The sequence below is a fragment of the Nuphar pumila genome, chromosome 6, assembly GCF_984573655.1.
Source record: "Nuphar pumila chromosome 6, dmNupPumi1.hap1.1, whole genome shotgun sequence".
Taxonomy (NCBI): Eukaryota; Viridiplantae; Streptophyta; class Magnoliopsida; order Nymphaeales; family Nymphaeaceae; genus Nuphar; species Nuphar pumila.
In genome coordinates this window covers 82,482,793-82,626,971 of record NC_143254.1, presented here as the reverse complement: position 1 = coordinate 82,626,971, position 144,179 = coordinate 82,482,793, and the positions used below count along the sequence as shown (strand labels likewise).

Sequence of the window (144,179 nt, the reverse complement as noted above, 5' to 3'; positions counted from 1 at the left end):
ATACATCCTTGCATTGCACAAGCATGATTCTTTGTGCATTTAGACTTAGGATAAATTCTTAGATAATATTTAGTCAAAGCAAAAAGGCATAAATTTGATCCTTGGTTCGATTACCCTTGGTAAAGAAGCCAGGAACGGTCGAACCTCGTACCGACGAGCGAATCCTATCTCTCCATTTTTCCGTAAATAATTTCAAAACGGAGGCAAGTTGTTTGCTAAATATTTTCAAATCAAGGTCAAGTGAGACCCCGCAAAAGAGTTCATCTCTCTCTTCTTTTCTTTCTCTTCTCCTCTCTCTTCTTTTCTTTCTTTTTATTTTGTCCCTTAAAAAAGGAGAAAATAGAGGTTGGAAAGGAAAAGAGAAAGGAAGAGAAAGAAAACCACAAGAGAGGAAAAATTTTGCGATGATCACAGGTTTGGCGACCGTGATGGGACACGTCTCCGTCCGGTCGAATTTGTGCCTTTTGCTTTGCTTTGGTAGTATCTAAGTCTTTATTCTACAAATGTCAGCTTCATTTCCATGCAAACCTTAGGAGCCTAGACTCTATCTTAAGCTGACATCATTGCATATATGATCTAAGTATGGTTTGGTAGGACCATATTGAGGAGATTATTCCATGTTCACATTAGACATAGGTCTGAAATACAATTCTCTTCAATTCTAGGGATTGAATGTAAACAATGTATGCAAGTGTATGTTTCGATTCATTTAAATTCTATCTTTTTTTAGGACTTGCATTAGAGCCATCCGATTTCTTGCATTTAAACATGTTTTTGAAAACATCACTACCTATATTGTCCCAGTCTTCACGTTGTTGGGCTGTCTCACTGAACCATAGTTCGGAAAAGAGCCTCACAACTGAACCACTTATTTGGGTTCGCGCCCCCCTACCACGTACCTAAGGGCCATAGTCCGAGGTATATCGGTAGGTGCTCAAGGATGTTGGGAAGCCATTACTTTAGAATCAGAGAAATATTTTATGCCACGTACTTCAAGTTTCGGCTCGAGTATATCGGCATACCTTGATTGAAATCAGATGATCTAAATCTTAGAGTTAGGATTAAGGTCCTATTTGCCATTTCAAATATTGCATATAGAGTCAGCTTTAGGGAATGTTGTTTGTACATCTATGATTGTGTGATATTTTATATCTTTCTTATATTTTTCAAAACCCTGGATATATATTATTCAAAATTTCCTCTTTGTTTTTTTAAAACCCAGGTGTATTTTCCTTTTCTTCTTCTGATTTCTTCAAACTCTTCTGATTCTGCCTGCAATTCTTCAAAATTTTAAATCTTTACCATCTATTTTCAAAATTCTTTTTCCTCCTATCTTTCCAATGTATCTTCTGATTCTATTCCAAAGAATTCTTTTTCACAATAAAGTCTCTTTTGTCAAGAGGTATCCTTTTCAAAATAGTATTTGTTTATATTGTTTATTCTTTCTCACAGAGAAACAATGCGATTGTCGCAATTTCCTGTGATGACCCGATCTCTAGTAATGAGATGTCTTTTGTCAATTTGACTTCTTCCTTTATCATAATTTTCTCCAAATTTTTTTCTAAATATCCCATTTTATCCTCCAGAGAGAACATTGACATTTCACCATGGTTCGGACGAGGACCAGAAAGGAGACAGTTCCACAACAAAGCGACAGTGAAGGAGAGGAAATGAACTCCATTAGGTCATCCAAGCAGCAGGGCCAAGAAGCAGAAAACAATGTTGATTCAGCTACATACAAATTATTTCAGAGGGTGATGGCCAAAATGATATCTGAACAGGCTGAGGAAAACCCCGATAAAATATCTTCTAAAGCAAAACCAAGGGAAAAGTCAGCAAAAAACAAGTTCAGTATGACAGCACTTCAGAGTGAGCGAAAGAGGACTCAGAGGAAGAGCCGCCAGCCTATTTTCATAACCCCTTGTATCAGCCCAAGAAAATCAGTGAGGGACACGAATCAGCAAGCAAAGCTAAGATTCAGACTCCAGCAGAAGATTTGATGCATGAGCAACTGAGAGAAGTAGCCCGAGCAATCAAAGACTTATAAGCCCAGGACAAAGGCAAAAAGGTCTACACCGGGGCAGATTTTTATGACGGCTTCGAAGGGGATGACAACTGGGAAGATCTTCCTCGTAAATTCATAAAATTTGATGGGACCAACAACCCCATGGCTCATCTGGTTACATTTTTCGCTGAGTGCAACCGATTTAGAAGGAACAACAGGGCTTTATTTTTATGCTTTCCACGCAGTCTGGAGGGAATTGCAACAAGATGGTATGCCGATCATATCAATTCGATTGAACTGCGGGACTTTGACAAAGTCATTAACCTGTTCATCGAAAGGTTCCTTTTCAATACTGAGGCTCCGCCTACCATCAACCACCTATTCAATCTGAAGCAAAATGACAATGAGAGGGCAAAAGATTTCATTCATAGGTAAAGATCTACCTGCAACAGGATGAAGGATCCGATATCAGAAGGGCATGCACTCTCAATAATTTTGAACAATTTCTCTCAACCTCTGAAGGGTCTGATCTTCACTTCTCCATCTAAATCCTTCATCAAGTTAATAGAGCGAGTTGAATGACTCGAAATGGGATTAGAGAACGGAACCTACAATGGCATCACCTTGGCAGGAGGCAGTCAAGATGTGAGAAAGAGAACCAACTTCACATTTTCTACGAGTTTCTCCAACAACAACAATGGCAAAAACAAAAGGGGTGGCAGAAAGAACCATACTGGCAGGTCGGACAAAGATGATTGCCCCAGTCGAGAGAATGGGATCAGCAGGAAGAATGACATCCCTCCATCAAGCATTCAATTAAAATCAAAGCCCCAAGGGAGACCAAAGCACGACAGTTGGGGATACGACCATGAATTTACCCCCTTAGAGCAATCATTTGAGCAAGTTCTTGAGTATATGATAACAAAGGATATGGTTAAACTTCTCAAAGTAGCAGATCATCCCATGACTATGGGAAGGTTCAAGGATCAGTTCTGCAAATTCCATCGGGCGATGGGTCATGACACTGGGCACTGCTTTGTTTTCAAAAACATCATCCAAGACTGCATTGATAAAAAGCTTCTAGTGGAAGACGAAGAAGAAGATTAACCATCCTGTTCTAGCTTTCCTGAACCATGCCCAACTTTTTCTACTTTCTTTCAGTCACCTTATAGGGACAAGTCAGTCCCACTCTTTTTGTGACCTGTGGTCAACAAACCTGTAAATATTTCAGTCGTTGTTATCAATATTTCCTATCAATGAAATGTCAAATTTTTTCGTGTCTTTTATATTAAATACTTCTCTCCTTTGCCACAATGGGGCATTTATTTTTGAAAATTTGTATTTTCATTTCAAAAGTCTTCTTCATTGACTTCTATTAAGCCGCATTAAAATCCTATTCTTTTCAAAAAGGGACAATCTCGACATCATTCATGAGAGAAATGATATTACCTATGAGGAGTTTTCAAAAATCATAAAATCTTGAAAATTTTTGCAAAATCTTCGTCATGATCATCGAAAGTTCAAATATTTTGGTCAAATCTTTTTCAAAATCAACCATCATGTTGATTTTCCTTTTCCAAAATGGGTTTTAAACCATTATCTTCAAAATCAACCCTCATGATGATCTCTCATGTTGATTTCTCTTTTAAAGATCAGCTCTTGCGCTAATCACTAATCTCATGGTTGATTTTCTTCCCAAAATGATTTCTCAACTGTCTTTTAAAAACATTTTCACTTTAAAGATCCCATGTGCAGGCAGGATCAAATAAATTCTTTTCTTTTCTCAATTTTTATCAATTTTTCAATCTTATCAATTTTATTCTTCTTTATTAATTTTATCAATTTTATCGATTTTTCCAATTCTTTTCAAAATTCTATTCTTTCATTCTTTACCCTTTCATGTTAAGGGATAAACCTGACCCTCGTCGTCCGAGGTATTTCCCGCTCAGGTTAAGGGATAAACCTGACCCTCATTGTCTGAGGTGTTCCCATTCAGGATAAGGGATAATCCTGAAACCCCTCATAGGAGCAATAATGCTACCTATGAGAATTCTTTTGCAACACAAGTTTCATCAATCTTTATTGATTTTCTAAATTTATATCAATTTCTCTTCATAAAATCTCCTTAAGTTCTATTTTTTTTTCATTCAGGATAAGGGATAATTCTGAGACCCCTCACAGAAGCAACAAGGCTACCTGTGAGAATTCTTTTCAAAAACAAAAATTTTCATAAATTTATTCAATTTTTCTCCACTTTATAATTTTTTCCCCTTTTAGGTTAAGGGATAAACCTGAACCTCGATATTCGAGGTATCTCCTTCTTCCCCTTCAGGATAAGGGATAATCCTGAAAACACCGACAATCATTCTCGTTCAAATTCTCAAATATCTTAGAATGTCGGTCTCTTTTTCCACTCTCAGTCGGAAAGTCCAGTGCTCGTGCTGGTACCAAACCCGGTGCTCATACTGGGGCATTTTTTGAAAAAAACAGTGCTCGTACTGGTATGCCTAGCGCTCGTGCTAGTGTCTGGCTGATTGGTCAAGTTAGCCCTCCAGATTCAGTCTTTGCACTAACCATTCATAAAAAATTCAAAGTTTCAATGTCAATTTTAACCTATGAGTCATCCAATTCTCAAATCCAAGCCTTCGGGTTACAATTTCATCAATATCTTCCATTTTGTCAAGCCTTCGAGTTACAATTTCATCAAATGTCTATCATTCTCAAACCTTCGGGTTACAATTTCATCAAATGTCTATCATTCTCAAGCCTTCGGGTTACAATTTCATCAAATGTCTATCATTCTCAAGCCTTCGGGTTACAATCTCATCAAAGTCTATCATTTTCAAGCCTTTGTGTTACAATTTCATCAATGTCTTTCATTTCTAGGCCTTAGGGTTACAATTTCATCAAATATCCATCATTTTCAAACCTTAGGGTCACAACTCTATCAATGTCAATCATTCTTACCATTTCAAGCATCAAAAATCCTGCTTTCGAGCTGGTCGGTCAAAAAAATCCTGCTTTCAAGCTGGTCGGTCAAACAAATCCTGCTTTCGAGCTGGTCCGGCAAACAAATCCTGCTTTCGAGCTGGTCGATCAAAAAAATCCTGCTTTCGAGCTGGTCGGTCAATCAAAATCCTGCTTTCGAGTTGGTACTTCCAAAAATTTTGCTTTCGAGCTGGTCGATCAAACAAATGCTGCTTTCGAGCTGGTCAGTCAAACAAATCCTGCTTTCGAGCTGATCGGTCAATCAAATCCTGCTTTCGAGCTGGTCGGTCAAAAAAATCCTGCTCTCGAGCTGGTCGGTCAAACAAATCCTGCTTTCGAGCTGGTCGATCAAACAAATCCTGCTTTCGAGCTAGTCGGTCAAACAAATCCTGGTTTCGAGCTGGTCGGTCAAACAAATCCTACTTTCGAGATAGTCAGTCAATCAAAATCCTGCTTTCGAGCTAGTACTTCCAAAAATTCTGCTTTCGAGCTGGTCGTACAAAAAAATCTTGCTTTCGAGCTGATCGAACAATCAAAATCCTGCTTTCGAGCTGGTCGAACGATCAAAATCCTGCTTTCGAGCTGGTATTGCCAAAAACCTCATTCTCATGTTCATTTCATTTTCTCAAAATATTTAGCTAAAGGTCCTATCAAAATCTATATTGAGTGATTATTTCACAAAAAAATTGTGAAAACTTTGCCAATTTGCTAAAAGCATGTGTTGATTCCAAACATTTTACGGCACAAAAGAATCACCTCAAATTGCCTCTAGTATTCTTTCCAAAAAGGTGAAACTTTTTGCGAAAAAGGGATAAAATTCAGATTTTTTTCCTGTTGATCAACTAAAAGGATGAAAGAAATATCCTCGGTATGATTAGCGAAATAAATATTCAATGATATTAAAAGGCCAGAAGCAAATTGATATTGATCATGGCTATGGCGCATGTTAAAGACGGTCATCTGACAATTAGGCAGTGGAAATATCCTGAGCGATAAAAAAAATTCACTCAACCCATATCCCCTCATCTATTTAAAGTCGCAATCAAATATCTGCAAAAGGGATCTCTCAATTATCGTCAAGATGAAGACGAATATGCGAGCTAGACCCCCGGGGACAAAGAAGATTTGGATCATCTCCGAGATGAAGGAGTTTGTGATAGATCCTTCCAGAGAAAGTTTAGATCATCATCGAGATGAAGGCGAATGTGATGAACCTACCGACAAACCCTAAAAGATATTTGATTTCTGCTATCATCTAAAGACCTTTTGAGCCAATGCCATCAATATAATTCCTGAGACAAAAGAAGGATTTAAACATCTCCAAGATGAAGGAGTTTGTGACGTACCCTTCCCCGAAAAAGAGAGAAAAGTCAGGACATCTCCAAAATGAAGGATGATATAAAAGCCCGAGAAAGCTCAAATGACTCAAAAAGAGTGCAAAAGATCATCATGGGAAAACACCCAGATATCAAACTGCCAAAGTTGTCAGAAGTCATCTTTTCTTATGTGAAATTCTTTTATCAATATCTTTTCACTACTTGCTTTTATGAAATTAAGAATATTTCTTCTCTTCTCATATCAAGGAAGTAGATAGCTTCCTTGAAGAAAATCATCAGTGCTAAAATTTTGAATTTGACTCTTAAAACCAAGGAGTTAACCTCGTTGGAGGAAATACTCTAGGTAAAGGAGAGAATGTCTTTGCACATACGTGCACATTTTCAAGCGTTTGAGTCAACTACAATTTTATCTTATTGGCAAAATTTTCTAGTTATTCCAAAATTGAAATAAATATTTAATATCCATTTTGATGCAACCTAGCATTGTTTATATCTTCTAGAAGAGTTGCCTCCTTCAGGAGAAATATCTCTTCTTGTCCCATCGGGGTTTCTTCATTTGAGAATTCTGTATGGTCATACCCACTCAGGTTAAGGGTCAAACCTGTATTTTCTGCGGGAGGTCATCAATTTCAAAAGTTGATTTAGTCTCAGCAATGAGGCGTCCAAGATCATCCCTTTTTCAAGCTTTAGGGAATTCCATTTTCCTCCTTTCGCAAACCCCTTTCGGATTTGTTCGTCCAAACTCCGAAAGTCCCGTCATGGTTTCTTCACTCGAGGATTCTGTATGGTCGTCCCCTTCAGGTTAAGGGTTAAACCTGAACCTTGCCCTTCGAGGTATCTTCCTTTTTCAGGTTTGGGTTAAACCTGAGTCTCGTTCTGACGAGGTTCTTCATTTTGACGAGGTGTTTTCTTTCCAGTCTCATCATGGTTCTTCCCATCGAGGAGTTCATGCTCTGTACATCCATCCAGGAAAGGATCGTACTTAAGTTCGTCTCACGAGGAGTTTCTCTCAAAACCCATCGAGGTCCGCTTATATTTCTTTCCCCATCCAAATTATCTTGATCTATCTCCGTCCCATCCAGGTTAAGGGCTAAACCTGAGTCATTCCAAAAGGTTGATCTTGTCTCACCCACGAGACTTGATCAAAATTCTTATCTTTCACCATTTTGGGATCTTCACCTAAAGTCCTATCATGATTTTTTCATTTTTTTATTATTCAGCCATATCATTTTCGAGAATTTCGCCCCCCAGAACCATTCATGATAAGGTTTTAAGCCTGAAAAGCCATGTTTTCGAAGTAATTCTTCCACACCCAGCTCAGATCTGCTGACTGAGGCATTTTTTTTCAAAATTTGGAGTGTTTCTTTGCCACTAAGCTCGGCTTTCAACCAGCTTAATAGCAAAGAGGGGAATTTGTGAACACCCCAAATTTTTCAAAATCTTTTAAATATTTTCTTTTTGCTCCTGATTCCATTTTCTGAGTAATTGAGTCAGTTTTAAATCTAAAACACCATTTCATTTCTCAAATTTTACTGAAATTAAATTCATCTGACTCGGTTTCGGATCCGGATCCAATATCAGAATCCAAATCTGAGCTTTGTTATCCAATTTTAACTCAAATTCTCAAAATTACCAAAATAACTTTTTAAAAAGCTCAGACAGTCTGTCCGGTATCCGTTTGGATCCATCACATTATATTCCTTAATTCGAGGTCCAAAACTCGAATATCATCTCAAATTTCGGATCTAAATTCGCTTTCTGAAGAATTTTTCAAAAGAATAGCCTCAAATTCTCAGAAAACCCCTCTTTTATAAATATTTCCCAAAAATACAAAAAAAAATAGTTTTAAATATTTGTTTTCTCATAAATTTTAGGGTTTTATTCCAAAAACACAAAAAATCAGAAAAACACAAAGAAAATACAAAACAATAAACTCTTAAGACCACTTATTGAAAAATCATCTTTTTTTAAAATCTATCTTTTGAAAAAAAATTATAAAGGAGTTTTGTTTTGGAAATTTTATAAATATTGAAGGGCTCATTTTGGAAAAAGGAAAACCCTAAAAAAATTGACTTTTCATAAAAAGAGGGTTACAGAAGCACTCCCTCTCTCCTTCATCTCCACCACCTATTACCACACCTCTCCTACCTCATAAGCTATTGTCCACCTATGTGTCATATATATATATATATATATATATATATATATATATATATATATACATACATATATATACATACATATATGTACATATATATGCATGTATGTATATAGGTATATACCACTTTTTCATCTTTCCACACCTTAGATCATAAATATCGTGGCATATGCGCATCTCACCATCTACACCTTTTAAATCAATGTGATATGTGCAGCTCTCTTTTATTCTCATACTAACCAAGTGTTTTGCAGGAATCTCTAGAAAATGTTGATCTCCCTCTTAGATTGGGATTCCATCATGTCGATTTTCATTATAATAGATAGATTATAAAATGAGAATTTCACATTTTCAGTCTTAAACTAGAATGGATGAGCACGTAAATATCATTTGTTTCATCATTTTCCTTTATTTTTGAAAATTCACAAATGGGAACACGAATGACACGTGCATCATTCTAATGAGAGGTAATTAATCCTAAGCAAAAGACTCACATTGATGGCCATAGTCAAAATGTGGGCAATGCTTAGGATTTTTATCTTTCATGGAATAACATTGGGTCTACCCTAGATCCTTTTAAAAAATCATCATATTTTATTTAAATATTTTCCTCTTCTATCAGAGTTTAGTTCAAAATTAACTCGATATATATATCAATGGTCATAGTCAGGATATATCGAGAGTTAATTTCATTTTAAACTATATAGAGGCACCAAAATATATTTTATTCTTTACTTGAATTTAAATATGATTGCTATATATTACATCAAATAACTATAGTCAGGGGTGTATTATATCTTCAATCTTATCTTAAAATTCACTTAAAGAATGAAATATGATTTTCTAAACCAAATTGCAAATTCTTTCATTCATTTCATCATAGAATTGCATCATATTTTCAAAATTCCCTTTTCAAAAATTCCAAGTGATTTTTTTTAGTACTTTCTTCATTTCTCAAATCAATTCTTATTTATAGATTCAAATTCAATTTTATCTCATTTTAACATTCACAAATTCAATTTCGAAGTCCAATTTGACTTTGAAATTTCAAAATCATTTTGTATTCAGAATTCAAATTTCCAATTGAAGTTCAAAATTCAATTTCAAAGTTTAAATTAACTTTGAAATTTTTGATTCATATTCTGATTCCAAAATTCCTAATCAAATTTGTTTCCTTATCTTCAAAATTCAAAATCAAAGTTTGAGATTGATTCTGAATCTCAAAATTCGATTCTCTTCTAAAGTTTTAAATTCAATCTGGGTTTTCAAAACCAAGATCCATCTTCGGAAGTCCCATTTGGGCTTTCTAAATCCAAAGTCCGAACCCAAATCCACTTTGGATCCAGATTCTGAGTCCAATTCCACATTGGATCTCTCTCTCTCTCTCTCTCTCTCTCTCTCTATATATATATATATATATATATATATATATATATATAGATAGATAGATAGAGAGAGAGAGAGAGAGAGCATTACCAGTTGAGTCTTAAGACAATCCAAATGCAAATCTTTTGTGTTCCTTGACCATCCACGTAAAACAAGCAAAGTCTATCTAGAGGTGCTTAAAACCTTCAAGGGGAATAACTCTGCCGAACTATTATTTTGTGTGGATGATCATGGAAGATGTATTGGAACATCTGGAGTTGATTTTGCAGAGATCGGATGTGTCTGAATTTTCCTGTCCTCTGCTGCCATCCTGGCCTTGGCAAGCCTGAAGCCAAGAGCTTCACCATCAGATGGCATGGCAGGCGAGAGAAGATGCCTTATAAATTAAAAATTAAGACACCATCGTTTAGATTGTCATTTTTTATATGCAATTAACAATTCATGGACATTGTTCGGAAGTCAAGTATTATTGGTATGGATAAAATAATATATCAGGCTATTGGCATTTCAAATACTGGACATTCGTCAAATATTCGCTGGCTTGGGCTTAGCCTGAGCTTGGTAGGCCCTGAATGTGGATACCATTGTCTGAGGCTGGAGAACTTGGATTCAATCATCCTCTTGCATGTTTAAAATGAAGAATAGGAACGACAAGAAAAAAATAGGATCTCTCTTTATATATATATATATATATATATATATATATATATATATATATATATATATATATATATATATATATATATATATATATATATATATATATATATGCAAGGGTGTAAAAATCAGATGCGCTTATGCATGATCAAGTGTAAAATAAAAAATAAAAAATCACCATACTATACGACTAATTTGACATGATTTCTTGATGAAGTTATTGCGATAAAATTGTATCACTCATCGGCTAGTGCAAACTCTCACTTAAATCCAGAATAGTACATTTTCTTATGCAGACTTCGTAAACTTGCATACATTTATTTGAGAATATTGGGTGAAATTGAAACCACTAAAATCATAAATATCTTATTTATTCACATATATAATACGAACCTCGCATAAATTCATTTGTGCACATCTGGCTAGCATGTGAGAAAAGGCAATCCATATACACAACAACTATTCTCAAAACCAACTACCAACAATAAACTCTTAACCCCTATTCAATGGTTGTGCACCGTAAACCTTAACCCCATTACACCAACACACAAACATCGAATACTAACTAAATGACAAGAAAATAAACATAAATTATCTATAATAAATAAATAAATAATATATATATATATATATATGAAAAAAACCTAAAGGATAAATTTAGTGGCTGGGAATATCGATGACAGTATAGAAAAACATACAAAAATCATTCATAACAATAACCAAACAAAAATATGCATGAGGCTATTAAATGATCATATCTGCAAAAAAGAAAAAGGTTCAGAGTGAAAAAAATACAATATATATATCGTTTATATGAAACTCACCTTTTGAACATATAGATGAAGAAGTCGACAAAGATGATACCACAACATCCTCAGAATGCAGCACCCAATTATATAAGAATCACTATAAGGAGAGAGGAACAATACAGAGGGTTCTAAAAGGAAGTTTTTTGCAGGTATAAATGAAAAGAAGAAACCCTAGGTGCAAAAACGAGTTCATATATAATTTGCAAACTCTGTAAATAATAAAAAAACTCGCATATATGTAATAAATTAACAAATATTTAAGTAGGATATTTGCAATGTAGCGATGTTCAGTTTAAGTGGAGGTTTGCACGTACATTTATGTGAATTCGTGAAGTATATACGAATAAGTAAGCTATTTACGATTTTAGTGGTTTCAGTCTAACAGAATGCACAAATAAATTTATGTGAGGTTCATATTATATATGTGAATACATAAGATATTTGCGATTCTAGTGGTTTTAGTCTAACCGGATATGTGTAAATAAATTTATGCGAGGTTTGTATTATATATGTGAATAAGTAGGATATTTGTGATTTTAGTGGCTTCAGTTTCACCGAATGTTCGCAAATAAATTTATGCGAGTTTGTGAGGTTTGCATAAGAAAACATGTGATTCAGGAGTTAAGTTGGAGTTTACACTAGCCTACAGGTGAAATAATTTTATCGCAATAATTCATCAATTTATAATTTCCAATGGTAAAAAGGGCTTAACAAAGTTGAGTATTTGTGATTTTGGGCATCGAGAGAATAACAAAAATTGCAGAGTTTTTAAGAAAACATGTCAAATTAGTTGTATAGTATGGTTATTTTTCATAAAAAATGACATTTGGCGACAGTTAAAGATCGCCACTAAATGTCTGGGAAAAAATAAAGGATTTGGTAGTGATCGCAACTGACGCTAAATCTCTTATATGTTATAAATGTGTATGTCACAAATTGCATGCGATCAACGATACATGCACGTCCAAGGTAATGTCAAATTCATTACGCCCTACTATATATATTAATCTAATATTAAAATAATTGTGTTTAACATTAGATGAATTCGATCATATTAAAATAACACAAATATCCTTAAAAGAATGATATTTTTTTAAAATGTGTAGTTACATTTTTTGGCATTATAGGTCTTTTGAACTTGGAGAAAATTAAAAAATTAAAACCTTTTTCCAAAAAAATAACTTTATGAAGCTATAGAAGTTACTTTTTGATACATCTTTAAAAAATATCATTATTTTAAGATTGTTTTAGTGAAGTTGAATCCATAAATACAACTAATTTAATGATATATATATATAAAGCGAGAAATAACACAAATGATAGGGTGCTCGGTGAGCACCTATTCCCTTTTAAAAGCTTTGATTTTTCAAAATTAGCGAGTTCTATTGTTGATCAGCTATGTAACACCAACACTCCACTTGGGGGGTGCCGTACTCGTGTCGATACGGGTACCGTCTCCGGATGCAGTGCGTGTACATCATGGATCAGGTTCCACACTGCATCGTGTTGGTTCCCTCCCCCCTCCCCCTCCCAGATTTCCCCTCTTGCTCAGCGCTCTCTGCCCTAACCCCACGACTCCCTCTCTATCTCTCGGCTCTCTCTGCCCCTCGCAGCATCACCTCCACCCTCGCAACGCCACCTCTCTCAACCCCTCACAACGTCACCCTCTTTGCGCAGCTCAGGTACTCCTCTCTTCTTTGTCCCTCTCTTTGTCTCCCTCTCAACTCGCCTCTCACATCTTTGTCTCCCTCTCGACTCGCCTCTCTCATCTGTCTCCCTCTCGAGTCGTCCTTCGCATCTCTATCTCTCGTCGCCTTTCTCATCTCTATGCTTCTCTCTATCTCCCTCTCGACTCGCATCTCACAACAGAGGTCTTTCATACTCTATAAGTTATTAATTGAGGTTGGTAGCTGGAAGAAACAAAAGCACATGAATATGGTCAGAATCTCTCTCCCTCTTGCTAGCAGGGGCTACACAAGTAATTTTGTTGGACTGAAGAGTAATATCCGTGTTACCTGCTGGAAGGGCACCAACAATCTCGAAGTCTGTATCTCATGAATACTGTCCTCATTGCCTCTGAAAAGAATTGTTGTGGATGCCTTGTCTCTCAGAATGATTCTCTCAAAAACAAGGAGAGTTATTCTGTTTTGTCAAAGTACCATTATTAATCATGATGAGTCTGCTGCAAGTTTCCGACCTTGCTGCAAATGATTCAAACAAAAAGATCTGGTCAGTCTGCTTATTTAGAAAGAACTTGGGAATTGATGAAAATTTTGCTGATATTCCACGGGACTATGCAAATAAACTTGTGACTTTTTTCTTTTCATTCCAAAAGCTGCATACTAGGTGATACATAATGTCCTCATACTACTCCGTTTATAATTTAGATTATTCAGTTTCTAAAATTAGTTTGTATTCGGTGTATATTTTCAGTTTATATTCAGATTGTTTTTTATTTTTTCATGTATGGTTTGTTGATTTATTCTTATATGGTATTTTTGCTTTGAATTGTTTGATTGTATAGGATGGCTGATAAAGGAAAGCAAGCTGCAAGTGCTAATAGCTGACAACAAATTCAACTTGTGCTTCTAGTGTGGCATCTGATGATCAGCCACTATGGGCCTGAGTAACAAAGTTGAGGAAATGTCATGGAGGGAGGGTGGGATATTTAGGTATAAATTTTGTGATATGGAGTTTAGTGGATCATACAAAAGAGTAAAAGCCCATATCTTGAAAATGAAAAAACAAGGTATTAGGTTGTGCACTCATATTGATGATATCATACTTAAGCAGTTGAAGAAGGAATAAGAAAATGCAGATAAAAGAAAGGTCATGGTGGCATCCAGTTGTATTAACAATTGAAGAGAAGGAGATTGGATGTTAGCCAAAAAATAATTAAAGGCTCATTTAATGCACATGGAAGGAAAGAAATGGATAGGCAGTCTTTTTTCAAATTTCATATCATTCAATGTAGCTAGAAATCTTTATTGGAATGATCTAGTTACCTCTTTAGCAAATTCTAACTTCAGTGGGTATGTGCTTTCCCAGTTCAGAGAAGTTACGAACAGTCATTTTGGGAGAGGAGATAGCAAATATTGATAAACTGTTGGAATACAAAAAGTTTTTTGGGCTGAAAGTGGTGTTTTCATGGTGTTTGATGGGTGAACCGATATACAGAGGCACCCTTTGATAAATTTCATTACAGCTTCAATAAATGAGCAAATGTTTTTGAAAACAATAGACACATCTGAGTAGGAAAGGATATGAAGTATATGAAAAGACTTTTTGTAGAATGCATCAACGAAGTTGGAGATGACAAAGTTATTCAAATCATTAATGACAATGCAGCGATATGTAGAGCAACTGGTATATCTATGGAGACTAATTATCCTCACATATTTTGGACTCCTTGAGTGGCACATAGTTTAAATTTGGTTCTTAAGAGCATAAGCAATCCGTCAAGCATAAAAAAAAACCATATTGCTTACAAGTTGTGTTCATGGATTGAGGGGCTAGACAATGACATTAAGAATATTAAAAAAATTGTTGTAAACCACCAGAGGGCACTTACTATTTATAATAAACATTCTGATGTGAAATTATTGAAAGTTGTTGAGACTCATTTTGCGTCTATCATTGTTATGTTTAAAAGAATTAAAGAAGTGAAGAATGCACTATTTCAAATGGTCATTGATAGTGATTGGGCTTTCTATCATTATAATGATGTTGCAAAAGCCCGAGCTATCAAAAGATGCATTGTTGATGACGTGGTGGGACAATGTCATTTATTTTCTTGAGTTCACATAGCTCATTTGGAAGATGTTGAGGATTGTTGATCAAGCTGTTCCTATGCTGCATAGGGTTTACGATATGTGGGATACCATGATTGAGAAAGTGCAAAATGTAGTTTTTAAGCATGAAAAAAAAATCTACATTTGAAGACTCAATTTTTTATGATCACATGCACAAAATATTGATAGCACAATGAAACGAGAGCAACATCCCCTGCAGTGCATGACTCATTCATTGAATCCAAAGTACTATGGGTAAACAGTGACTAGGTGAAGGTATTGGTCGAATGCCACCACATAAGGATTCAAAGTTAACAAGAAATAGGGTTCTTTGTTTTTATAGGATTTTTCGGAATGCAAAACAAAATATGCATGTGCATAGTGAGTATTCAAAGTTTTTTTTGGCATGATTTGATGGTTTAGAGGGGTTGATAGATAAAGTGTTAGTTTGGATCATGGATCCGACCCGATCCACCTCGAGATGCGTGAGCGGTGGCATGTTTGTAATTAGTTCTTATTACCTGTGTAAAGTTATGTCCTGCACTGTACCACTTATAAATAATAAGTAAAAAGGGAAAACCCTATTGCCGCCGACTACTCTTCTCTCTCTTCTCTCTCTTCTCTTTCTTCACCTCATCTCTAACCCCTGCAGGTTGGTATTTCTGATATTTCTGACATGGTATCAGAGCACAGGCGCAGAAATCGATCATCTGGAAGGCCTATAAGGACCAGCGCGTGAAAGGACGTAGGCTCTATTTCTGATCTTTTATTTCTGATCTTTTCTCTGTCTCTTTTTCTTAAATCAGATTTCTCCAGTTTTTTTTCTTAATCTGATTTCACGCATCCCAGTTTCACGTATCCCTATTTCTCTGTCTTTTTTTCCCTTAATCAGATTTCTCCAGTTTCTCTTTTTCTTAATCTGATTTCACGCATCCTAGTTTTGTGTATCCTTATATTTCTTTCGATTCCTTTTCTTTTCCAATATTTTTCCTGGTTCACACGTTACACAGCATTGCTATTTCTCTGTGCACACAACATTGCTATTTCTCTGTGCACACAACATTGCTATTCCTGGTTCACACGTTACACAACATTGCTAATTTTTTTTTTTTGAATAACGTGTGTGTGTGAAGATTATTTTCAGCACACAACATTGTTCTTTTCCCTTCAATATACTATTAAGTACAGTCGACATTTAATATTTTCTGGTTTGCACATCACTATATTTCTGTGCAACGTGTGTGCTGATATCATTTCCAGCACACAATATTGTTGTTTTTCTTTCCCTTAATACACTGTTAAGTACAGTTTGGCCTCTCATTCTTCATATAATCCATGGATTCCAAATTGAACCCTAGTTTTCTTACTCACCTCATGACCCACAAGTTATCCCATGACAACTATTTGCTTTGGAAATGTCAAATTGTGCCTTTTATTCGCAGTCATGGTCTTTATGGGCGATCACCCGCCCCACCTACACATATCATGCAGGAAATAACAGGTGAAGATGGGAAGGTGAGTCAACTTCGAAGCACCAATCTGGCTTATGACATATGGGTACAACGGGATCAGACATTAGTTGCTTACATAACCTCCACACTTTCTGATCGTGTTTTACAAACTATCTCTGATGACCAATCTGCTGCCGAGTTGTGGAATGGACTAGCTCATTCTTTTTCTCAGGTTTCCAAATCTCGGGCTTTGCAACTCAAGTGGAAATTCCAATCCATGCGAAAAGAAAACAAATCTATTACAGAGTTCATGGGGGATGTCAGAGTGATTACAGATCAGTTAGCTGCCATTGGAAGTCCTGTATCAGATAAGGATATGGTACAACAGGTATTAGGTAGTCTTGGACCTGAATATCGCATGTTTTGCACGGCACTCCAGGTTGTCTCAGTCCTTCCATGTTTTGATGATCTTCAATCTAAGCTTTTGCAATATGAGGTCAGTTTAAATCAGGAACACGCGTCAGATGATGCTCATCCTGTGATGATGACACATACCCCTATTCAAACAGGAGTTTTATTTACTCCCCATCGTCCCAATGGAACACCTATGAACAAAGGAGGATTATTGCCTACACCAGGTGGAGGAGGTATTGGTTCAAGCAGTGTACCACGAGGAGGACGTGTTCCTACTTGTTTTCTATGCAACAAGCGGGGACATGTTAAAGCAAACTGCTGGTACAATCCTCAGAACCGGAACAAATCAGGGAGGCCCGATAGTAGGCCAGGGCAGAAGGCAACTCATTAGTTTGCCCGTACTCCTCAGGGACAGGTTCTTCCACAGGACGTACAAAATATCCTTATGACTACTTTCAATCAGATGAACTTGCGCCAAAATGAGGAAGGTATATGGTATATTGATTCAGGGGCAGCAGCACACGTTACTTCTGATGCAGGTAAATTTTCTCACTTGACTCCTTACACTGGAAATGGCACTATAGTCATAGGAGATGGATCTCACCACCCCATCTCTCACACTGGAAATATCTCCCTTTCTTTGCCTGAATCTCAATTACCCTTATCAAATGTCTTACTCACACCTGCTATTCAAAAGAATATCCTATCTGTGTCAAAATTAGTTGATGAAACAAATTCTTCCGTTGAATTTACTCCTTCTTTTGTTTATCTTAAGGACCTTCACACCAAGAAGACGCTCGCTAAAGGTGAACGGCGCGGGAACATGTACGTCTTTGAAGAATCTCATGTGCCTTTGAAGACGTCGTCTTTCGTAGCCGTGGCTTCTTCAGCTTCTTCCTTTCCAACATTTTTGAGTCGATCTACAGATCATAGTTCTTCATCTAGAGTCTTGAAACTTAATAAGCCAGACTTATGGCATCTTCGTTTGGGTCATTGTAGTCAAGTTTTTCTTGACAAGTTGTCTGTTAAAGGTTTAATACCCGCAGTCAGTTTAGAGTCAAAATGTCCAAGTTGTCACTTATGCAAAAGTCATGTACTTCCTTTTCATAGTATCAATAAAAGAGCAACAAAGCCTTTTGAGATCATATGCTCAGATGTTTGGGGTCCTTCACCCACTGCCTCTCTTTCTGGATCTCGATACTATGTACTTTTTCTTGACTCTTACACTCGTTTTAGTTGGATTTACTTCATGAAAAACAAACATGAGGTTTTCAAGTTGTTCAAACAGTTTCATGCACTAGTCCAAAACCAATTCAATACCAATGTTGTATATTTCCAGTGTGATGGGGGGGAGAATACATATCCCATGATTTTAGTGAATATTTGAAGGAGCATGGCATTACCCGTAACATTTCTTGCCCTCATACCCCTCAACAAAATGGAGTTGTTGAGAGAAAGCACAAACATATTGTTGAAACAGCCTTGAGCATGATGCATACTGTGGGCATTCCTTTTTCCCTTTGGACCGAGGCTTTCCATACAGCTGTTTACGTTATCAACAGGTTGCCCATGACCATCCTTGAAGATAATTCTCTGTATTTTGTTCTTTATAATTGTCATCCATCATATAAAGAACTACATCCTTTTGGTTGTGTATGTTATGTTCATATTGATCATTCATTGAGAAATAAGTTTCAAGACAGAGCTGTACAGTGCAAGTTTCTTGGGTATGCAGATGACTATAAGGGATACAGGTGTTATGATCCTCATACAGGCAAAATTCGGGTATCCAGAAATGTTGTTTTTGATGATGAAAATTTTGACACTTTGGGTTCATCTTCCACAGATACACAGGATAGTTATGATCCTTGGCTCAGTGACTCACTTTTATATGACTCGTTGCCTCATGAGGATTCATCTTTATTGACAGACAATGAACCCTATACTTTCGATGTGGAACCACATATGGAAGACATTCTTCCTACAACAACATCCTCACGTTTTTCTGGTCTTGTTTATTCTCGTAGAACTCACCCAGTCAATGATGAGACTCCTCTACGACATTCCACTCGGGTTAGACATCCTATAGAGCGCTGGGTAAGTTATAACAATTTCTCTTTGGATTTTCAAACATTTCTAACCAGAGTTTCCAAAGAAACAGAACCTTCCTCTTTTCATGAGGCTGTCCATTCCCGTGCCTGGGTAGAGGCGATAAATGAGGAAATGGAAGCATTGCATGAATGCAACACATGAGAAATTGTGCCAAGGCCAGATAACAAGAATGTTGTAGGATCCAAATGGGTGTACAAGATCAAGCACAAACCGGATGGCAGTGTTGAGCGCTATAAGGCTCGTTTGGTTGCACGAGGCTTCACACAGCAATATGGGCAGGACTATGATGAAACGTTCAGCCCAGTAGTAAGACTGGGCACAGTCAGGATTGTCATTGCGTTGGCGTTACAACATGGATGGTCACTCAGTCAACTTGATGTTAAAAATGCTTTTCTGCATGGTGAACTAAAAGAAGAAGTTTACATGGAGCAGCCACCTGGATATAGCATGCATGATTCATCAAATTGGGTATGTAAACTTCGACGCTCTCTTTATGGATTGAAACAAGCTTCTCGATCTTGGTTTGAAAGTTTTTCCACAAAGATCTAGCATCATGGGTTCAATAAAAGTGTTTTAGACCATTCATTGTTCGTCTTCAAAAGTGGTTCAGCTATTGTTTGGGTGCTTATATATGTTGATGATATCATTATTACCGGGAGTGATGAGGATCACATATCTTGGGTTAAGTCTATGCTGATGGCTAAATTCAAGATGAAAGACTTGGGTCCCTTGCGATATTTTTTGGGTGTGGAAGTTGATAGTCGACATGAGACTATTACATTGAGCCAACATAAGTACACTATTGATATTTTACTCGCTACAGGGATGGAGAATTGTAAACCAATTAGCACACCTTGCCTTCTAAATCATAAGTTAAGTGCTAAAGAAGGCACTACTTATCATGATCCTACTTTGTATCGTCGAGTTGTAGGGATGTTACAATACTTAACATTCACTAGGCCTGACATAGCATACTCTGTCCATCAGGCCTCTCAGTTTATGCATGCTCCTACAGATGCACATATGGAAGCAGTAAAAAGAATCCTTTGGTATTTAAAGGGTACGATTGGAGATGGTTTGATGTATAACAAAGACACAGCTTATACGTCAGGACATCGACTATTCACCTACACAGACGCGGACTGGGCTGGTGATCCTGATGAGCGCAGATCAGTTTCAGGGTATTGCATCCTTATCGGCAATAATGTTGTAACATGGAGTAGCAAGAAGCAAAAGGCAGTGGCGCGATCTAGTACTGAAGCCGAGTATCGTGCAATGGCAGCAGGAACAACCGATGTTACGTGGGTGAGACACCTACTGCAAGAACTACAAGAACCGATCTCGTCCTCTATGTTTCTTTGTGATAATCAGAGTGCTATTAATATTGCATTCAATCCCATTCTTCATTGTCGCACGAAGCATATCGAAATCGATCAACACTTTGTTAGACAAAAGGTAGAAGAAAAGGAAATTGAACCTACATATGTTAGGTCAGATATGCAAGTTGCTGACATTTTTACCAAGGGATTATCCACTCATCAGTTTTGGGCACTTAAAGACAAGTTGAGCATGATCAAAGACCATACTCAACTCGAGGGAGGCTGTTAGTTTGGATCATGGATCCGACCCGATCCACCTCGAGATGCATGAGTGGTGGCATGTTTGTAATTAGTTCTTATTACATGTGTAAAGTTATGTCCTGCATTATACCACTTATAAATAATAAGTAAAAAGGGAAAACCCTATTGCCGCCGACTACTCTTCTCTCTCTTCTCTTTCTTCACCTCATCTCTAACCCCTGCAAGTTGGTATTTCTGATATTTCTGACATAAAGATGATGATTATTCCGTCACATATAGATATGACTACCTTGTACTTCAGTATCTTGCTTTCAAGCTACTAGCACAACCTTCAACATCTTCTTGTTGTGAAAAAAATTGGAATACATGTGCATAAATTCGCAACATTAAAAGAAACAAGCGTGGAGAAGATTTGGTGTTTGTGCATTGTAACCTCCGATTGCTTTCATGAGGCAAAAAAAGAATTAAGTATCAAAATTATAAATTTTGAATACTTTTAATTTATAATTTTGATTTTTGTATTTACTTCTTTGTAGTTTGTATATCAAGTTTTATTGAACATCTAATACATAATGATTTAATTTCTTTGCAAGAAAAAAAAACACTAATTTTGATATGTTAATGTTGAAGATTTTGATTTAGAAGAGGATCATGACTTTAAAACTCTGAACATAAAATTAGATGATCATATTTTTTTATTATCCATTGATATGAGTGATGATGAAGAAATAAATGAGCTATGACTTTTTTGTTATGGCCTTTTTAAAAAAATTGTCTTTTTGGTAAGCTTTTTATTTGTTAACTTGATAATTGATACCATGTATATGAATGCTTTCATATATTTTTGTTTGATAAGTGCTAATTGTTAGGTATTATTTGAAAATGTTATTAGCTTGTTATAACTTTTTTTTTAAATTGTTAATGTGTTAGTTGTAGCTTGTTGCTTTTCAATTTTTACTTGTTATTGAATTTTGATTCTTTGAATAAAAGTTGTTAGCCTGCTACTAGTTTAGTTGGTTGTTAAATGTTAAATTAATTTAAGTTGTTGCCTTGTTAGAATAATGAAACCAATTTATTTGAATATATATATATATATATATATATATATAGCCGTGTTCCCGTACTCATTTTTTGAATTTGTCATGTCTTACCTTCCGTACCCCTACCCGTACCTGTACTCGTACCCATGTGACAGCTGATCAAACCTTATAGATATGATCTATACACATTTTCAAGTAGAAAAAAGTTTTGTATCTTGTGATATTGATGTTTTCACAGTTTTTAAGACCTTAAAAAATCAACGGCCCACGGTGTACCAAAATTTCATGATTTAAAAACATTATTTTATGTCCAAAAAAGTGATTCAAGACATGATTCATATCAAATAAACTATGTTGAACAGCAGATTTTCAGATTTTTCAATGACATTGCTCACACTGTTACCAAGTTTCTCCCTGTCCTTGCACTTTTGACATTTTAACTGAGAAAATTCTCTCCCTTATTTATCATACATTATTCTCATGGGCACACTTCAGTTACAGGATTTAGAAATAGTAGACAACGAGGAAAGAGGCATCATAAAAACATGGCTGTCAAATTGTTCCTCTTTGTTATTCCTAAATGATTGAACTAAGCAGATTGTCATTCAGTAGACTTTGCAAGAAGGAATTTTGAGCAGCAAGATGTTCATGATTTATCACTGATCACATAAAAGGAGCTTTATATCAAGTTAATCAGATCATGATCTCTCGAGTTATGTAAGTTGTTGGAACTTTATGGGATACCGTTGTACCAACCAATAGTTTTATACCATTGAAATCTATCGTATGCCTTTTTCCCTCTTGGTGGTAACAAATAACAAATGAAAAACAGCAAAGGGAAGAAAAAGAAGTTGGATTTCAGAGACTAAGAGACAAGTCCAGCTCCACTATCTCTGGTTCCCTGGTCATGTTAGTGACCAAGTTGCCACTAGCAGGGTCCATGCGAAAGCTTCCAGGCCACATGAATTCCATGGCTTCTTCCATCATAAAAGGTGACCAAGCTGCGCCAAAGTTCTCCTCAAACCTCGCCACGTTGGTGCCTTCTCTGTGCGCAGGTTTGTGAACAAGTGCATGAGGGTGAACACCCAGAGAGCGCACATATGGAGCATGAAAGGGCATGCCTGTGCCAGCTCCAAGCCTTTGAGTTCTCCTCGCTAGCCCCCTTTCCCTCTTGTGAGCATTCTGGTGGCCACCTAAAGCCTGGGAACTGTGGAATTTCCTCATGCAGAAGTTGCAGGAGAATACTTTTGAAGGTGGCTTGGATGAAGCATCCACACCAACACCTGTCTCACTGGTTCCCAATCTCAAATTCAACCATGATGATGATGCACTATCATCCTCCAGTGAAGTTGGTTTGCTTGTTGTTGACATCTCTCTCTCTCTCTCTCTGAAATTAGTAGAAGATGAATTGGTAAGGCTGTGCAGGGTGATGAAATCTGCCTTATATAAAAGGAGGAAGAATATATGGAAAGGGATGGAGAACAAGCATCACATGAAGAGTAAGTGAAGTTGTTTCCCTTAGCTTTTTGGGGTTCTTTGAATTTTCCTCATTTGGGTCCCACAAGGTAATGCTTGGTATAGTAGAAGCAAGAGCAATGTCAATGTCACGGTTGCGCATGTACAGAGCTTCAGATTCCCTCTTCCTTACCATGAATAACAGAAGTTTTACATGAATTTGATTCTCTAATCCCGTGATGCTCCAACGTCTTTCTTTCTCATTAAAGGTGATCAGCCTGTTATTATGTCAACTGTCAAGCCAAGTGGAGGTTTTTCTGAATTAGATAAACGCTATCAGATATGGTTACTTTCATTTATCTTATTTGACAGTTTTGTCGATAAATATTTGAGGCCTCATCTGACATAAGGGGGAGCAAGCTGGCACATTGAGGAAAGAGGCTAAGTATTCAGTTTTTTTTCTAGGAGCAAAAGATGCCAACTTTTTATTGATATTTTTTTATAATTTGGACCCACGGAGTTATCAATAATGCTGATAAAATGTAAGAGGTGGGTGCACTTTATTATTGTGACCATTATTAATATGGTGTCTTTATGTGGGTTCTGGACTGCTCTAGAGAAGTGGACAGAAGTATGTCTGCATCCGTTCATTCAGGACCACTTGTAATTCTCAGATATCTTTTTGTTGTGAACTACAAATGTGGAGATAAATCAGGCACAGTGCTCTCTCAATAGCACATGCTGCTCTATTGTGAGTTATGTAAATTATGGTGTTGTTTTTGCCTCTCTCTCTCTCTCTCTCTTAATAGATTAGAGTATAAACCCAACCCTTGAACAAGTTTATGGAAGAGATTTGTCTCAACCATGGCCTCCCACTTACCTACGGTGCCGTGGATATGCATGGTGGAGGATTGGAGATGATGCCAACAATAATGCTGCAACAAATTTGTTCAAGGGTTGGGTTTATACTTTAATCTCTTATGTTTTCAGGGAATTCGGCAGCAGTTGTTGCACCTGCATCAAACTCCGGTGAAATCGGTTTGGAGCTTGGAGCTGAAGGGAGCGCTAGGCTAGAAACAGATGGGTACCCTAATCTGAGCTCAGTTGAAGCGAGATGATCGTGCATGTGTTTTTTAGCCCTCTGATGGTGGGTTGAACATGTGTGTGGTGCAAACCTCGGTTGAACACGATAGGGTATAGAATTAAGAATAACCGCAATGTAGGGTTTAAGAGGTTTTGAAAAAAGATCTAAGAAAACAGAGAAATCTAATAGGCTAAAACGGCTCAGTAGGCTTGTCGAAAAAGAGATTCCGGTTAATATTTGATATAGACTGAACTAAGGGCTTGCTGGACACTTAAGAATATGTGTTAAGGTTATGATAGGTTGTTGGAGGTCATGGAACAGTAAAACAGGTCGTTGGATGGTTGAGATGCTCAAACAGTAAAAACATGAGTTTTCTGGTTAATCAAGTAGATACACTTTGAAATTCCACTAGAGGGGGGGTGAATAGTGAAATACGATGCAAATTGATAAAATAAAAAATAAGGCAATAAGGCACAACACAATAAACACAGGATTTATACTGGTTCGGTCAAAACCGTGACCTACATCCAATCCCCAAGCAAACCACTTGAGCTTTCCACTATAACATCCGAGTCACCGGATAAATAGTACAACACCCTCTTCCTCAGAGGTCTTCTTCTCTCAACAGAGAAGGGGCACACCCTCTTCCACAGAGGTCTTCTTCTCTCAACAGAGAAGGACAACACCCTCTTACACAGAGGTCTTCTTCTCTCAACAGAGAAGGGCAACACCCTCTTTCTCAGAGGTCTACTTCTTTCAACAAAGAAGGAATACAGTGAATAACAGAAAGTTACAATACTTCCTATAGAACCTTCAGAATGATATGAATGCACGAATGAAGGATTCTCAGAATGTTCTCTTCTTTTCACTCAGAAGATACTCTTTGTCAAAGAGTTATTCTTGACTTTTTCTCTTTCTTTTTCTAGGCTCTTTTTCAAATATCGAATAGGATTTTTTCTCGTTGTAAGCTCACATGTCCATTCCTCTGTTGAATAGTTCATTTGAGTGTGTTTATATAGCTTTAAAAAAGTAGTCGTTACTTTTTGAAATCGTAGCCTTTTTTAGATGTGAAATGTCATGTCATTTCAAAAAACATCTTTAGAGAAATTCAAGAAAGTCTTCTTTCCATAAAAGTAAAATATAAGGTACACTAGTCGTTGTAATATTTTAGGTAATATATATTTTATGTAAAAAGTCTATTTCTTACAATAGTACATTGAACGTTGGATTGTAGGCTGTCATGTAGTTTTGTCTTTATCCTAATTAATGATTTGTGGTACATAAGTACTTCTTTACTTAAAATGAGTGTAAGTACAATAAATGCTTTGAGATATTTATTTGTACATAGTCATATCAAGAGTTTTCTTTATGATGTGTTTTTCAAAGTCTACAGAGAGAATGAAGACTTCAAGTAAGTCGACATTCTTGAGAAGGATATTAACAAAGATTTCTTACAGGAGGTATTTAATGCTATACAAAGAGAATGATGACTTCAAGTAAGTCGACATTCTATGGATTTGTAAAAAGGTAACTAGAGTCTTTTCAAAACATATTATATTTGTTTTTCTTTGTGTAGCCGATTTCATGTTTTGTCTTTTTCCTATATTTGAAATCATTTCTTTAAAGAAGGTAACTAGAGTCTTTTCAATAAGTATTATATTTGTTTTTCTTTGTGTAGCCGATTTCATGTTTTGTCTTTTTCCTATATTTGAAATCATTTCTTTAAAGAAGGTAACTAGAGTCTTTTCAACAAGTATTATATTTGTTTTTCTTTGTGTAGCCGATTTCATGTTTTGTCTTTTTTCTACTTTTAAAATCATTACTTTTCAAGTTGTCTTGTATATGATATAAGGTACAATTATTACATTTTGAAATCATGTCAAAATTCCTTTTTCATAAAGGGTTGTAAGAAGGTACAATTATTTATTTTCAAAAAGGAGCTTTTTGAAACTATCGTATACTTTTATGAAATAGCTTTTATGAATAAGTATGTAATATGCAATATGCATGCTTCTGAAGGTTTTGTTACATATGACTTTAAAGAAGAAAAAATCTTCAACTTGAGGTAGCCGATCTCTTTAGATGGTCTTTAGGAATGCATGACTCAACAAGCTTTTTCTTCAAGGAGTATTATTGCACCATAGTTGTACTTGAACAGGAGGTCTCCATCCTTTTTGAGTGAGATATCCTTGCATCAAATACTCGTTAGATATATGTCAAAGCATATACAGTCATAATATAACATTTTTCAAGAAGACATATTATCATATTATATGAAATCAAATAAGACAGTGTATCATATTATGTGACATCAAAACAGAGTTTCTCAACATTCTCCCCCTTTTTGATGATGACAAAATATGCTCCCCCTATCAAAAAGACATTATGCATAGAAATAATACTTATCATAAAAATGAAAAATACGAGTATTTTTCTCCAATAATGGAGACAGGTTTTCTCCCCCTTTGTCATAGACAAAAAGGAAGGGATCAGAGTAAGAGAGTTATTACAGACCAAAAAAAAATAAATTATTACAGTCCAAAAACAAATGAGTTTACTCCGAAGGTGGAGAGGATTGAAGTGAACGGGTGGCTTGATCCGACTGGAGGGTCTGTAGAGTCTGCTGCAACGAGGCTTGATTGCGAAGTATGCGATCCTGAGAACGCTGGACATCCATCAGTGCAGAGAAGTAATCAAAGTTGGATGTTGGATCTTCTTTATCAGAGCCGGGAGGGTGCAGGGACCTTAGATTGAAGGAAGTAGTATTGAGGATCTGAGAGGGATAGAGGATGGCTTCATTTTGAAGGGGTACTTTGAAGTATTTTAAAATGGGAGTTATAAAACACCCGAAAAGAAGAGGCTTGAATTTTTGATAGCGAATAAAAAGGGCGAAAAGAATGTTGGACCAATTTATCTGAGTAGAACAAAAAATTGCATAGAGGAGGAGAGAGATTTTTCTTAGCACTAATCCCTTGCGTGGAGGCTTGGGATAGATATTGTGGAGAAGAATCTGGGCAAGTAGTTGAGCATGAGGTTGAAGATTCCTCATGTGTCAGGGAAGGTGTGTGCAGTTGGTACAGAGAAGAATTTTTCGAAGTACCGAACAATTGAGTGGTACTATGTTGTCTAGGTCTGTGCCGGTGGAAGGAATGTTTAGAATTCTGCCTAATGAGGAAGCATTAAAGAACATCAGGCGTCTGCGTACTTTGGTGGTGATGGTAGTTTGCTCATCAGAGGAAAAATTTGTGTAGAAGAGTCGGACGAGTTCGGGATAGTAGGCAGCTTGGGATGAAGATCCTAGTAAGTGTTTAAGTTCGGGGAGAGATCTTTCTAGGTCAAATAATACGAAGTCGTCGTAGTGAACCAATTTACCTTTATTAATTGGTCGTGAGCAAAGTGAGTTGTAGTGGTGAAATAGATCGGGATACCTTAGATCGGCGGCAGTGATTACATTGTTGGAGGAGGAAGCCATGACAAGAGCTTAGGAAGAACGAGTTAGAGAGAAATAAAACTTGGAAAGAGTTTGTAAGAGAATAGAGATATTCGTGGGGAATGAGATAGGAGTCAATCTAATAAATAGAAGGAGAAAAATAATGGTGATAAGAAATGAATGACATTTGAAGTGAAGGATTTTTAGATTTTAGCTGAAAGAGGAAATGCGTGAGTTGTAAAATAAGAAGCTTGTGAATGACAAATCAAATCAATTTTGGAAGATAGTGTATTATATTAGTATATATGTTAAGAAGGACATAGTTTCGAAATAATTTTTCTATATATCTATCAAATTTACTATGGGCGAGTTTATTGAATAGTGAGAAGTGTCATGAATTGAGTATGGAGTGACATATTAAACTTAATGATTCAAGAGTTTTTAAAGATTTTCGTGAAGATCATGTAAGAAAAGTTATAAGGTGAATAATGGCCTAATAAGAACAAACAACTTTTCAAAGAATTTACTTTATGTGAAAACATTCCAAATGCGTGAAGGATGAGTTTAGAATAGGACAAACAGGAATGTATGAGGGGATGCAATAATTTCTTATTTAAGAAGTGTATATTTTGGTATACGTGAAAGGAGTGTGAATAGATATAAAGAAGGGTGATACGGATATGTAGAGAAATGAGAGTGGTCATAAAGGACAACAATCACTTGATGTTAGATAGGAGATGTATGACATAAAGTGAAGTTATGATAGACAAGAAATTAAGTTATGTTTAAGGACAAGGTTTTAATGAATCTCAATTGGAGAGAGATATAAAATATATGAGAGAGTCATGATCACGGATGGAAAGTCACTTCGTATAATGTAGAGAGAGAGAGAGAGAGAGAGAGAAAAAAAGGTGGTACAAATCGTACTTATGAGAATAACAGTAAAAAAGAGTGGAGTACAAGTTTTTGAAAAGAGGATTTTATAACACTTTTTCGTAAAAGATGTAAAGCATGAAGAGATGATAATAGATTGTTCTTAAGCTATGATATAATAGATGATATAGTAAAAATTTACATGAAATATAACAACTTAAAAGGTGGTAAGAGAGGATATTCATTTGAATTTTTCATGAAAGGCATTAAGATTTTAGTGAAGTGTCTCGATAGGACGAAAGGAAGACATGATAAAAATAGAGTGTACGTAATATATGATATAACAAATGATATAGTAAGAATTATACGTAAAACACAACAACTAGATTTTTAGAAGAAGGTAAAAAGAACTAAAAAGATAATCATTCGATTTTGACTAAAATTTAAAAAGCAAGATTTCTCATAAAATACTATTTTAAGTTATGTAGGCCGGTTGAGTGAAATATGTTATCATGTTGAAGGTGAACCAACTTATCGTAAGGGAAGTTTTCACAAAATAATAAAGGAGTTATGAGATGAGTGATGTGAACAATGTCATGATAGTTTTTACTTTAATATAATTAGTTTTTATGGATATGAGTGAAAGGAAATAGGACAAGAAGTCATTATGGATGTGTACTTGAAAGATGACAAGTTGAAAGACATAAAGAATGTGTCTTATAAGAGTTTAGAGTATACGTGAATATGGAGACCTAGTTTGACAAAAAAAAATCGATAAGAAGAAAAACCTTTTAAAATAAGATTTTAACATAACTTATAAGAAGTATTAATTTTAATAAGTGTGATTAATTTATAAGTCACTTAGTTTGCATATCCCTAGTTCTCTTCTAATTCGTGTAAAGTCTTCATGTTTCAATGGTTTAGTGAATATGTCTGCTAACTGTTGATTAGTGGGTATGAATTCGAGTTTAATTATATTGTTTAAGACTTGTTCTCTTAAGAAGTGGTGTCTTATTTGAATGTGCTTAGTTCGTGAGTGTAAAATAGGATTCTTAGATAAGTTTATAGCACTAGTATTATCACAGAAAATAGTTGTATTTTCAAAATTTAAACCAAAATCTTTTAAGGTTTGTTTCATCCAGATAACTTGTGTACAAGCTAGGCTAGCAACAATGTATTCAGCTTCAGTATTTGATAAGGATATACAGTTTTGTTTCTTACTGAACCATGATACTAGTGAGTGCCCTAGCATATGACATGTTCCACTTGTGCTTTTTCTGTCAGATTTACTTACAGCAAAGTCAGCATCGCTGTATGAGATTAGATCAAATGTAGAGGATTTTGAATAGAATAATCCAAAATCAATTGTGTCTTTTAAATATCTCATTATTCTTTTTACAGCTTTAAGATGTGATTCTTTTGGATTTGACTGAAATCTAGCACACAAGCAAACATTGAACATAATATCTGGACGGCTAGCAGTTAAATACAGTAGTGATTCTATCATACCTCGGTATACCTTTGTATCCACAGACTTACCATCTTCATCTTTGTCCAAAACAGTAGTAGTGCTCATAGGAGTGGTTTTTGAAGCAGTTGAGTTCATGTTGAACCTCTTCAGAAGTTCACGAGCATACTTAGATTGATTGATGAAAACTCCATCCTTGGTTTGCTTAATATGCAGTCCAAGAAAGTAATTGAGTTCTTCCATCATACTCATTTCGAATTCCTTCTGCATGGACTTAGAAAATTCTTCACAGAGAGTGTTGTTAGTAGATCCAAAGATGATATCGTCTACATATATTTGAAAAATTAGGGTATGATTATTCACTATTTTCACAAATAATGTCGAGTCTGCTTTGCCTACAGAAAAACTAGTTTTTAATAGAAAGGTTTTGAGTTTGTCATACCAAGCACGAGGTGCTTGTTTTAAGCCATATAAAGCACATTTTAGTTTGAAAACATGATCTGGATATTGTTCATTTTCAAATCCTGGAGGTTGTTTTACATAAACTTCTTCATTTATAAAACCATTTAAAAAGGCACTTTTAACATCCATTTGATATAATTTGAAATCCATATAGCTTGCATATGCTAAAAACATTCTAATAGATTCAAGTCTAGCAACAGGAGCAAATGTTTCATCAAAATCAATACCTTCCTCCTGGTTGTATCCTTGAGCTACTAGTCTGGCCTTGTTTCTTATAACATTACCTGTTTCATCTAGCTTGTTTCTGAAGATCCATCCTATCCCAATGATCGGATGATCCTTTGGTCTTGGTACAAGATCCCAAACTTCATTCCTTTGGAATTGATTCAGTTCTTCAGTCATGGCTAGCATCCAGAACTCATCGATGATGGCTTCATCAATCTTCTTTGGTTCAAGTTGAGAAATGAATGCCATATTTGCAATCCGTTCTAGCTGAGCTCTAGTCTGAACCCCCTTTGTCAGGTCTCTCAAAATCTGCTTTTGAGGATGATCTTTGATATCGACAAATGTTCTTTGATGATCATCTTCATTAGACTTAGTTGTGTTATCTAAAAATAAATCTGTACTTTCAACATCATCATCGTTAGTTTGCCTATGAACAGATTGATCAATAGATTCACAGAAACTAACATGCATAGATTCTTCAATAGAATTAGAACTCTTATTGAAAACTTTGTATGCTTTACTATGACTTGAATATCCTAAAAATATGCCTTCAAAAGATTTAGCATCAAATTTATCTAGGCTATCTTTTGTGTTTAGGATAAAGCATTTACATCCACAGACTTTGAAATAGTCTATTCTTGGAGTCCTGTCATAGAATAATTCATAGGGAGTTTTATTTAATAAGGGTCTAATGAGTACTCTATTTGTTATGTAGCATGCAGTATTAACAACTTCTGCCCAAAAAAATTTAGCAAGATTATTGTGTTGGAGCATAGTTCTAGCAGATTCCTGAAGGGTTATATTCTTTCTTTCTACTACACCATTTTGAGGTGCAACTCTAGGAAAGGCAAAGTTATAAGAAATACCATGCAAGTTACAAAAATTTACAAAAAGTTCATTTTCAAATTCTCCTCCATGGTCACTACGGATTTCAACAATAGAACAAGATTTTTCATTTTGTAATTTTTTACATAAAATTTCAAATTGACAAAACGTATCACTTTTGTTTTTCAAAAATATTACCCAAGTAAATCTTGAGTAGTCATCTACAATGACAAAAACGTATTTATTGTGATTAAGACTAGCTACTCTAGAAGGACCAAAGAGATCCAGGTGGAGAAGCTCTAAAGGTCTTTTGCTTGAAATGATATTTTTTTATTTGAAAGATGATTTAGACAGTTTTCCTAATTGACATGCATCACAAAAATAATCCTTTTTAAAAGATATTTTGGGTAACCCACGTACTAACTTATCTTTAGCTAATTTAGACATGTACTTAGAGTTGACATGACCCATTCTCATGTGCCATAAATGTTGAGAGTCATTATTAGCTATGAGGCAATGTTCTGTGATGTTTTCTAGGTATAGTTCATATATATTATTTCTTTGTATACCTTTTAAGATGATATTTTCGTTGGTGTCTGCTATAAGACAAGCATCATGATTAAAGCTAACATTATAACCTGTATCACACATTTGACTAATACTTAGAAGGTTATGTTTTAAGCCTTTAACCAGGAGAACGTCTTTGATAAGAGGTTTATCTATATTGTCAATATTACCAATACCAATTATCAAACCTTTGTTGTTATCTCCAAAGGTGACGGTTCCTCCTTTTTTATGAAGAACAGCAAAGAGGTCTGAATGTCCAGTCATGTGTTTTGAACATCCACTGTCTAGTATCCATCTGTTCTTCTTGTTTGGAGCCTGCAAAACATTAAGTAAAACTTCTTTTTGGTACCCAGTCGGGTCCCTTTTTGTTAGACTTTGGAACCCATATCCATTTAGATTTGGGTTTGTCTACAGCCTTAGAGGAGTTCAAGAAGTTAAAATTATAATACTCCTTTTTAGGTTCAGAAGAACCTTTCACAAAAGTGGTCTTTTGATTCATACAAGAAGGCTTGTTGAAATGAGAGTAGCCAATATCATTCTTGTAAAAAAACACTTTTTGAGAGGATAGGAGTTTATCCAAGTTCTCTTTTCCTTTAGTAAACTTGAAAATCGTTTTCATAAGGTTCTCAGTTTTACTTTTTAATTCTGAAATTTCTACTTGCAGATTTTTAGTCTTGGAGCTAGTAGAAGAGATTTCAGAAGTAATAAGAAGATTTTTCTTTTGTAACTCAAAATTTTCAATACTGAGTTTTTAATTTTTCAAAATGAGCTCTAGATTCTCAGATTTCAAATGTCTGTTTTTTAGAATCGTTTTCCTTGATTCTTCAAAAAGTTCCTGAAAAGCATTTTGAAGTTCTTCAAAGGAGAAATCAAGGGATTCACTTACAGAGCTTTCTGCCATGAAGCACATGTTGGCGGTTTTTGCTTCATCATCATTTGACTCTTCACTGGTGGATGGTTCTGAATCATCCCATTGAGCATGCAAAGCCTTTTTCTTGAAGAACCATTTCTTTGGTTCCTCAGTCTTGGATTTTCTTTTGAGAAGAGGACAGTCACGTCTCAGGTGACCTGGCTTATTACACTGGTAGCACATAGAATCTTCTTTTGGGTCTTTTCTTTCTTTGTGCTTATTTGGAAGCTGGTTCCTTCTCATAAAGCGTTGGAATTTTCTGGTGAGTAGCGCAATCTCAGTTTCTTTTTCTGAGTCATCATCCTCAGAAAGGGTTGGGAAGGCTAGAGTTTTCTTTAAAGGTTGTTCCTCTTCCCTTCTTTCCTTCATATGGACTTCATAGGCCATAAGATTGCCTATTAAATCATCCAGGGTAAGTTTGGACAAATCTTGAGCTTCTTCAATAGCAGTAGTCTTTTTCTCCCAATCAGTTGTGAGAGATCTCAAGATTTTCTTCACCTTTTCTGTCTGAGAGTGGGTTACACCTAGAGATTTGAGATCGTTGGTGATGTTGGTGAATCTGGTGAACATCTCTGTGATGGGTTCATCTTTGTTCATTTTGAACAACTCATATTTTCTGACAAGAGATGAGATTTTGGCTTCTTTGACTTTGTTGGTTCCTTCATAAATAACCTCCAAAGAATGCCAAATATCATATGCAGATTCACATATAGATATTCTATTGAATTCATTCTGATCGATGGCACAATATAAGGCATTCATAGCCTTTGCATTTAGGTTTGCTATTTTCTTTTCTTCATCAGACCATAAGTTATAGTCTGCGGAAGGAGATGAGTATGGATGCTCAACAATTTTCCATACAGCAAAATCTATGGATTTGAGAAATATAACCATTCTGCACTTCCAGTATCCATAGTTGGAGTCGTTGAAGAAAGGAGGACGAGATGCGTGTTGACCTTCAATATCACGAGCATAAGAGGTAGATGCCATATGTGCTGGAAGACTTGTTATGTCGAAACCAGCAAACCTGCTCTGATACCAAATGAAATTCCACTAGAGGGGGTGAATAGTGAAATACGATGCAAATTGATAAAATAAAAAATAAGGCAATAAGGCACAACACAATAAACACAGGATTTATACTGGTTCGGTCAAAACCGTGACCTACATCCAGTCCCCAAGCAAACCACTTGAGCTTTTCACTATAACATCCGAGTCACCGGATAAATAGTACAACACCCTCTTCCTCAGAGGTCTTCTTCTCTCAACAGAGAAGGGGCACACCCTCTTCCACAGAGGTCTTCTTCTCTCAACAGAGAAGGACAACACCCTCTTACACAGAGGTCTTCTTCTCTCAACAGAGAAGGGCAACACCCTCTTTCTCAGAGGTCTACTTCTTTCAACAAAGAAGGAATACAGTGAATAACAGAAAGTTACAATACTTCCTATAGAACCTTCAGAATGATATGAATGCACGAATGAAGGATTCTCAGAATGTTCTCTTCTTTTCACTCAGAAGATACTCTTTGTCAAAAAGTTATTCTTGACTTTTTCTCTTTCTTTTTCTAGGCTCTTTTTCAAATATCGAATAGGATTTTTTCTCGTTGTAAGCTCACATGTCCATTCCTCTGTTGAATAGTTCATTTGAGTGTGTTTATATAGCTTTAAAAAAGTAGTCGTTACTTTTTGAAATCGTAGCCTTTTTTAGATGTGAAATGTCATGTCATTTCAAAAAACATCTTTAGAGAAATTCAAGAAAGTCTTCTTTCCATAAAAGTAAAATATAAGGTACACTAGTCGTTGTAATATTTTAGGTAATATATATTTTATGTAAAAAGTCTATTTCTTACAATAGTACATTGAACGTTGGATTGTAGGCTGTCATGTAGTTTTGTCTTTATCCTAATTAATGATTTGTGGTACATAAGTACTTCTTTACTTAAAATGAGTGTAAGTACAATAAATGCTTTGAGATATTTATTTGTACATAGTCATATCAAGAGTTTTCTTTATGATGTGTTTTTCAAAGTCTACAGAGAGAATGAAGACTTCAAGTAAGTCGACATTCTTGAGAAGGATATTAACAAAGATTTCTTACAGGAGGTATTTAATGCTATACAAAGAGAATGATGACTTCAAGTAAGTCGACATTCTATGGATTTGTAAAAAGGTAACTAGAGTCTTTTCAAAACATATTATATTTGTTTTTCTTTGTGTAGCCGATTTCATGTTTTGTCTTTTTCCTATATTTGAAATCATTTCTTTAAAGAAGGTAACTAGAGTCTTTTCAATAAGTATTATATTTGTTTTTCTTTGTGTAGCCGATTTCATGTTTTGTCTTTTTCCTATATTTGAAATCATTTCTTTAAAGAAGGTAACTAGAGTCTTTTCAACAAGTATTATATTTGTTTTTCTTTGTGTAGCCGATTTCATGTTTTGTCTTTTTTCTACTTTTAAAATCATTACTTTTCAAGTTGTCTTGTATATGATATAAGGTACAATTATTACATTTTGAAATCATGTCAAAATTCCTTTTTCATAAAGGGTTGTAAGAAGGTACAATTATTTATTTTCAAAAAGGAGCTTTTTGAAACTATCGTATACTTTTATGAAATAGCTTTTATGAATAAGTATGTAATATGCAATATGCATGCTTCTGAAGGTTTTGTTACATATGACTTTAAAGAAGAAAAAATCTTCAACTTGAGGTAGCCGATCTCTTTAGATGGTCTTTAGGAATGCATGACTCAACAAGCTTTTTCTTCAAGGAGTATTATTGCACCATAGTTGTACTTGAACAGGAGGTCTCCATCCTTTTTGAGTGAGATATCCTTGCATCAAATACTCGTTAGATATATGTCAAAGCATATACAGTCATAATATAACATTTTTCAAGAAGACATATTATCATATTATATGAAATCAAATAAGACAGTGTATCATATTATGTGACATCAAAACAGAGTTTCTCAACACACTTTTGATTATAAGGCCATGAAAAGCAAGTTAACGCAATCTAAGGTTGAGATATAAGTCTAAGATATTAATATCAGAGGTTTAGAGGGCTAGTTACCTAAGTTGGACTTCGAAGAGGGCAGTGCAGTAAAACCATAATTGTAGAGACTTTCAAACAATTTTCTTGGGTCACGTAGCCTTCTGGAATCTCTGAAAGGAACAAATGCAGTGTTTTGGCCCTTAACTCAAGCTACCTCCACTAGACACGTAACATTGGGTGAGATCAAAGTGAGAAAGGAGAAGTAGACATTAGAAGAAGAAGTAATGTCGAACAAGGAGGAGAGAGAGAATAGAAAAGGGGAGGGGGACGGCTAGGCCTTTTGAGAGAATTCAATTCAATATTCAATGCTCAATAAGCCACTCCAAAACCACATTATACAGGTAGAAGTTGGGTTAAGTCCTAATTACATAAAACATCATCAATTTAGAAAAGTCAAGAAACCAATTACATTAGGACTCCTACTTAGCTAATGACTCATCACAAGAACAAACCAAATAAAAGACTCATCCATAATTAACAAAATTTAATTAACAATAATTAATTGTATCACTAAGAAAAGACCCATATGTCAATCTAAGATTGCACGCCCTCACAGGTGAATCTCACTCATTAATAATTATCATGCCTTTTGAGCTTGACACATGTCTTGCTTCTCCTTCTCTTGACTTTAACTTTGAATTTTTGACTTGTCCATCATTAAAGAAGTTATTCCAGCTGCCATGTCATCAACCTGAGACTCACACTATACTGATCGACACTCAAGGGTTCTAAAAGTGACATGAAACCTTAACACTGGATGTGAATCTACTGCCATATTATTGATCGTAACACTATTGAAGAACATCATGGTGAATAACCCTTAATGAATTAAATAGAGCCCAAACTTAGACTGAAAAATACATCAGCACTATTCCGTGTGTTTGATTTTGTAACATCCAAACATTTTTGAGATTTTTTCAAATAAATAAAGGCAAAAGTCCTTTAAAATAAATATGATAATATCATGATTTTAAGATGAATTTGGTCCGAATTGATATTGGATCCAAACAAGACCATATAGATCAAGTAATTGGATTTGACAATTGGATTCATATCTCAGATGGATCTGAAACCGAATCAAAATTCAATTGGATCTCAATAGATCCAAATATTTTATAATCCAAGTCATGATCCGAAAGCCAATTAATGGATTCCATAGATGTGAGAGAAAAAAAATGAGAAAATCAAAAAGTGAAATTGAAGCCTGTTAGCTGAAACTTGAATAAGCATTTATTTAGATTAAATTGAACAAAACATGCAACGAAATAAAGTGTGGCGTTATGGAGAGGTTCGTTGCCTCTAAAAAGTTTGACGCAAGTTTAAATCCCACCATGCCCATGCATTTTTCATAATAAAGAAATATGTTATGCTTTTTGACAAAAATGCCTAAAAGCTTACACGTGTATAAATAAAATAAAATAGACTCTATTTGCAACAAAACAAAACATAGTGCAGTTGAGATGTTCATTGCCTTTTTGGAGAAAAACTCAGGTTCAAATCTCCCCTTGCACACAGGCTTTTATTTCTTTTTACAAAAAATGTTGGAAATTTATCAGAACTACACATTTTTATTTACTCTATAGATAAGTAATAACTTAGGAAACTACCATATGTTTTCTTGATGCACTTTAAGATAAGAAAACCAATGAAGGAGGAGAATGAGAGGTTAAAGTTGCTAATTTTTCTTCCATCCTCTGCGATTTTAGGGATGGTTACGTATATAACTAAAAAGAATAAAAATAATAATAATAAAATTCAGCAAAAAATTCTCCCATCCTCCACGAATGTAGGGAAGGTTTTTGTGCATGATGGGTGAAGGGGCAAAAGTTAAAAAAATAAGAAACCAATTAGGCGTAAAGGAAGAAGGGCAAACTGGTACATTTGGATAAAGTTTATCAAGATGATAAACTAAAAATTGTGAGTTGAGGGAGGGACGATTTCAAGACTCCAAACTTTGACTTTGGTTCAATCTCCTTAGAAGAAGAAAAATGTGATCTTGAAAAGGCATCCATGATTTTGGGAATTATCCCTCTCTCATCGCACGCATATCTCAAGTTCTCCTTTTCTCCCTCTCTTCTTCCCTCTTCCTTTATTCCAGTCTACCTTCTCTTTCTTCTTCACTGTATTACAAACCAAACCAGAGTTGCTAGACCGGAGAAAGGGCACGGACGCGAAGCCGACCAAACCATACAAAAATATTCAAAGATTTGATTCATCAAAAGATGTAGGTAGCCTTAGATCTATATGCGTGTGTCTAGGGTCGTGTGTTCATTCCGATCAGTTTAAAAGAAAGGTCGATATCTTCTAGAATACAGATCATAAAAAAATAAATAAGTAGTCCATCATCATCGATGTTTTCTGATCTTTGATTTGATATATTTGATTTTTTTTTTAGGTTCGTATTTTGAAAGATATCTCCCTCATAACGGGAAACCAGTCTCTGTCAAGTAACAGGACTTAGTTGATATTTTCTTTTTGACATGTTTCAGAAAAAGGCTGATATCTTCTAGAACTCATATCAGAAAAAATAAATAAATAGTCCACCATCATCTATGTTTTCTGATCTTCGATTTGATATATTTGATTTTTTTTGTTCGTATTCTGAAAGATATGTCCCTCACAACGGGGGACCAATCTCTGTCCAGTTACAGGACTGTATTGATATTTCCTTTCTGACATGTTTTGAAAAAAACTTAATATCTTCTAGAACTCATATTAGAAAAAAATAAATTAGTCCATCATCATCTACGTTTTCTGATCTTCGATTTGATATATTTGATTTTTTTTGTTCGTATTCTAGAAGATATGTCCCACACAACGGGGGACTAGTCTTTGTCCAGTTACAAGACTATGTTGATATTTTCTTTCTGACATGTTTCGAAAAGAGGCCGATTGTAAATAAGCCTTACAAACAATCAAGTTTTCAAATTACTTGATACTTCAATCACTCAAAACATATGCTAGCACAAACTAGCATTCAAATGCTTCACACCACAAAAGTAGAAAAGTGCTTCAAATGCACTGTATTGATAGATATGATAGGATAAACCCCTTCTACAATTTTTTGTATTACAATGGGTTTAATCACCCTTATTTATAGAGAGTAGCTAAAAGAAAAAGACGTTGGGCTGGGAAACAACCCCAATGTCTCTTTTATGTCCAGAGTCACCGTACAACAGTCAGTGGTTGACTATTGTACATTGTACACAGTCAGCTACTGACTGTGTACAGAAAAAACAAAAACAAAAACAAAAAATAAATAAAATAAAAATTATAGAAGATAAAAAATAAAAATTACAAGAATATATGTATATACTTTAAATATGTATTTATATACATATACTTATACATATACATACTATTGTATTATGAATAATATATATATATATATTATTTATGTATTATTTTCTAACAGTCTCCCTCAAACTTATGGTAAAATCACTGAAAGTTTGTCAAGTAAAAAGTTGAATCTTGGAGAGCATAGTGCCTTGGTGAAGAAATCTGCAAGTTGATATTCTGATGTCACATAGGTAAGATCAATAGTCTTCTTTAAATATTCTTCACAAAAAAATGGCAATCCATCTCTATATGCTTAGTTCTTTCATAAAATGTATGATTTTGAGCAATATATATGGAGCTCTTGTTGTCACAGCATAATCTTGTAGGATTTTGAAGATGAATTCCCATATCTGAAATTAATTGTTTGAGCCACACGATCTCCATGGTGATAATCGCCATTGCTCTATATTCAACTTTTGTAGATGATAGTGACACCTTTTGTTGTTTCTTGCACCTCTATAAAATCAAAGATTCACCTAGAAACACACAAAAACCAATTGTTGAGCGCCTATTATTTGGATCCCCTCCCCAATCAGCATCAGAGTATGCAATAAGATCTAAGAAGGAAGAAGAGGATATAAAAACTCCCTTATTTATTGTGCCTCTAATGTATTTGATAATTCTTATGACTACACTCATATGAGCTGATGTTGGAGCATGTTGAAATCGACTGACTATATGTACATCATGAGCTATGTCTGGTCGTGTAATACTTAAATACATAAGAGATCCCACGAGCTGTCTAAAGGAAGTTGGATTGTCCAAAGGAACTCCATCATCGACTCGTATCTTCATTCCAACAGTCTCTGGGGTATCAACAACTTTATCATCTAATAGACCTGACCTGTCAATAATATCTGAAACAAACTTGGTTTGTGATAATATGTACCCTCTCTTAGAGTAGGATACTTCTATACCAAGAAAGTATGTTAGGAACCCAAGATCTATCATTTCAAAAGATTTTTTCAAAAACTGTTTGACTTTCTTGATTCCTTCTTTGTCACTACCTGTAATCAACATATCATAACATATAAAAGTAAGATTATAATATTTGCAGAAGAATTCTTGATAAATAAAGTTGTATCAGTATAGCATGATTTAAAACCATATTTTGTAATAACATTGTTAAAAGTATCAAACCAAGCTTTAGGTGTTTGTTTGAGGCCACACAATGCCTTTTTTAATTTAAGCACTTTACCTGAAGGGATTATCAATCCAGGTAGAACATCGATATATACTTTCTTATTAAGATTTTCATTCAAAAAAGCATTTTTAACATCCATTTAAAATATATTCTAATTTTTAATAGCTGAAATAGCTACAAACATTCGAACTGTGGTCATTCTGGCAACAGGAGCAAAAGTTTTTTCGTAATCCACTCTGTATTCTTGAGAATATCTTTTGGCAACTAGCCTGACTTTATGCCTTTCCAATAATCCATCACTTTTGGTTTTTACTTTAAAAACCCATCTACATCCTATAGTTTCTATAGTTTCCTTTTCAATGGGTAAATTTAGATTTTCCTAAGTGTTAGCTTCTTTAAGAGCATCTAATTCTATATGCATAACTTTTATCCATTCAGGTAAATTTGTTGCTTCATTGTAACATCAAGGTTCAAAATATGAATTAATAGCTATAAGACATGCTCTATGTTTAGGAGAGAATGAGTCATAAGACACAAATTTATTTGGAATTCTTGAGATTCATTCAGAACTACGAATGGTGGTTTGTTCTGAAGGAGTTTCTAATACTTCATGGTTACTTTGATTTACACTTTCATTGGTTGCATTTTGATTTCTTATAGTGTATACCATTGGTTCAATCATTGTTCTATCATCAATAGGAGATTCTATATAACTATTTTCATCATTAGACAATAGTTTAAACAAGAAAGAATAATCAAAATTTATGTCTTGTGACATGTTTCTTTCAAATCCACTTTCATGTTCAACAAAATTAACATTTCTTGAGACAAGAAGTTTATCATTTTTGATATCGTAGCATTTAAATCTTTTTTGTGTTTCAAAGTAACCAGTGAACGCACATGGGATAGCCTTAGAAGATAGTTTATCTCCTTTATCATTTAAAACACAACATTTCCAACCAAAGATTATAATGAGTGTGTGATAGTCAGGTTGATATTTAAATAATTTTTCAAAGAAAATTTCATTGGACAATGTTTTTGAAAATTTATAAGATATACTGACGTCAATGCAGCTTCAGCCCAAAGATTTTTTGAAATATTTTTAGTAATAAGAAAAGTCCTTGTAGTTTCTATAATGTATCTATATTTTCTTTCTGAAATTTTGTTTTGTTGTGGAGTTCTAGGACACGATCTTTGATGTAAGATTTCTTCATTTTCTAAAAATTGTTTAAACTCATTTGACAAATATTCTCCTCGAGAGTCAGTTCTGAGGATTTTGAGTTTACTTTCAAATTAATTTTTAATCATATTATGAAATGTTTTGAAGATTGTGAATACATTGAATTTAAACATAAAAAAGTAAATCCAACAATATCTAGTGAAATCATCGATAAACACAACGTAGTAAGAGAATCCTCATTTATAGGCAACAGGAGCAAGACCCCACACATCTGAATGAATTAATTCAAAAGGCATTGAAGAATAAAAAGTTCTTTGTCCATAAGGCAAGGTTGTCATTTTACCAAATAAACATTCTTTACATTCAAAATGATATTCACAAAGATTCTTTGTAATAGGTACAAAATTTATTTTTCATATATTTGGATGCCCAAGTCTATGATGCTAAGTCTGTATATCTTTCATTTGGGCAGTGTTACAAAAAAGATTCCTTTGGAATACAAAGAAAATCCATATAATAGAGATCTCCTTGCCTAGAACCTTCCCCAATCGATTTCCCGAACTGACGATCCTGCACCTAACATTTACTTGATGAGAAAATAGCATCATATCCATGATCCAAGATTTGAGAAACTGAAAGTAAGTTAAAATGAAGTTTTGGTATAAGTCTTATTTTTAGAATGTAAAATTTGTTATGTTTTGTCAAATCATTTTTAAAAATTCCAACACACTTTATTTCCAAGGCAGTGCCATCGGCAGTGGAAACAAAGGATGCATTCGAATTAGGTTGGCATTCGGATAATATAGACTTCATATGAAAAGAAGCACCTGAATTAAGAAGCCAAGAGCACATACCAGGAGTAGAAGAGGAGGCAATGACCGCTCCTGAGGTAGATCCTTTGAGTAATGGTTGCAATGCATCCGTCAACTGAGATAATGATTTGGTGAGGTCTTTGAGATTCAGAGTATCCTCATCATGTTTTGATGGTGCAACAGCAACACGTTTTTATTGAGGCCTATATTTGTATCTAGGACATTGAGGCATAATATGACCAGGTTTATTATAGTTATGGCAAATGGTCTTTGATTCTCCTCTATTCTTATTAAAATGAGGAGGTTTGTATGGCTTGATGTAATGTCCTGGTTTAGAAGCGGCAAGTGCGCAATCTTCGTCTGTGTCATTGCTAGAAGTAGCAAGCACACTAACATTTTTACTCATATTTAGACTAGTTTCTTCTCCACTAAGCTTAGTGAGAATCTCATGAATAGGAGGAGGTGATGAAGATGATAGTAAGAAGGCCCTTGTTTGTTCAAACTTGGGTCTCAAACCATAGAGAAAAATGAAGAGTCTATCTTCCTCAACTTGAACTCTTCGCATTTCTATACGCTTGCCCTCCCATTTGGGTTCAAATTGGGCAAGTTGAGTCCATATGAAAGATAACTCCATAAAGTAATTTCTTACATTTTTATCTCCTTGTTTGATATTTCTAACATTTTCTTGAAGATAATACTTGTGAGCCATATGTTTTTCGGTAAACATACCTCTAAGATATTCCCATGCTTCATTTGCCTTTTGTAGCATAATAGGTTTGAGGCAATTTTTGTCTCAACTCCACTTAGCATCCATGAAAGAATTTTTACGTTTTTCATTTTCCATTCATCCAATTTCTTGTAGTATTTTTTCATGGCTTTGTCTATTTCGTCAAGACTAGTCTCAATCCCATTTTCACCTAATGTAATTTTGAGAGTAGGTTCAAGAATAGTACCTCTTATAAATCCCTACAAGCCTTGACCCTTGATGAATGTTTCCAAGTGTCCCGCCCAAATGTTGTAGTTGCTTCCTTTAAGTTTGAATGACGGAATAAAGTTGGAGTTGCTTGTATTGTGTGGGGAAAATTCACCCATGGTGAATTAGAAAAAAATATCACCAGCACGAAGAAGAATAAGCACGCTTTTCAAGGCAGCCCATCAATGCACGATTGATCATACACCATACATCAAGCTCTTATACCATGTAAATAAGCCTTACAAACAATCAAGTTTTCAAATTACTTGATACTTCAATCACTCATAACCTATGCTAGCACAAACTAGCATTCAAATGCTTCACACCACAAAAGTAGAAAAGTGCTTCAAATGCACTGTATTGATAGATATGAGGGGATAAACCCCTACTACAATTTTTTGTATTACAATGGGTTTAATCACCCTTATTTATAGAAAGTAGCTAAAAGAAAGAGACGTTGGGTTGTTCCCAACAACTCTACTCTTATTAGAGCTGTTGGGAAACCGCCCCAACGTCTCTTTTATGTCTAGAGTCACTGAGTGGTTGACTGTTGTACACTGTACAATCAACTACTGACTGTGTACAGAAAAAGTACAAAAACAAAAAATAAATAAAATTAAAATTATAGAAGATAAAAAATAAAAATAAAAATTACAAGAATATATGTAAATACTTTATATATGTATTTATATACATATACTTATATATATACATACTTTTGTATTACGAACAATATACATATTCAAGTATATACATATATGTATTATTTTCTAACACTGATATCTTCTAGAATATAGATCAGAAAAAAATAAGTAGTTCATCATCATCTACGTTTTCTGATCTTCGATTTGATATATTTGATTATTCTTTTGGGTTCGTATTCTAGAAGATATATCCCTCACAACGGAGGACCAGTGTATGTCTAGTTGCAGGACTGTGTTGATATTTTCTTTCTGACATGTTTCGAGAAGATGCTGATATCTTGTAGAACTTAGATTAGAAAAAAATAAATAAGTAGTTAATCATCATCTACGTTTTCTGATCTTTGATTTGATATATTTGATTTTTTTTTGTTCATATTCTAGAAGATATGTCCCACACAACAGGGGACCAGTCTCTCTCCAGTTACAGGACTGTGTTAATATTTTCTTTCTGATATGTTTTGAAAAAAGTTTGATATCTTTTAGAACTTAGATCAGAAAAAAATAAATAAGTAGTCCATCATCATTTATGTTTTCTGATCTTCGATTTAATATATTTGATTTTTTTTTTGGTTCGTATTTTGTTAGATATGTCCCTCGCAATGGGAGACCAGTCTCTGTCCACTTACAGGATTGTGTTGATGTTTTTTTCCCGACATATATCAAAAAAAGGTCGATATCTTCTAGAACTCATATAAAAAAAATAACTAAGTAATCCATCATCATCTATGTTTTCTGATATTCGATTTGATATATTTGATTTTTTTTGGTTCGTATTTTAGAAGATATGTCCCTCACAACGGGAGACCAGTCTCTCTCCAATTACAGGACTGTGTTGATATTTTCTTTTCGACATGTTTCAAAAAAAGGTCAATATCTTCTAGAACTTGGATAAAAAAAAGTAGTCCGTCATCATTTACGTTTGTTGATCTTTGATTTGATATAATTGATTTTTTTTTGTTCGTATTCTGGAAGATATGTCTCACACAACGGTGGACCAGTCTCTGTCTAGTTACAGGACTGTGTTGATATTTTCTTTCCGACATTTTTCGGAAAGAGGTTGATATCTTCTAGGACTCATATCAGAAAAAAAAAAAACAGTCCATCATCATCTATGTTTTTTTATCTTAGATTTGATATATATATATATATATATATATATATATATATATATATATATATATATATATATATATATATATATATTTGTTCGTATTCTGGAAGATATGTCCCTCACAACGAGGGACCAGTCTCTATTAAGTTACAGGACTGTGATGATATTTTATTTTTGACATGTTTCAGAAAAAGGATGATATCTTCTAGAATACAAGTCCGAAAAAAATAAATAAGGACTTTATCTCAATCTACACTTTTTGTACTTGAGAATGACATATTTATTTAACTTATTTGAATCAATATTTTAAGATATGTCCTTCGTAACTAGGGATCAGTTTCTGTCATGTTGCATGACGGTATTGTTGCTTTTAACTAGACCAATTTAGAAAAAGGGTATGTACCTCTTAAATAACAAACCAAATAATTAAGAACAATGATACTATCCATCAAGAATTTAAGTTTTTGTATTTTATTGGATTAAAATGAATATGTTGCATGAGAGATATGCCTATTGCAAACAACAAGAAATTTATGATTCGCGTAACTACACGCAAGGTATAGAATGCTTGTGTTAATTACATTATTTTTTATGATTTCATGGTCATGAATTATGTCAAAGAAAAATTGAATTTATGTGGTTTCGAAGAACCCTTATAATGTCACATGAACACTTCTGAAGTGAGATACTTAAGACAAGCTATGTGGCTGCATCGGCGAAGTACGATGCGTATACCCTAATCAAGAAATCAATGTGTGAAGTGGTTCAAGTACTTGGATCGAATGCGAACTAAAATTCTGAGAATTTTGTTGGTGCTTATTGAGCACTAGGTTAATAATGTGCATACACTTGATCACCCCGAGTGTGGGTCAGGATTTTAAAAATCCCTTGTGGTGCAGTGAATTGCATAGAGAATTAAAAATAGAAACTTAATATATGCACTTATAACTTAATTTTGAGACTCTTGGTATACCTAAAAGACGGTATATGTTACCGGTTTTCCAAGGTTATAGGTACACCTAAAAGATGTATGTTATCATACCCATGTTCTACTTTTGAGATGGTAGATGGTACAAGCTTCATGGGACAATTATATTTTTGTGAGAATGAGGTGTCTCACCCAATCCTCAGTCCTCAGAGTTAGGGGTTAGAACTACCAATGTGTCCTAGGTGGTAGATCCAAGTCTTCTGCAGAATTTTTTTTAAGTGCATCCAAATTCTTGTTTTGTCATTGGAGAGTACTTTGTCAATCATGAATCGTCTCCTTTGGGCATCCGTACGGTTAGTCACATAAGATATTAATTGAAAAAATATAACAAACCCCCATGTAGTCTCAATCTGCTACAATGTTGAATGCCTGTGCGTACTCACAGAGTAATTAACAAGAGAAACATAAAGTCAGTTAACTTTTAGACGTGTTTAAGTACACTTAATGCTGAAAGTTACAATTGTTATACAATATATGTGAGTCATTCATGTGATGCGTAGCCACAACAAAGTTTTTTTTATATCTCAATACTTATAACATACTTGTGAACCATGTATTAGATGTATAATCTCATTAATGATTTAACCATGAGTTGGTTGTATTACATGAATTATTAATATTTTAATATCATCACGTAAATGTGTTGCACATATATATGTATATATACTATATATGTATATATACTGAACATATTCACATGAATATAATATTTTTTACTCACCTCATCTAAATTATTATTTTTTAGGTAGCAATTAAACTTATCGAGCAATTACGGATGTCGCTGCGAACGAAACCATGAGACTTCATTTCTTTGATCCTGTATTAAATTTGATAAACCTTTCGTTATTTTATTAATGAGATTGCAATAACTTTGGACATAGCATTTGTTGTTGTTATTAAATATTATTCAAGTACTATATGTGTTACCGGGTAACTCGCCCAACTATTGGATTGGATAAGCTAACTGGTATTCTACAGTCTTAAAAAAAAATATTCCAAAATTTTCCCAAGCATTACATATTTGTTAACGGTAATTAGCATTCTATGGGACATGGTAGACATTTCAAGCATTACATATTTGTCAACGGTAATTAGCATTCTATGGGACATGGTAGACATTTAATACCATGTGACAATGTGACTAGTTATATAGTTTCAATAAAGATGGTGTAAGTGTAGAATGCACCGTCCACATACACATTGCATATTCTTAGTATTTTTGTTTTTTAAAATAACAGGAAAAGAAACCACTGCTTTGGTATGGAAGTCTCATTACAGACCAAGAGGTGTCACGTTCACAAGGCCCTATTTAAGTGTCCGCAGCGCAAAATCCCAAGTTACTCCCCCTCGGACCACCAGGGATAGTTCCCCATTGGCTTCAGCCTTGTGGCAAGGGATGCCCGCCCAGAATATTGTTTTTAGTATTCTCAGTTGTTTGGTGGTTGAATGATGATGGGAATATGAAAGGAGTTGTTCATCATTGCAAAAGAGGATCTGGTTCCTACTACGAGTAGAGAGAGAGATTATCCTATTCAGCTGACCCATGTTATGGATTGAGAGCTAAACCTGTAAGACAAAGTGAACTCATGGCTTAATGGACTGAATTATTGCTCCCTTCCAATCTCGTGTCAATTGGCATTTTCATTCCAAAAGAAATATAAATAAAAAAAGAGGTCCATCACCTGCAAGTCTTCTAAATCCACTAGAGCCTTAATAATATGAAAGCCCACAGACAAATTAAACGGTGCTTAAGAATTTTTGTTTCCCTACTTTAGCAGAAAATTTCAGGCCACAATCTGTATTCTTGGTTACACGTCATGATTCCACCATATCTTACATCTCTTTGTTTGCTTTTCCTTCTCATATGCTAAAAGTTGTGTTAAAGGACACCTTGTTTGAGAAGGGTCGGTGGATGGACGAAAACATAAAGAAACCTAGGAAGATGAATTTACTTTATTCCTAATTAAACTTTACAGGACAAATAAGATTCGATGTGCATAACTTTGTCGCTGTTTAGTCAACTTTGGGAACGATAATTCAGTCATGTGGAATGCTAATAACATCACCTAAATATAGGGAATAAAAAATCGATAAATGGCAATTCGATCAAAACTTGTAGCAGATCAAGCAAAAAAATTCAACAATAAATTATCAGGGTATCATGATACTTAAAGCAAAACCCTTATTTTTGCCAATATTTAATATTTTTATAACTTTTACTGAATTTGTAAAGAATGAGTTGTAGAAACTCTAATATTTCACAAGAATTCTGATTGAGAGCGATGGACATGATTGGGAATCTTAAACCTCACACTTTTTTCTTTGTTTTAGCATCTCTTTTTCAATTTATAATTGCCTAAAATTTTCCTCCAACCTGTTTTCATTTTCTTAATTCTTTTGGGACTTTAAATTCATACATGGGTTTGGATTCAGTGATTAAATGAATTCAGACTTCATGTAAGTCTTATTTAGATCTTTCTTTACGTTCACATATTCGAGTTTATGACCAAACGGGAGTATCTTTTGATTCAAATGGATGTAGGCCTAGATCCTAGTGGCATCTATATTTTATTGCAGATATAAAGATTAATATTTTGAATTGGTCACAAAGTGTTTGAGTTTACTTGAAAGTACTTTCATGCACTAATTTATCTCGTAAACTTATTAAATGTGACATAAAGCTCTCACCAAACGCTTACTTTTCAATGCACATTCAAACCATGCTTTTCTTAATGATGGATCACAAGGCAACCTAAAGACGTGGTTGCACCTGTTGCACACACATATGCACTCTGTTCATATGCGCATGTGTATGGCTTGTGGAGAAGGGGGCTGGCCAGCAATCTGAGCAGGATCCTCCTAAACACCACAAAAAGGTCATTTAGTATATTGAGAATATCAGCAAAGAACCAGCTTGATTACATTCTAAACACCACAAAAAGTCCAAAATAACAATTATTGTTGCTTCTAGTAACTCAATGTCTGAATCAACCAATATTTACCAATCAAGTGACAAGTTGAAAACATTAACCACTAATTCCCAGACTATATACCACAAGGCTGACATTGTCATGCCAAAGAAAATGTTTTGCCAACTTGTGCATCTGAACATACAAATAGCCAAATGGAATAAGGAGAAAATCATTCTGATACCCACAGAAGTAACCCTGACTTTATTCCAAAAGTTAGCGTCTTCAATCAAGACTCAAGTAATTTATCCTGACATTCCCATACCACTGTTGATAGGAGTAATATTTCCATCAGGGATTTCAACATTAAACAAGTAAACCATTTTTTATTCTTAACATTCATAGAATAAAGAAATAATTTTGAAGTGACAACTGACTGGACTGGCATGTTGCTTATCATAAAAGAAGTTTATCTAGTTATATTCTTGCACCTTGACCAAAAAAAAGAAAATCCTACCTCCCTGGCCAAATCCCCAACAAGAAAACATGGCTTGTGCCTTGCAACACTATTACTGACAGACGATGTCATGATGCCAAGACAAAACTGCCAAAAAATAGACCCATCTCTGAGGCTTTATTAATTATCAACAAGTAGATATGTATGACCATTGATAGGTAAGTCAGCTATGGACAAGAAAAAAGGGGTGTCCACATTTTATCACAGGGGATTGAAACCCGAAAGTTAGAGTGATGATGTTCTAAATTATAATGGTTGAAACTAAACATGTTTCCACTCTCATCAAGAAATCAGCTCACTACAAAATAAAAATTGCAACATAATCGCTTATTCAGGTTTCTCCTATTCTTGCAGCTACATAATGAACAGAGAACCACCATCTGATGATACTAAGAAACCATTTTGCCATGATTCATACAATATTTCATGCTCAGTTAGATCAAGTACCTGCAATGATGATTTAGAAGCAGGGTTAGTTGCACACGAAGTAACCATAACCCCAGAAAGCATAAACTTGTAAGGATTTAAGTTCTGCATTAATTTCATTCAAAATAATTGAAATGGGGCAAATTATTATCACTGCAAACAAAACCAAGTAAAAGGATCATCTTTATGTTACGTCCACAAGAAATAAAAAAGGAAATGGCTTTTTAACTTTGTCAAAAAAACAGCAGCCAATGAATGAGATAGTCTGATGGTTAAAGTTGTGGAGTGAGGCCTCTGAATATAGTCAGTAATAAAAGAGACAGGAAACAGAGGTGAAATGAGGAACCAGGGTAACAGAAGTCAAAGATGCTTCTGAACAATTTCCCTACACTATTGTGAAGGCGATTTTCAAACTTCAGGACATGACTAACCTAACCAAAGTTTCACAAAATGATACAAGTGTTGGCCCATCTAGTATAAAGACACTAGTTGCGTGATTGGACAACAGTTTTTGGCATTTGCAATATGCTCATGCTGAATCTGATTATAAATTAATCAAAGTTTAAGTGACTTGAATGAATATGTTTGTGGTTTACAAATTCACCTTACCATTCAGATACAATCAATTCAAATGTTCTGCGAGAAGTGGTTGTTGAATGTTAAAACTGAATTATCAAGTCATGGCATAGTCTTTGCATACGGATCATGGGTTCAAAACTCACCCTTGTTTGGGGAAAAAAACAGGAAAAAGAGAGCCCATGAAGTGAGTCTCAATGGTCAACCAATTCCCATCAAACCAAAAATTCAATGTATGCAAAAGATTGCTCTGCAAGTAACTCGTTAAACTCAAAAAGTGACATTTTATGGTGTGTGTGTGTGTGTGCGTGTGCATGTCTCCGTTACTCATTTTGCTTATGGCCCATGGGTGATGACTACAACATTATCTGAAATTAAGCAGGATATACTAGATCTATCATATCTTCTCCACAAAAATATTGCAAGTAAATATGGGAACTACGCTCCAATATGAAATATCAGTCAGTCTAGCAAAATCACCCAAGAAAACCACTCATGACCTTGCGACATGACATGTGCTAATACCAATGTTGTAAGTATCATAGTATATCGTACGATACGCTACGATACATATCATATCTATGGAGTGTTTCGATACGATACACAGTTGTATCTTACGATATGCCCATGTATCTTACGATATACACTTCGATACAGAACATATCTTTTATAAATGCAGTTTAAAACTTTAAATGCACTTATTTCATTTTTTTTTCGAAAACATATAAGGCTCCTTAAGGATAGTTCATATTCATCCCTAAAGAGCTTAATAGTGATTTAGAGAGATTTTTTCCAAAAAAAAAGAAGATGATGTTGATGATACTCAATGATTGATGTTATCTAATTCATTTTTGTTTGAGATTTTAAAAAAATAATGTAAAATTTAAGCATTAAAAAAACACTGATTTTTTTTTGTTTATGTAAACACACATTATTGTGAATCCTGTGACTTATTAGCTTAGATTCGTTATTTAAAATGCATATTATTTCATAGTTTGCATTTTTCTTGTGAGATATGCATGCCATTTATAGCATATTATCTTGATTATTTAATGTTCGATGTCTTCTACGTGCCATTCATAGCACATAATTGTGTTGATATGTAATATTATAGCTTTATCTTATGCAATTCATCATTGTTTGATGATGTCTTATGCAGCACATGGAAACATAAATGCTTCATATGTGATTTTATGGTTGTATTTTGTACAATTTATCATTGTTTCATGTGTTATGTTTTTTTAGAATTTTTGCTAAAATTTTCTGATTTTGGGGATTTTTTTTAACATTTTTATTAAAAAATATGATTTTTTATGATACGCTATGATACGTTTCTTTTTTTTGGCCCATCCGATACGGGTAATGATACAATACTTACAACCTTGGCTAAAACTGACAACTTGCAAATAAATTCAACATATAATAGCCTCAATTATAACTATATAAACCAGACAAATCAATATGCAAGAAAATTAAGAACAAGGCCCAACTGCCCTCCACTAACATACATTTTATTTTCTAGTAATAATCATCCTGCAATAATACATATAAGGACATACAACGCACACATAAAAGATGATGGAAAAGACATGACACAGACACTACAAGACAGATACAGGTACAAACATCCTCCATTTATGTGACATCAGTTTATCAGTTTTCAGTATCCTACACACTCCATCTCATCATCATATAAAGCACAGGTATGTGCCATATAGGAGGTGACATCAATGAATTACCCATTGATATGATGTTTATGCCTCAGGCAGTTCTATCCCATGGATATCCAACAAAAGCTTTTAAGTGTTTCACCTGAAGGGGGGCGTAACACGCAAACCAATATTGAAGGGACACAAATGCAACCACACGTAGAAGAACCTGCACCTGAGTTTTTTTATCTTAACTGAGATGCTCCCTGGCTAAGAGATGAGTTTGATCCCTATACAATATGACGTTTGAATTGTACAGTCAACTGCTGGATACATGCCTAAGATTCAGTATCTGGTGGTTTCATTCAGTCTTGAATTTTTGTGATCTTGTCCATGTAGGTTTTTTTAGAATTATTTAGGTTCTTTTAAGCTTTTTGGATCAGTTTAAGGATTCATAAGTTCCAAAGTCTATATAAAATCTATAAAGTATTTTTATTCTTAGAGTTTGAACACAGTGATGCTTTGTGAATAATGATATTTATGTTTATTCACCCTTGAAGGTGTAATGAAATGGTGGTCTTCAACAAATGCACGAATAACTCACAAACAAGTGTCTATTGGAGATACTACAAGCATGACCCTTGAAAGGGTATAAAAGGAAGAACACTTGAAAAATAAATAATACTTTATTCATGAACAAAATGCTTAAGAAGCATAGTAGTTTACATTGAAGGGGTTCACCCCTATATATACAAAAAAATGGAAGAGAGAGGAGAGCTCATTTTGAGCTCTCCAAAAGAGACGTTGGAAGTCCAACGTCTCTTAATATAGCTGTTGGACTACAGTCCAACAACATTTATTATTATAGTTGTTGGACTATAGTCCAACAGCATTTATTATAGTTGTTGGACTACAGTCCAACAACTATTTGCACAGTCAAGTTCCAATCAAATATCTAGTTTCTATTGAACTAGATGCTAAAAAAGAAAATAAAGAAAAATAGAAAAAGAAAATAATAAAAGAAAATATAATAATATTAAATAATATATATATATTACAGTTTACATTTTAACACTCCTCTTCAAACTTACGGTACAATGAGCGAAGGTTTGTCTAAGAGGAAGTGAAATCTGGAAGCAACGAGAGGCTTGGTGAAGAAGTCTGCTAATTGATATTCTGATGTAACATATGGCAGATCAATGGTTCCATGTAAGTATTCCTCTCTGACATAGTGACAGTCCATCTCAATATGTTTAGTGCGCTCATGGAATGTCCGGTTGCTTGCAATGTAAATCGCACTTTTGTTGTCACAGCACATCTCTGAAGCTTGCGTTGCTTTAGCTCCCATGTCCGCTAGCAATCGTCTGAGTCAAACAACCTCCATAGTGGTGGTTGCCATGGCTCTGTATTCAGCTTCGGTGGAGGAAAGAGAGACTTTCTGTTGTTTCTTGCACCTCCACGAAATTAAGGTTTCACCTAGGAACACACAAAAACCAGTAGTTGAGTGTCTATTATTGAGATCACCTCCCCAGTCAGCATCAGTATATGCAATTAAATTTAATGAAGATGAAGCAGACAAGAAGAGTCCTCGTGAAAAAGAGGATTTTAAGTATCTAATAATACGCAAAATTGCTCCCATGTGCACGGAGGTGGGAGCATGCTGAAACTGACTGGTTGTATGAACCACATGAGTTATATCTGACCTAGTAATGAAAAGATAAGAAAGAGCTCCAACAAGCTGTCTATAAGGAGTAAGATCATCAAGAAGTTCTCCATCATCAATTTTCATTTTAACATTGACAACTTCTGGAGTGTCTACTTTCTTATCATCTGTAATTCCAGACCTAGAAACGATATCAAGAGCAAATTTAGATTGAGATATCAAATACCCCCGAGGGGAATAAGCAACTTCAATGCCTAAAAAATATCTTAATAAACCTAAGCCAGTCATTTCAAAGTGAGTTTTAAAAAGAGATTTGATATTTGCAACTCCCTGTTTGTCGCCTCCGGTGATAGATCATATTGTCCACATAGAGAAGAAAAATAATGATGTTTGCATCAGATTTCTTAACAAACAAAACAGTGTCAGTTAAACAAGGTTGAAAACCAATATCAAGCATAACATGACTAAATCGGTCATACCAGACTTTTGGAGCCTGTTAAAACCATAAAGAGTTTTTTCTAGACGAAGAGCTTTACCCTTAGGGATACTAATACCAGGTGGGGCTTCCATGTATACTTCTTCAACGAGATTCCCATTCAGGAAAGCATTTTTGACATCTAATTGAAAGATAGGCCATGTTCTAATGGAGGCCAAGGCTATTAAAGTTCTAACAGTGGTCATACGGGCCACATGAGCAAATGTTTCTTCATAATCGATGCCATACTCTTGGACATATCCTTTTACTACTAAACGGGCCTTATATCTTTCCAGGGTCCCATCACTTTTGGTTTTGACTTTGTATACCCACCTACAACCTATAGGTTTTTTACCAGGAGGGATATCTTGTATCGTCCAAGTATTGGCCTTTTCTAGTGCATCCAATTCTATTTTCATGGCTTCTATCCATTCTATATGATTTTTGGCTTGAGAATAGGATGATGGTTCAACATATGATTGTATTAATGTAATGGCGGCCCTATACGTGGGTGAAAAAGATTCATAAGACACAAATTTTTCTGGAGGTTTAGAGATTCTAGACGTTCTTCTAAGTGAGACTTCAGAGTATTTTTGTAATGCACATGGAAAATTTTGCTCTCTACGTCTTGAATATTGTAGACTAACATCCCTATGGATTTGCTCTTCATTATCATCATTTTCAACAACAATAGGACTTTGATCATTGTCAAGGTCACATTCAACATCACATTCATTGAATTTTGAAGTTGGATCAATTAAAAACAAGTATTCAGTGACATCCTTGGATTTTTCAAATTCAAAGAAGCTTTCTTTTTCCAAAAAAGATACATTTCTTGACACATATAATTTGTCATTTTGAAAATCGAAACACCTGTAGCCTTTTTTATTATCAGCATATCCTAAAAAGGCACATGGGATTGCACGAGGACAGAGTTTGTCATTTCTGTTGGTGAAAACAAAACATTTGCATCCAAAGACTCTTAATCTAGAATAATCTGGAGTTAAATTAACAAGCTTTTCTATTGGAGTTGTATTCTTTAATGAGGAAGATGGCATCCTATTAATGAGGAAGGTGGCAGTTAGGACCGCTTCAGCCCAAAAACTTTTTGGAACTTGATTTGCAATTAGCAATGTCCTAGTAGTTTCCATAATGTGCCGATGTTTGCGTTCGGCTAGGCCATTCTGTTGTAGAGTGTGTGGACATGATCTTTGATGTGTAATACCATGTAAATTGAGATAGTCTTTGAATTCGTTGGACATAAATTCTCCTCCTTAATCAGTACGAAAAACAGAAATATCACTTTGAAACTTATTTTTAACTATTTTATGAAATATTTGGAAGTTAGCAAAGACATCAGATTTATGTTTAAGAAAATAAATCCAAGTATGTCTAGAAAAGTCATCAACAAAAATGACATAATATGTATAACCACCTTTGGAAATAACTGGTGCAGGGCCCCAAACATCCGAATGTATTAACTCAAGTGGTCGTGAGGAAACAAAAGTTCTACTAAGAAATGGTAACCTTTTCATTTTGCCAAGAATGCAGTCTTTACAAGAAAAATTTTCAGAATTACAAAATTTTTCCAAACTTGGAAAATATTGAATTTTAGACATGAGGATGGCCAAGCCTTTTGTGCCATAAATTCAATTCTAATTTCTGAATATTATAACAAAAAGCATTCTTGGGTAATTCCAAAAACTCCATGTAATAAAGTCCTCCTTCTCTATGACCTTCCCCAACGATCCTGTACCCAACAACCATGAGAAGAGAAGGAGATATTACATTCATAATCAGATATTTGCGAGACAGATAAGAGATTCAAATTAAGTTTAGGGATATATCTAACTTCTGGGATAAAAAATCTTTTGGATTTTTGAAGATTTTCAAAACATCCTATTCCTTTTACTTCGAGAGATGTGCCATCGGCTGTAGAAACCTTTGACACACTTAAGTTATTTTTAAGACATTCGGATAGACTATTAACATTTGGGGTCATATGAAAAGAAGCGTCAGAATCTAAAAGTCAAGGAAAGTTACCTGGACCGGAGAAAGATGCAACTGCCGCTCCAGTTGAGGCTTCGGTTGAGGAGGATACCCCTTTGAGAAGAGGTTGAAGAATTTCCATCAGTTGAGCCATAGACACAGGTGCATCTTGATCTTTTGGCTCAGATTCAACAGATGCAACTCTTTTTTCTTCTCTTCTTTTTAACTTTGGACATTGAGGCCTATAGTGCCCCGGTTCATGACAATGATGACAAATAACTTTTCTTTTATCAAAGTCGCCGTTTTGCCTTCCAAAATGAGGCGACTTGTAAGTACGAGTATGATTCCCCGGTCTAGATACAGCTAAAACGGAGTCATCATCAACTTTTTGAGTACTTTTTCTAAGTCTATTTTCCTCCATAGTGAGCTCTTCTATAGTATCAACAATAGAAGGAATTTTTCCACGATGTAAAAGGGCCGATTTGGTGGATTCAAACTCCGGCCTTAGACCATTCACAAATTGATAGAAATGTTCCATATCGAGTTGCTTTTGGCGAAGCTCGATGTCTTCGGCACAATGCCATTTGAGCTCAAGAAGAGCCAACTCTTCCCAAAGTTCGGACAACTCATTATAATATTCTCGAATAGTTTTATCTTTTTGAGTCATTGTCCGAACTTTATCTTGTAAATTGCATACATATGCAATATCTTTAAGGGAATACATGTTTTTGAGGTATTCCCAAGCCTTATCGGCATGCTCAAACTTAGCTAGACTAGAGCATTTTTTAATGTCTATGCTATTGATGAGCCATGACATAATTTTTGCATGCCCTATCCTCCATTCTTTCCATTTCTTTTCATAAGTGGCTAACGCCTTACTCTTCTCTTCTTCCGTTAGCGGAACCTCTTTATCACCCTCTTTCTTGGTAAGAGATAGTTTAGGTTCCAAATCGGAACCATCCACTATACCCCATAAACCTTTTCCCCAAATGTGGTGCTTCATAATCGAAGCCCACATTACATAGTTAGTATCATTTAGCTTCATAGGAATGATGGTGATCTTATCATTGTCATCCATCTTTTACAAGGGTAAGAGAGGAATAAATAGGAGGAGAGAGAGAGAAAAATAAAAAGAAAAGAAAAAGAGTAGACAAAGGAATAAGAGAGGATACAAAACCAAAATTTTTTGTAGCACAAGTTCGCCTTTCTTCAAACAAATCTTCTTGAGCCAAGAACGAGGTGATGAAACACCTTTTGTAAATGTGGCACGGAAATTGAGGCGGAAGCACTTCAAGATCTAAGGATTTCGTAGCTTTGATACCATGTAATGAAATGGTGGTCTTCAACAAATGCACGAATAACTCACAAACAAGTGTCTATTGGAGACACTACAAGCATGACCCTTGAAAGGGTATAAAAGGAAGAACACTTGAAAAATAAATAATACTTTATTCATGAACAAAATGCTTAAGAAGCATAGTAGTTTACATTGAAGGGGTTCACACCTATATATACAAAAAAGTGGAAGAGAGAGGAGAGCTCATTTTGAGCTCTCCAAAAGAGACGTTGGAAGTCCAACGTCTCTTAATATAGTTGTTGGACTACAGTCCAACAACATTTATTATTATAGTTGTTGGACTATAGTCCAACAACATTTATTATAGCTGTTGGACTATAGTCCAACAACTATTTGCACAGTAGTTCCAACAGGAACTTGACTGGATCAAATATCTAGTTTCTATTGAACTAGATGCTAAAAAAGAAAATAAAGAAAAATAGAAAAAGAAAATAATAAAAGAAAATATAATAATATTAAATAATATATATATATATATATTACAGTTTACATTTTAACAGAAGGGCTTCTCTCATGTGATGCCAATGATTAAAGGTCATTGTAATGATTCTTAAATTGATACCATCTAACCACTTATGTAACTACTCCTCTTTTTTTCTTCAACTTCATTGTCCAAGCCACCAACCATTATCACTAGCACATTAGCCTAAGCAACCCAACTGTTTTCATCTTTTTTGCTCAGTGGCCAAGACCTTATACATTCTTCTATACCTTAGCTGACACAGATTGAATTCAAACCCAGAGTTGCTAGTCAAGGAAGCAGAGCGGGAAAAGCAAGGCACTTTAAAATTTTAGAAAGCGAGAAGCACAAGACTTAAAAGCAAACCGGGAATCGTCTCGAAAGTGAGAAGGGAAGCAAACCGGAAGCGACCTAGGAATCATAGGGAAAGCGATCTAGGAATCGAAAGGGAAGTGCAGAGGGAAGAGACCTAGGAGAAAATTAATAAGTCTACTCAAGATTTAGAGCACAAAGTTGTGCACAACCAAAAAAAAAACTGGACCAGTTTGTGCACAATCGGATCCAGAGGTGCACGGTAGCTTCTAGAACATTCATCCAAAGGCTGATTGGCTGCTAAACTTTTTTTTTATTAAACATTGTTGAGCTAAAATGATGAACATTTTCCATGCACAAATATTATCCAGCTTCAAGAAAAATTGTCTTATAGTCGAGCAATATATTTGCTCATTTACAATGGATTGCCAATGTGCTATAGAAGCATAACATGCTCAAATCAAACTATTACAGTCAAAGATTTCAGTAAAGTAGAAGAAAACCACTCGCATCAATAACTTACACATGATAATAATTGCCACATGAAAGAGACTAAAACAAAATAAATCTCAAACAATACAAAGTACAAACAAAGAGAGCGAGAGAGGGAGAGAGATAGAGAGGGAGAGAGCGATAGAGTGAGAGGGAGAGTCAGACCTATAGAGAGAGAGAGAGAGACAAAGAGAGCGAGAGAGAGAGAGAGAAGGTGTACGCATACCTGAAGAGGCCCACCGTCGGAGGTCGTCGATCAGTGGAGGTCGTGGGTAGCTAAAGATCGCCGAGAGAGAGAGAGAGAGAGAGAGATTCGTTCAAATGAAACAACACAAACCCAACTCGATCTGGGGTTTTTTCATGAATTTTTGAAAATGACCATTTTACCCTTTAAAAAACACAGTTTTTAAAAAAAAAATTGCTAAAAAACAGTTTAATAAGGTTAAAATTGTCCAAACCCAAAAAAAATCATGAAATCCACTTTCCTTAAATGGAAAGTCCCCTTCTCATTTTAAAGTTATGCTTCCCTGCGCATTTTGGAAGTGTAGTGTTTCGTGCTTCCGAAGCGCGTTCCGAGGAAGCACACCTCCCAAGCCCTATGGGTGCTTCCAGTAACCCTGTTTAAACTTATACCTGAAACCAACCCTACTCTAACCTAGAACCTAAGTTCATCCAGACTCATAACCATACAAAAATAAAATAACCTGATGCACCTATTACATATCATTTATCAATGTCATTTTCATCTAGCAAATCTAAGGTTGATAAACAAGCTGAATCGATTGAGCTTAAAGCCAAAAATGGACTGTTAAAGCTTGGCTCATTTAGGCTCCAGTCCAGCTTGCAACCAGGCTTGTTAACTTAAAGCTCCGCTTGCCATGAGCCAGGCTGAGTCAATTGGATTTATTAAAAAAAATGTTGACAATGTATGATACTTTATGTCAGGCTGAGTCAATTGGATTTATTAAAAAAAATGTTGACAATGTATGATACTTTATGTATTGCTTATAAATGAGCCTACATGAGCCAAGACAAGCTAAGCACCCCTTGTTAATATGTGGCTTGATAATCTATACGAGTCGGCTCATACTTGGCTCCTCAAACTCAGTTTACAAGCCCAAACAAGTTCTTACATGAGCCACCCAAGGAACCACAAGCTTCTCAGTTTATTTCCAGTCCTAAAAGTAGCTCATATTCTTTCTCTTTCATAAGATGATCATCTATGATGAATGCCTATAACTTGCACAGACAACCTTAATTCCGTTGTACTACCTTGTAGTTGTTATTGCTTTAGGCTATTTTATTCTGAATTTTGACATGCAAAAGAACTTAAGCCCAATTCCACTCATAAATCAATTTGAACTTATATCCATAGACTAGCCTTGTCCTGCACCACATATTCATTCTGATAAAAGACTGTGACGATGACATATTACACTCTTACATTATTCAACAAACTTGTAAAAGAATAACATAAAATAACTACATAAGAGCATGGTAACATGTATAAGCAGTATCTTGGAAATATCAGAATGCTTCGCTAAGTGCCTAAGCAAATATTATAATACTTACAAAATATCACCTATTTGGCTGGCAAATGAGCTGAATGAGCTGAGCTTGAAGTGTTCAAGTTTTAGTCGTTCTTGTGAGCAAGCCAAACCTAGTTTGAGCTCATAATGAGCTCGAGTTAAACAAGCCACATTTGAGCTGGCTTGCTCACAGAAAAATACATTGTTTTAGATATGGAAGAAATAGGATTCCAAAAAAAATGCATTGCTTCAGGGTTAGAAGTAATAAGATTCTACCACAACCTATTTTTTGCAAACCAAATAGTTCACTCATATGTTTTGCATATATTATAAGATGTAAAATATATCTTTTACTAAATGAGCTCATACAAGTCGAGCCAAAACAAGTAACTTTGTTCATGATCAACTTGTCAAGCTTATTTTGCGAGTTTGAGCCAGCACTTTATGAGCAGAACATAAGCAGAACCACGAGTGACTCGGCTTATTTCCCAACGATAGATACATAGATAGAAACTAATATTTGTGTGGATAAAAGGTGTGATCCCTGCCAGTAGCAGCAGCACGCAAGTTGGACCAAAGCGCTCATAGCCATATGAACTCCCAATGGAAAAAGATAGCAAGTTCAGGTGGTGTTTGATACACCGGACAAACACCGTGCGTTCTGAACACACGGTGTTTGTCTGGTACTCACCAGTCGCGCCCCTCGAGGGTGCGACTGGTGTGTTCCACGCTCATACGTTGTAATGCAATGAATGGGATGCAGTTTGTCCCATCTGAAATGGCTGCACACGGTGCGTATCAATGCGGGATAGCGCGTGGGCAGGGACCGGTCTGTCCCCGCTCGGGTGCATCCCGTGAATCAAACGCGACCTCAATTTCAAGTTTTCAACACAACCAGTCAGCCACCCCACAAGAGAAAGTGCTTATAGCTGAAAGACTGCTGATCACGTTAAACCAATCATAGTCCAAATAACCATTATCAAATAACATGATGTATTGATTTTCCAGGCAAATAGCCCAACTACAAGTAGAGACTAAGATCAAGCATTTTTCCCCTGTTTACCTGACAACTTTGTTCAAGAAGAAAAGTACAAAAGATATTTCACAAGGACTCAAATTATAAGGGGTCACCACCAGGCCTTGAGCATCAATACATCAAATTCCCCAGTTAAGCCCAATCTTAGTAAACAACAATAGCTCAACGTGAATTCGTCCCTCCTACGATTATAACAAAGAGCAAGGTTGCAAGGAAAAAGAAGGCACGAAGAAGAAGAAAAAAGAAGACGAAACTCACAAAGAGAAGAAAACAAGAAATTGGGGGTTAGCGATCCGGGCAAGAACGACAGAAAGGGGTACCCTGAGACAGCTCGCAGCAAGCTCGGACGCTGACGGAGACGTGGGAGGTGAGGCGGGCCGCCGCGACGACGACGTGCAAAGGGAACAGAGACGAGGCGCACCCCAACACCGCCGGTGATCTGAATCCACCGCGACGCGAATCAGGGTTTCGTTGAGACAAGAGAAAACAAAATGAACAAGAAAAACAGAACTATGGTTTTTCACGTTCTGATTCGGTTGTACCTGGTGTTGGAGAAGGAGAAACGTCGAGGACGGGCGTTGAAGGAGGAAGGAGAGCGAGGGCGATTCCGAGGAACGGTGGCCGGCCGGAAGGACGAAGACCGAGCGGCTGCAATTAGCAAGCGAGAGACCGAACCATAGCGAGAAGCCATTTGCCAGAAACCACAGAGAGAGAGAGAGAGAGGCTTTCCTTTTAACCTAGCGTTTCTTGAGGAAGGGAGTCGACTGCATCGAAGGGTTTAAGGAGGGTTTGGGTTAAAAGGAGAGAGCGTTTCTATGCAGCATTGCTGCGTACGTAAGGTTTCAGCGTTTATGGTTGTGGGTTGGGCTGAAAATAGGCTAATGCGCTCGTTCTGCCCACCTTCTCGTTCTGCCCTTAAAAAATGGTCGTTTTGGCATTTTTTTCTCACATCTAGGTTGTTAGACATGAGAAAAATACTTAAAACTAAGATTTTTTTTAAGAAGCCTAATGAGACCCAAGGAAAAAGGTCTAAGGAAAGCATTACTATATATATATATATATATATTAATTAAGTCTCATATATCATTAGGATCCATAGTTTTGAAGTGTTTTATGATAGATTTGAACCTTTATATTTAGTGAGAAACGACTCTTTGATTATGTTTTTCGACAAAAAAAACATGATTTTATGAGGAAAAAAAACTGAAACCTTCATAGCTATTGATTTTTTATCACCAAAAAAACCTGTATACAGGTTACATTCTAGTGATTCAAAAGCCGGTTCCTACTAAACAAAACCTATAGATCACATCTATGGTGTTAGATGTGAGAATGAATGTCAAAAAACATGATTTTTAAGGAGGGCAGAATGAGAAGGTGGGTAGAAAGAGCGCATTACTCATATATATATATATATATATATATATATAAAAATTAATGTGCTCCTTCTGCTCCATTAGACCCCTATAAAAATCACAGTTTTTTGCATTTTTCTCATATATAACACCATATATGTGATCTACCTTTTTTGTTTAGTGGGAAGTGGCTTTTGGATCACCGGAATCTGACCTGTATACAGGTTTTTCCTGTGATCCAAAATCAATAGCTATGAAGGCATCATTTTTTTTTCAGCTCATAGAAGTATCTTTTTTTGTCAAAAAAATATAATTCAAGAGCGTATTTCCACTAAATCGAGCACGTTAAACTCATCTAACGGTTCAGATCTTGAAACACTTCAAACTTTGGATCCTAACAGGGCAGGACGAGAGAGAGGGCCTAATATATATATATATATATATATATATATATATATATATATATATATATATATATATATATATATATATATATATATATATATATATACAACTGATGGAGCAACCACTCTTGAGTAAGAGACCAGACATGTTGGACTTATGTTTGCCAAATCTATGGTCACTTCCCCTGCGACGTAAAACCATCATGCACCCTTTGGGCCTTAAAAAGTAGCCTTGCTTCAGCTTGCTTAATGTTAAGAGGCTGATGCTCATGGGATTTGAACTTAAATCACTGCCTCGGCTCTATCCCACTACCCCCAAACCCCTCTGGGACATGGAATGGATAGGTTATTCATCAAAACCGTGTCCGTTTCAAACTTGTGAATGTCAAAGTAGATGTGGGGTTGACAAACTGATCTCTAACCCTGGGCTTATCTAGATTTTCCTTAATGATAAGGTTACTTTTTCTATGCTGATTTAAGCTAGGGTTGGTAAACGAGCTGAAGGAACCGAACAGTATGCGTTCAAACCATCCTTGTGAAGGGCCAAGCCTAGCTCAAGTTCTCAAAGGAAAAACATCTCTCAAGATTGAAAATATCAGAATTTGGGCTCTAAATCATCGTTCTTGTAGCAAGCCAAGCCAAGCCTGAGCCGACTCGTTTACCTATAAAATACATTTTTCATAATTGAAAATAGCAAATTTTTGACTCATATGTTTACAGTCACCTTATATTGACAATATTCTTTATTTATTCCCTTAAATACATATCTTTTTTTAATAAAATGTAAAAATACAAAAAAATTTAAATGAGATCTGTGGTGGGTTCATTTTTTTAGATAGGCTTTTTTAATAAAATTTAAAAACTACAAAAAAAATAAACGAGATCTAAGATGGATTCGTTTTTTTAGTCACATACTTGACCCAACCCGAGATTTTGTGGGGTCGGGTTTAAGTCCAGTTCAAGTCGAGCCTTCTTTCGAAAACTAAGCCCAGGCCTGACCCATTTAGGTCAGGTCACGGGCCACCCGCCAGCCCTAAGCAGTAATAACATGAAAATATTAGAAAATATCGTGTTAATAATGAGCTGTTTAAAAAAAAAAGAGATATTTGAAAATAACGGGAGGTTTGGCAGTCTACGTGTCTTTGATATGTTCAGAATATTGCCGATATTTTGACTACGCATGGAAGTTGGAGCTTCGGATAACGTAGAGAAACGCTCTCGACTGTTGAGGGACTCCTTGTGGTACCCACACAACACAACTATGAACTATGAGACCATGAAACCTGTGGTTGTTTGGTGAGTCTGCAGATGGAGGTAGCCATGGCTTCCTCCACGTTGGTGCCACCTCCTCCTAGCACCAACTCCACCCTTATGAACTACAATCCTCCCACCAGCATTTCTTTCCCACACCCACCAGCCATCTTGCTCGAAAAATGCAAGACTCTCGATCACACCATCCAAATCCACGCTACCATCGTCAAGCAAGGATTGGAGGACGACGACATGTTGATGTTCAAGCTTCTCCGCTCCTATTCCAATTCCGGCAATACCCAACTCGCCCACCTCGTCTTCGATCGCATAACCGACCCCAACGTCTTCTTCTGGACGGGTCTCATCCGAGCCTACTCGGTTAATGGCCACCACTCTAGAGCCATCTCTCTGTTTTACCAGATGCGGAGCCGCGGCGTCTGGCCTAACGCCTTCACCTTCTCCACCGTCTTGAAGTCGTGTTCGGTTGATTTCGCGTTGAGAGATGGCGAGTGCATCCACTCTCAGGCGCTGAAGTTGCAGCTTGATTCGGATACCTTTGTTAAGACGGCCTTGATCGATATATATGCGCGGTGCGGTCGTGTTCGGTCTGCACGCCAACTGTTAGACGAAATGCCTCAGGGAAATGTAGTCTCTTGGACCGCTATGATCACCTGCTATGCTAAGTTGGGTGATGTTGATGCTGCCAGGATACTGTTTGATGAAATGCCTGAGAGGGACGTGGTGTGTTGGAATGCCATGATCGATGGGTATACCCAACATGGCAAGTGCATTGAGGCCTTGTCTCTGTTTAGGTCTATGATGAGGGTGAAGAATGTGAAGCCCAATGAGGTCACCATGCTCTCTGTTATATCGGCCTGTTCCCAATTGGGATCTATCGAGTCTGGAAGATGGGTACGTTCATACGTTCGGAGTATTGGGATTCACATGAGCATGCGTGTGAACACGGCATTGATAGATATGTATTGCAAATGTGGTAATCTGGATGATGCTTGCTATGTCTTTGACAAGATGCAGCAAAGGGATATAGTGTCTTGGAACGCCATGATTGCAGGCTATGCCATGCATGGCAAGAGCCCACAAGCTTTGCAATTATTTTCTGAATTGACTGAATTGGGATTGCACCCAACTGACATAACCTTCATTGGATTATTGAATGCATGTAGCCATGCAGGTTTGGTTAGTGAGGGCCAAAGGTTTTTCAAATCCATGAGGGATGAGTATGGGATTGAGCCAAAGATTGAGCATTATGGTTGCATGGTTGATTTACTCGGACGGGCTGGATTATTGGATGAAGCATATGAGCTTGTAAAGAGTATGAGAATTGAGCCTGATCCTGTTCTATGGGGAACCTTGCTTGGCGCCTGTCGCCTTCATGGAAATACTAGGCTTGGCGAGCATATAGCAGGATTCCTAGTTGAGAATGGCCTTGCTAATTCTGGGACTTACGTTCTTCTTTCAAACATGTTTGCTGCTTCTGGCAACTGGAAAGAGGTAGCAAGAGTGAGGGCCTTGATGAAGGACAGTGGGGTTGAGAAGGAACCAGGCTGTAGTTCAATTGAACTACACAGTAAGATCCATGAGTTTCTTGCAGGGGATATGAGCCACCCGAGATTCAAGGAGATATATAACATGTTGGAGAAACTAAATGAATCACTGAAGTTAGAAGGATATGTTCCACAGACTGAGATCGTGTTGCATGACATAGAAGACAAACACAAAGAGCAAGCACTTGCCATACACAGTGAGAGGCTGGCTATTGCTTTTGGACTAATTAGCACTGAACCTGGAGCTCCCATTAAGATTGTGAAAAATCTTCGTGTCTGTTTGGATTGCCACACTGTGACTAAAATGATTTCCAAGATCACAGGGCGTAATATTGTCGTGCGAGATAGGAGCCGATTTCACCATTTCATCAATGGGACATGCTCATGTGGGGATTATTGGTGAATGCAGTATCAGTGGTTTGTTGTCCTATATACTTTGGAGGGCTGAAGCATGCATTTTAAAGTTTCATTTCACCAAATATGAAATGAAATGCTTAGCATACCTATCCATTTCCCACTGCATGCGGTTGTGATTGCATAATCTGTTGACAAGAATTAATTGTTCATCGGTTGTACTTGATGATTGAATAACTGTGAGTTATTGCATGTAAACCAGGGGATCTTAGTTGTCGCCATCCCATGCTTGCAAATATGTTAATAAGCTTCAGCTAAGAGTTTTTCAGTCGCTGGAAAATATAAAAATTTATCTTGTAGAATGGAGGATGATTGCATGGTTAGGGTTGAAAACCATAATCCATTTTACGAAATGTGCCATTTCCTGCTATGGAGCCTGCAAAGGAGTTGTGGATAGCGCTGTATGAATATCAGACCATGGATACTAGACTTGTTCAAGTAGCTCAAAATTATTGTTGTACGTAGAATGGATTTTGGAACTACTAGAGGTATTCCTGTGAATCTTCACAAGGGGATGATGTAAATTTGCATTAACTTAATCAGTATTATTCTCTGCATGTCTTTCCATCTCTTTCAAGTTTAGTAGGACTTGACTGATTACAGATTGGTCCAAGACGAGCTGAAGCTCAGATTGGTTTTTAATGTGCTGGACCTACATGGAGCCCCCCACCCCTCACACACAAAAAATTAAAACTGAGAGTTCAAAATCTGGTTCCAAGTCCTCAGGATTTGATTCAATTCGTAATGGCACTAAAATGATCTTAATCCCTCTTCTTATGTTCTGATCGACTTGGAAGTTTTTTATGCGAATGGTATATGAAGCCTTAAACAGTAAAAGGTTCTTCTATGCATTGATATCAAATATCTGTAATTTTTATAAATTACTAATGGGAGCCGCTTAGGTGCTGGCACTAAAATACCCAAGTTATGTCACAGTGACATGCCTGCCATTTAGAGGCATGTCATGGGTGATAGGAGTCGGACACACCGGCACGTACAAAATTATGTTAATGTTTTTAAATATTATTACTATTATTACTTTGTAATAATATTTTAATAAAAATGCATTTGATATATTAACATATTAAAGATGGTTTGTTGGCGTAGTCATTTGACAAGGAGAAAGAAGAAAGACTACACCGGGATTAGACAATCAAGCTTTTCCAAACAAAACTAGCTCCTTCTCTTTAGTATGGAAAATATGCAGTGGCCTAAAAAGAAAGCAGTAAACCCCATTTAATGGATAAGGAGGCGCCCTTGGCGGGAGGTGGTTGGCCCAACATGGCAAATTCTCCTATGAAGGTTTGATGCAACACCCGATCTGCTTGTTATTCTAGTTCTAGAATGTTCCCAAACAACTTAACTTTGCACCTTGTAGACATGCAATGCATGTTATGGTATGATTCATGTATTCATGTTTCTCATCCATGACTTTTCCACCAATGGTTCCAATCATACGATGAACACTCACCTTTATTTCTTCCAGGAAGAAAACCATTTATGTTAATTGTGGACACAAATTAAAGGTCAACATTATGGACTAGTTCATGATTATGTTTTACTTTTTTTTTTTATTTACACGGCTAAACAACCCCCAAGAACAAAGACCTAGCCGTGCTGGCTTTGCTTATGATCACTGTCATGACAGCTTAAAACTTTGTGGGCTTACTCCTTACCCCCAAGGAATCGCCACACTTCTGCTTGCGCAAGGGGTGATGCCCATGAGATTTGAACCTAGACCACTATAGGGGTGGCAATCGGGTTGGCGGGTCAGCATACCTCAACCCAAACCCGACCCATTTATTAAACGGGTCGGCTGTGGCAAACACAAACCGGCCCGTTTAATAAACGGGTAACCCGACACGACCCGCCAACCCATTTAATAAATGGGTTGGGTCGGGTAAACGGGTTATCAGGTTCACGGGTCGGGTTGGTGGGTCGGGTTGATGGGTCGGGTTGGCGGGTTGACCCACCCGCCTAACCCGTTTATTAAATGGGTCAGCCGGGTTGGCGGGTTGGCATACCCCTAACACGAACCCGGCCCGTTTAATAAACGGGTTAGGCGGGTCGACCCGTTTATTAAACGGGTTCATTTTTTCCAAACCCGAACCCGCCTAAGAGGCGGGTTGGCAGGTCGTGTCAGGTTTTGCCACCCCTAGACCACTAGAGTAGGGGCCTAGGCCCCCATCCCACTACGCCAAACCCCTTTGGGTCCATGCTAATGTTCTAGCAGCTACGCAATGCTAAGGGTGTGTTGGATGTTTGGATCTCAATTTCTGATTCGAGATCCGAGCATTAGAGATAATGTTTGTACACCTTGAATCTTGGATTGGGGCCCACTCTAGATTCAATACACGGACATGAGATCTGTGGCCTTCAATGGGCACCCTAATTGTGGTCACAAATGACCATAGTATAGTTGTGACATAATGTGAACTCACAAAATGAATTATTGACTCACCTGCGGTGGCAGCAACTGCTGCTACGTGTAAAACGATGAAAAAATTTCCCCAAAAATTGCCACCAGCTTTTTGTTGAGTACAAAAATCAAAATAATCTAATGGAGCACATGTTACCACCCGGTCATTTAAAGCAATTTGTGTAGTTGAGGATTAACTTCTATAGAATTAATTCATGGTGTTGATGAAACGTGTCCCTCAAGTTTGTCTCACTCATAGTACATGGCCAAATTTGTGGACACCCACAAGACTCGTGGGACATATCTTCTTTGGATGGACGTGGAGGAACAAAGAACATATGCAGCCTATGTTCATTCAAGGCTCACCATGTCAAATTCCTATTCATTTATTCTTCACTAGCATTTATTAAGTTAAACCTAATTCTGATATGAGGCCCATAAGTATCTGGTCTCAAGGTGCCAAATCTCCATCTAGTGGCTCAAATTGGTTTGTCCCATGGTCTATCACCCATCTATATAAACATATCCAATTCAATCACCAAGGGGCAAAAGAAAAATCACTAGGAGCATAGGGCCTTTGTATGAGCCATTCTTCTTTCAGTATGGAGATCTCAAAGTGGATTCTAGATCTTCCAAACACAGAAGGATGGTTCAATCCCGGCTCGTCGAAGACGCTCGAGCTCATGAGTTCAAATGATGACCAAGGCAAGTCTCTACTTTTCAGAGCAGAAATAACCAATGGTTCTAACCAAGAATCTTTTGTTACATTCTCCCTTGGCTTGCTTGGTCTTACAGATGGATCCACAAAAATATGGGTTTCGAACCCCTGCCCACTTTCATCAGGGAACCTGGTAGAGAAAACACTTGTTCCTTTGTTGATTCAACTTCTTGAGGAGATCATAAATAGAGCACCAAACAACCCCACTGTCCCATTGTTTAAGCTGAGTGTTGATGTGCCAAATACTCTTCTCTCTCACCCTGCAGAGTCTATTTATCATTTCCTTGATTTCATTTTCACATGTAGGTTCTTCTGGCTTTGTCTTTGTAATGCTCCATCAGAGATAGGTTCTCTCTTTTTTGAAAAGTTTTCATCAAAACTAGTTGCCTCATCTTGCAAAAGGATACAAAAAGCATTCCTCATATCGATAGGTGCTGATTTGGAGCTAAAGTTCATGCGTTCATTGGGGTATATATACACAAAACTATTGATTTTGAGAAACTTTGACATGAAAAACAAAGAACCAAATTTGAACATTTATTCTGGCTCCTTCGCTAGTGCAACCCATGATTTCTTGGTTTTCAAAGGCTATGTGCCACTATTAGCCATGAGTCAAGAATGGACCAATGAAAGCCAGCAGACTCTTTTACTTGAGACCACAGAGTCAGTGCTAAGGTACAACTTAGCACACCAACAACTTGAAGCTGTAGTTCAATTTGAATATTCAATCGATGCCTGTGAGAAGTACTGTAAGCTCAACTTCAAGATTGATAACATAAGGATCAATGTAACACAATTGCGTTTCAACGGATCTGAGGTCGTGTGCGAAGAAAAACACTTCCCATCAAGAGTGTGTGTCACACTTGGCCCCGAACCCAGTTCGAGCTACGTGGTCGGCATAAGCCTAGGTCGGTCCACGCGGAACCACGAAAAGGAGGTGAAAACGCAGAAGACTATCAAAGGGAACTTTGGGAAATCCAAGGCTCCAATGGTGAAGGCAATGGCAAGGACTGCAACAATGACAAGGGTGAAGAGCTGGAGTTTTGATCAGTCTGCAGAGGCTGACACTGCAATTTTTGACATGGTCTTGTCTGACAATTCAAGTGGTGTAGAGGTTGCTACATGGAGGCCTAATGACAATGCACAAGGTGAGCTGAGAAGCAGTTTCAGAAAGAGGTATTCCGGTGCGAACCAAGCTTTTAACAAGGCCGGCGGCCTGATTTTCGCAGGAGATGAATATGGAGAACAAGTTAGCTGGAGGTTGAAGAAGGAGGTAGAAGGAAGAGAATTGGCATGGAAGGTGGGTTGCAAAGTATGGTTGACTTACATGCCTAACGACTGTAAGACTTCATATCTTGAAACACGCTGTGTTCAGTGGGATGAGGAGTTCAGTTTTACTGTTTAATCAATGTAATTGACAATGCTGATGCATGTAAGCCAAAGAACCCTTTTTTTGAGCTTCTGTAAATAATGATTATTCACTTTTACCTTCTAAACTTTTGGGTGAACAAAATGTGCAGGATTAAGCCTACTTAAAGAATTACAAACGAGAATTTTGGTCAAGTATATGTATATACTTTCGTTAGGCCCCAAGTCAGGTCCCAGTAAAAAACGTGGCTGCAAGTGATTTTTCCTTGATCTAAACCGATAAATGTGTTGATCATAGTTTACTTATAGTAGTTGACCTGCATTCAATTAGGTAATTTTCATGCATATAGGTGTTTTTTTAGAGGGGTGAAAAATCAAAGGCTTCGTATTATGCTAAAATTTGATGATTGAAGATTTTAATTTTTTTGGTAAATTGATTCGATCCAAAAAAAAATTCTTGGTAAATAAACAATTGTGAACACATCTACAAATTTGGATTTGACAAAAAACACCTACCACCACATTTTTTGCTAGGACCTAACAAAAATGAGAGCTGATTAGAACATTTCTCGTATATATGGGAAAATAAAATGGGAATCTACCCGACTTTGTCCATGCCTGACCATACCCGATGGAAGTTTAAAAAAAAAACTGGTGTTTTTTCGAAATTCTAACCTTACAGATGTGTTTTACGTGCTTGTTTTCATAGGAATGGGGTCTTGATCATTTGATTCCGATGCATAGATAGGTTTTTATAAGGTTCCAAAATCAACGGTTTATAACTTTTTTAAACTTTTGAGGCTCCAAAAACCATTTTTTTTCATCCAAAAATGCATGATCCAAGAGTCGATTTCTAGTGAATCAATCATGCAGAACACATCCCTAAGGTCAGATTTTCGGAAAAAAAGCCCATTGGGTACGGGTCGGGTATATTACCACTTCTCTATATGTATGTATATACACACACACGGGGAGGTGACACTTGTATTGTGTTTTTCACAAATTTAACCTTGCATATGCTTGCAGCATGATCCATTTGTTAGGAATCTAATTTTGGATCGTATTTGTTTGACAAAATTGCAATTTTTGGCCTTTGATTTTTTAAACGCTATAAAAACCAACTCACATGTTAGAAATGGAAAATCCAAGAGTAAATTTCCATTAAATCAAGCATGTAATTATATTTGTATGGTCAGATTCAATAAAGAAAAAACTCTTGAAAATACAGGCTCTTACATGGTGCACACGTAATTCCATTCACACCTACACCCTAGGGTAATTTGTTCCTCCTAATACCTTAAACTGTGGATAAGGAATGAACAGTGATAGTTTCCAAGGTAACAGGCAATTTTTATGTAATATGAGTTTGTAGATGTTTATCATTTCTTGTTTAATAGAAAACATGCTTCCCATGAATTATTTCAATCTCTGAAATTTTTAGATGCAACATGAAACATTGGTTTTATTTTCGTTTATAAATGTACATAAACATAGAAGTTCTCTAATCTTTAGATGCAAAATGAAGCATTGATTTTATATTCGTTTATAAATATATATAAACATAAAAGTTCTCTAATCTGATGCATGATTTCCAATACATAGACAAGTTGGCACTAACCCCCACATAGGGATGTAAATGGTTCAGATTCAGGTAAGATATCTGACCAAATCCCAATACATTTAGTGAGATTTGACACCCAAATTCAGTGCTGATTAATTAATAATCAGGTCCAGACCTTGTGTAGAGTTTTGCACCTGAACCAAGACAGAGTCTCAGTAAAATATAAATCTGATTATACTTAAATATCGGGGTTTAAGGTAGTCGGATCTGTATTCAGTTTTGCTAATCCCCATCATGCTCCAAAAGTGATTGTGCTATATCCGATTAGGCCAGACTTAGTAATGTGGGTCCAAGTCTTGTTCCACCTGTATCCGATACCATACCTGAAAATCTGGTCCAAGTCTGGTTTCACCTGGGTCCGAACCAAACCCGACCCATTGACACCCCTGGGTAGGATTAAGCAAAAAGAGATAAAAAAGTTTCGATCATTTTGGATTGGATGTAGTCAATACCTGATCCGACTAATCGGATATTGGCTAAATGAATTCAGATTCAGATTCAAGCTCCCATGGTGAAAAGCCTATATCAAATCTGTTTTTTTTTTACATGTACTCGTTTGGATATTCATCAAATCCTGATATCCATTGGATTCGGTAGTAAAAAATCAAAACTATATCTACATCAGATTATAATATGGTTTTGGCTTACCAAATCCGAGTAAACAGAATTGAATTTCGATCCAATATCGGATAAAATTTGATTTATTAACATCCCTAATTTCAAACTTATTATTTGGTTTTAAAAAGGTTCATATATGCAGATAAATCAAACTTTTAAAATAATCTTATAGAACGGAGTTTTTACAAGCCTGGTTTTGGGTTCAAAACCAAGTATGTACGGCAACAGTGGCAAAACCAGATTTAAGTTTTAAAACTAGTTCGACATTCGAAACTAAATTATTTAAGTTGATTCTTGAGCGTCATCCAAACAGGAGCGTGAATGGTGAAAAGTTGGAATTCCGAATTCCAACCAAAAGGCTCAACTCTCAAGCAGCTCAGTAATCAGCTCGCCCAGCCGAGGTTTCGAATCCGCTCACTCGCGCACCATATCCCTCCCGCGAGTCCGCGACGCATCACCGTGGATGCGCAAGCCGAACCGCGCCGCCCAACGGCTCACGTAGCAGCGTGGCGAGAGCGCGAGCGACGGACCCGCGCTTTCCCGTCCGTCAACCGCTCCGGCGTCCTTCTCCAAGACTTCCTGCCGTTCCCTAATAAATATCAGTCGACTATCCCATCTTATATTCTTATTCTTCTTCTTCTCGCCTTCTCTCTCGAAAACACTAACAGTTCCTCTTGCCTCCCGGCTGGCTCGCGATCATCTTGGTCAATGAGCGTATGGCTTCCTAGCGGAGAGCTTAAGGTGGTCTCGACGACGCTTCTCCAATGGCCGCGATCACTTCGAACGAATTGAATTACTTGGTATTCCGCTACCTCCACGAATCCGGTAAGCCACGAGTTCTTTCACTTGGGGTTCGTTTGAAGTTAGGGTTTTCTCGACAGTTCTGGTGAGGAAAGAATTATGGTCTAGTGCAAAAAACGAAACCGTTATTATTTCGATTTTTCTGTGTTTTTTTATGTAGCGGGTTGGTTGAATGAGATTTCGCGCATGCGATGTTTTTCTTTTCTTTTTAACTAATTTTTACAGCCTGGGAACTCTGATTATGGTCGCTTCATTTCGGAATGAATTTGTGTGGAGGTTGAGGAATTGTATCGGTTTAACCGCGTGCAGCTAGAATGTATGGTTTTAGTCGAGATCCGTCTGTGTTCTTTAGTTGGATTGAGTGGGTTATCACGATCCCCAATTCGTGTTTTTTTAGTGTGCAAAGTAACTGATTGAAATTCTGGCGATGTTGTCCACCATGAAAGCCCAAATACGGAATAATTTGTGCCTAAGGGCATGTTTTCGTTTGTTTGGATTGATAAATTGTTTTTGGTTCATTGTTTCCTTGTATGCGATGATTGAACGAGAATATGAGCCCTAAGATGGTCAAATCTATGTGCCGTACTGTAGACGGCCGGCCCCTTGTGTAGGTGGGGCAACACATAGATCGATCAAGGTATGATGATGATGATGTAGCACTTTAGATCAATGTTTTTTTGGTAGTCTTATGCTGTTTTCTTCATGCTTCTGTTACTGAAAATTCTAGCATTTTTTCTTCTCCATTTGCTTTGTTATCTTGGGTTTCCTGGTTCTATGGGAAACTGGGAGTATGGTGAGATAGAAACTGAAAACATAGTCAGACTATATCTTGGGCATGGGATATAGAACGTGGGGTTAAGCCAAAACTGAGATTTGTTTACTGAATTATTGTCATCGTCTGTAAATTCAATGAACGTTTGGCTATGAATAAATATGGCTGTGTTTTATATGTTTATTTATTAACCTCAATTTAGTTTGATTTCGTCCACTTCAACTCTTGCCTCCTTTTGGGAGGATAGATACATCTGTGTGGAAGATCCTTAGAGTGTAGCGTCATGCTTGCATGTCTCAATCAGTGAAAGTGCTACTAGTATGGTGCTCCCCATTGTTACTGAAGAGATTGTTGATCCATGTTGCTTTCTTTGCAGGGTTTACACATTCAGCATTTGTTTTAGGATATGAGGCAGGGATCAACAAGAGTTCTATTGATGGCAACTTAGTCCTTCCAGGTGCTCTTGTGATGTTTGTGCAGAAAGGATTACTGTATTTGGAGTTGGAAGCGGACTTGACTCATGTGAGTTTCTGTAATGTAGCTTGCCCTGTTTGCTGTTTTTTATATTTTCTCTCATGTTTATTTTCCTTAAACAATCCTTACTCCTTAGGCTTGTCAATGTAGCAAATCAATGCAACTTTTGTTTAAACTGATCTATTCTTGTTATAAGTTGGCCAGAATGATGCAGATGATGATGATTTCTCTTTTTTACGACCACTGGATCTTATTACAAACGATGTCTGTGAATTGCATAGAATCATAAAAGAGAAGAAGGAAAGTCTTCAAAAAGAAAAGGACAAGGAAAAACATAAAGAAAAGGAATGTGATGGGGAGCATGAAGGGGAATGTGAACAGGGAGGGGAGGGGGAGGAAGAAAGGCAAGAAAGGGAAAAAGAAAAGGAGAGGGAGAAAGAGAGGCAAGAAAGGGAAAAAGAAAAGGCGAGGGAGAAAGAGAGGCAAGAAAAGGAGAGGGAGAGGGAGATGGAGAGAGAGAAGGAGAAGGAAGAGGAAAATGACAATGAAAAGGAAAGGGAGGTGGAGAGAGAGAAGGAGAAGGAAGAGGAAAGGGACAATGAAAAGAAAAGGGAGATAGGGAAGGGGGAGGTGAAGGAAAATGAAAATGAAAGGTAACATGATAAGTGTAATGATCCACAACTGAATAGACAATGTGAGGATAACACTAAGGTCACTCAAGAAGATAATGATGGTTGTGGAGATGAGTGATATCCTGTTCATGTTCTCTTATATAATTCTTTGTTGCAGGGCTATAAATATTGTTATGATTGCATAGTTGAATTGAATTCATGCTGTATATTGGCTCATAATCGAGCCCATTGAGGATCCTTTAGTATCTATTTACATTTCATTCTTATTCTTAATCTATATTGAGCTGAAATTATCCGTCTAGCCATCCACTAAAAGAACCACATGCATGAATCTTTCTTTTCCATATCATTACTGCGGAAACAACAGAAATCCCTGGATCTGTTTATAAGATTCCGTGTGGGGTTCAGCCTTCACTGCAGAAAATAAAGAAAAGAGAGAGAGAGAGAGAGAGGAGGGAGATGCACAATGGCTGGGGGCGGCACACGTTAACCCAACCTCCCAACCCTAAGCTTTATAAATAGGCAAATATACAATAGCTGAGATTACAGAAAAATTACAGGAATGCCATTAATGAAATGGCATTGAGCATGCGTTAGAATATTCAACGTGCGTATGGATCTGGATCCAGATCCATACACATACTATATTTTAACACCCTCCCTCAAGTTGTACGTCGTCTTGGAGCATGTACAACTTGCTCTTCAATAGCCATAATCGATGTCCTGTTAACCCCTTGGTAAACAAGTCTGCCACTTGATCTTCTGTTCGAACATGACGTAGTTCTATCTCCTTCATCTCGACTTTCTGCCGTATAAAATGTTGATCAATCTCAATGTGCTTCGTTCTGCTATGCTGAATAGGATTACATGCAATGTTTATTGTGCTTTGATTGTCATATAGAAGAAATGATCGAATAATTGTCTCCCCAAGATCACTCAATAAGTGTCTAATCCATGTAGCGTCTGCCGTGCCTGCAACCATCGACCTGTATTCAGCCTCTGTACTCGACCGTGCCACTGTCTTTTGTTTTCTGCTGCTCCAGGACACTAAATTGTGTCCAATATATACACAATATCCAGAGAGAGATCGTCTCTCATCTGGATCCCCTGCCCAATCTGCGTCTGTATAAGTGATGAGTTCATGCCCTCTATGCAGGTTATCGTTTTTGCGATAAACAAGTCCATCTCCTATAGTTCCTTTTAAATATCGTAGAATGCGCTTCACATCTTCCATATGACCTTCCGTTGGAGCATGCATAAACTGGGATACCTGATTGACAGCATAAACTATATCAGGTCTGGTAAAGGTCAAGTACTGCAACATCCCCACAAGGCTTTTATACGTTGTTGGGTTGACACAAAGATGACCATCTTCAGAACTCAGCCTTTGATGTAATACACTCGGAGTGCTGACTGGTTTGCAATTCGTCATCTCGGCTCTTTCTAGAAGATCAAGAGTGTATTTTTGTTGCATGAGTGTCAATGTGTCTTGTTGCCTGTCAACTTCCACACAACTCCCCTAAATCTTTTATCTTGAAAGTTTTCATTAAAAACTGCTTCAGGTCTTGCACATGATTATCTGAGCTCCCAGTGATCACAATGTCATCAACATATATAAGAAGAAGTATAACGATGTCTGTCTTTTGGTAAATAAAGAGCGAGTGGTCCAGAGAGCATCTTCTAAAACCATAGCTTTGAATTTGCATAGAGAAACTTTCAAACCCAGAACGGGATGCCTGTTTCAACCCATATAGAGATTTCCTTAGTTTGCACACCCAGGCAGTAGGATCCTTTTCAGCATAACCAGGAGGTTGCTCCATATACACTTCTTCTTTTAAAGTTCCATGCAAGAATGCATTTTTAACATCCATCTGGCTAAGCCTCCATCCTCGGTCGACTGCTCGGGATATGATGACACGAATTGTACCCATTTTGACTACCGGACTAAAAGTTTCATCGTAATCTTCACCATATTGTTGTGTGAATGCCCGAGCAACAAGTCACGGTTTATATCTGTCAATACTTCCTTCAGGCTTATACTTTGTTTTATAAACCCATTTTGAGCCAACTACATTCTTTCCTTCTGGCCGAGGTACTATTTCCCAAGTTTGACACTCATGAAGTGCTTCTATTTCTTCATTCATAGCTTCAGTCCAATGACGAGATTGAAGAGCTTGATTAAAACAAGTGGGTTCATCCTGTTTTATGAGCTGAGACATAAACAACTAGAAATCAAGAGAAAAGGTCTCATTACTCACCCATCGTTGAATAGGATGCCTAATGCGTGACGGCCTTTGAGCCGGATCATTAGCGATGCTTTCCACATTCCTCTGCTTTATATTTTTATCCCGTCTAGTATATATCTGTCCAGAGAAGCGTTCTACTGGGGGTGGTTTTACTGGAGATGGTTCAACACGCATCTGTGAGTCATCCAACCCCCTACTCAAGCCAAAGGAAGTACAATTCGCCTGACATGTTTCTCCTGTATTAGCAAAAAGATATGCTCTCATCCATGGATCATATACCTCTACTTCTCGAGATGGCAACGCTTTAGAGTCATTTACCTGAAAATTTTGTTCATAAAAAACAACATTCCTAGAGGTCCTAATACATTTTGTAGTAGGATCATAGCATCGATAGCCTTTGTATTCATCCGCATACCCAACGAATCTGCACTTAACGGCCTTGTCCTGAAACTTATTTCGCAGAGATAAATCAATATGTACATAACATACACAACAAAAAACACGCAACTCATCATAAGAGAGATGCCCAAATAAAGTATAATATGGAGAGTTCTGATCTAGAAGTGCCATAGGAAGACGATTTTTGACATGAACAAATATGTGAAAAACTTCTGTCCAGAGACTAACGGGCACATTGCTATCATGTAACATGCTCATCGCACTCTCGACAATATGCCTGTGTTTCCTTTCCGCAACCCCATTTTGTTGAGGGGTAGTCAAGTATATTCAACTAAATAAGGGATGATAAACAATTAGTTAAAGGGGACTAAATTAAAAGGGAATTAAACTAAAGGGACAAAATTTTAGAAAACTATCAAGATTAACCAACTAAACTAAACTACGAAATAAAGAGGACTCTAAATTAAAAAGGGACAATAAGGAATAAATACAATTAGCGATTTAACTAAACTATCCTATTAAAATTAACTAAATTTAATCAAGCAAATAAGAACATGAATTCAAGATAAAAAAAATCTAACACTTTAACAACTAAAAGACAAAAATGAACTAACTTGATTACATTAACTAGCTAAAACAAATAAATAAAAAAAACTATGTTAACCGTGTGGCAAGGATTAAAATCAGCTAGCTAAAAGACAAAAACAATTAACAACTAAACAACTAACAATAACAAAATATCTACACTACGGTATTTAAAACTAAGCTAATCTAACAAACATGAAACAATAATAAAACTAACTAAAAGACAAAAAAATAACAAACTAACTAATGAATAAGGAAAATGCCTAACCGATTTACAAGAATTCAAGATGTTAAACTACTTAACTAACAACTATTCTAATAACTAATACATAACAACGTACTACTAACAAAGTAACTATTGATAAACTGAAAATAATGATGCAAACTAACTATAACTATTTGATCTAATTAATAACAAAGGATAAAAGTCAAAACAAGATTCGCTTAATGTTAATTTAACACAACTACACATGATAAAATCAAAACCTGAACTAACTATTAAATCTAAAGCTCGGCTAACATGAATTAACTTAATTTGGACTAACTAATTAACTAACGTAAATTAAAATAAGACTAAACATCACTAACTGCATTAGACTAATATTAAACTACAACAAAACATAAATGAAAATAACCAAACTATGCTAAAATGATAATTGATAACAAGAAAGAAAACCGGCTAAATTGTTTTAATTAATCTATCTAAACAAACTAATTTCTAAACAATTAATCTAATTTAATCTAATGACATGAACTAACTACCAGACTTATCCAATGAACAACATTAACATGAACTAAATTTAATAAATAAACAAAAGAACTAACTATTCCTAAATCGGGTAAAATTAATTCTAATTAACTAACAATGATAATTGAATGAAACCAACTATTTCTAATCTAAGTGTTAAAAAGTAATTTTTGAAACTAAATATTAATTTTAACTAACTAATAAGAACAATAAATAACTCTAATCTATTCAGCCGAATTAAAAGAATTAATTATTCTAATCTATTTAATCTACCGATTTCTAATTTAAACAAATAATTGAATAAAAATTAATTAAAGCAATTAAACAAAATCAAGAACATGAATTAAACAACAACTAAACTAATCTAATACTAAAAATAAACAAGAACTACTCGGATCTAATCACAAAAATTGAAAAGAAATAAAAAAGATTTACAAAAACCCTTAATCGACTATTTTATTTTAATCTAAATAATTAACCTTATAAATATAAAAAAATAAATAACATGATCTAAATTAAATCTAACCTAAATCTGAACCAAACTGAACTAAAAACCATGAAAATACTGAAAACAACCTAATTTCAACCTAACGATGTCAAGGAAAACAATAAAATATGCTGAAAAACATTAAAAATTGAAAAAACCTAATTTTGCCTAATTTATTTTTAGAAAAAACCTAAATCTAAAAGCCAAGAAACTAAGATCTGATCTAAATCTACTTTAAACTTAATCTAATGAAAGCAAAAATAAAAATATACTACGCTACGAATCTATACATACAAATTTTACAAACCAGAACTTTCCCGACGGGCCTTTTCGGTTAAGTTCTTCGACCCAAACAAAACAAGGCTCGAACAAAACACTACCAAGAAAACGATCAGACCACATAAACATATTCTAGACACTAAATAACGCCTACTACCAAAAACCCAAACGAAAACTCAAAAGAAAAATGGCCAAAATTTATTTTCTTTATAGTTAAAAAATAAATAAATAAAAAATAAAAACTGAAAAAGAAAAGGGAGAGGAAAGAGTGGACCCTTATGCTAAAAAACACTCCACACGTCCTTGCTATGGCTGCTGCGTCCAAGTGGAAACTGAGGTACGAAGAGGGAGAATCGTGGTGGAAGAAAAGGACCGATTGAAGAGAGAAGACGGTCAATCTTCAATGGTGGTGGACGGAGAACCGAATCCGAAGCAAAGCCTCCACTGGAGTGACTGTAACCTGTAAAATACAGCAACAACGCCAAGGAAAACACATCAAAGCACCAGGAAAACAAAGCAAGGAAGAGAAAAGAAAAACACGGTGGGCGTTGGGAACAAAGGTGACACACGATGGAAGATAGTTTGAGAAAATAAGGGAGAAGAAGGAGAAGAGAAAGAAAAGGAAAAAGGAGAAGAAGAGGAGACATTTTGCAACATAAGGGACGTGTAGCCCCTAGGGTTTTTCCTATTTAAACTATTACCAATTATTAAAAATTCCAAAAAAGCCTAAAATAAAGTTAATTGCAAAACTAGCCTAGGCGCCACCTTTTGAGGTTTTTTTTTTCTGATTTTTTCTTATTTTGAACCTTGGATCACATGGACAATGGATAATGTTAGCTTGAGAACTGATCCATGATCCAAATTTGAGCTTTTGGGTTGGATTTGGATCCAAATTGCCTCGAAAACCGCTCTAAAAACCTTGAAAGTGCTCTATTTTTCTCATTTAAACTTCGATTCGAGTGAAATTCGAACCGTAGCTCCTTTACACCTAAAACAACATAAACAAGGGCGTTTAAGCTATAAAATTTCATATGAATGCATGATTTTATGATATTATATGCATTTCATGCATTATCAGGTCTCAAATGATCCAATGAACCTTGTGGACTCAAATATGTGTTGCTCCGCTCCTACATCATTCTCCTCAGGTTGGAGAAGATGTGCCCTCATGTCTGGATCTTGCTTGCGTTTCTTTCATTTCTGTTCTACCACCGTGAACCACCGATACATTTAACTGTCAGGTGTTGATGTTGATGGGCTTGATGTAGTTTTAATGAAGCTATGGATTGGATCCATAAACACACTAAACATGAGGAGTAAGTGGGACTTAGTTTTGGGTGAATGACTAAAAAAGGTGGCAAATGGGTCTTCATATGAGACATGGACCAAACTAAGAAGATCCAACTTAAGATGCACTTGGATCCAAATTAGTCTTAGATGGATCTACATAGATCATGGTATGTCCAGGGTCAAATGGGTAGGATATGTCAGATTTTCAATAGAGAAAACACTTCTTTTCACCCTCCCTCAAGTTGTGCATGATCTTGAACCATGAACAACTTGCCTTTTAACATCCAAAATCTGTCTTTTGTCAATCCTTTTGTAAATATATCCGCCACTTGATCTGTAGTTCGAACAAATTCAGGCTCAATCTCTTTCTCTTCTACCTTTTGTCTCACAAAATGCTGGTCTATTTCAATATGTTTGGCACGACTGTGATGGATTGGATTAAAGGACATACTAATGGCACTCTGGTTGTCACACAAAAGAAGTGATCGAGATATCAATTCTCCGACTTCTGTCAGTAGATGTCTAATCCAAGTAGCCTCAGCAGTGGCGGCTGCCATTGACCTGTATTCAGCCTCTGTACTGGATCTGGCAACAGCCTTTTGTTTCTTACTATTCCAAGAAACCAAATTCATCCAAACAAATACACAATAGCCGGATACTGATCTGCGTTCATCTGGATCTCCCGCCCAGTCCGCATCAGAATAAATAGTGATCTCATGTGCATTTTGCCCATTTGTCTTTCGCTTATATATGAGACCATCCCCAACCGTTCCCTTCAGATATCGTAGTATCCGTTTAACTGCTTCCATATGCCCTTCACATGGTGCATGCATAAATTGAGAAACTTGATTCAACGAGTAGACTATATCAGGGCGAGTAAAAGTGAGGTATTGTAACATACCCACTATGCTACGGTATTGTGTGGGATTATCAAATGGATCTCCGTCTTGAGAGCTAAGCCTTTGATGAAGAACGCTAGGAGTGCTCAAGGGCTTGCAGTCTTTCATACCCGCTTTATTGAGAACATCAATGGTATACTTATGTTGAGTGAGAGTCATTTCTTCAGAGGTACTGTCGACTTCAACTCCAAGAAAGTACCGTAGTTTGCCAAGGTCCTTCATTTTGAACCTCTGATTCAAGAGATGTTTGACTTCTTCAATGTGCTCATTGGAATTACCAGTGATGATGATATCATCCACATATATCAACAACAGAGTAATTGTGTCTTGGTTCTTAAATATAAATAAGGAGTGGTCAAGAAGAGATTTCTTAAAACCATATTTTTGTATTTCAAGAGAAAAGCTGTCGAACCAAGATCGAGATGCCTGCTTCAATCCATATATCGCCCTTTTTAGTCTGCAGACATATTTTATAGGATTACCTTCTGCGTAACCAGTGGGTTGTTCCATGTATACTTCTTCTCTCAAACCTCCATGAAGAAAAGCATTCTTCACATCAAGTTGGCTAATAGTCCATTGGTGTTCAATAGCTAAAGAAAGTATGACTCTGATTGTCCCCATCCTCACCATTGGACTAAAAGTTTCATCATAATCTTGTCCTTGCTCCTGTGTAAAACCTTTGGCTACAAGTCTCGCCTTGTATCGCTCTATAGTCCCATCTGGTTTATACTTTATTTTGTACACCCATTTCGAATCAACAACGTTTCTGTCAGGTGGTCTTGATACGACATCCCACGTACCACATTCATGTAGAGCTTCCATCTCCTCATTCATTGCTTCAATCCATCTTCTGGAATTTGATGCTTGAGAGAACGTTGTGGGTTCATCTTCTTTATTCAAGGCTGTTAGAAAGAGTTGAAAATCTAATGAGAAATTTTCATAACTGACTCACCTTTCAATTGGATGGCGAGAACGTGTGGATCTTCTAGTATCAACGATGTTGGATGTAGAGGATGTGTCCATGTCTGAATTAACTATGGTGGGCGGCTCTCTTTCTCGTCGAGTGTAGACAAGGCCTTTATACCTTCCTGGATTCAAAGTTGGGTCTGTATTCTCATCAGCAATCATTCCATCAGTAGACACAGGTTTCTTATCCTTTTGAGTGCAATTTGAGCAAACATCACTAGCTCCTGAGAGAAGTTCATAATTCAACCAAGGATAATAAGTCTCAACTTTAGGTTTTGATTCTGAAGAACTAGTACATCGACAATCAAAATTCAATTCATCGAAGATGACATTTCTTGATATTTTGATGCGCTTGCTCACCGGATCATAGCACCTGTACCCTTTATAGTCATCAGCATAACCCACAAACCTGCACTTCAGGGCCTTGTCCTGAAACTTATGTCTCCTTGAACTGTCAACATGAACATAGCATAAACAACCAAACACATGCAAATCATAGTAGTTGGGATGTACACAAAAAAGAGACAAGTAAGGAGACTTGTTTTCCAAAATAGTCATGGGCAATCGATTTATCACATGAACTGCAGAATGAAAAGCCTCTGTCCATAAAGTGATCAGAAGACTACTGTCATGCATCATGCTCATCGCACTCTCAACAATATGGCGATGCTTCCTTTCAGCAATTCCATTCTGCTGGGGTATGTGTGGGCAAGACACCTTTTTCCTTATTCCGTTACTTTGAAGAAAGTTAGTAAAGTCAATGGAAGAGAATTCACCTCCTCCGTCACATTGGAAACTTTGGATGTTTTCAGAAAATTGGTTTTTTACAAAAGAATGAAAGTTACGGAACAACTTGAAAGTCTCAGATTTATGTTTCATGAAAAATATCCAAGAATAGCGAGAATAACTGTCAACAAATAAAAGATAATATCTAGTTCCAGATATGGAAGCAACTGGAGCAGGCCCCCAAACATCAGAACATATAGTCTCAAAAGGTCTTGAAGCTCTTTTATTGATAGAATGAAATGGTAAAACATGACTCTTACATAAGAGACAACTAGAACATTTGTTGTCATTGACATTTATTCCTAAACTTGACTTGGGAATGAGGTTATTTGAAATAAGCTTTTCAATGAAACTACTACTGTAGTGACCTAGACGACCATGCCAAAGGTTTGGCTTATTGATTTCAGAGACACTAAAAACGCAGGTAGGATTTTCAGAAGGCAACGATGATTGGAGCTTCAAGTTTGGGTCTGCAGAGCGAATATGTGCTGAAGGATCTTTTTGAAAAACATACACATTGCCTTGCCGTTTTCCTCTAGCGAACGTCTCATTCGTGCAGAGATCTTTGACAAGAACAGAAGAGGGAGTAAATTCAACTGAGGCTTTGATATCATCAACAAGTTTAGAAACTGAAACGATGTTTTTCTTGATATTAGGAGCATAAAGAACCTTTGAAAGGTTGATGGAAGATTCAGGCAAGGGTATAATGGAATTTCCAATATGCGAGACAGAGTGGTGTGATCCATCTCCAGTAACTATACTACTTCTATCAATGTAAGGAACAAGTTTTAGGAGCTTACCTGCATCACCAGTAACGTGAGTCACTGCGCTAGAGTCCACATACCAAGTACCTTGCTCATTTTGTTTCAGATTCAATTATGCTAAGGCTGACAACAATAACTCCTTTACTTCTCTGTTGGTCCTTGTACTGTCTGTGCCTCTTTTTGCTTCAGTTTGTGTTGATTTTCCTTTATTTAGGGGATTGAACAAGCAATTAGCTTTGATATGCCCCTTTTTATTACATAGAAAGCAGGTAGGAATTGGCCTATGTCTTTGTGGATTGGTATATGTGTTGGGTGTAGGCAATAATCCACGACCTCCATAACCACTTCTCCCTTGTGCTCCTTTTCCCTTGATATCATAGCTTCCTCGTCCTCGTGCATAAGTAACCCCCGTAGCAAGAACTTCTTGTGCCTCAATATGCATAGATGATTCTTCAGAAAATCCCTTTAGATTCATCTCATATTGTAACAATTTTGCATGCAGATCTTCAAAGTTAGGCAGCTCAGGTAAACATAACAGGGAAGTGACAATCATATAATAGTCGTGTCCCAATCCACTGAGGGTTTGCTGTACCAAATCTTTATCAGTAACTGTACTTCCAACAACTGCTAGCTGATATGTGATAACCTTCATTTTGTTCAAATATTCCATGATGGTCATGGAATCCTTTCTTAACATTTGAAATTCTCTTTTAAGAAACATAATCCTGGCCTGAGAAACCTGTGAGTATGTCTGAACAAGTCTGTTCCAAAGTTGCATGGCAGTGCAGTCATCTGGAATGACTACAAGTACCTCTTGTGACAGTGTAGATGTAATATAAGCAACTAGCGCTTGGTCTCTTTTCATCCAAGCCACAAATTCAGGATTTCTAACATATACTGTAGTAGATTCCCCTTTGCTGTCCCTTTCTTCTCGTGATATGAACTCAGGAGGAACTGAAATAGATCCATCCAGATGTCCAGAAAGATCCTGACTCCTAATGAAAGGTATGATTTGCCTCTTCCAAGTCAAGAAGTTACCATTATTTAATTTTTCAGACACGAGTTGGCTGAGTAAACTTGAAGAAAGAACCGACTGACTAGGAAGTGAATCCATGTTTCACAGTATTAAGAGTGTGTTTAACACAATCTGCCTACGCCTACAGTTTCTGTAATCTTTTTTTTTTGCAGAAACTAATTCAGATCAATGGCTATCGGATTGCAGAAACTAATTCAGATTGCTGATTTGAAACAAAAATTGAATATCTATCAGATTTCTGATTTGTATATGAAATGGAATATTGGGAATGAAAATCACCAAAAAAATTGTGAATATGAATTCGTACTATGTATTGACGCAATGCTTTCAAGCTAAAAGAGGTAAAATAGAAGAAATGAGAGTGTATTGGCTTGATCAGATCTGATCAAGGATGCAGCTGAATCAAAATAGGGCCCTGCGTGATTAGATCACGCTGCTATCAAGAGCGATAAACTGGGTATGTTAGTGACAGAATGAGGAATGAAGAAAAGGTATTTTCAACAAAAGATTTGGGTCAAAAATCTGGGCTGAGTCACTCAGTCCTCTCTGAGTTGACTTAGATTAGGTAGGGAGATGGTTTGATCAGATATGATTAACGTCAAATCTGATCAAGTTCAAGAGACAGAAAGGAAACTGTTGGGAGAAGAAGTCAGATCTGATTATCGTCAGATCTGAATGATATCAGGTCTGATTGAGAAGAAAAGAATGGGATGGGTCAGTCGTGAACCAGAAAAAAAAATCAGATGAGATAAGATGACAGAAGAAGAATATTTTCTTGACTTAGAAGAGGAAATCGAGAAGGGATAGATCTTTCAGACTTACCTTTGAGATCGATTCCAGTTTCAACTGAAGCGTGGCTCTGATACCATGTCAGATTTTCAATCTCCAGGTCCTTCCACGCGTGAGTGCTGAGAAACAGAGAGAGAGAGAGAGAGAGAGAGAGATAGAGAAAGGGAGAGAGAAGTTGGGAGAAACCGATACCCTGTTGTGTTAGGGTCGGCTGTTGTGTATACTCCTTTATATTAACATGTGATTACAAAATTAGGGTACTAAAATACCCTCATTACAATAACTTATATTACACAATGCCATTAATGAGAAGTGGATGTTACGGGTCTGGATCTCCAGATCCATGACCCGTAACCAGAGAAAACACTTCTTTTCAGGATATGCTAGGAATATGGGTTGTGTTTAATGTTAAACTTGGTTTGGATCAACCTAGTAGGGTTTAGTAGGGTATTTGGGTTTAACTAGACTGGTTTGAGTGGGTTTTTGGAATGTACTTGGGTCCAAAACTAGGTCAAATGGGCTAGTTGAAACTAGTTTTGAGTATAAAGTAGCCATCTCAACTGGTTCAGGGTGGTTGGCATGTGGGTTAAGTGGCATAATGGGAGGGGTTTAGAATGAATTGGTTCAGGACTTAACCGGTTCCATTCAGAAGAGGTAAGAAGAGGGGATGGTAGGGTTTGAGAAATCACCTGTCACATCCACCTCAGGAGGGGTTTAAAATGAATTGGTTTAGGACTTAACCGGTTCCATTCATCCATTTAGAAGAGGTAAGAAGAGGGGATGGTAGGGTTTGAGAAATCACCTGTCACATCCACCTCAGGAGGGCAACTAGAGGAGCTGCCAACTGCCAATTGGGGTTGTTGCTGGTCATGGATGGCTAGCAGCCTCCATCTAGCTAGATCCTGGCTGGTCTACGCCTCAAGATGGGTGGTGGAGTGGGAGAATGAAGAGGAAGATGACGGTGATAGAGAAAATGAAGGGACAATGGTGGAGACAACAGGTAAGGTGGTTGATGGTTTGGGTTGGCCAGTGTTGACCAATTTGTTGGATTCTGACCTGTGGCAGTGGTGTCTCTGGTAGGCAAGACGGAATAAGTTAGAGGGCAACATGAAGGGGATGGCGGTCGAGAGGATGGTTTGTCTTGAGATAAGGGGTCCCACCTGCTAGACTTCACTGGCGTCAGGTCGCCAGCCATGTACGCACCAACGGCGACTTGCAATTAGCAATGTCCTAATAGTTTCCATAATGTGCCGATGTTTGCGTTCGGCTAGGCCATTCTGTTGTGGAGTGTGTGGACATGATCTTTGATGTGTAATACCATGTAAATTGAGATAGTCTTTGAATTCGTTGGACATAAATTCTCCCCCTGAATCAGTGCGAAAAACAGAAATATCATTTTGAAACTTATTTTTAACCATTTTATGAAATATTTGGAAGTTAGCAAAGACATCAGATTTATGTTTAAGAAAATAAATCCAAGTATGTCTAGAAAAGTCATCAACAAAAATGACATAATATGTACAACAACTCAAGTGGTCGTGAGGAAACAAAAGTTCTACTAAGAAATGGTAACCTTTTCATTTTGCCAAGAATGAAGTCTTTACAAGAAAAATTTTCAGAATTACAAAATTTTTCCAAACTTGGAAAATATTGAATTTTAGACATATGAGGATGGCCAAGCCTTTTGTGCCATAAATCCAATTCTAATTTCTGAATATTATAACAAAATGCATTCTTGGGTAATTTCAAAAAGTCCATGTAATAAAGTCCTCCTTCTCTATGGCCTTCCCCAATCAGCTTCCCTGACTGGCGATCCTGTACCCAACAACCATGAGAAGAGAAGGAGATATTACATCCATAATCAGATATTTGCGAGACAGATAAGAGATTCAAATTAAGTTTAGGGATATATCTAACTTCTGGGATAAAAAATCTTTTGGATTTTTGAAGATTTTCAAAACATCCTATTCCTTTTACTTCGAGAGATGTGCCATCGGCTGTAGAAACCTTTGACACACTTGAGTTATTTTTAAGACATTCGGATAGACTATTAACATTTGGGGTCATATAAAAAGAAGCGTCAGAATCTAAAAGCCAAGGAAAGTTACCTGGACCGGAGAAAGATGCAACTGCCGCTCCAGTTGAGGCTTCGGTTGAGGAGGATACCCCTTTGAGAAGAGGTTGAAGGATTTCCATCAGTTGAGCCATAGACACAGGTGCATCTTGATCTTTTGACTCAGATTCAACAGATGCAACTCTTTTTTCTTCTCTTCTTTTTAACTTTGGACATTGAGGCCTATAGTGCCCGGTTCATGACAATGATGACAAATAACTTTTCTTTTATCAAAGTCGCCGTTTTGCCTTCCAAAATGAGGCGACTTGTAAGTACGAGTATGATTCCCCGGTCTAGATACAACTAAAACGGAGTCATCATCAACTTTTGGAGTACTTTTTCTAAGTCTATTTTCCGCCATAGTGAGCTCTTCTATAGTATCAACAATAGAAGGAATTTTTCCACGATGTAAAAGGGCCGATTTGGTGGATTCAAACTCCGGCCTTAGACCATTCACAAATTGATAGAAATGTTCCATATCGAGTTGCTTTTGGCGAAGCTCGATGTCTTCGGCACAATGCCATTTGGGCTCAAGAAGAGCCAACTCTTCCCAAAGTTCGGACAACTCATTATAATATTCTCGAATAGTTTTATCTTTTTGAGTCATTGTCCGAACTTTATCTTGTAAATTGCATACATATGCAATATCTTTAAGGGAATACATGTTTTTGAGGTATTCCCAAGCCTTATCGGCATGCTCAAACTTAGCTAGACTAGAGCATTTTTTAATGTCTATGCTATTGATGAGCCATGACATAATTTTTGCATGCCCTATCCTCCATTCTTTCCATTTCTTTTCATAAGTGGCTAACGCCTTACTCTTCTCTTCTTCCGTTAGCGGAACCTCTTTATCACCCTCTTTCTTGGTAAGAGATAGTTTAGGTTCCAAATCGGAACCATCCACTATACCCCATAAACCTTTTCCCCAAATGTGGTGCTTCATAATCGAAGCCCACATTACATAGTTAGTATCATTTAGCTTCATAGGAATGATGGTGATCTTATCATTGTCATCCATCTTTTACAAGGGTAAGAGATGAATAAATAGGAGGAGAGAGAGAGAAAAATAAAAAGAAAAGAAAAAGAGTAGACAAAGGAATAAGAGAGGATATAAAACCAAATTTTTTGTAGCACAAGTTCGCCTTTCTTCAAACAAATCTTCTTGAGCCAAGAACAAGGTGATGAAACACCTTTTGTAAATGTGGCACGGAAATCGAGGCAGAAGCACTTCAAGATCTAAGGATTTCGTAGCTTTGATACCATGTAATGAAATGGTTGTCTTCAACAAATGCACAAATAACTCACAAACAAGTGTCTATTGAAGACACTACAAGCATGACCCTTGAAAGGGTATAAAAGGAAGAACACTTGAAAAATAAATAATACTTTATTCATGAACAAAATGCTTAAGAAGCATGGTTATTTACATTGAAGGGGTTCACCCCTATATATACAAAAAAGTGGGAGAGAGTTTTGAGCTCTCCAAAAGAGACGTTGGATTCCAACGTCTCTTAATATAGCTGTTGGACTATAGTCCAACAACATTTATTATAGCTGTTGGACTACAGTCCAATAGCTATTTGCACAGGGATCAAATATCTAGTTTCTATTGAACTAGATGCTAAAAAAGAAAATAAAGAAAAATAGAAAAAGAAAATAATAAAAAAATATAATAATATTAAATTATATATATATATATATATTACAGTTTACATTTTAACAACCTCTACCTCACGTTCTTGGGATGTTGAAGCTTAAAAGGGAAGAGGAGAAGGGGGAACCAAAAGAGAAATGGAGAATCTTCCATCAGATGGAAAGCTTCCCGCCCGTTGGACTCGTTTGACGGAGAGCCACCAGACGTGATCCTTTTGCTGGAGACAACTACATTGGTTTGAGTGGTTTCCAAATGAGGTGGGTGGAACCCCATCCTCGACCACCTTGGGCGGTGGAATTCGACCAGGTAGCGTCAAAGGGTGATAGCCGGCGGGGCCATGGTTGTTGGCGACCACTTCTGGTGGTATTGAATCAAGGTTCATAATTGACCCTCTTTGGCTTTCTTGCATGCCCACCAGTGGACTGTTCATTGAGAACTTTGGGTCCCTCATGATGGTCTACGGTTCCACCTTGGTGTCGCTCTTGACGTTGCTCTCCGGGTTATGCGATGACAACCCTGTTCCATCACAAATTTCAATGACTTGCACCCATAATTTATTGACCTGAACGCTCTGTAAACTCGGTGAACATCTGTTTCAACGAAGCAAGTATTTGATTTGTCTTTGTTTGCCACTCTTTGGTTTCTTGAACTGATCACATGATTAATGTGACTTGTTTCTCCATCAAATCAACCTCTTGTTTTATGTCTTGTATGACATCCTTCACCACACGCCGATCAGTGTGTGTTTTCATGGCTTCCTTCATCTTGCTTTTTGTACTTTGCAACATCATGTCAAGATTGAGGTCTTGCTTTGATACCAGCTGATGTAAATCTGTTGCTGGGTTTGCAAAGAAATTACCAACTACAGCTACCATTATCAATTATCTAAGAAAAACTACTAATATCTAGAAAAGTAGCAAAGAAACAGGAAATATCTAAAACTACTGAATTTATCTCATGTCGAACTCTCATCCCTAAACTCTTACTCCTCTCATCTATATATAGATGAGATATTACAATCTTAGATGATTAAAATTTCCAATCTGGATAAGCACCTAACTAGGAAAGCAAATCCTAATCCTGCTAAATTGTTAAAATGGGATAAAGATTAATTACTTGGATCCAATATCCATTACAAACAACCCGATACTAAAAAGTTCAAACGAAAAATATGGATCTTAAATGATCCAATGAACCTTGTGGACCCGGATATGTCTCGCTTTGTTCATGCATCAAGAAAAGAGGATAAACACCATAAAGAAGATAAACTTCATTAACCAATAACAAAAGATGTTACAACAATATATGTGAGTCGATCCCTTTGGTCACAAGAAGACAAAAATAATTGACTACATATGTCCATGGGTAAGTACAAAAATATCCCTCTAAATAACATGTACAAAAGTAGAAGGGTAGCACAAAGTCTAGTAATACACATATTACATTCCTCAACAATTGATGTCATAGCACAAAGTCTAGTAATACACATTACATTCCTCAACAATTGATGCCAACCCTGAGCGTGAAGTGGGAGTTACAGACTTTGATGTGATTGTTTGTTGAATCAAGTTGAAACTTGCTTTCATCACTTCCTATACAGACCTGCTAGTGTACGTTGATCTTAGTACACTCTTACTTTTGAAGTTTTTGCTGTGCACTGCATTTTTTCTAATAGCCAACTTTTTTAATGTGCTCAATTGATAGGTTCATCCTCTAATTTAAACATTGATATGGGAACACTACCAATGCAAGGTTCTTGTAAGTATATTCATACAAATAGCTATTTATACATGTCTTATGATTTGCAATGCCATGAATTTGATAAATTTTTGGACATAAAATTGAATTTCTCTTTTTGTGTTTCAAGCCTCTTGTGGTCGTAGATCACAATATTATAAAAATTATTGAGCTAATTCAAGTCTTGCGAGACAAGGACGTGAGGGAGCAATCACGGATAAGGGCTAAAAGATATCGTGAGAGGAAGAAGCTAAAGCGAGGTTTGTTGAGTAATAGTACATTTAGTGCCAATGCAAATCACACAGGTATTGTACATATAAATATGTACCAGCAGTTTGAACGCTATTTACTTCTCCCATTTGGTGTAAATCATTTTGTGCACGCTTGATGCAGTTTAATGAACACTTTGTAGGTATCAATTGTGTATGACCATAGGCAGGAAGCGGTCTGAACTTGGTAACTATTTCCAGTGAACATTCAAGATGCTCTGCACCCAGATCATCGTACCAAATGAAAGGTAAAGAAAAAATTGCTAGCTATGCAAATTAAATAAATTCTGTATTATATTGTAGGTCTGAACTTACTTTTGCCTTCTGTTTGATTTTAGGATGAACATGATACTGCCAAGCTGGAGGCAGAATAAGCATGAAAAGAGATGGTTTCTTCAACGTTTTTGTTCAGTTGAAACATTGGAAGAAGAAATTCTAGGAGCACAATATGCTGAAGTTCATTCTTGTCAGATCAAACAGGGTTGACGAGAGGAGAGTTCATTGCAAAACTGTTCTTAGCTGTGTTGATAACGAATTATTGCCTGCCTGTAGTTCTGGAGATTTTTCCAGATTGTCTTTGAAGGACTAGATAACCTATGAAATAGTCTGGTTATGTATGACATTTTATGTGTCGATATGACACAAACTAGAGAACTGTTTTTGTGGAAACTTTTATTGTTAGGATTGCTGATCGTTTAGTGTGGAAAATAATGTGTTTTGTGGCCATTCATTTAAAACTTATTTGAACTGGACATATCATTTGCACTTAGGTGGAAACTTCAACATGTCTTGATATGATGATTGAGATGGGTTTTGTTTTATTCTCATTTTTTATCTAGTTATTGTCATGACCTTTTGTCTTTGCCCATATAATATGTAGGTTCGGTGTACATGATTGCAAAATTAGCTGTAATAGGATTATTCAAATGTTCATCTTATCTGTTGATCCTATGACGTATGACCGTATTTCACACAGTTTTTAACGTGCCTTGAAGATATCCTGGACATTGTCTTAGTTGACAATGACATCCCACTTAATATTATGGCTTTGGCTACCATAAGTCCACAACATGGAAATGTGTGCGGTATTAGGAAAAAACGATTTTAATCAGAATTTCTTCCACACACTTTCTCTCATGCTTGTTTCTCTGGTACATAGAACGTGAAGTTGAAGTTGGGGAAACTTTCTTCCACACACGCTTTCTCTCATGCTTGTTTCTCTGGTACATAGAATGTGAAATTGAAGTTACAGACTAGGATGTGATTGTTTGTCAAATCAAGCTGAAACTTGTTTTTCTTATTGTTTGTCAAATCAAGCTGAAACTTGTTTTTTTTATCTCTAGAATACAGGCTGCAGGTCTACATGGATCTTAGTTCCACAGTCTGTTACTTCTGAAGTTCTCTATTTTTTGTATGCTGTATTTTTTGACTAGCTAAATTTTTTACTGTGCTTAATTGATAGGATCATCCTCTAATATAGGCAGTGATTTGGGAACACAATGGAAGGTTCTTGTAAGTAAATTCACATCCATCTGTTTATGTATGTCTTATGATTTGCATTGTCATAAATTTGATAATTTTTTGGACATTTAACAATTGAACTTCTCTTTTTGTGTTTCAAGCCTCTGGTGGTCGAAGAGCACAATATTATAGAAATTATCAAGCTAATTCGATTCTTGCAAGAAAAAAGGACTTGAGAAAACACGACTTAGGGTTAAAAAATATCGTGAGAGGAAGAAGCTGAAGCACAGTTCATTTAGTATCAATGCAAATCTTGCAGGTATTGTATGTATGAATATATATGGGCAGTTTGAACACCATTTGCTTCTCCCATTTAGGCTCTGTTTGGGAGCTGTAGTTGGGATCTGTGATGGGGGATTCTCCAAATCCCAAGCATCTCTGTTGAGGTTCTGTTTGGGAGCCGGAGATGAGAGTGGAGATGGTATTTAATGAGGGTGTAATTAATACCACCTACCCCCACAAGTGTTAGGGAACACTGCTTTGGGAGATGAGAATGGTGTGGAAATGGGTCATTTTTAACTACATCCTCACAAGGATGTTGACAACTCCAGCATCATCTCCCATTCTCATCTCCACTCCCATCACCCTCTCATCCCCTCTCCAACACGGGCTCCCAAACAGAGCCTGATTGGAGTCACTGTGTTGGGAGGGGAGCTGTAGATGGGAGCGGTATTGGGATGGGAGATGGTGTTATAAATGGGTGGATTTAAAAAATGTCCTCATTAAGAAATCTACCGCTCCCAACAATGGCTCCCAAACAGAGCCTCAGCTTAAATCAATTTGTGCAGTGTGACTAATGTAGTTTAATGAACATTTGTTTTTTTTCCTTAAAGGTGTTGATTGCGTGTGACCATAATGGATAGGAAGATTGGACTTGGTAACTATTCTCAATGAACAAGCAAGCAGGATCATCGGATGCTCAGCTGATGACCTATACCATCGTACCAAAGGAAAGGTAAAAAAAGTTACTAGCAATGCAAATTGAATAAAATTTGTATTATATTGCGGGTTTTAACCTAGTTTTGCCTTCTGTTTGATTTTAGGATGAACATGGTACTATCAAGCTGGAGGCAGAATAAGCATGAAAACACAGGGTTTCTTTGAGGTTTTTGTTGGAACGTCCAAAGAAAAATTTCCAGCTGCACAGTATGCTGAAGTTTCTTGTCAGATCAAATAGGGTTGACGAGAGGAGAGTTCAGCTCCATGATGACAAGTTATTGCCTGCCTGTAGTTCCAGAGATTTTGCTGGATTATTTTTAGAGGACTGGATGGCTTATGAAATACTCTGGTTATATATATAAGGTTTTATGTACGGCACACTGAATAGTGAACTTTTGTGGTGAAATTTTTTGTCGTAGTAATTTGTGTTTAGCTGCCTGCATTCACAGCTTATTTTGAATTAAACCGCCGATCATTAGACCGGAGGACCAATGGGGGCTCGGCTTGTCTGGTAGGAGCAGCTAGTGCACGTCACCTTGTGTTGGGACGTTGCAAGTTCAAATCCCAATGGTATCGTTGTATGACTGGTAGGGGTCTGCCTAACCCCAGCTTGCCTATAAAATAAAAGATCATTAGATTTAGACCCGAGGGGTTAGTATAGCTGGGACAGACCTTGGTTGTCAGACGGGCAGTTGGGGTTTGATCTCCGCCGGGGTTCTCCCCCGTGCATAAGCTGAAGCTGGTGGCTCCTTGGGGTAGAGGGGTGTGTCCGGGTTTACACTCGGGTGGTTTCTCCATCTGCATAATAAAAAGAACTCAACAGATCATTTGTACCTATTTGTATTCTCAGTATGTATATTGTGTTAGATTGTTAGTTTTGCGTTGTCCATCTTGAAAAATAATGAGATGGATGGTCAGCAGTAGTGGAGCTGCATGCAAGCATGTTTGCGGCTGCATAAAAATTGGCCTCTATTTTAAATGTTGAAACAAAACTCTCTCTCTCATCCCCATCAGCCACCCAGGACAAGGGTTACTTGTCTAGCTCAGATGCAGACAAAACAGCTTTTCAAATAATTGGGGGGTCATTTGTTGCAGCCCCAGATGAGGGAAAGAACCAGATTCGTATGAAACGAGCCTCTTTCCTAGGGGGGATGTAAGGGTGTAGGAAAATAATCCCCAGCTGGGGTTTTGTGTCTCTCTAGGAGACCAGGACCCAATGTAGACGTACTCAAATAAAACCGACTTGGTTCAGTAACCCAACCTGGCAAGGTCTACTAGCCCTTGCGCCGGGTCCGGATCGAACCACGTCTCCCTACGAGGATGGCGTGGGCCGATAGGTGAGGCGAGGCTTTCATATCCCTCCGTGACCCATCACCGGCACCAGCAGCGTGTGCAAAGCAAGTCGAAGCGAGCTGCCTAACGACTTGACGCAGGATCCCCGCGCGTTCCCGCCCGACGATCCCTCCTCCGCCTTGGTCTGACACCTCCGGCCGCCCCCTAACCAATCTCAGGCGACGCCCGCTCCTTCTTCCTCTTCTTGCCTTCTCTTGCTATCATCTTGGCCAATGAGCGGTGGCTTCCTCGCGGAGAGCTCAGGCTGGTCTCGACGCCGCTTCTTCCATGGCCACCATCACTTCCATCGAGTTGAATTACTTGGTATTCCGCTACCTCCACGAATCCGGTAAGCCACGAGTTCGCTCGCTTGAAGTTAGTTTTTTTTTTACAGTTCTGCTGAGGGCAAAATTAGGGTCTAGGGCAAAAACGAAACCAGTTGTTCTTTCGATTTTTGTCGGTTTTTATGTTGCCGGTTGCGGGGGCTTCCTGGGGATTCTGATTAGGGTTGGTTTATTTCGGAATGAATTTTTGGAGCGAGTAATTGTATCGTTTTAACTGTGTGCAGAGAGAATGTATGATTTTTATTCGAGATGTGTGCCTGTGTTCTTTAGTTGGATTCAATAAGATCTCCAATTCGTGTTTTTTAGTGTCGAAAGAAACTGATGCAAGTTCTATTGATATCGTCCACCTTAAAGACCCTCTACGGTGCGTTGCGGGTTGATAAATTTGTCGTGGTTCATCGTTTCTTTGTATGTATGAGAAGATTGAACGGGAAACTAACACTATAAGATGGTTTAATATACGCAGTACTGTAGACTTCTCGACCCCATGTAAGATGTGTCAACACATAGATGGGGCAAGGCGTGATGATGATGATATGGCACTGTAGATGTATGCTTCTGGTAGCGTTATGCTGTTTTCATCATGCTTCTGTTAGTGAAAATTCTATCATTTTTTCTTATCCATTTGTTGTGTTATCTCGTGTTTCATGGAAACTGAGAGTATGGTGAGACGGCAACTGCAACATATGCATACTATATCTTGCGCATAGGATACAGAATATGTGGTTAAGCGCACTGAGGATTTTTTCCCAATTATTGTCTCTTTTTTTGAATGAGAATTACCAAATTATTGTCGTCATCTGTAAATTCACAAAGTGTCTGCTATGAATAAATGTGCTTGTAATATGTTTATCTATTTAGCCACAATTTAGTTTGGTCGACATACACTTTTACTCTTACCTCCTTTTGGGGATAGTTATGCCTGTGTGGAAGATCCTTAAGAGTGTGCAGTTGTGCTGTCGTGCTTGCATGTCTCAATCAGTGAAAGTACTGAAGAGCTTATTGGTCTTTGTTGCTTTATTGCAGGATTTACACATTCAGCATTTGTTTTAGGATATGAGGCAGGGATCAACAAAAGTTCTATTGATGGAAACTTAGTCCCTCCTGGTGCTCTTGTGACATTTGTGCAGAAAGGATTGCAGTATTTGGAGTTGGAAGCGAACTTGACTAATGTGAGTTTCCTTAACATAGCTTGCCCTGTTTGATGGTTTTTTTGTATGCATTCTCCACTCATTTCTCTAATGCTTGTTGGTATTGCAAATCTAGGGAACTTTTGCTTGAGCTGATCTATTCTTGTTTTAAGTTGGCCAGAATGATGCAGATGTTGATGACGATTTCTCTTTTTTACAACCATTGGATCTCATTACAAAGGATGTCTGCGAACTGCGTAGAATCATAAAAGAAAAGAAAGAAAGTCTTCAAAAAGAAAAGGACAAGGAAAAAGATAAAGAGAAGGAACATGAGCGGGAGCATGAACGGGAACGGGAACGGGGAAGGGAGAAGGAGAGAGAGAGGCAAGAAAGGGAAAAGGAAAAGGAGAGGGAGAGGGAGAGGGAGAGGGAGAGGGAGAGGGAGAGGGAGAGGGAGAGGGAGAGGTTAGAAAAAGAGAGAGAGCGAGAAAGAGAAAAAGAAAAGGAGAGAGAAAGGGAAAAGGAAAAGGAAAAAGAAAAGGAAAGGGAAAAGGAAAAGGAAAAGGAAAAGGAAAAGGAAAAGCAACAAGATGAGTATAATGATCGACAATTGAATAGAGAATGTGAGGATAAACCTAAAGTCAAGCAAGACGATAATGACGGTTGTGGAGGTAAATGATATTCTAATCATGGTATCTTGTATGATTTTTTGTTGCAGGACTATACATATTATCCTAATTGCATGGTTGTTCATCCACTAAAATGACCACAAATGCATGAATCTTTCTTTTCCATAATATGATTGCAAAAACAACGGAAATCCTAGATGTTTTTGCAACCATGGAATGCCAAGGTATGAGATTTGAAACTTTGTAACCTATGAGGCAAAAAATTAGTGTAAGTGCATGGAGGAACTCTGGCGTGTTTATACATCACATTGTCATTTGTCGGTTTATGGTTGCGATTTGGAATCTCTTGACTTGGAAGAAATGAATCCTATTAGGATTAGCAGATGTGATTACTTTACATTAGTATAGATCTTAACATATTTGAGGCCTATTGGGATGCAATGCATGCAAACAATGTAGTGACATGAAAGACCTTGTAAACATCATTTTGTATGGATTTGGTTTCACTCATTTGGCCAGATTACCATTGCACCATTCTTTGCAAAGATTGCTTGGTTCTTGATGTTTTCATTTTGTTTTTGATGAACTGTTTTTGTACCGGAAGGCCTTTATTGGAACCATCTTTCGATAACCGATCCCTTCATTCTTTGTCCAATGGTCACCTAAAGACTTTTCTTTTTTTTGGTAGCTATGAAACTCACTTCCAGAAGCTTGCTTTCCTTGTGGGAAACCTACTTCACGAGAGCTCTCTTCTTAAATGTGTATGCCTTGAGTTTTGCTATTACACTTCTTTTATGTACTGCATAATATTCCTCACACTTTTCCTTTCTTCCCATATACATTTCTTTAAGGCATTTATGCTTTATACTTTAACTCTTTTCTGTACATCATCTGTTTTTCTATATGATGATATCAACTTGAATCAGATAGCAATTCGTATGAAAATTTCTGGGTCATGGATGGAGATATATATTTGGTAAGTTGTTTTAAGGACGACATGAGGCATTTGGGTGGTGGTTCAATCCCAACAATTTGGAAGACTCCCTGAAGTTATAAATTGCAGTATGGGAGGCTCTAGATAAGCTTATTTGGGCTCTTCATAAGTTAGAAGAGATATTGTTTGGGCTGCTTGTCAAGAATACATGGAATGCCTGTGTAGATGCTAGCTAACAACATCAGCGAGTGGGGCTTAAGAGAAAAATGAAGGGGATGATGAGATGCTTAAATACGTATATTTGAACATATATCAAGGTTCAAAATAGGTGTCTTTTCTGGTTTTTGGCTAGTATAAGATGCTAGTTTAACATTATATTGCCTATGCACAAAATGTTTCTGGATCTGGTTCTGTGACAGGTATGGTCTGCATGATGTGGTGATGGATTGCTATAGTTGCAGCAAGTTGAAGGCCTTACATAAATTTTCTTGATATTTTGATAAATATCTTGATATTTTCATGAAAATTTTCAGTTCCCAAAATTAAAATAACAATATTTCTGAACAAGTTTTTTTTGTCATATTTTTCTGCTTAAAAGTAGGAAACACCCACTTTTAAATATCAAGTGGAAATTTGCCTGCCAAGAAATTTCCAGTATATATGTATGCATGTCAGTGTGTGTATATATATGTATGCATGCGTGTATATATTACATATATGCAGGTTTGTATCAAGTACTAGTGATAGTACTATAATATCTAGCAAATCCCATTCGATTTTTTAACAATCTATTGAGTGTCTCACAGGACTGACCCTATCAGTTTGATCTCTATAGTTTTTTTTAGTCAAAACCATGTTTTGAATTATGATATCTTAATGCGTGGACTGGTATTTTAATAACAATTAAAAAGAAATGACCCACAGAGCTGCAAAATTTCATGATATAGAGCGAGCATATTTTTGTGTTGATCCAAAACTAGTTTCCTAGAGAAAAAACCATGATAAACTTATACTTAGGTATTGGCTAAGCAGATTACACATGAAATTATGCCTTTTCACTAGATAGTAGAAGTTTTATCATTATTTTCAAAAGCATTAGTCACACACACACACACACACACATACCCAAAAGAAAAAAAGGTGGTAAGGCATGCTTAATTTTGAATTTGCAAAGGAGTAAAGCAGAGTGTCAAATTAGCGTATGCAATGTATGAGACTGAAAATCAATTAATACTAGTATTTTATTTCATAATTTTCTTTGATGGTTAAAAACCGTGAAGATATGGTCAATGCTGTCTCAGTGGTAGATGTACCTTTTGCACCAAGGTTTGTTGGTTTGGAATTGTTTGTGTGCCACATGCAGTCACAGTTGATTCAGATACTTGGGTTTGGTTGGTTTGTATGTGTGCTCTGGTGGTTAACAAAGAATGATCCAATTGGATGAAAAGCTGGATTTGATTGTGAATTCTAATGGTTTCAATCAAAGTTGTCAGTGGAAGCGGAAGCGGAAAGCGAGGCACTTCTAAAATTTTAGGAAGCAGGAAGTGTGGAACAACTTAGAAGTGAACCGAGAATCGTTTCGGAAGTGAGAAGAGAAGCGAACCAGAAACAAACTATGATTCAAAGGGGGGAAATGAAGAGGGAAGCGACCTAGGATTCAAGTAGGAAGCGGATAGGAATCGAACAAGAAGCAAAAGTGTAATTATATTTTTCCTAATCTATCAAAATATCAAATTTATGTTATCATTGACAAAATAAAACATGAGTAGATAACATTAAAGCTGATCTATTAATCTCAAAACTAAATTCATGCATCACAAAGCAAAAATCTTATTTATTTAAAACCTTGCACAATTTTATATCTAAAAATGTCAAAATAAAAAAAGGGAAACTTCAAAGTAAATTAAAAAAGGCTAGAACCAAATGCTTAATCTGCAACAGTCTAAAGTCTTGGTGTAAAATGAAGAAACACAATTAAGACTTTCAGTATATTAAAAAAGGCTAGAACCAAATGCTTAATTGCAACAGTCTAAAGTTCGTTAGGATGAAGGTGTAACTATATAACTTGAGCACAACAAAATGATAAATGCACGAGGCAAGACAAAATAGTGATAATGGAATCCTGCATTACATAAGCCAGCAATAAAGCATCGTGTCAAACATATAACAACGAGTCAAGAACACAATGTGCACAAATAAATGCTTCTAAGAATGGATAACAATAACAACACAATTCATGTTTCTGAAAAATTTCAGTGGCGATTTATTAACCTTAAAAAAAGATATAAAAAATTTCTCAATAGAGAAGGGGCTTATCTGATGACCCCCATGGTTGCTAGAGAACGAGAAAGACCACTGCCACAAACCCTAAAAACTCAAAAAACCTCCCCATTTCCCCCCTAATTTTTACGAAGAACAATTTTTCCCTTTCAAAAACATAATGCTTCTTTTTATTTTTTTGGTAAAAAACAACTAAGTAGGGGGAAAAATTGTCCAAGCCCCAAAAAACAACGGGTTGGGAATCACGTTTCCCTCAAAAGAGTAGCTCGCTTCCCCTAAATTGGGAAGCACACTTTCCATCTATGTCACACGGACTCTTCTAACAAGGCACCACACCCGCGTCACACCCGCACCCATGGGGGTGCGACACTTGGACACAACTTCCTTTGTGTTAGGTGAAGTCAACCACACTAAGGTCCATTTATATCCAAAAGTAGATTCAGTTAACCCTAATCAAGTCCACTTTTATCTATATTATATATATAAATACATAAATGCACACAAATACACGTAGTGTTAACTTAAAAATGTTAAAAATTATATATATATATCCTCCCCGCACCCCCGCACCCAAGTTATTTTACAGTGCCGCATCCGCACCCGCACCCGCACTTATGTGACATAGCTTCCCATTTAAAAAGTGTGCTTCCCCGAATGCTTCAGAAGCACCACGTTTCGAGGAAGCATGCTTCCCCATGCCTACGGGCGCTTTTGGTAACCCTGGTTTCAATAGCCCATCCAATATTAGACATGTTGTCTATGCAGTGTGAAGATTTCACTCCAAGATGATGTGATGGATCTCTGGCCCTAATATTGTCTTTTTAGCTAATACTTTAAATGTCCTGCTATATGCTCAAATCTTGTGTGAGGCTCCTCGCTTCCTTGTAACAGGATGTGGCTTCATTCTAGGTTGTCAAATTTGCAAGCATGTGATGCTGCATCATGTGTTTTCCAAGTTTTTGCTCATTTTTTTATTGTCTAGAAAGCCTTTGGAAATTGATATTATGTCACATATCGTAACTATTTTCCATGAGAATATACATAGTTCATGGATGCAATTTAGGGTATTTTATTTTAATTTTTTTACGTTTTATGGTGCTGAGATGCAAATATCCTTTTCTATCCACTGAGTAGCACAATGGGGAAACCTTCTTGTTAGCAAGCAGTCATAGCCATTAAGTTAAACAAAGTTGTTTAGTGATTATCTGTGAACAAGTGTATCGTTCTGATTATCTTATATTTGATAAGAGGCTTTTGTTGTCTTCCCATCTGTATATATATCACAAATCTTCTGAATAATTTTTTGCAGGACCGGAACCAATGGATATATGTTCGAGCTCAGCTTCTTTGGGTTCTGAGATTCCTAGTTCTAATGTTCTAATTTTGGAAGGACATACTTCTGAGGTTTGGAGTGCCAACCTGATTTTTTTTTGTTTTATTTTAAATTTCTTTTGATGATGGATTGTTGTCACTGTATTTCTTTTCTTTGACATGACATTTTGTTTGATCTTAGGTTTTTGCTTGCGCTTGGAGTCCAAGTGGTTCATTTCTAGCTTCTGGGTATGGAAAATTTGGACATGAAAAACTTATATTTCTTTTTGTGGTTTTCTTTGTTGGCTGTTGAAAGCATTCTTTACGGTGTCTCCTTGTCTTTACAATATGGGTCTGCATTTGGTTTCAATTGTTTAGCATTCCATTTACTTTCTAGATACTGTTCACCTGCTGTTGTGACTGCATTTAGTTTCAATTATTTATCATTCCATTTACTTTCTAGATACTGATCACCTGCTGTTGTGACTGCATTTAGTTTCAATTATTTGTCGTTCCATTTACTTTCTAGATACTGTTCACCTGCTGTTGCGAATTTCTCTTTGCTTTGTTTTGATGTCACTCTGTAAAATCATTCCATGCAATAAATCCTGGTGTGTGAAGGTGGCTTGAGATCCCTGAAGTCCTTCATCTACAATGCAATCTTGTATAGGGGAATTGATGCAGTTTCTATTGGATGTTTCAGTTGCAATGCATCAATGCACATAAAAACCACAATTTAAAAGCAGGCTTATTTGTATGCGAGCTTATACTAAGCTTAAATGCTCTTGCTTTATAGGAAGTCTGATTTGTCACAACACTGCAAGTTTCAGGTCTGGAGATTCCACAGCTCGAATTTGGATGATTGCGGATGGTCCTTGTGGCGTTCATAGTGGGCCTCCGAAAGCACTGGTTTTGAAACATTTCAAGGGTAGAACTAATGAAAAGAGCAAGGATGTCACTACACTTGATTGGAATGTGAGTGTTGCTTAAGGGATATATCCGAAATGTCTATATATTTTCATAATGTGTTTTCATTTGTAGCTTCGTGTCAGAGGAATTCTCATATCCTCTAGACATAGAGCTCATTGGTTATGTTTCCTGATCATTGCAATTTTTGAGGCGCCCTTGTTCTTTCTGTTCATGTGGTTCTTGAATATTTTATATCACATTTTACATCGTGTGAATTATGCAGGGGGAGGGAACACTACTTGCAACTGGTTCATATGATGGGCAAGCAAGGATTTGGAGTAGAGATGGTGAAAATATTGTTCCTGTTTATTGAACACTCTGCTAGTTCTTACATAATCTCGTGCTGCTTGAAAAGCTTCATGTCATCATTTTCTTAGTTAAAATCCATCTTTCATAATCTTGAAAAGAAAAGTCAGAATATTTGTTTATGTTTGATTATCTTTTGAATCCTAATGCACTACAAGTGACTTGGTTCATGTATACTTGTAGATATCAATATATATCATGTACATCTTGCACCTATGTCTTCGAGTGTATGAATCGCTTGAGCCCACCTAATCGGCAATTTGAATGAATCAACTAAGTCAATTCATGCACTTTATTTGATTTCTAGAGTTAAGCACCTGGCTTTAACTTAGCGCAGGACCACTGGAAGTCCCAACTCTAATATATATATATATATATATATATATATATATGAAAACGTGGTAGCTGCTAACCACTTTTTTAGCTAACCGCCGTGCTAACGGGGATTGCGAAGGGTTTTCCCCATGTGTTACTTAAATCTGACCGTACAGATGTGTTCGACACGGTTGATTTACTAGGAAATGACACTTGGATCATGTTTTTTCGATGAAAAACATGATTTTTTAGACTTGAATATATAGGAAAATCTTTGACTGTCTATTTTCAAACCTTATAAAACCCTACCTGCGTATCGGAATTGGATGATCCAAGAGTCGATTCCTATAAAATCATGCATGTAGAAAACATCTGTATGGTCAGATTTAAGGAAAACATGAAAAACCGTTCCAAAGTCCGATTACCACAGCGGTTAGCTAGAAAAGTGGTTAGCAGATGCATATATATATATATATATATATATATATATATATATATATATATATATATATATATAGAGAGAGAGAGAGAGAGAGAGAGAGAGAGAGAGAGAGAGAGAGAGAGAGAGAGATGGTCTACCCACTAAATGGTTCACAACTTCACCTTTTGTCCTCTCCTTCCCCTAGAAACTTTCAGAGATATCAGAACCGTTGATTTTTGGAACCTTGTAGAGTCCAACGAACACATAAATAAAGATTGATCCAGGAGTCTATTCATATGTTTTCAACCATGGAGATCACATCCATATGATCAGATTTGCCAAAAAAACATATTTAACATACATATTTGATAGGGGAGGACAAGGGGTAGACCATCCCTCTTCTCATATATATATATATATATCAACTTTTGCCTTGATCACTTTATTTTATGTTATGATATTGTTTTGGCATTTTACATGTGAAGTAAAATCTAGAAGTTCATTTGGAGGAAAATCATGAAATCTTGCACTTTGGTCCTGGTTGTGTTATTGGTTGGTGGTGTCTGAGGCTGCAAGCAGGTCAGAAGTGCAAGATTAACCCTATTCTGACCTAACCAACCTTTCCAGGGTTGACAAGTGGATCTAAATATGAGTTGACATGGTTTAAATTTAGTCCAATTTATATGTTAGATTTGATGTGATTTTCGTAATATGCAAGATGCAGGTTCGAGTCTCTAAAGTTCCATCACTTTTAGTTTTAACTTTAAAAACCCATCGGGATCCAATAGGTTTCTTGTTGGGAGGAAGTTTAAATATTTCTCAGGTGTTAGCTTTCTTAAAAGCATCTAGTTCTATATTCATGGCTTCAATACAATGTGGTATATTTTTGGCTTGATTATAATGTGCGGGCTCATGATGGGAGTGTAAAGTTATTAAGCAAGCCCTATAATTAGGTGTTAGTGTTTCATAGGACACAAACCTATTTGGTGGAATGAATTCTCTAGTAGATCATCTAAGAGAGGTTTCTCCTAGAGACTCATTGTTTTGAGAAAAATTTTCTAAGGCACTAATAGGTTTATTTTGCTCATGTTGAGTATAAACTTGAATATTTTTAGAATTATCAATGATGTCATCACTACTTGGTGATGTTTCAATATTAGAGTTTTCATGATGTGTGTCATCTATGATTTCAAAATGATTCAATGAATCATCACTAGAATGCGTATCTTCCGTTGGAGAAAGATCATGCAAAAACATGTAGCCAATTTCATCTTTCTTATCAAGATTTTCAAAACCATTTTCATCTTCTAAGAATGTTACATCTTTAGAAACATAAATTTTGTTATTTTTGAAATCAAAGTATCTATATCCTTTTTTATTTTCACCGTATCCAAGGAAAACACACTCACTTGCTTTTGGAGACAACTTATCTCTTTTGTGTAAAAGTACAAAGCATGTGCAACCGAAAAAGCATAAGCGATTGAAGTCAGGTGTCATGTTGAGAAGTTTTTCATAAGGAGAGAGATTTTTCAAAGTGGATGATGGCATACGATTTATTAAATAAGTGAAGGTACAACTTCGGCCAAATTTTTTTTGGAGATATTTTTAGAAATAAGCAATATTCTAGCAGTTTCTACAATATGCCTATGTTTTCTTTCCGCTAGCTCGTTTTGTTGAGGTGTTTTAGGACACGATCTTTAGGTAAGGATACATCAGGGTGGAACGAGGATGTCAAATTAGCTATTAAGGTTAAAAGAGAGTGTTATAGAAATCTAAGTAAGAGTCGTGATAATGAGAATTTGGAGAAGTATATGATAGCAAAGAAGGAAGCTAAAAAAGTTGTTCGAAACGCGAGGGCTAAGGTATATAAGGAGGTTTATGACAAGTTGGATACCAAAGAAGGCGAGAAGGATATTTATAGGCTTGCAAAGATGAGAGATAGGAAATCGAAGGATTTGGGTATGGTTAGATGTATCAAAGATGAAACGCAAAGGGTTTTAGTCAAAGATGAGGAGATTAAGGAGAGATGGAAAGATTATTTTGATAAGCTATTTAATGATAGTCATGCTCAAGATCTTGGAGACTTCTCCATTCCTTTTCATGAGATAAATCGTGACTTCATGCGCAAGATTCAAAAGAAAGAAATTGCAGAGGCTTTGAAGAAAATGAAATCAAGAAGGGCAGTTGGCCCAGATGGTATACCTATCGAGGCTTGGAAATGCTTGGGAGAGAAAGGTTTAGAATGGTTGACAAATCTTTTTAACTTGATTTGGCGAACAAATAAGATGCCTAATGAGTGGAGGAAGAGTACTTTGGTGCCTTTATATAAGAATAAGGGTGATATACAAGATTGCACAAACTATCGTGGTATAAAACTCATGAGTCATACTATGAAACTTTGGGAGAGGGTGATTGAGTCTAGGTTGAGGAAGGTTGTCATGATATCGGAGAATCAATTTGGTTTTATGCCTGGAAGATCAACTATGGAAGCTATACATCTTCTTAGACAACTTATTGAAAGATATAGAGAGAGGAACAAAGATTTGCATATGGTTTTTATTGATTTAGAGAAGGCATACGATAGAGTACCTAGGGACGTTCTCTGGTGGACAATGATGAAGAAAGGTGTTTCTCTCAAGTACATTAGTATAATTAAAGATATGTATGAAGGAGTAGTAACCAATGTCCGCACTTGTGGAGGGGTGACAACCAATTTTCCGATAACGGTTGGGTTACATCAAGGATCTGCTTTAAGCCCTTTCCTATTTGCGATAGTGATGGATGAGCTTACGAGATCAATTCAAGAAAATGTACCGTGGTGTATGTTGTTTGCTGATGATATTGTTTTGATTGATGAGTCTAGAGCTGGGGTTAATGCTAAGTTAGAATTATGGAGACAGACATTGGAAGCTAGAGGTTTTAAGTTGAGTAAGAGTAAGACTGAATATATGGAATGTCGGTTTAGTAAGCAACGAAGTAGGGATGGGAGTGTAGTGAAGCTTGGTGAGCAAGATATACCGGTGAATGATTATTTCAAATATTTGGGATCCATCATTCAAAAGTATGGAGAAATTGATGGAGATGTAAATCATAGGATAAAGGTTGGGTGGATGAAATGGAAAAGTGCTACTGGAGTGCTGTGCGATCGTAGAATGCCATTGCGGTTGAAGGGAAAGTTTTATAGGACGACTATTAGACCCGCTTTACTATATGGTACGGAATGTTGGGCTGCCAAGAGACATCATATTCAAAAAATGAGTGTAGCTGAGATGCGGATGCTTAGATGGATGTGTGGAAATACAATAAAAGATAAGATTCGGAACGAAGAGATACGTAAGAAGGTAGGTGTTGCACCCATTGAAAATAAGATGCGAGAGAATCGTTTACGGTGGTTTGGACATATTCGGCGAAGGCCTAATGATGCTCCAGTTAGAAGGTTGGAGAAATGGGAAAATATATTAGTTAAAAGAGGTCGGGGTAGGCCTAGGAAGACTTGGATGGAGATGATAGGAAAGGATATGAATGCTTTGAACCTCACCGAGGACATGGCGTTGGATAGAAATGATTGGAGGAATATGATTCATGTGGAAGACCCAAAATGAATTTCTTTTTTGGTTCATATCGCTGACCCCAATTGTTTTGGGATGAAGGCGTAGTTGTTGTTGTTGTTGTTGTATTAGATAGATATTCTCCACTCGAATCGGATCTAAGAATAGATATATTTCTTTGAAATTGATTTTTAACTTTTATGCAAAACTCTTTAAAAAAGGAGAAAACTTCCGATTTAAAATTAAGAAAATAGATCCATACATACCTAGTAAAGTCATCAATGAATGTTACATAATATGAATAACCACCCTTAGACAAAACCGGATATGGACCCCATACATCCGGGTGCACAAATTCAAAAGGTGTTATTGAAACAAAGGTTCTAGTTGAAAATGAAATAGATTTCATTTTTCCAAGAATACAATCTTTGCAATTCATATCTTTTTCTTTACAAAATTTGTTCCCAAAAGGAAAAAGATACATTTTTGAGTAACTTGGATGTCTAAGTCTTTTATGTCAAGTTTCAATGCTCTTGTTTTGGACATATGCACAAAATGAGTTGAAAGGAAGAGTCAAATAATCCATAAAGTAAATGTCTCCCTTCCTATGGCCTTACCCAATCCGCTTCCCGGACTGGAGATCCTGCACAAAGCACCCATTAGATGAGAAAGATATTTCACATTCATGGTCGGCAATTTGAGAAACCGAAAAAAGATTTAAGTTTAGTTTTAGAACAACTCTTACTTTTAAGACAATTTTTTGAGAATTTTTGGGATCTAGTGTTCCTATACTTTTTATTTTTAAAAAAGTTCTAGCGACCGTAGAGACACAAAATATTTTTGAATTGGTGCATACATCGGTTAAAGCATTTTCATGAAGATATGAAATGATGCTCTCGAATCTAAAATCCAAGAATATGTATCAGGTGGTGGTGTAGAGGCAATGACGACACCCAAGGTAGAGGAGGTAGCTTTGAGGATTTGTTGAAGAGCCATGAAAATTTATTCAAGTGTATCTTTAAGATCTCTACTCTTGCCTTCATCTTCATTTTTGGTAGTTGATTCTTCAACGAAAGCAACCTTATACTTGAAAGTTCCATTCAATTTTGGGCAAGCATGTTTAATGTGACCCGACTCATTACAATAATGACAAACGATCATCTTTCTACCTCTACCATAATTATTATTGTTGGTATAGTTACCTTGCCTCCCAAAATGTCGAGGCTTATATGTTATAACATTGTTGCCGGATTTAGATATGGCTAAGACCTCATCAACACTCTTATTCATGTCAAGTCAAGTTTCTTCTTGAATAATTTTGGCAATGGCATCCTTCAAAGGTGGAAGAGTAAATTTATGTAGAAGGGAGGATCTAACTTGTTCAAACTCGGGATGAAGCCCAAATAGAAATTGAAAAAACCTTTCTTGTTTCATTTGCTTTTGCCTAAGTTTCACTTCCTTAATGACAACTTACTTTAGGCTCTAAGAGTGTTAATTCATCCCATAAAGGATTTAAAGCACTATAATAATCTTGAATGCTTAAATCACCTTGTTTGGTGGTTCTTACTTTTTCTTGCAAAAAACATGCTTTTACAAGATCTTTTTGGGTATACATACCTTTCATAAATAACCAAGCCTCATTGGCTTTACGAAATTTGGCAATGATAGCACATACCTTGAGTTCTACATTGTTCATGAACCATGCAAGGATCTTTGCATGATTGCTCTTTCAATCTTTCATCCTTTTTTGATGTTCTTCGATGGCCTTGAGGCGAGCATCTCTCTAAAGAGCTTTCTCTTGACCTCCTTCTATCTTGGTGAACTCTAGTTGAGGTTCGAGAATAGAACCCATTACGTAACCCCAAAGTTTTTTTTTTCTTTGAGATTATTCTCCATTGCGGAAGCCCACATTATGTAATTCTTACCATTGAGCTTTGATGCTTCTTTTTCAATAAAGTATTTTTAAAAGATATTTTTTAATAAAAGTGCCCGTGTAAACCGTGCATCAAATTATAAAAACTGGCTCACACTAGTGATGAAGTCCGGGTCGAACTCAAAGAACAGGTTTAATCACTTTTGTACCCCACACAAAGACGAACTTTGTTGCCTTTCAAGAAAAGAAAAAGAATAATTAACTAATTACAGGAGTTACTCTCTGCAGAGGGCTCAAAGAATAAAAAGGCCTTATTACAACTCAATTAATTAAAATGACCTTCTGGCCCTAAGAAAAATAAAAATAAAGAAAGGGAAAAATCTGCGGGGCTTCTTTTTCTCGCGATCTAGCCTTCTTTTCGTAAAGCGTGTACGACCATTCGCTAGCGCGCTCTTATCTTTCAAATGGAACCCTCCTGCAAAACACAAAAAAAAAGAAAACTCAAAACAAGGAAAACAAAAAGGATGCAATTTCTAGCACAATTAAAGTTAGTTGCAAAGAATAAATTAAATCAATTCTAACTATAACAACTATAAAAATAAATTAACTACTAACTATGTAATGAACCAAAAGAATCCATCTACTAAACTAAGAGGTATTAAACTACTAACTAACTACAGGACAATTTATTGGAACAATCTCACTAACTAACTAACGAGTAAAGAATGTAAGACAATCTAACTACGCAAAGAAAACCAAAAACCTAGTCTAGACTGCAATGAAAGATTCAACTAATAGAACTAAAACTTTTTGAGACAGCCTAAATAAACAAAACACACATGCTGCAGGTTCTAAAAAAAATCGTGATCAGCGTGAATGACTCTGATAACGTGGAGTGTGTGCATGCTCTGCTGAATGAACGATCTGCTAAGAGTGCCGGTTGATCTGGTCGAATGAGGATTGTGATCTGCAGCTCACGCTAGACGTGATACAAAAGAGGTGGAGTTTGCTTTTGATTTGCTAAAAAAAACAGCATATAAAAATCGATATAGCTTTTTCGGGTCTTATCTGAATCTTGATCAACGACTCTGGCTCATGAAAACTGCGTAAACAGACTGGACTTGTGATCTAAAATCACGCTGGTGTGCGTGCTTTAAAAATCACACATTTCAGCCCAGGCCCAGCCAATCTACGTTTTTTATATGCTTGATCAACTCTGCCGTGGCAATGGATCTGATAAAAAAATTAATATGCAGTGTCTTGTATGCATAGATCCACCGAACTCGCTCAATGCTAGATAAAAGAAGGCTGTTGTGCCTATTCGGATGTGATCAGGATCCGATCGGATCAGTATAGCATCACTCAATTGAGCGACCAGATCTGTCAACACTGACAGTTCTGATCCTGCTCTCACGCAAGTCAAACCCCCAACAACGTGTATTAAAAAAAATTAAAACGACTTACACTATGAAAGAAAAACTAAATATACGATGCTTGAAATAAAATTTACGCTATTCTACATGCAATAAAATTGCAGAAAATACCCTACACTATATGCAATGCTAATACATGATTTTATATATTCGATGCAATAATATAGATTTAAACTAAATGTGAAAAACTAAAGAACTGAGGGAGAAGAGACTTACCTCGCGGTTTGTCTTTGACAGACGGGTTGAGAAGAAGAAGTGGCCTTACCGCTTGTCACACCCACCTCTTCGACGAAAGAGAGAGATCCACCGGCGAAGAAGAGGCTAGAAGAAAGTAGAGAAAGAGGAAGAAGGTAGATGAGAGAGGGGAAGAGGAACCGGTAGAGAGAGAGAGGGGGGGGGGAGACATGGGCTTCAAGGTGGGAAAGACGCCTCCTCTCTCTCAATGCTATTATTTATAATACAAGGTTAGGGTTAATCAGATTTTTAAGAAAAAATTTCAAAAAGTGTCCACAAGGTTTTTTAAAATTTCAAAAGACTCCCTTTTCTAAAAATATTTCCTAAAAACTTATTTAATTTTGCTAAAAAAAAACTCAAAGCGGACTCTAATTTGCTCAATTTACTAATTGATTAAAATCACTAAAACTTCTAGTAAACAAGTATTTTTAACCATTTTTCACACGTAATTATGCATGTAAACCTATAAAAATTATGCATGATCAAGCTTGAAGGAGAGATCAATCTTGGATTCCATATTACGGACAAAAGAGAAGAGAGAGAGCTGTTAAATTATAGTATATGTATATATCTATTTACATATATAGAGAGACATTTATACACACACATATATATGTATATAATGTATGTATGTCTCTCTAGATATGAAATATATATATATATATATATATATATATATATATATATATATATATATATATATATATATATATATATATATATAAACTCATTAGGGGTAAAAGTGTCTTTTTACACTTTCACGCATTCTTGTATAAAATATTTTTTGCCTTTTTTTGTTTTTTTTCCTTTTCCTTTTCTTCTTTTTCTTTTTTTTTTCTCATGTAAGTGGGCCCACATATGAACTTTGGACCCGTTGGAAGAGCTCCTACATTCATATGAGAGCCCCTCTCCGGTCCTCTCTTGTGTATAAATAAAGGGATATCCCCCTTTGTATTTCAAGCTTCTTTGAAGCTATTCTTAAGTGTGCTATACATTTTTCTAGCTCCTCTCTCTTTCCTCTCTCTTTTTGCTCATTTGCCACGTTGTGGTTTGTCGTAATCTTGCCCATTAGTGGCTATTTGTTTGTGTATGCATTTGCTAGTCTCTTTGAGACATTATTTTTTATCATTAGCATTTTGTGACATGGTATCAGAGCCTTGGTTGTGAAAGCATCATTGGCTCTCCTCTTGCTCATATTTGAAGATAATTGTATCACTCTTTTGCTCATCATTGATCTTCTCCAAAGATGGCGGACAAGGATTCAAAAATAGGTCTCTCATTCAAATTGAATGGGACAAATTATCGTATGTGGGCGGCCGCCATGAAAAATAATCTCAAAGGTAAAAAATTTTAGGGTTACGTGTGTGAAATCATTTCGGAACCACAATTGAAACTTACAAAGAATGAAGGCAATGGAGAGAAGACTTTAAATGAAGAAGACAAGGCCAATGCTATTCAAGAATATCAATAAAAAATGAAAGATTGGAAAAGCAAGTATGCCAAGATATTGGCATGGTTCATGAATAATGAAATATGTGCCAATCTTGCTAAATTCAAGAAAGCTAATGAAGTTTGGTTTTTCATGAAAGGTATGTACACCCAACGTGATCTTGCTAGACACTTCTTTTTACAAGAAAAAGTAAGAGAAACTAAGCAAGGAGACATGAGTATTAGGAACTATTATAGTGCCCTATCCTCATTATGGGATGAACTTGCCCTTTTCGAACCACAATGTGAAGGTAATGGTATTGCCATGAGGCAAGAACAAATGGAAAGAGAATTCCAATTTATTCATGGGCTTCGTTTCGAGCTTGAACAACTAAGAGGGTCCCTTCTTTATAAGGCTTCTACTCCTCTTAGTGAAATTTTAGCCGATTTGTGCCAAGAAGAAACCCGCTTGGCCTTGAAAAAGGATATTGATGAAGTTCATGCGGTATCAAGATCGGGAAACAATGTTAGGCCATATAAGCCACCTTATTTTTTGAAAAATAATAATGGAGGTGGAAGAAAAATTGTATGTCACCATTGTAATGAATCAAGCCATATTCGGTTGGATTGTCCTAAGCTTAAAAAAGGGTGGCTTTCGTTTGAGAGACTCCGAACAATTAAGTGAAGATTTTAAGAAAGATGGAGATATAAAAGACTATTACACATCTTACCGAAACTCTAACAATTCACGAGGATGAATTCTTCTACCATCCTAGGTATGTCCTCTTGGATTCTTGATTCGGGTGCCTCTTTACATATGACTCCGAATGCATCTCTTTTATCAAAACCAAGTCTCAGTACCTTTAAATCTTTTGTTTCCATTGCCGATGGAACATCTCTAGATGTTGAAGGAATTGAAAACCTTGAAAAAGTTTATGACCAAAACAAGGAGTTTTGGGCTTCAAAAATAAGAATTATTCCAAAACTTAACTTAAATCTTTTTTCAGTCTCTCAAATCACTGTTTTTGGATGTAGTGTCCCTTTTTCACCTACCCATTGCTATATGCAGGATCTCCGGTCCGAGAAGCAGATTGGGCAAGGTCATAGAAGAGGAGACCTATACTATATGGATTTTTTGTCTTTGCCATCTAAATCTTTTTGTAATCATGTTCAATCCAAAGATATTGAGACTTGACACAAGAGGCGTGAACATCCTAGTATTTTTAAGTTTGTATTTTTTTTCTTTTTTGAAAAAATCTTGTAATGAAAAACATTTACTTGCAATGATTGCATACTTGTCAAAATACATTCGCTTTCGTATTCACATAGTAACTTTATTTCAAAAAGATCGTTTGAACTTGTGCATTTCGATGTATGGAGACTTGCACCCGTTATGTCTAAAGGAGGGTATTCTTACTATGTTATTTTCATTGATGACTTTACTAGATAAACATGAGTGTATTTTATTAAGAACAAATCCAATGTTTTCTCTAATTTTAAGGAATTTCATGTTCTTATTCAAAATTAATTTCAAACAAAAGAATTTCAAAACTACCTTAAACTAAATGAAATTATACACCAAAGATCTTGTCCTAAAACTCCTCAACAAAATGGTCTAGCTGAAAGAACACATCGACATCTAATTGAAACAACAAAAACTCTTCTTGTTTTTAAAAATGTTCCTAAATTTTTTTGGGCCGAAGCTATTCTTACCGAAACTTATCTTTATAAACCGTATGCCTTCGTTTTCTTTAAAAAATGTCTTCCCTTTTGAAAAATTATTTAAAATATCTCCAAATTAGAAAAGACTAAGAATTTTCGGATGTAAATGCTTTGTTCTCTTTAAAGGACAAGATAAATTATCACCAAAAGCTCTTGAATGTACTTTCTTTGGTTATAGTGAAAATCAAAAGGGTTATAGGTGTTATGATATACAAAACAATAAACTTTATGTCTCAAGAAATGTAACTTTTCTTGAAGAACAAAATGGTTTTGAAATTCACACACCTAAAAAAGATATTGATTACTCATTCCTATTTGACTTAGTACCTAGAACTAAGTCTCAAAATGATTTAATTTGTGACAATTCTTGTAATGATACTTCACGTCACATTGATGATGTGTAACATATTATTGATGATTCTCATTGTCTTGGGCCGATCTTTTGGAATAGGACATGTGCAGTGTGGAGCTCTACTGAGTGAAAAATGCATCGAGTGTAGGAACATGCGGTATGTGTTTGCTTGATCGGTGACATGCGATAGTAGCACGACATGCGATAGACATCGGTATCGTCGTTAGTGCATCACTGTGTGGTGGCACAGGCGTGGAACGTTGTTTGGTTAAGCAGTGCCAGCGGATCAGAGGATGTTGCCTTTGGAGATTTGGTTAAGGACCTCTCAGCTTGCAAGAGTGTCCCACGCGTAGTGGTTGGACGCACAGGGATGCGTGTGGGTTAGGGCTAATTCCCATAGGGATCACATTAGGTGATTTCAACCGAGTATGGTGACTTGGGGCTAGGCGAGTGAATGCCTAGGCACCGACGAATGAGTCTGGGTGGTACTCTTCGTTATGGTGTTTAATCATCAACTGGTCTTTGGACCGAGGGCCGCAAGGTCTTGTTCCTTTCGGTGGCGAGGTTTTGCTATGTCGTGCGCATGGGGCTGCAATACGCTTCATGGCACGCAATGCTAAGGCAAAGTTTGTGCCTCTTTCGGAAATGATAGCTGGTATGAGACGACTATGCACTAAGCGACATGGGCTACATGAAATGCGCATTTGGAAATGCGTTTGATCAGCTTTCACTAGGCAGTTGTGCACAGGGTGGTGCACAGGGCCAATGAAAATGATTCAGCACATGGAAATGTGTTGGTACCCGACCTTTGGCCGTTAGTCTAACCAGTTTTGGCAGCTTGGTGCATCGCGGGTTTGCGAAACCTTCTATAACCATGACAGAGCAATAGAAAGGCTTGCGGTGGTAAGGAAGGACCGTCGCGCCGCACTGGCTTATTGGAAAAAGTAAGTCTGTGATAAATTGGCATCAAAGCAAAAAGATTCACGGAGACCTTATCCTTCATTGTGTGCGACACTGAAAATGACAATGATGGTTTATCTTGGTTACGTAATTTTGTGCACGCAGGATGTTGGCAGGATGGTATGAGACATCTTATCGATGATAAGCAGAAGTGTAAGGTTGTTGTTAAGTTGGCTAAGGAAACATAGATAAGCCAAAGATTCCTACCAGTTATGCGTTAGGCTCACAGGTGGAGCGTGACGTTTGCCTTGTGCATGCAGGGAATGCACATTGGATTTGGTTGGATGAATTTGCACCTTTGGTTACGAGAGACTCAATTAAACTTCTAAATTCTCTTCTAAGATTATGGGTTAGCGGAGTGCCTACGTTGAGTAGAATACTTGTTGTTTTGATTCCTTGAGTTGGCAGATCCTCAATGGATTGTGTGTGCAGAAAAAGTTGTTCGTGGCTCGTTGGTTCCTGCGGAAACGTTTTGCTGACTCTAAGAGAGAGTTACATCATGCTGGCTTCGGGAGGGGAGTTTCAACGTTGGGCCAAAGGTGCCCATGTGAGGACTAGTGCCCAAGAAGACGCTTTGAAGGACCACTTTGGGGTGATACGCAAGAAGGCGTCCTCCACTTGAGGACTAGTTTGGACTGTTGAAAAACCGCAAGTTGGTGCTTAAGAGAGTTGATGTCCCAGCACATTGGTGATCGTCTTTCTCTATAAGGACCATGAAGGGCTTGGAATTGCCCTTACTGGGGTTGGAATGCACTGTAGCCATGAGCATAAAGACGACAAGTTTGTCGGGCGGGCGAGGATGACCCGTTTGTGTTTGAGACTGAACTGGGGTCTCATGAGCAGAGAATGCTCAATGTTGATAAAACAGAAGATCGCTGTCTAAGTGATCGGAGGCGCGTTAAAGAATGAGACTTGTCGTGTTAAAAGTTGCGACGATGGTGGATGTAATCTAGAACAAGTTGAGTAGGCTGAAGAAAAAGAGTAAACCAAAGATAAGTACAAAGGGAAACTAACGTATCAGTAAAGACTGTGTTCTTACCTATACCAACATTGTCGAGGACGACAATGGTTTTGGGTCGGTGATAATATCTCAGACCGATCTTTCAGAATAGGACACCTGCAGTGCGGAGCTCTACTGAGTGAAAAATGCATTGAGTGTAGGAACGCGTGATATGTGTTCGCTTGATCGGTGATGTGCGGTGGTAGAACGACACGCAATAGGCATCAATATCGTCATTAGTACATCGATGTATGGTGGCACAGACGTGGAGCGTTGTTTGGTTAAGCAGTGCCAGCGAATCAGAGGATGTTGTCTTTGGAGATTTGGTTAAGGACCTCTCAGCTTGCAAGGGTGTCCCACGCGTAGCGGTTCGACACACGGGAGTACGTGTGGGTTAGGGCTAATTTCATAGGGATCACATTAGGTGATTCCAACCGAGTATGGTGACTCGGGGCTAGGCGAGTGAATGCCTAGGCGCCGACGAATGAGTCTGGGTGGTGCTCTTTGCTATGGTGTTCAATCATCAACTGGTCTTTGGACTGGGGCCGCAAGGTCTTGTTCTTTTAGTGGCGAGGTTTTGCTATGTCGTGCGCATGAAGCTGCAATATGTTTCATGGCATTCAAGGCTAAGGCAAAGTTTGTGCCTCTTTCAGAAGTGATTGCTGGTATGGGACAGTTATGCACTAAGCGGCATTGACTACACGGAATGCACATTTGAAAATGCGCTTGATCAGCTTCCGCTAGGCAGTTGCGCATGGGGTGGTGCGTAGGGCCAATGAAAATGATTCAGCACATGGAAAGGTGTTGGTACGCAGCCTTTGGCCGTTAGGCTGACCAGTTTGGGTAGCTTGTCGCGTCGTGGGTTTGCGAAACATTCTATAACCGTGATAGAGCAATAAAAAGGCTTGCGGCGGTAAGGAAGAACCGTCGCACCACTGACTTATTAAAAAAAGTAAGCCCGTGATAAATTGACATTAGAGCAAAAAGATTCACGGAGACCTTGTCCTTCATTGTGTGCGACACTGAAGAGGACAATGATGGTTTATCTTGGTTACGTAATTTTGCGCAGCTGAAGTTTGGTTGACCAAGCACAAAAGCAAGACGTTGGCAGGATGGTATGAGACATCTTGTCGATGATAAGCAGAAGTGTAAGGTTGTTGTTCAGTTGGCTAAGGGAACGTAGATAAGCTAAAGATTCCTATCGGTTATGCGTTAGGCTCACAGGTGGAGCATGACATTTGCCTTGTGCATTCAGGGAATGCACGTTGGATTTAGCTGGATGGATTTGCATCTTTGGGTATGAGATACTCAATTAAACTTCTAAATTCTCTCCTAAGATTATGGGTTAGCAGAGTACCCACGTTGAGCAGAATGCTTGTTGTTTTGATCCCTTGAGTTGGCAGATCCTCAATGGATTGTGTGTGCAAAAAAAGTTGTTTGTGGCTCGTTGGTTTCTGCGAGAACATTTTGCTGACTCTGAGAGAGAGTTACAACATGCTGACTTCGGGAGGGGAGTTCCAGCGTTGAGCCAAAGGTGCCCATATGAGGATGAGTGTCCAGGAAGACACTTTGAAGGACCACTTTGGGGTGATACGCAAGAAGGCGTCTTTCACTTGAGGACTAGTTTGGACAGTTGGAAAACCGCAAGTTGGTGCTTAAGGGAGTTGATGTCCTAGCGACACGCATTGATGGTCGTCTTTCTCTGCAAGGACCACGAAGGGCTTGGAATTGCCGTTGCTGGGGTTGGAAGGCACCCTAGCCATTAGCATAAAGACAAAAAGTTTGTCGTGCGGGCGAGGATGACCCGTTTGTGTTTGAGACTGCACTGGGGTCTTACGAGCAGAAAATGCTCGATGTTGATAGAGCAGAAGACCGCTGTCTAAGTGATCAGAGACGCGTTAAGGAATGGGACTTGACGTGTTAAAAATTGCGACGATGGTGGATGTAATCCAGAACAGGTTGAGTAGGCTGAAGAAAAAGAGTAAACCAAAGATAAGTATAAAGGAAAACTAACATATCAGTGAAGACTGTGTTCTTACCTACACCAACATTGTCGAGGACGACAATGATTTTGGGTGGGGGAGAATGTCCTAGGCCGATTTTTCGGAATAGGACACATGCAGTGCAGAGCTCTACTGAGTGGAAAATGCATCGAGTGTAGGAACACACGATATGTGTTCACTTGATCGGTGATGTGCGGTGGTAGTACGACACGCGATAGGCATCGATATCGTCGTTAGTGCATCGTTGTGTGGTGGCACAGACGTGGAGCGTTGTTTGGTTAAGCAGTGCCAACGGATCAGAGGATGTTGCTTTTGGAGATTTGGTTAAGGACCTCTCGGCTTGCAAGAGTGTCCCACGCATAGCGGTCGGATGCACGGGGTGCGTGTGGGTTAGGGCTAATTTCACAGGGATCATATTAGGTGATTCCAATCGAGTATGGTGACTCGTGGCTAGGCAAGTGAATGCCTAGGCGTCGACGAATGAGTTTGGGTGATGTTCTTTGCTATGGTGTTCAATTTTCAATTGGTCTTTGGACTGGTGGCTGAAAGGTCTTGTTTCTTCAGTGATGAGGTTTTGTTAGGGCTAATTTCACAGGGATCATATTAGGTGATTCCAATCGAGTATGGTGACTCGTGGCTAGGCAAGTGAATGCCTAGGCGTCGACGAATGAGTTTGGGTGATGTTCTTTGCTATGGTGTTCAATTTTCAATTGGTCTTTGGACTGGTGGCTGAAAGGTCTTGTTTCTTCAGTGATGAGGTTTTGTTATGTTGTGCACATGGAGCTGCAATACGCTTTATGACACGCAAGGCTAAGGCAAAGTTTGTGCTTCTTTCGGAAGTGATAGCTGATATGGGACAGTTATGCACTAAGCGACATGGACTATATGGAATGCGCATTTGAAAATGCGCTTGATCAGCTTCGGCTAGGCAGTTGCGCACGGGGTGGTGCGTAGGGTTAATGAAAATGATTCAGCACATGAAAATGTGTTGGTACGCGACCTTTGGTCGTTAGGCTAACCAGCTTGGGCAGCTTGGCGCGTCGCGGGTTTGCGAAACATTCTATAATTGTGATAGAGCGGTAGAAAGGCTTGCGATGGTAAGAAAGGACCGTCACGCCGCACTGGTTTATTGAAAAAAGTAAGCCCGTGACACTCACAATGAGAGTCTTAATGATATTAATGTTTATACTCAGCGTGAGGGAAATGAATATCAAAATGCTTTTGAAAGATATTCTCAAGATTTCTCTTTAGAAGAACAAGATGAAGAAAACCAACTTAGGAGATCCTCTCGAAATATTAGATATCCACAAAAATTCGTGTCATATGACTAATTTTCTCCTACATATAGAACTTGTCTCATGATGATACATTCCTATTATTAGCCTTCCACGTTTAAAGAAGCTAAGAAACACCCACATTGGATTGAAGGTATGAAAGTTGAGTTAGAAGCATTTAACAAAGCAAACACTTGGACCATGGTAAGCCAACTCTTAGGTAAAAATGCTATTGGGTGTAGATAGGTATATAAGGTCAAAAGTAAGAGTAATGAAACTCTAGAAAGATACAAAGCTAGGTTAGTTGCTAAAGAATACACCCAAGAATATGCGATTGATTATGAAGAAACTTTTGCTCTGGTAGCTAGGATGACTAGTGTGCGAACTTTGATCGCTTTAGCATCTATTAAACAATGGCCTATTTATCAACTTAATGTTAAAAATATTTTTTTAAATATAAATCTATGTGAAGAAGTGTTTATGGATCCTCCGTCGGGTCTTGAGATTGGTAAAGGGAATACTCTAAAACTTAACAAAGCTCTTTATGGCCTTAAACAAGCTACAAAAGCTTGGTATGATTTATTTAGTAAAGTTGTTCTTGCTAATGATTTTTCTTTTTGCTATACTGATACTGCTTTATTTGTTAAGACTACAGGAGAGCACATAACAATATTATTGTTATATGTAGATGATATGATAATCACTGGCAATGATAAAACGGTGATTGAGCTTATTAAAACTATTTTAAAAGATAATTTTGATATGTCTGATCTTGGTTTTCTAAGATATTTTTTAGGGATTGAGGTTGCATACTCTCCTAGAGGGCATGTTATTTCTTAGACGAAGCTTACATTAGACATTATTGCTCGGTCTGGGTTAACTGACGACAAAAAAGTAAAGACTCTAGAAATAATCAACGCCAAGATGCGAGCCAATGATGAAACTCCTTTAGCAGATCCCACTCTTTATCGTCAACTGATTGGTTCTCTAACTTATTTATCTGTCACCAGACTAGATATTACTCATGATATTCACAGTGCAATTCAATTCCAGGCCGCTCCTACTTCAATTCATATGGCAGCAGGTATGGGAATTATCAGATATTTGAAGGGCAGAGTAACAAAATGACTATTTTTATCCTCCTCTTTATCTCTTAATTTACTTGCTTATACTGACTCTGATTGGGGGGCAACCCTGATGATCGTATTTCTACAACAGGATATTGCATTTTTCTTGGGGAGTCACTATTTTCTTGGAGATGTAAGAAGCAAAAAACATTTTCTCTCTCTTCCACGGAGGCAGAGTATCGGGCGATAGCTACCACTACTACTGAGCTTGCCTGGTTAAGAAGTTTGCTTAAAGATATGGGCGTCTTCTTATCTACTCCTTTGAAGTTGTGTTGTGACAAGAGTGATATTTACGTTGCTAGCAACCACACCTTCCATGAATTAACTAAGCACATAGAGATGGATTGCCATTATGTTTGAGATGAATATCTTCGGGGTATCATTCAACTACCCTATGTTACTTCCGAGTACCAGCTTGCAGACTTCTTCACCAAAGCCTTGCCCTCGCCACGCTTCTAATTTTTCCTCAGCAAACTCTCGCTGATCTCACCATGTGTTTGAGGGGGGGGGGGTGTTAAATTATAGTATATGTATATATCTATTTACATATATAGAGAGCTATGTCACAGGGATTCGGCTAGCAGGGTGTCGCACCCACGTCGACTCGATGCGGGTGCGGTCAACCCGACCCTGGGTGCGTTGACCGCACCTAGGGTCATTTCAGTCCATTTTTCTGGATTTTTTTTTTAAAAGTTTGCCCTATGAAATGGGCTGCGGAATTTTAAAAAAAAAATCTTGGGGTTGGGGGGGGGGGGGGGGGCGCTGCCCCCCTATAACCCACCGTCAGGGACGACCCCCCCTGGACTCCCGCCCGCTGACCGCGCAGCGGGACCTGCGGCGGGGGAACCCCCGAACCCCCCTTATATATATTTTACATTTTTGCCCCTGCCGCACCCCCGCACCCGGGTTTTTTGGAAGTGCCGAATCCCCGCACCCGCACCCATGTGACATAGATAGAGAGACATTTATACATATTATATGTATATGTATGTCTCTCTCTCTCTCTATATATATATTTACTCACTAGGGGTAAAAGTGTTTTTTTACACTTTCACACATTCTTGTATATAATATATTTTTTCTTCTTTTTATTTTTCTTTTTCTTTTCTTTTTTTCATGTAAGTGGGCTCATATATGAATGTTGGACCCTCCAACGGTCATATGAGAGCCCCTCCAAGGTCCTCTCTTGTGTATAAATAAGGGGATATCCCCCTTTGTATTTTAAGCTTCTTTGAAGCTATTCTTAAGTGAATGCTATACATTTTTCTAGCTCCTCTATCTTTTTGCCAGAGTTACCAGTCGAGGAAGCAGGAAGCGGGAAGCGATACGGGAAGCGGGAGCGGGAAGCAATGCACTTTCAAAAATTTAGGAAGCGGGGAAGCGTGAGACCACTTAGAAGAAAATTATGAACCGTCTCGGAAGCGACCTAGGAAGCGAGGGAGAAGCGAAAAAATGGGGAAGCGAGGGGGAAGCACGTTTCCCATAAAAGAGAAGCGTGCTTCCCATAAAAGAGAAGTGTGCTTCCCATAAAAGGGGACACTTCCCCACGCATTTCGGAAGCGCGACGCTTCGCGCTTCCGAAGCGCGTATCGGGGAAGCGCTCTTCCCCTTACGCCTAGGCGCTTTCGGTAACTCTGCTTTTTGCTCATTTGCCACATTGTGGTTTGTTGTAATCTTGCCTATTAGTGGCTATTTGTTTGTGTGTGCATTTGCTAGTCTTTTTGAGATATTATTTCTTTTCATTAGCATTTCGTGACAAGAGCGTTGTCACGACTTCAACTTCAAGAACCGTATGGCTTTGATATTATGTAATGAAGTATGCAAAAATGTAATACAAGAATGTTAATGCATTCACAATGTCTAATAATGGACAAGCACAAAGGCACAAGAGAGAGATAATAAAGAAGTCCACTAAGGGACAAAATAAAAAGCCTTTAAAAGGCTACACACATAAAAAAGTAAAGAGCTTTATTGAATGAGAGCTCACAAGCTTAAGAATACAAGGGGAGAACACCCCTATCTATTCACAAAGAGAGTGGGGAAAAAGGGAGCCATTGGGGGCTCCCACATGTTGTCGTTGGGATCCCCCAACGGTCATATTTATGACCGTTGGGGGGTCCCAACGACTATAATGTGGGACCCCCATTGCATATTAAATATTGAAAATAAAAGAAAAGAAAAAAACAAAAGATAAAAATAAACTACCTATTAAAATAGTTGTTTCTAGAAACAACTATGTAAAATGACCAAAATACCCCTATCGGGTATTGTATATATATATATATGTTTATACATATATTTTAACAACATCTTGTACTCGCAACAAGAATATTTACTGCATTGCTTTTAAAGGTTTTATGCTGTTTGCTATCTTTATTTTCACTATGGATCTTATTTGTAAATGTGCATCTTGATCAGGAGAATTGAGGAATACTTTAAACAAACATAAAGGGCCCATCTTTTCTCTGAAATGGAACAAGAAGGGTGATTGCCTCCTCAGTGGGAGTGTTGATAAAACTGCTATTGTGTGGGATGTAAAAACTGGAGAATGGAAGCAACAATTTGAGTTTCATTCAGGTGAACACATTTCTTCATTTTTGCAAAATAAGGTGATGTTAAGCTCCATTATAATGACTGCATTGCTGTGTATTGCTGTAGCACCAACTCTTGATGTCGATTGGCGTAACAATGTTTCATTTGCCACTTGCTCAACGGATAATATGATATATGTGTGCAAGATCGGCGAGAATGGTCCTGTTAAAACTTTCGCAGGTCATCAGGTTTGTCCATTATAGCCATTAGATTTAGCTCTTTTTAGGGAATACTTGCAATCATTTGTCAAGAGGGAACTTAGAGTTTTGGAGCTTGATTGTAGACTTTGATAGCGTCATGATTCAGACTCATCATGGAAATCCCATGTCTTGAAAACTCAATAACTTGAAGGAAAGGCCTCCCTCAGATAATCCAACAATAGAAACAAGTAAATGAAGTTACAAAAGCCTTCATTTGTTTTCTGGTTAACATGATTTATAAAGAAATGTGATGATACCGTTAAAATGTGAATATAAAGGAAAACCAGTAAAGCACCATTTGGAATGTCAATAATAGTAGAAAGGAATTTCACTTGTTCTCTGGTTAAATGATTTATAAAGAATTCTAATGAGTTTCTATTGGTGGATTATTTGAGGGAGGCCTTTCTTTAAGCCATATGAGTTCCAACTGGTTAAGTGATTTATAAAGATTCTCTTGAGGGGTCATATGAGCTGGCATTCCCCAATTCTCAGCTGATACTTAATTGGCCATTCTTCTCCAAGGCGATTCATAATGTTGACTGGCTGAGGCATCCTTTTTTGGATGGTGTAGTGAAGTCAGGTGTAGTGAAGTCAACTTGGATAAGTCGTGAGCTGGGTCAACATGTGTGGCAGATCTGGTTTCAGGGTTTCAGACATGAACAATACGGCATCTTTGATCTATATCGATCTAAATCCTTGAAATTTGTTTTATTTCTCAGGGAGAAGTGAATGCGATCAAATGGGATCCAACTGGGTCGTTATTGGCTTCATGCTCTGATGATGTATCAGCAAAGGTGATTATAGCCGTTTTAGCTGATCTTCCATGCAATTTTTTGCTATCTACTTTTTAGATTCATTTTCAATATTGCGTTCTCAAATTTAGTGTTTGTCAGTAATTTCATTTACTAAAAAATGGTGATATTCTTATTTAAGTATTTGCACATTATGACAATTAATCATGATGCCTTTATGTTGGTTTGGCTTGGTTCTACCCTTTTTTTTCGTGCATCATTCTTGTGAAGTTTGAATTTTCTAACTTTATCATGATGGGTTACAGATTTGGAGTATGAAGCAGGACAAATGTTTGCACGACTTGAAGGAACACACACAGGTCTCTTAGAAGTTTTACTTTCTTATTTCTTCCTGTGTAAAGCATGACCTATGAAGTTGGCTTCTGTGTTACTTTTGTACCATATTCTGAATATTCGATAAAATATTTGCAGGAGATATATACTATAAGATGGAGTCCTACTGGACCTGGTACTAACAATCCAAATCAGCAGCTACTGTTAGCAAGGTGAATGCCTTTTCTTGATCAAGTTTTCTTTATCTTTATGGGTTGGTTAAGGTTGAGTTGTCTGTGCTGCATGAAATAAAGTGCTCAATCTTCCATGAGGTGTTGGGTTCTTTTTCTGAGATTGCATGCATTCTATCATGCTGCATCCTTCTCTCTGACATGCATGTATTCCAACACCCAGAAACACTGGATTAGAGTAGTAGCTGAATCAGGCAGATGGCCGCTTGTCATCCTTCTGTTGTTTTCTATACCAAAGAATTAGTTTGGATTGTTATAATTCTTTTTTTTTTAAATATCCCTTGCATTTAGTTTTATGATGATGCCGTTAAGTAAAATATGATTATTTTTTTCTCTCCATTTCTGTTTTTCCTGGGAATAGAGGGGGTGGCGCTATACACCCTTTTTCTGGACCACCTTAACACAACCTGGTTCAGTGCTGAAAAATAAAAATGAAAATTATGATATGTCAATCCCATTGCTTCGTTTCAGCTGCGAAAGCTGCTCAAGGGCTAATATGATATTATTTGTAGAAGCTCATGTGTGTTACTTGAATGTTCTTGTGTCATTTCAGTGCTTCTTTTGACTCGACTATTAAGCTGTGGGATGTGGAGCGGGGAAGTCTTTTGTACAGCTTGAATGCCCATAAGTATTCTCCCCCTTCCAATACCTTCTCTGTTCTGTGTTTTTGTTTTTTTATGTATGATGATGATTTGCAGGGCTGTGATAGCATGTGATAGTTGACTTGTTGTTCACTTGCAAATGACAGAGATCCTGTATACTCCGTTGCATTTAGTCCGAATGGGGAGTATTTAGCCAGTGGATCATTGGATAAATGTTTACACATCTGGTCAGTAAAAGATGGCAGGGTTGTGAAGACGTATCGAGGGAACGGAGGCATCTTTGAGGTGTGCTGGAACAGGGAAGGCGATAAGGTTGCCGCCTGCTTTTCCAACAACACTGTCTGTGTCTTGGACTTCAAAATGTGAATTTGGAGTTGCAGGTACTGTCGATCGGTGTAGGAAATTATTTATGCCAACCTCGAAGGGTTGCGGTAGGATGGATTCTTGAATGCTTTCACAGCTGTGGGATGAACCCGATTCGCGGCAATGCACGGCATTGTTGAAGCACAGCTGGGTGGAGGATGATACTTTTGAGCAAGCGATAGTGCGATTCCAACCACCATGTTTCAAGGATTGACTAATCTGTTGCTAATATCTTTTATGCTTTTAGGTTGTTGCTACTTGAAGGCCTTATATTTGTCTTGACAATTTTCTCTTAGAGTTGACTCTGTATGTATAGGGTACTAGTAAGGGCTCTGTATTATTATCTTTCTGCTCAGGTATGGAAATTAGCTGGTGAAATCCAAACCGCTTGCTTGTGTGCGGGTGATATTTGATGCTACTCTCTCTCTCTCTCAAAGGGTGGCCGTTGGGTCCGATAACCCACCTCCACCTAAGATGGGCTGAGTTTGTGCTGCCTGTGCTGCCCAAGACCTGATACTGTGGCCTGGTCCTGACACGCTTAGGGCTGAGTCCTTTCTTTTTTGTTTTATTCTTTCAATTGGTCCTGGCCAGATTCATCCTGAACCTGGCTGGGTTCCTCCATTATATGTGCCCAGGCCCTGGATCCAAGCCTGATTCTGGCGACCCACTGGTTTGGAGAATGCGTGTGATATTTGTTGCTATTCTCTCCCTTTAGAGTGGATGGTGGGCCTAGTCTCAAGATGAGATGATTTGAGATTGGACCATAATAAAACACTAGTTGTCTTACCCGGACTTACGCCCGGGTAATCTGGAGAGAAGACAATAAGAGCATGTTTGATATGCGGGGCACACCCGTATAGGGACAGACTGTTCCCTTCCTGGGCTCTGTCCTGCGTTTGACACACAAGGCATGTGACATCGAGGATGGGGACAGAGCACATCATATGCGACACTTTATAAAGCATCTGCACGGGATGCACCACATGTTCTGCCCCGTGCCATTTGTGCTGCGATGCAAACAGAACAATCTAAGATGGGAAATATTAAAAAGTTTAGGGTGTGTTTGCATTTCAGAACAATCACCACGTGGGCAGAATGCTTGGCATTTGTCCTAGACTTAACTTTTTGTAAAGTGTCCCACAGGACGCTGCTAGCCCTGCGTATCATACGTGAGACAACACCCGGGCAGGGACTGGTCTGTTCCCGCTAGAGCTTGTCCCGCTTATCAAACACGCCCTTAGAGAGCACGTGTCAAGGTAAGCTCTTATTTAGTTTTGCGTTTTTTTTTCTGTCATATTTTCTTCAAACAGCAGTTTTCTGCTGCTGTTTTGGAGAACGTTGTGAAAACTGACGCAGATACCTGGACCCGGCCTGGCCTGAACATAAAATGTGAGCAATTTTGCTTATTCCAAACAAAGAACAATGGAGATGTTTTTTTGGGGGGGGATCTTGTGTCATGGAAGTCCAGGTCATATCCTGATCCATAGCCTTGTTGTATGCCTCGTGTATGAATTGGATATGGATCCGGATCAGATATGAGGAAAACAATTGGGACGTTGGGTTACACTTGGGCGACCACATTGGACTAGCTTGCAAATGTTTCAGATGTATAAAGGGAAGCCGTTCATCAGAATTGGCCGTGTGAAATAAAAAGAAAATAAAAAATAACTAAAATTCAGGAAAGTTCATGAGAAGGCAGTTCAATAATGAAGAAATGTCCGATGACAAAGGCCAACATGTCTTTTTCGTACGATTTTGCATAAAAATTATGAAAAAGCAGAAAAGAAAATTTGTGGTTTTAGGGGTTTTAAGGATTTTGTGTTTCTAGGGAATTCTATTTCTGGCATTTTTTGGCTGTAGAAACCGACACTCCTGCTATTGTAGTCATCTAAAGACACGGAGAATTGAAGCATGGCGACTCCCTGGGGTTAAGGGGGTCAGCCCACGGAGTTTTACGCTGTCGGGACATTGACCATATGGCAGAAAAAGCCAGGGAAGTTAGGTCTACGATCTTGGGGGTGGTTTCTCTATTTAAATATTAAAAAAAATAGACAAAAAAAAATATGACGTTGAAGATGATGGGACATAGTTTTGGCATTTGTTATGGAGAGCACTAATAGCTTTACAAAAGTTGTGGGCCCCATTTGGCAATGGTGGATACCATGAGAGCAGAAGTCTAGGGATGCAAACGGGTCAGATCCCAAACAGCTAAATACATGGAAGAGTCAAATGTTATCGGATCCTAAAAAGTAAAAAATTCAAAACCCCCATCCTGGATCCAACCCATTCACATCCCTAAGCAGAACAGGTTCAAGCGACTTCGGACGGAACAATTGCAATCCAGGAACCTTGGATGCCAATAATCGCCAAAAGGCCCACCAAATGGAGGTCTCCACCTAGATGGGTCTCACAAGTAAAAAAAAGGAGAAGACTAACACAAAGAACACAAGCTTTTAAGTTGTTCGGTCATGAAGACCTATGTGCACGGTATCAACTCTCCTCACAATCTCTCATTTCGTAATAATGCTAAAGACTGCGTACACCAAATTTATATAGCCATCCAACAATGATAATGAAGGCTTTTACACACAAAGGAAACAATCAACTATAACATTTGTTTACTAAGAAAGATAAGGAAAGAACTTGATAAGGCAAGGATCCAAGAGGAGGTTGCGGTGAATGATCCTTATCTTCAACACTCCCCCTCAAGTGGGGTGTAGATATTTGCACATCCCCACTTGTCAAGTAGCTTCATATGTTGATCTCGAGTTAGCCTTTTGGTAAAACTATCTGCAAGTTGATCACCACTTTTAGTATATTGAGTAGAAATCTCACCTTTCTGAACATTTTCTCTTACAAAATGACAATCTATGTCTATATGTTTAGTCCGTTCGTGAAAGACAGAGTTTGCAGTGATATATATGATGGCTTGATTATCATAATGCATGAGAATAGGAGAATTCACTGGTAGCCCCATTTCATTTATAAGAGTTCGTATCCAAGTAATCTCGCTTGGCGGTGGTGGCCATGGCCCGATACTCAGCCTCAGCACTAGATCTAGAAACAATTTCTTGTTTTTTACTTTTTAAAGAAACCATATTTCCTCCAACAAATATACAATAACCCGTAGTAGATCTTCTATTAGAACTTCCTTCCCAATCAACATTAGTGAATCTTTGAACTTGATTTTGTCAGTTTCTCTTGAACCATAGTCCTTGACCAGGAGTTCGCTTCAAATATTGTAATATTCAATTGGTAATCTTCCAATGACAATCTTGAGGAGCATGCATGTGTTGACTAGCAAGACTGACGACATAGGCTATATCAGGTCTAGTAATGGTGAGATATATGAGTTTCCCAACTAGCCTTTGGTATCCTTCCTTATCAATAATAGGTTTTCCAGGTGAAATCACAATTTTCTGTCCTGCTTCAATGGGAGTATCAGCTAGCTTGCACCCCAATTTTTTCACGCCTTTGAGAAGATCCAAAGTATACTTGCGTTGTGACAGGAACAATCCTTTTCTAGAGTGAGCAACTTCAATTCCCATAAAATAGCGCAATTTACCAAAATCCTTTATATCAAAGGCATTATGAAGGAGAACTTTGGTGTTCAGAATGCTCTTGTCAACTGACCCTGTTAATATAATATCATCCACATAGACTAAAACAAAAGTCAGATTATTACCTTATTTTTTAACAAACAACGAATTGTCAGCATTGCTTCTCACAAAATTGTGTTTTTCTAAGAAACTGCTCAGATGATAATGCCAGGCCCTGAGAGATTGTTTTAGCCCATAAATGACTTTATATAACTTGCAGACCAGGTTGCTATCTCTTTCTTTAGGATGACCTGAAGGGAGTTTCATAAAAACTTATTCTTCCAAATTTCTCCACAAAAAGACATTTTTAACATCTAATTGATATTGTTCTGGACCGCCATGTTTTTCACCTTTTTGCTATGATGTATATACCTCTTTGGCACTCTAGAGTGCCCCACAAGGCCTTACGACCTAAGTACCCCGTGTATTCGGACCCTCTTTTCCCCTCTTGATGTACTTTGCTTTCAAGCATCTATAAAGAAGTTTTTTGCATCTCTCTCTCTTTGTGCTTGTGCATATGCGTACTCTTGCTTCCGCTCGTGCGCGTGTGTTGTGCGTTGCTTGTGCGCTTAAAAGGCCTGCCTTTGGTGTGTGTGATTGCCCGAAGCTACGTCATGGGGGTCTTCGCTTCCCAACCCATGACAAGTTGGTATCAGAGCCTTGTCGACATTGGGAGTGACAATGGCGTCGAAGAAGATTGCCATGACTCCTTCAAGCAGTGTGGTTCCTGCTGAAGAGGACTTCATGGCCGATGATCGGGTGTCAGCCATCTCGCACAATGTGGCGGAGCTGACTGGGTCAGTGACCAACATGAAGAAGTTGGTTAATGGAACTTGTGTCGCTTTTAGAGATCTCAATGCAGAGATTAAGACATCAGTAGAGGGAGTGGAAGACTCGGTGGAAAGTCTTGCCACTAAACTTAACTACTCGATGGAGGACTTTTCCACCAGATTTGATGATTTGTTGGGTCGGTTCAACATCATGGCTGTTGAATTGGATGTTGTTCGACCAAAGAATGAACAGTTAGAGTGGCAGTTGTGAACTACCCCGGCTGGCGGTGTTGCGACATATGTGGATAGACCACGTTACAGGCTACCTAAGCCCACAAAGTATAAAGGCACGCGGGACTCAAAGGATCTCGAGAATTTTATCTAAGAGATGGACCAATTTCAAGAAGCTGCAAGGATAGAGGAGGATGCAAATAGATTGCGCACCGCAACAATGTACTTTGCGGATGAAGCGACCCTTTAGTGGAGACGTCGCTTAGGTGATATTCGACGGGGATTGGTTGCTATAGTCTCATGGGAAGACCTCCAGAAGGAAATGCGAGACTACTTTCTACCTAAAAATCAAGAGAAAATGGCCCGCAAAAGGTTATTGGCATTGAAACAGACAGGGTCAGTACATGACTATGTCAAGGCATTCTCTTTGATAATGTTGGAAGTGGAGAGAATGGATGATGAGGATCGGTTGTTTTACTTTGGCAACGGGTTGCAAGGATGGGTAAACCGAGAACTCATTCGGCATGACCCCGCAACACTGGCTGAGGTGCTTGCGGTTGCAGAGAAACTTGCCGAGCTGGATAGGAATGACCCTGCATTTCAAGGCAGACAACAGGGAAATGATCGCAACAATCGAAGAGACAATCGAAGGAACGACCAAGGACAAAATGCTGGTCGGGGAAACTAGTAGAATCATGGCCGGTAAGATGACCAAAATAATAATCAGAATTGGAATAACTTTCAAGGTGATAATTATCGTCGCTGTGACTGTTGCATCTGCCATGGGGATCATTGGCAGGATACATGTCCCAATAGAAACCACGGTCAAGGAAATGGAGATAACTGTGCACCCTGAGTTGCGAATGTTGTTTAGGGTGAGGAAGAAGATAAACCTGCAGTAGCGCCAACAGTTGGCGCACTGCAGATGATGAATGCAGTAAAGGTCACAACCAGTGTGGAACCGACAGTATGCAAAGAATTGATGTATTTGGAACTTTTGCTCAACGGAAGACTCACCAAGGCATTAGTAGACATAGGTGCCATGCACAACTTCATCTCGTATGAAGAAGCAGAACGGTTGGGATTACAGTGGGAGAACAAAGAGAGCCGCATGAAAGCGGTTAATTCAGAGGCTAAAGCCATCTACGGTGTCGCTCAGGATATACCAGTGCGGATCCACAACTGGTCAGGAAGGATCGCGTTATCAGTCACACCCATGGATGATTTTAAAGTCATCCTCGGGATGAAATTCTTGAGAAGCAACAAGGCAGTGCCGATGCCCCACCTCAACGTTGTCAGCTTTGAGAGTGAGAGTCAGCCCTGGATGGTTACTACGATGACAGGGAAGCCTTGTGAACGTTTGGTGTCGGCGCTCCAGTTGAAGAGAGGCATGAAAAGTGGTGACGAGACTTTTCTTGTCACAATTTGTGCTACAGAGAGGTAGAAAAAGTCACGGATGTCCCAGAGGCCTTAGCGCCAATATTGAAGGAGTTCGGTGATGTTATGCCCGCCGAGATGCCGAAGAAGCTACCTCCGAGGCGTGAGGTAGATCATCAGATTGAATTAATACCGGGTGCACGGCCACCCGCAATGGCTCCTTATCGCATGGCAATTTCTGAGCTGCAGGAATTACGCAGACAATTGGATGGTATGCTCGAAGCAGGAATCATCCAGCTATCCAAAGCTTCCTTTGGAGCGCCCGTGCTCTTTCAAGCAAAGCACGATGGGTCGAAGCGGTTGTGCGTCGACTATAGGGCACTGAACAAAATGACGGTGAAGAACAAGTACCCGCTTCCTTTGATCGCAGACTTGTTCAATCAACTTGGAAAGACAAAGGTCTTCTCTAAGTTGGATTTGAGATCGGGCTACTGGCAAGATCAGACAGAGTTGGCGAAGGCATATCTAAACAAGGCAACCAAGCGCATGAAGAAATGGGCAGATGAGAAGCGTCGCCCAGCAGAATTTCTAGTTGGAGACAAAGTGTTAGCCAAGCTCTTTCCTGACCGCACAACTATCTTTCGGGGCCACCACCGAGGCCTTATTCGCAAGTATGATGGCCCCTTCACCATTATCAAACGTGTGAGAAACTTGGCGTACCGGCTGGACTTGCCAGCAAACTTTCAAGTGCACCCGGTATTCCATATATGTAACCTGAAGCCATTCCACGAAGATGAAGGAGATCCTCAACGGAGCATGCCTCAACGTGCTCCGATCCCGCAGCGAGCTCCTTCGACAGTTAGTGTACCATGCAGAGATTCAAATATCATCCTCAACCATTCCAATAACTATCTAGGGGAAGTCAAAAAGTACTTAGTGCAGTGGAAAGGATTGCCAGAATGTGAAGCCACCTGGGAGAAAGCCAGCAACATGTTTCAGCATCGACAGCTTGTAGAAGGCTACCATGAACAATTGGCGTCGAGGACGGCTACCATGAGCTTTTTGCATCTCTCTCTCTCTTTGTGCTTGTGCATACGCGTACTCTTGCTTCTGCTCGTGCGCGTGTGTTGTGCGTTGCTTGTGCGCTTAAAAGGTCTGCCTTCGGTGTGTGTGATTGCCCGAAGCTACGTCACAGGGGCCTTCGCTTCCCAGCCCGTGACAGATATAATGGCCAATTATAATTACAAGCAACAGAAAGAATGATCTTGACGATATTCATTTTAGCAACAAGAGCAAAAGTCTCATCATAATCAAGACCTTGAGTCTGAGTGTACCCTTTTACCATCAATTTGGCTTTATATCTTTCGATCGTGCCATCACTTTTATGTTTTATCTTATAAACTCATCGACAACCAAGGACCTTCTTTCCAGAAGGAAGCTGAAGAATATCTCAAGTTTTATTTTTATGAAGAGCTTGAAGCTCTTCATTCATTGCTTGCACTCATATAACACTCTTCTTGGCTTCTTCATAGCTAGGAGGCTCGATACATGTAGTAGATACATTGCTAAGATAAGCCCGATAGGTTTAAGTAATATTCCGTTATCCCAGATTATTTTCAATGGGATAGGTGACAGTAGAAAAGGTAGTAACATAATCGTTCAATTGAACTAAAGGCCTGGTTGGGCGCTCAAATCTTCTCAAGATAGGTTGAGGTTCTTCAATGAGGTCAAACACGATACCTTTAGAATTTTTTCTTGATGCTCAACAGTTTCATTTTGATTTTCCCTTATATTAACAAATTCGTCATAGGGACCAAGATTTGGTAGCATCGTCACCCCCTGAGAAGTAATTTCCTCCATAGTTTAATGAAAATATGGAGTATTTTCATCAAACACCACAACCTCCTCCTAAATCTTGGTTCCTATGACGGTAGTGTTTGATGAAACAATTTGTTGGCGGTGGTGTTTGATGAAAATACTCCCTATTAATTCCCTATGACAGTGGTGTTTGATGAAATAATTTGCTGGCGGTGGTGTTTGATGAAAATACTCCCTATGAAGATGTATGAAATATTATATTTTTATATACTACATTATTATTAATTTTTAGTGTTTAGCGTGTCAAGAATACCTTTATGAATAATTTGGTCTCTAACCCATTCTATTGATTCTTTTGATATTGTTATTCTGTTATTCTTTCTTTACAAATGAGAGATACTTTATACAGAATCAACAATACACAAAACCACATATAATCAAATTAGTTTCATAAATGTAATCACATATAATCATAAAGTATTATCATACACCAGAAGAAATCAAATAGACCTATTCTCATTACATGTTCAAAATATAATCTAAGTGCTAGCTTTTTAATAAGAAGATGCAGTCATTTTCCTTCATATCAATTGTATCAATACACACTAAATAATTATTAGTCTAGCCACTTCATTATCACAAAAGGTCTTCAGTGAGCTCTTAATAGAGTTCACAATACCAAGACCCGAAGCTTCTAATCCTTATGGCTTGAGACGAAGTCTCATATAGAGCAATGAAAAACCCTAGCTTTATTAAAACTCACAAATTGAGTTTCAATAACTTTCAAAAATTTCTTCATTGTCTTGCAGTGAGGGATGACACCTTGAATATTTTTAGCCACTCGAGATTACAAAAGCAATATGTGAAGCCTATTTAAACACTCTTATTTCTCATAAACAACTTTCTGAGCACGCCCACCTCTCATAAACAACCTTTTGATTGACTGTTCTATTCTCTGTATAAGTGGAAAATTCGTTAGTTTTTAAAGCTAAATCTAGGTCCATGTATCCCAAAAGGGATAATACCATTTATTTTGAAATAAGTACTCATACAAGATTCATATAAAAAAGGTAAATGTGCGACCCTTTATTATTCACCTTTTCTAATGCAAGCAAAATAGAGTCATTATTGTTCCACTTTGGTAAAAATAATAACACTCAGAATTGCTTCACCTCCTCAATTCTCAAGAAATTGATTCAAATTAGTAAAACTAGTAAATCATATAACTAGAGGCAATTCAGCACTGTACCTTTAGGTACAATCATGCTGGGTTAATGTACACATCTACTATTATACCTTGTGTGAATTTGGAGCACAATAACATACCTTTACGTAGAATCATTGTTTCATAAAATTACATTCAATCCCAATACTCAATTTCAATCTCAACATGGTCTAAGAAACCCTGAATCAATAAAACTCAGATCACTTTGGTGATAACAAAAGTGAGTTGATCGAAATCTTTTACTACAAGTTAATGTAAAATATGTCACAACACATAAATAACACACACATTCATAATCTCATGCTTAAACAATAATGTATAACTCAAAATAATATGAAACACACCTTATATCATGCTAAAGTCACCAAAAGTATAAGATCAATGATAAAGACATGCATTTACTAGTCATATATGGGATTGGGGTCTTAAAATGCCCTAAATGAGTCCTTAAAGACCTTGAATCGATTATTACATGCCATGGACTGATCTCAAGAAGCCCGAATCAGCCTCATAAATCATTGAACCGATCAGAAAAATACCTGTCTCAAGAAGTCCGAAACGGTCTCATAAATAATTGAACTAGTCAGAAAAACCCTTGAACCAATTCTTGAAAGCATGAATCAGTCTTAAAATTACTATTTTAGGGTGGACCAGTTCTGTCCTTAATGGGTTAAAGGGTTTGATTCTGAACTTAATTCGACCCATGGTTAATGATCCGGTCCACCCTGAAATAGTAATGGGTTGGACAGGGTCTCAATGGGTCGGTTCCATACCCGATCCACCTGAAACCCAAATACCGGATTTGAGTTTTAGGATCGGGTCTAGATGGTTCGGTTACACACTCGATCCACCCAAAACCTGTATCAGGTCCGGGTCCTCACTAGGTTAGACCAGGTCAGACTCATACCAGGTCCACCCGAAATCGGGTCTGAGTGGGTCTGACACACCCGGTCCACCCAACACCCAAATGAGTTTGGGTCTCAAATCGAGTCGAACTTAGGCCTGGTCCACCCAGAACCCCTAATAGGTCTAGGTCCTGGATTGGGTACGACCGGGATCCGGTCTACCCGAAACCCCTAACGGCTCCCGGTCTCGGATCGGGTTTGACTGGGTCAGACTCAGACTTGGTCCACCCGAAAACCCCAACTGGTCCAGGTCATGAACTAGGTTCGACCGGGTCAGACTTAGACTCGGTCCACTTGAAACCCTCAATGGGTCCGGGTTCTGGATCGGGTCTGACCAAGTCAGACTTAGACCTAGTCTACCTGAAACCCCGAATGGGTCCGAGTCTCAGATCGAGTTTGACCGACACGAACCTAGACCTGAATAACTCGAAAGCCCCAATGAGTCTGAGTCTCGGACCGTGTCCAACCGGGTCGAACTCAGACCCATCCACCGGACAACCCAACAGGTCCAGGTCTCGGACGTGGTCTACCTGATCAGACTTAGACTCAGTGCACCTAAAATCCAAAACGAGTTCGGGTCAGAGCGAGTAGGGTTCCGCCAGGCCGATTGCATACCCGATCCACCCAGTCTCGACAATGGGTTCAGGTCGAATCAGGTCCCGCAGGGGCAAGTTGTAGATCTAATCCACCTGGACCCTCCAATAGGTCCAGGTCGGATTGTGTCCCCACCAGGTCGGGTGCAGACTCTATCCACTCGGTCTCACTAATGGGTCTAGGTTGGATCGGGTCCCCCTGGGACGAGCACAGATCCAATCCACCCAGAACCAAGAAACTGTTTTGGGTTTGGATTGGGTTCCTGACTGCCGCCTCCTGAAACTCAATTTTTTGTTGCAGAGGGGTTACGTCCCCCACCATCCAAATCGGCCTTCGCCGCGAGCAGCAGCCTCCGGCGGGCGGCCCCAGTTGCCTTCGCCGGCCAGCCACCGCTGGCTTGGGCCGTTTGCCGACGGCTGCGACAGTGGAAAAAGAGCTCGGGTAGGGATTGTCACCCCCTCCCCCCCATGTTTTCCGCTGCTGGCAGCTGCCATCGACAGTCGGCGTCGATGGTGGCCAGCCACTGTCGGCCTCAATCGTCCATCGACGGTTGCAGGGGTGAAAATAATGCATGAAAAGGGGTTTTACGCCCTTTTTCCTCCATCCAGCCACCACCATCGACGACCAACCATAGTCGGCGTGGACGATGACCACACCTCGATGCCTAGCCATCGGCGAAGGTCGCTGATGGAAGGGGGTTAAACTGTGAAATGAAACCCAGTTTCTCAAGATACCGCCCCCTCCAGGCATCCATTCGGTCTCCGCCGGCTGGCCCCAGTTGTCGTCGGCAATGGCCAACTGCCAATGTCCTGGGCCATAATCCGGTGGCTGCTGTTGTCCAGTGATGGTGGAGGGGGGCACCTTAGGAGGGGGCTTCAAAACCTCAGTTGTAAGCCAAAATTTGACGTCTCTGCTCACAGGCGGAAACCACTGTCGGCCTCCACAGGGGACGACAGTGGCTGTCGACCAGCAGGCAGTGAGTCGCTGGACAATGCTTTTTCGTCGCCGTGAGACTTTGCAAAGCCGAGCGAAGTTCGGTGAGGGAGAACAATGCCAAAAAAGTTTTCGATGAGCGCCACGTTAACGTCGGCATACCCACACCCCAAATATGCGTGTAGCGGAAAAGCCATAACCCAATGTTGACATAAAATTAATCACTAGAATGCCGTTGTTCCGGACCGCCATGTTTTTCACCTTTTTGCTCTGATGTATATACCTCTTTGGCACTCTAGAGTGTCCCACAAGGCCTTACGGCCTAAGAACTCCGTGTATTCAGAACCTCTCTTCCCCTCTTGATGTACTTTGCTTTCAAGTATCTATAAAGAAGCTTTTTGCATCTCTCTCTCTCTCTCTTTGTGCTTGTGCATACACATACTCTTGCTTCCGCTCATGCGCGTGTGTTGTGCGCTTAAAAGGCCTGCCTTCGGTGTGTGTGATTGCCCGAAGCTACGTCACAGGGGCCTTCACTTCCCAGTCTGTGACAAGTTGGTACCAGAGCCTTGTCGACAGTGGAAGTGACAATGGCGCCGAAGAAGATTGCCATGACTCCTTCAAGCAGTGTGGTTCCTGCTGAAGAGGACTTCATGGCCGATGATCGGGTGTCAGCCATCTCGCGCGATGTGGCGAAGCTGATTGGGTTAGTGACCAAAATGGAGAAGTTGGTTAATGAAACTTGTGAAAAGTCTCGGTGAAAAGTCTCAATGTAGAGATCAAGACAGCAGTAGAGGGAGTAGAAGACTCGGTGAAAAGTCTTGCCACTAAACTTAACTACTCGGTGGAGGACTTTTCCACCAGATTTGATGATTTGTTGGGTCAGTTCAACATCATGGCTGCTGAATTGGATGTTGTTCGACGAAAGAATGAACAGTTAGAGCGGCAGTTGAGAACTGCCCCGGCTGGCGGTGTTGCGACATATGTGGATAGACCACGTTACAGGCTACCTGAGCCCGCAAAGTATAAAGGCACGCGAGACTCAAAGGATCTCGAGAATTTTATCTACGAGATGGACCAATTTCAAGAAGCTGCGAGGATAGAGGAGGGCGCAGATAGGCTACGCACCGCAACAATGTACTTTGCGGATGAAGCGACCCTTTGGTGGAGACGTCGCTTAGGTGATGTTCGACGGGGATTGGTTGCTATAGTCTCATGGGAAGACCTCCAGAAGGAAATGCGAGACTACTTTCTACCTAAAAATCAAGAGAAAATGACCCGCAAAAGGTTATTGGCATTGAAACAGACAGGGTCAGTACATGACTATGTCAAGGCATTCTCTTCGATAATGTTGAAGTGAAGAAAATGAATGATGAGGATCGGTTGTTTTACTTTGGCAATGGGTTGCAAGGATGGGCAAACCAAGAACTCATTCGGCATGACCCCACAACACTGGCTGAGGCGCTTGCGGTTGCAGAGAAACTTGCCGAGCTGGATAGGAATGACCCTGCATTTCAAGGCAGACAGTAGGGAAATGATCGCAACAATCGAAGGGACAATCGAAGGAACGACCAAGGACAAAATGCTAGTCGGGGAAACCAGCAGAATCATGGACGACAAGATAGCTAAAATAATAATCAGAATTGGAATAACTTTCAAGATGGTAATTATCGTCGCCGTGACTGTCGCATCTGCCATGGGGATCATTGGCAGAATACATGTCTCAATAGAAACCGCAGTCAAGGGAATTGAGATAACCTTGCACCCCGAGTTGCGAATGCTGTTCAGGGTGAGGAAGAGAATCAACCTGTAGTAGCGCCAACAATTGGCGCAATGCAGATGATGAATGCAGTAAAGGTCACAACCAGTGTGAAACTGACAGTATGCAAAGAATTGATGTATTTAAAACTTTTGCTCAACGGAAGACTCACCAAGGCATTGGTAGACACAGGTGCCACACACAACTTCATCTCGCATGAAGAAGCAGAACGGTTGGGATTATAGTGGGAGAAAAAAGAGAGCCGCATGAAAGTGGTTAATTCAGAGGCCAAAGCCATCTACGGTGTCGCTCGGGATGTACCAGTGCAGATCCACAACTGGTAAGGAAGGATCACGTTATCAGTCTCACCCATGGATGATTTTAAAGTCATCCTCGAGATGGAATTCTTGAGAAGCAACAAGGCAGTGACGATGCCCCACCTCAACGTTGTCAGCTTTGAGAGTGAGAGTCAGCCTTGCATGGTTACTGCGATGACAGGGAAGCCTTGTGAGCATTTGGTATATGCACTCCAATTGAAGAGAGGCATGAAAAGTGGTGACGAGACTTTTCTTATCACAATCCGTGCTACAGATGAGGTAGAAAAAGTCACGGATGTCCCAGAGGCCTTAGCGCCAGTATTGAAGGAGTTCGGTGATGTTATGCCCGCCGAGATGCCGAAGAAGCTACCTCCGAGGCGTGAGGTAGATCATCAGATTGAATTAATACCGGGTGCACGGCCACCCGCAATGGCTCCTTATCGCATGACAATTCCTCAGCTGCAGGAATTACGCAAACAATTGGATGGTATGCTCGAAGCAGGAATCATCCAGCCATCTAAAGCTCCCTTTGGAGCGCCCGTGCTCTTTCAAGCAAAGCACGATGGGTCGAAGCGGTTGTGCGTCGACTATAGGGCACTGAACAAAATGACGATGAAGAACAAGTACCCGCTTCCTTTGATCGCAGACTTGTTCGATCAACTTGGAAAGGCAAAGGTCTTCTCTAAGTTGGATTTGAGATCGGGCTACTGGCAAGTGAGAGTTGCAGAAGGGGATGAGGCAAAGACTACTTGTGTAACGCGATATGGGGTGTTCGAATTCCTTGTCATGCCCTTTGGCTTGACAAACGCGCCCGCTACCTTTTCGACCCTAATGAATAAGATCTTCTACCCGCACCTCGACAAGTTTGTCGTCGTGTATTTGGATGACATAGTGGTGTATAGTGACTCGATGGAGCAGCATGTTCAGCACCTTCAGATTGTGTTGCAGACTTTGAAGGACCATGAATTGTATGTCAAGCGAGAGAAGTGCCTATTCGGCCAGAAGGAAGTCCATTTTCTGGGGCATATTGTTGGAGGAGGCACTCTCAAAATGGACCACAAGAAGATTGAAGCTATTCAAGCATGGGAGCCGCCCTCTAAGGTTCTTGAGTTGTGCTCTTTCTTGGGGCTTGCAAATTATTACCGATGCTTCATCAAGGGATACTCGTAGATTGTGGCTGCTTTCACAGATGTGTTGAAGAATTTCAGACCATGGCTATGGTCTGATGCCTGCCAGAAGGCTTTTGATGGGTTAAAACATGCTTTGATAGAGGAGCCAGTGCTGAAGTTGCCTGACTGTCGGCAACCCTTTGAAGTGCAGACCGATGCGTCTGACTTTGCTATTGGTGGGGTGTTGCTCCAAGAAGGACATCCCATCGCATTTGAAAGTAGGAAGTTGAATGACGCTAAACGTCGATACACGGTGCACGAGCGCAAGATGTTGGCGGTTGTGCATTGTCTCCGCACATGGAGACACTATATCTTGGGATCACAATTCGTTGTGCGCACTGACAATGTTGCGACAAGCTACTTCCAAACTCAGAAGAAGCTGAGTCCAAGGCAAGCACGTTGGCAGGATTTCTTGGCAGAATTTGATATGGTCCTCGAGTATAAGCCAAGCAGGACCAATGTTGTGGCCGACGCTTTGAGTCGAAAGGCGGAACTTGCAGCTTTGCTCGCTTGGGAGGGCAGTGTGAGCCAACCGACGAGCGATCTTCTTGAACAAGTGCGAGAAGCTTCGAAAAGTGACCCAATGGCTCAACAATTGATTGCATTGGTGAAGGAAGGAAAGACACGAAGATTCTGGCTAGAGGATGGTTTGCTTCGCGCTGCGGGCGATCGTCTATATATTCCGCGACAAGATACCTTGAGGAGACGCTTGATGCACGAGTGCAATGATACTACTTGAGCGGGTCACCCAGAACAACAGAGGACCTTGGCATTGTTGGAACATGCATTCTACTGGCCGCAGATGCGCGATGACGTAGATGCCTATGTGCGAACTTGCTTGATTTGCCAACAAGATAAGCCCATCAATCAGAGACCCGGTGGACTACTGGAGCCCCTACCTATGCCTAGTCGCCTGTGGGAGTGCATAACCATGGACTTCATTGTAAGCTTGCCGAAAGCACAAGGTTGCAGTTCGATTTATGTGGTTGTGGATAGGTTCTCGAAGTATGCTATCTTCGTGCCTGCCCCTGCCACCTACTCAGCCGCTGATACTGCAAAGTTATTCGTGCGAAACATAATTAAGCATTGGGGAATTCCAGAGAGCATCGTCAGTGATCGTGATGCACGCTTCACTGGCAAGTTTTGGCGAGAAGTGTTTCGCTTAATGAGGACGAACTTGCATTTCAGCACAAGTTTTCACCCCCAAACCGACGAACAGACAGAGAGAATAAACAACATGCTGGAGGAATACCTGCGGCACTTTGTCAGTGCCAACCAAAGGGATTGGGTTAATTTACTTGATGCAACTCAATTCTGCTACAACCTTCAAAAGAGCGAGTCATCCGGCCATAGTCCATTTGAAGTCGCAACTGTACAACAACCGCAAATTCCGCACTCCCTTGCTGCGCGAGGACGTGAAAAAACACCTTATGCATACCAGTTTGTCAGGAACTGGCAAGATCAGACAGAGTTGGCGAAGGCATATCTAAACAAGGCAACCAAGCACATGAAGAAATGGGCAGATGAGAAGCGTCGCCCAGCAGAATTTCGAGTTGGAGACAAAGTGTTGGCCAAGCTCTTTCCTGACCGCATAACTATCTTTCGGGGCCACCACCGAGGCCTTATTCGCAAGTATGATGGCCCCTTCACCATTATCAAATGTGTGGGAAACTTGGCGTACCGGCTGGACTTGCCAGCAAACTTTCAAGTGCACCCGGTATTCCATATATGTAACCTGAAGCCATTCCACGAAGATGAAGGAGATCCTCAACGGAGCATGCCTCAACGTGCTCCGATCCCGTAGCGAGCTCCTTCAGCAGTTAGTGTACCAGGCAGAGATCCAGAT

At 37.9% G+C, this 144,179-nt stretch overlaps 6 protein-coding genes across 11 annotated transcripts; 4 read left to right on the top strand and 2 right to left on the bottom strand.

Moving 5' to 3' along the window:
* Nucleotides 1–22,586: 22,586 nt before the first annotated feature.
* Nucleotides 22,587–23,099, bottom strand: LOC149834969 (zinc finger protein 4-like). The gene has a single exon (XM_090009494.1). It carries the CDS (start codon nucleotides 23,097–23,099, stop codon nucleotides 22,587–22,589), a length of 513 nt encoding a protein of 170 aa, XP_089865620.1.
* Nucleotides 23,100–49,949: 26,850 nt separating this feature from the next.
* LOC149834968 (uncharacterized) lies at nucleotides 49,950–62,607 on the bottom strand. Of its 2 annotated transcripts, XM_090011627.1 has the most exons (3): nucleotides 62,266–62,607; nucleotides 62,044–62,162; nucleotides 49,950–50,206 (listed from the first exon to the last, which is right to left on the bottom strand). In XM_090011627.1, exons 1-3 carry the CDS (start codon nucleotides 62,412–62,414, stop codon nucleotides 50,199–50,201), a joined length of 276 nt encoding a protein of 91 aa, XP_089867753.1. In that variant the 5' UTR covers nucleotides 62,415–62,607; the 3' UTR covers nucleotides 49,950–50,198. The 2 variants fall into 2 exon arrangements, with proteins under 2 accessions (XP_089867753.1, XP_089867754.1); XM_090011628.1 differs by lacking the exon at nucleotides 49,950–50,206 and having other exon boundaries at nucleotides 61,565–62,162.
* Nucleotides 62,608–64,695: 2,088 nt separating this feature from the next.
* LOC149834967 (pentatricopeptide repeat-containing protein ELI1, chloroplastic-like) lies at nucleotides 64,696–66,885 on the top strand. The gene has a single exon (XM_090011626.1). The coding sequence runs from the start codon at nucleotides 64,791–64,793 to the stop codon at nucleotides 66,699–66,701; it is 1,911 nt and encodes a 636-aa protein (XP_089867752.1). The 5' UTR covers nucleotides 64,696–64,790; the 3' UTR covers nucleotides 66,702–66,885.
* Nucleotides 66,886–69,679: 2,794 nt separating this feature from the next.
* LOC149834966 (uncharacterized) lies at nucleotides 69,680–71,362 on the top strand. Its single transcript, XM_090011625.1, has one exon. It carries the CDS (start codon nucleotides 69,713–69,715, stop codon nucleotides 71,252–71,254), a length of 1,542 nt encoding a protein of 513 aa, XP_089867751.1. The 5' UTR covers nucleotides 69,680–69,712; the 3' UTR covers nucleotides 71,255–71,362.
* Nucleotides 71,363–73,915: 2,553 nt separating this feature from the next.
* On the top strand, nucleotides 73,916–96,048 carry LOC149834965 (uncharacterized). Of its 4 annotated transcripts, XR_016432806.1 has the most exons (9): nucleotides 73,916–74,281; nucleotides 75,406–75,551; nucleotides 92,881–92,934; nucleotides 93,044–93,218; nucleotides 93,326–93,430; nucleotides 93,521–94,694; nucleotides 94,805–94,962; nucleotides 95,537–95,658; nucleotides 95,747–96,048. XR_016432806.1 is itself a non-coding variant. In XM_090011624.1 (3 exons), exons 1-3 carry the CDS (start codon nucleotides 74,221–74,223, stop codon nucleotides 76,158–76,160), a joined length of 660 nt encoding a protein of 219 aa, XP_089867750.1. In that variant the 5' UTR covers nucleotides 73,916–74,220; the 3' UTR covers nucleotides 76,161–76,550. The 4 variants fall into 4 exon arrangements, 1 of the variants encoding a protein (XP_089867750.1); XR_016432807.1 differs by lacking the exons at nucleotides 93,044–93,218; nucleotides 93,326–93,430 and having other exon boundaries at nucleotides 94,645–94,694; XR_016432805.1 differs by lacking the exons at nucleotides 92,881–92,934; nucleotides 93,044–93,218; nucleotides 93,326–93,430 and having other exon boundaries at nucleotides 94,645–94,694.
* A 693-nt stretch (nucleotides 96,049–96,741) lies between these two features.
* On the top strand, nucleotides 96,742–128,023 carry LOC149834964 (WD40 repeat-containing protein HOS15-like). 2 transcript variants are annotated; one of them, XM_090011623.1, is made up of 14 exons: nucleotides 96,742–97,323; nucleotides 98,345–98,490; nucleotides 98,630–99,119; nucleotides 103,601–103,695; nucleotides 103,805–103,851; nucleotides 104,433–104,577; nucleotides 104,795–104,858; nucleotides 124,986–125,144; nucleotides 125,226–125,347; nucleotides 126,079–126,153; nucleotides 126,417–126,470; nucleotides 126,583–126,656; nucleotides 127,228–127,302; nucleotides 127,423–128,023. In XM_090011623.1, exons 1-14 carry the CDS (start codon nucleotides 97,263–97,265, stop codon nucleotides 127,640–127,642), a joined length of 1,827 nt encoding a protein of 608 aa, XP_089867749.1. In that variant the 5' UTR covers nucleotides 96,742–97,262; the 3' UTR covers nucleotides 127,643–128,023. The 2 variants fall into 2 exon arrangements, with proteins under 2 accessions (XP_089867749.1, XP_089867748.1); XM_090011622.1 differs by having other exon boundaries at nucleotides 96,774–97,323; nucleotides 124,986–125,347.
* Nucleotides 128,024–144,179: the final 16,156 nt, after the last annotated feature.

Bases quoted from the DNA above. Each gene is read 5' to 3' on its own strand.
- LOC149834969 (XM_090009494.1), bottom strand. From the start codon at position 23,099: ATGTCAACAACAAGCAAACCAACTTCACTGGAGGATGATAGTGCATCA.
- LOC149834968 (XM_090011628.1), bottom strand. From the start codon at position 62,414: ATGGCTTCTCGCTATGGTTCGGTCTCTCGCTTGCTAATTGCAGCCGCT. The intron at 62,163-62,265 runs GTACAACCGAAT...CGGTGGATTCAG, and splicing joins TTCTCCTTCTCCAACACCAG to ATCACCGGCGGTGTTGGGGT.
- LOC149834967 (XM_090011626.1), top strand. From the start codon at position 64,791: ATGGAGGTAGCCATGGCTTCCTCCACGTTGGTGCCACCTCCTCCTAGC.
- LOC149834966 (XM_090011625.1), top strand. From the start codon at position 69,713: ATGAGCCATTCTTCTTTCAGTATGGAGATCTCAAAGTGGATTCTAGAT.
- LOC149834965 (XM_090011624.1), top strand. From the start codon at position 74,221: ATGGCCGCGATCACTTCGAACGAATTGAATTACTTGGTATTCCGCTAC. The intron at 74,282-75,405 runs GTAAGCCACGAG...CTTTCTTTGCAG, and splicing joins CCGCTACCTCCACGAATCCG to GGTTTACACATTCAGCATTT. The intron at 75,552-75,707 runs GTGAGTTTCTGT...TAAGTTGGCCAG, and splicing joins TGGAAGCGGACTTGACTCAT to AATGATGCAGATGATGATGA.
- LOC149834964 (XM_090011622.1), top strand. From the start codon at position 97,263: ATGGCCACCATCACTTCCATCGAGTTGAATTACTTGGTATTCCGCTAC. The intron at 104,859-124,985 runs GTGAAAATATTG...CATCTTGATCAG, and splicing joins AAGGATTTGGAGTAGAGATG to GAGAATTGAGGAATACTTTA. The intron at 126,471-126,582 runs GTCTCTTAGAAG...AAATATTTGCAG, and splicing joins ACTTGAAGGAACACACACAG to GAGATATATACTATAAGATG.